This window comes from Micromys minutus (assembly GCF_963924665.1).
Source record: "Micromys minutus genome assembly, chromosome: 26".
Taxonomy (NCBI): domain Eukaryota; kingdom Metazoa; phylum Chordata; class Mammalia; order Rodentia; family Muridae; genus Micromys; species Micromys minutus.
Genome location: NC_137961.1, coordinates 25,068,740 through 25,212,918, shown reverse-complemented (window position 1 = coordinate 25,212,918; position 144,179 = coordinate 25,068,740). Strand labels below are relative to the sequence as shown.

Genomic DNA, 144,179 nt, shown 5'->3' with positions numbered 1-144,179 from the left:
ATGTCAACACTCCAGGGATTGGGGTGAAAATTTCATCAATGAAATTTCAGACTAGGGAGTGAGATCTGCCTAAAACACAAAAGAATGAAAGAAGGCAAGGAAGAAAGAAGAGATGAAGGGAGGGAATGAGGGAGGGAAAAATGAAGGAAGGAAGGAAAAGGAGGAGGGTGGAAAGGAAGGAAGAAGAGAGGTAAGGGAAAGGAATACATCTAACTTTTTATAGCTCATAAAGAAACCTGTTAAGATGAATAAACTCCTAGATAAAATAACTAAATCTAGTTACATATTGAACAGAAGCAGAAATCACTGATTCTTCTTTATATAAAATGAGATCATGAGCTTCAAGCAACCATTTCCTACAACCAGACTAATAGAATTTCACAGATACTAATAAAACTATTATAAGACCTTCCAAGAGAACCTTACTGATATGATTATTCGACACTTTTGAATTTGAGACATTCTTAAGCCTGAATCAATCATATTATAACCAGCATCTCACCGGCGTCTTAAAATGTTTATTCTCCCATTAAATACTTACGGTGGTGAGGGCTTTATATTTTTTAACTTATTTTAAAAGTTGCCCCCACACACACACACCAGAATTTCTCCTTGTCACTAGATTCCTGTTTCAGTCTATTCTTGTTTACTTCTTCCTTTTTGTATCAGGTCAAACTCCTTCATTTTAGCCAGAGCTGCAAAGGGACAATGGTCCCAGGATTTTGGTTAAGAAGCTTCACTCAGAAAAAAAGAAAAATCTAAATGGATCCTGCAGCTGGTCTGATTCCAGCCCTTTCTCTTCCAATTTAAACACGCCTTGCACAACCTCACTGATGTATAAAACATCAGTACAAAATGTTGACAAGTTATTTTGCTTTTTGCCTATGTATACTGTTTTATATGATGAGCTGGGATGTTTTTCCACAGGCAAGGTTTTCCTAAAATAAAACCACAAAAAAAAATAAAGTAGAATAATTTAAATATAAAATTTTCATTTGGAGTCTGGCTGTTTCCTGTAGGAGAGAATGCTGTGGAGTCTCTGGAGATGTTTTTTTAAATGTCTGAGGTTTGATCACATGACAGCTGCTATACACGTCAACGTTGTATCATTGTGGGCCAGATTACCAAAGATCATGGACCCCAAACTCCAGAGTTAATTCACTATTTTTTAGGTTAAAAATAAACCACAATTTAACTGTGACAAGTAGATATTATGGGAGATATAGGAATCATAATTTAAAGTTAACTTATAAAAGGTATCTGGTCCAGTAAATATTTTAAGAACACAAATGTGACTGTTTTTATTGTTTAATTCTTCACTTGAAATAGTTATAGTTTCATACAAGTAACATTTCCACATTAGAGCATACAGACCTTATGAATTTTTCTAATAAAATTGAAAATAATTATTACTTTATTATTTTCTGGTCTCAGTTCTTGTCTTAACCTTTTATTGGAGGAGACAGTGTGATGGTTTAGGTAAATCTAAGTTTATACTTTGGCACTGTTACTAATGTACGACTCTACAAGAAAATAGCCAGCCAGTTCCGGTTAACTGAAAGCCGAAATTGCCACCTGTCAACCGTGGTGAGGTTTTGAGCCAAAAGGGATCAACCCTACCTGTTACATTTCCCATTGCTGAGACAAAATCCTGGACTAAATAAAGCAATTTAAGCATGAAAAGGTTTATTTTGTTTCCTTTTGCATTCTGGCACAGAGGCAGCTGCTAGAGGAAGTCAGAGTGGATCTTCAGGAAGCAAGGAGATGAAAGCAAGCACTCAGATAGCTCTCTTTTTCTGCAGTCTAAAGCCCCCACCTAGGAAATTAGCTCAAGTTTTATTTCTATTGCTGGAAAAACATCCTGGCCAAAAAAAAAAAAAAAAAAAAAAAAAAAAAAAAAAAAAAAAAAAAAGTCAGGAAAAAAAGAGTCTGTGTGGCTTACAATTCCAGGTAATTGCCCATTACTGCCAGGAAGGCAAGGCAAGAACTTAAAACAGTAGAGCTCAGAAAGACAATACACAGATGGGCTCTTGCTGCTTGCTGCATATGGCCAGTTACTGCTCTTCTCCATTGTATGGTTTAGGGTCCAGCCCACGAAATTGTGTCTCCCATACTCACAGTGAGTCTTCCCACCTCAAGTAACAGTCAAGGAAATTTCCCACAAACACCCCACCTCACCTACCCCAACCCTGCAGTACAGTGTCATTTCTCTAAACTGGTTTCTCTCTGGCATTTTCGTGCTATCTATTGGCTGTTTTTATTTCTTGGGTTGAGAACGCTAAAGAGCCTGTTCTCTAAAGAGCTCTAGTCCATTTTTTAAACGGGGTCATTTTTCTTGACTTTTTGAGTTCTTTGTATATTTTGGATATTCGTCCTCCATCAAGCAAGTTCTATTCCATAGATTTCATCTTCGCTGTTTTTATTATTCTTTAACTGTTTAAAGCTTTTCAGTTTTATGAGGTCCCTTTTTGACCTTAGTCTCACAACACAGCATCTAGAATATGAAGCTTGTACCTCAACATAATATAAATAAAATTGGTTTTCACTTTATCTTATTAATCTGGATATCATTATATGGAAATTATTTGACTTGACTGATCTGTTTGAGCCAGCTGTCTTCCCTAGAACAAGCACAGCAGCACTCAACAAGTTCATTGGCAAATCATGGGTCAGTCTCCCTAGATCAGGGTCATTTCCATTTAAAAATGGTACTTGGAAGAATTAGAATGAATTCATCAATGCAGCAACAATCTCAGCAAAATGTTTGCAGTGCAGCACAGTTATCGATAACAAGTTCAATGGCACAATTTCTTTTTGCAATAGAAATGTCATTGCTTAGTAGCTCACAGAGGTAGAGAGCTGGTCTTAAAAATTTGAGAGGACAAAGAAGGTGACTCATGGCCATGTGGTTATATTTTAAGAATGCTGCAAACTCCTTCTGCCTAAAATATCTTTTCCATCTGCCAACTACAGTCTGAAGCCCCAACTGCACTACAGAGATTGTTGTTTGGTCCTTAATGTGGACCTTTAAAACTTTTTTGGAAAAACAGGCAAATACCTTGTTGCAAATCTCTGCTTTTTTTAACATCTTTACATTGATTACCTGAGAAGAATGATGATAGGGAAGAAGAGCATGAACTGTCATTTGGAAGAATATGTTTAACTGCTTGAAAATGTGACAAAAGGAGGACCTGAAATCTGTGTGTTCAACATAATAGGCAAGAATAAAAAGAAAGTGGCAGGCGATAGAGCATTTCCAACACAGCCATTCTGCTTCCAAAATTCCCTTGGGAACCACGGCACCCATATCACCACCTCACTTCATCTTGGAAGGGATGCTCTGTGAGAGGAGGCTCAAGAGTTCCCCACAAGACAAGTTTCTTATTGGAGATACTGCTGTACAGTGACATCTGTCCTGGTCTATATAGGAAGAGAGGGGATCTTGATTAATGCTCCCCAGGAAGACTATCAGTCTCTAAGCATTCACAGGCAGTATCTCCATCTCCTACTGTCAATAATTAAGCAGCTGAGTCTGCGGGACACTTGTTGATCTTCTCTGATGACACAGAAGGAATACTGTCTAACTCAGCAAGAGCAATAGAACAAGATCCCATGACCAACGTCCCTGCTTTGTGGGTCCAGACATTGATCTTTCTCTGTACTGTTTTCCTTCGTAATGTATGCTAAACTAGTTTTGAACTCATTAGAACTAAGATTTCTATCTCATCAAGGCATTGTTTTCTGAAGTAGGAATTAAAACAACATACTGCACCCCCCCAAAAAAAATCTTTCCCAAAGGTTTAGCAAACAGGTAACCAAGGAAAGGGTAGGAAAAAAAAGAGGGAAGATAAGAAACTTACGTAAACTAAAAACTGCTTACCTGTGGGGAAAGGTAAAATTATGCAGGGTAAAAAAAATACTTTTTAAACTTTTCATTCTGTATATTTTATTGCTTTTTGCCTTTGATAACAATCTCATATATTCGTGAATATTTTAAAAAATCTGGGCCTTGGTAAAATGTCGATTTGATTTTGCTAACATTTGTCCTTATATTTAGAATTAACCGCGTGGGAGGGGGAAAATCATCTCTGTGGCCCAGTTAGATGCTAACTGCACGGGGTGGGGGCTGGCGGGGGGGAATGAATATACTCTAAAAGTCTCTACAGCCGGAATTAAGCTTAATGTTCAAATGATATAAAACCAAGCCGAATAAAAATGGAAACTATTTCGAGTTTTTGTTAACATTTTTTTCCCCAAAAGAATGAGCTACTGCTGTTTTTCAACGTGTCCTTAAGATTTGGTCGGTTACTCTGTTCTGGGTGGTTTTCCTTCGGTGATAAAAGGTTTTTCTGGGCGGTTTGAGTTAAAGCTCTTATGTAAATAGGGAGGCTTACATAATGCTCTTTAAACTAGAACTTTGAAAGAGGACTGCAGCAAGCATACAAAGTCTGTCTCTGCTGCCAATTGCCCCAGCCAAAGTCATCCAAAACTCCTTTAAGAAAACAAGAAGGGTAAACACGGTGTAAGCGTCCATCCGTTCGTTTGAGCTCCCAGTACAGACAAAGAGCAAGAAAGAGGTGTTTCTCCAGACTAGCGCTTGGCCCTCCGCACCGTCTTTTGAGGAGCGCCCCTAAGTGTCATTCAGTTTGCATTTCCATGTAGATTCTCAAGGGCTGACTGACGCGTTTAGGGCCCAGAGCCCGCGCGGACTCCACCCTGTGACTTCTTACAGTGCGTCCTCTCCCGGAAGAAGCTGAACTAGTATTGAATTTGCAATTTCTGGAGTGGCACTCTGGGGCGCCGCAGCGGAGGCGTCCTCTTGCAGAGCAGAGCATCTCTCAGACCGCCTGATCCGGGAGAGGGGAACCGGGGTAACCCCGGAAGCCACAGCTTACGCCTGTGTGCAGAGCAGCTGGAAAGTTCGAGCCCCGCAGCTGTGACAGGCAGTGGGAGTCTGCGGGGCTTGGGGAACAGGCATCTTTTAAAGTCTCCTTAGGAGAGATTTTGAGAATAGTCAAGGATCCTGGGCTATTGGTTTCCTATACTACCGGCTGCTCGCAACTGCACTTGGTGTGACTCTCAGCGCGCCAGTCTGAGCCCTAGGTCACCAAGCCGCCGGGGTCCCCTCAGGCCCCGCCCCCATCGCTTGCTCTGGGGAATCCTGGCGGGGATTTGACAGCTCTTACCCCCACTCCCCTTTTCTCTAGCGCCTCCAACACCTGGGAAGCTAACTTTCTGGCCCATTGCCATCCTGGAAAGGTACTCCATCACGGACAGGGCATTTGACCAGCCACTGCGAAGTCCTAGCGTGCGCTGGGCAGTGCGCGGGGAGGCAGTGGTCGGCGCTGACCCCTACTCTCTTCCAAGTTCGGTTGGACTCTCCGGACAGTTCCACTCGGTGGGGTCCGGGACGGATGGCAAATCTCCTCCCCCCTCACTGTTCACTTTCTCTGCTCGCCCCTTCCCCCATTCTCTGGGCTGCGTAGAAGCGCTCTTTCTTGCATGCCCTTTACCCCTAGAAGCCTGAAGGTAGCTGAATGGAAACACTGACACGTGAAAACTCTATTCTGAGTGACTTAGAATTGGCCGCCTTGAGGTTTTAATCTTGCCCCTCTGGTCCCGCCCAGCCTTAACAGCAGCTGTCCTAATAGTCTGCGCAGCCTCTACGGTCCTTGAGGAAGGTGAGGGCGTTGGGAGGCGCCCTGAGACTTGAACGACCCGGACCATACATTGTATCCAGGAGAAAACTCCACAACCTAAAGGAATTTAACTCCTTGTGTATTGTTTCCAAGCCAGATTTGCACCACAGCTTTCTTCTGAGCTCTGAGACCGTCAAGTCCCGATTTAGAAACCAAGAGAATGAACTGGCCACCACCAACCATCTGCTAGGGGGGAAGTGCCCTCTACCCATTCTGGCCTTTTTTCTGCTCCCTCCCTATGTGCAACTGGTTTTCGCCTGCTGGAGACGTGCCCTCCCCCATCCCATCCCTACACCGAGGGCAGTCTCAGAGGCCGAGGCCAGGTCAAGCAGAGGCTGATGTACCCAAGACAGCCATGAGTGTTTGTGGTCAAGCATAGGTGGTATTTGGAAATGTCAGTTGCACCAGCAGCTTCTTCTAAGACGCTCCAAAAGAAACCGATCTCTTTTGGTTGGCTTTTGGTTGCCCCCCCTCCCCTTGAGGACCACTAGGTGTGTTTGTTTACTGTTTCACCTACAGGTTGAACCAACTTGAGACTTTTTATCGGAAAGCTAAGCGTTTTCTATTTTTAAAGAAGGGGCCGTGATACTTGTAGGCTGAACGTTCTGCTTTGCTGACCTGAGAGGCTAGCTGATAATTCACTCTAGTGTTTGGCTACCACAAAAAGTTCCTCTAGTGCTCCAGGTCCACCTGGGGACCACCTGCCAAACTCCCTGCCCTCCAACTACCATCCTCAACACAAGATCAGAATGAATTTAACTCTCTTTCTGGTGACCTCCTATCTTGGTTCTCCCACTAGTGAAAGCCTGAAAGGAAAACTTGACTACTGTTAAGGAAACCTCTTGGCACTTACCACGTTATCCCCGGAAACCTGGAAATGAAAATAGAAATCATTTGATGTATGAGGAGATGTTATCTAATTAGGATGTAAGAAATTTAATCTTTCTAGCATGCAGGTCATATAATTAATGTTAATTTAACGCTCAAATTCTCAGTCATTAATTTTTATTCTCTTAAATGCGGTTTGGCAGGGGCCTCTGATCCAGGGCAATGGATTTTACTGGATGTGTGAGCACTCTTGGTATTAGGAGTGACTCACTGAAAACCTTCCTATCCCAATAACAAGATCACATCATGTATGCATTATTAAGCGACATAATTGAACAGTCTATAGTTTGCATATCAGACTATTAAAATAATGTGTTTTGCTTTTTTCTGAACACGTATTGTTCAAGCCTCTGCGAATATGTGGTGATTCTGATAATTATCACCAAATTACAGCAAATGTTCTCTTCATTAACATGATTTCTTTCAAGCATTTTTAAAATGTGAATATCATTATGAATTAAGGGACTTCTTCCAAAGTTACACAAACTTTTATTTAAAGGAACTTGTCACTGGGAAAGAGTGTGTTTTAAATGGCAGAAGTAGAGAGATAAATTCTTTTTTTTTTTTTAACTTTAAAATGTTTTCCTCTGGTCAAATAAAAGTTTTCCATTTAGCTCTCAGTGAAACTTCTAGGGTAGAGACAAAGAGAAGGAGAAAGGGAGGGGGGAGGAAAGAGAAGGAAAATGTTGAATTTTAGAAGTTATTGTAGAGTGAGAAAGCTGTTTAAGCCCATACTCCCTTGTACAAATCTAGTATCACCAGGAGAATCTTGACTTCTTGTCTGCCCTCCCATTAATGGTGGCCCTCGATTTAAAAAGCATAAGCTCAGAATTGTATGAAGCTAACAGTTTGTTACTAACTAAGCACTGTTATTTCCAGTCCAGAGCTGTACTGTTGGAGAACCGATACACGCGGGAATAAACCCAAAAGGCCTTTCCCCACAATGTCTTCAAAGCTGAATAGCCAGGCTTGTTTCATTGCTGGCCTTTTTTTTTTTTTTTTTTTTTTTTTTTTTTTTTAACTATTGCAAAATAAAAGTCTTTTTTGATGCGAAAGTTTTACTTGGCCATCGACTTTACTTTTGAGTGAACTTTCCCTTTGATTGACTCTGAAACTCTCATAAGTAGGCAGTGTGGCCCAGGTATTGCCTCCGCTTCTTGGTAGGTTTTGGAGCTCTTTAGTCCTTTCCAGAACCGCAGGCAGCGCCATTTGCTGCTGTCAGTTCTGGTGGGGAGGGGGCTCCAGCCACGGGGAAAGCATTAGGAGTTTGAGAGAGTTTCAGGATTTTCTTTCTTTCTTTCTTTCTTTCTTTCTTTCTTTCTTTCTTTCTTTCTTTCTTTTTCTTTCTTTCTTTTATTCCTTTCTCTCTTTCTCTCTTTCTTTTCAAACAAAATAAGGCAGGAAAAGAGTGGGGGGGGCGAACATTCTCTCAGAACCCGCAGTAATAGTCTAGCTGCTCCTTGCTAATGGACACCCCCCTCCTTGCTCCGTGCTAGGGTCCCCGGGGCCCCTCTTTGGAGGCTGCAGTCGGTTCTCTGGTAAAAGTGCCAGGCCTTGGGCGGCACTTTTATTTTGGCTGAGAAGAGGGAGCTCTGCTCCCAGGACCAAGGGGCGCTAACTGAGCCCTTCTGTTTGGATTTCCCTGCTTGCTATAGCAACCAACAGCATCAGGACAAAAATGCGCCCTCCCTGGACAATGGCCCGGCCTCCCGCTTCTCGCCCTTGTCTTCCTTCCCGGAAAGCAGCCAGGACCTGACTCGGCGATCGGCAGCGAGGGACCCCCCTCTTCTATGCCATCCTTAGCAGTCCGGAGATCGGACTCCACTCCAGGGCCGCTGCAGCCCCCGTATCCCCACACCCCTGCTGATCTCGCCTGCAGGCCAGGACAGTAGGACCACCCCCCTCCCCGCCGAGATCCCCAGATCCTGCAGCAAACTTCTCAGCGAGATTAGGAGAAGTGGATGGTAGTGATCCTGTGCAACAGAAACACCAAGTTTTTTTTTCCAGGATTAAAAATTAATTGGGGTTATCCATGAAGTAGACTTCACCTGTATGGCAGAGAGCGCGCACGCGCGAACACTAACATAAATACAATCATCCTACGTCGGATCCTAAGCAGGAATACCCACTTTCTTTCTCTCTTCCAAGGTTAATTAAGTCCCTTCTAAGAACTAAACTCCACGCCTATTCATTATTCTCTCCTTTTGACCTAGGGCATTAAAATAATCGGCCTGTGACTCTGTCCAGTCTTCTCTATTTTGCATGCAATCCTGGAGCCAAGGCTGCCCTAGATTACCATAGAAAATTCTCAGGAAAGGCGAGCAAAGCATAGAAGTCTCAGTATTCTCCCTATCTAAGTTTTCCTTTTTCCCAGGTGTTTTCCAAACGGTGCCTAATAAACACTTTACAGACCAAGGAACCACATTCTGAAAATTCTGATAGATAGATAGATAGATAGATAGATAGATAGATAGATAGATAGATAGATAGTGATGGGGATATAGATTAGATATAGATATAGATATAGATACATAGATGTATCCAGAGGTCCATAGAATGACAGAATTGAAAGTCCGGGGCCACGGGGTGACATCTTAGAAAGCATTTACTACCACTGTGGTTAACTGCTCTCAAGAAAACATCTCTTATACACCACCCCTCTCCTGCTGGCTGAGATCCCCAGAGACAATGACACAATTACTCAGTGTACTTGTACAATTTGGAAGGGATTTGCATTCACGCTTGTGCTGCTGGACTAAGAGAACAGAAGTCTAACTTCAACCGAAAAACAGCCTGTTTCTTTCAGAGACAAAGAACCAAAACCAGTCCTTGGCTCCAGTGGAGAACTGGTAGCTCTTCTGTTCTGTGAGCAGGTTTGTTGCTGACCGGCTTGCCTTCTTCTCATACGATCCCAGAGTGCTCCAAGAACATTTTCGAATGCTTTAGAGCCTAGAGGCTTTCTGTTCAAGTCCCTTTAATTTATCAAAGTGTTGCCATCCCCTCCTGGTGGCCATCCATCCACCTGCCTTAGGGTAAATTAGAGAAAAGGCACACACCTATAGGTTTCATTGTTAGACGTTTATTTAACCTTTGGTACTTTGACAATCAAATTTCAAGGTAGAGAGCTAAAAGTCACAAGTCCTGAGATTTCAGCTCCTCCACACAGGGTCGGTCTAGCTTGTCCCTGAAATGAATCCTTTACATATACACATTCTTCAGGCCTCACATTCAACACTCAAAGTTTAGCAGGCTTCCTTTGATAACTTACTTTAAGTAATCCCGGAAACAGCCTACACTGCCTGGGTGATGTGTTACTACAAGTCTTCAAATCTGTTTATAAAATATTCACTTTAGGACTACAAAGAGTGGGTCATTTGAATGATGGGATCTATAGCTTGAAGAGGGGAAAAGAAATTAATGTCCACGAATCCAAACAATTTCACATCCAAACAATGTCAAAACCACTAAACAGCACAGTTCAGAGGACTACTTGGTAGTTAAAAGTAAACAGAATTGTGTGCACACAGGCAACCTACAAACTAACTTGCCAAGTGGATGAGTTAAGGTGTCTGTCCTTTCAGAGACCTATTGTTTCTTCACCTTTGTTTTTTGTTTTGTTTTGTTTTTCCATTGATATGGAGACAGATAAGCATTCAGCAATTTGCAAAATGTGTTTATAGATGGAACATAAAATTCTAAATGGGGAAATCTTTATTCAAGAGACAATGCATTAGCTCCATAATTAAGATTAATTTCCTTTTTTTCCAGGTAAATTTTATTTTGTATCTTCCAAAAACATACAACTTGAAAATGCATTTTCTCTGCTTCTTATAAATGTATTCCCCAAGGCTTCAGCTCTTGAAGCTTAAAGGCAGTTTTCGTTAAAGCAACCAGCTGCCTCTTTGTGTGGAGTGGTCCTCAGAGCCACGGTTTTGACATCTTGTAGACTCTGAGCAAAGATGTTCCATTCAGATGTGGGGAGAAGAGGTCTCCATCAAGCAGCTACAGGGGCTAGAAGAGCAGAAAGAAAGAGAAGGAGTAGAGGGATAATCCCAACACAAGGTGGATGTACCTTATTTAAAAAAAAAAAAAAAAAAGCATAGATCACTTTTACACGATTTTAAACCAGTTGTCACTTCTGCTCTTCTAGTGGTCACCTAAGAAAATCCCTTTTGTTTCCCATTGTTACCAGATTTCTACTTTACTGAGATTGCATAATGAAGTAAAATTTAATTCTATCAAATGAATGTCATTTCTCCTGATTCAGTAACTGTGTGTTTTCAGTTCAGTGTACGAAAATGGCTAGGTACCCCTGTGGTCAGCTCCTAGCATAAAGAAATACATAAACAACGTTTTATGAACGGCATGAAAGACTGTTTGCTAGTTAACAAGCTAGAGTTCAAGTTACAGCGCATTGTATAAATGCTACCAAGGTGACTATTTCAGAACACTTGAATCGGGAGTCTGTTTGCCGCTTCCCAACCCCTGACACAGTTTCTCAAGAATGAGGAGTGGTGTGTGTGTGTGTGTGTGTGTGTGTGTGTGTGTGTGTGTGTGTGTGTGTGTGGCGTTGTGTATACATTCAGGTTGTTTTCCCACTACCTAATGCATTCTAACCTCAGGAAGCCTACACCATTAGAGAGTAGTGGAACCACAGTATCGCTGAATAATGCCCTTCCAGAAGATCTGAGAGGACCTGAGATGCGTGCAGTCTAAGACGGGATCTCTCCATCGTGGAGCAGCCAACTCCTGCAGGGTCTCTGGGGGTTAGGCAATCCTCGCCCCAGGAAGATAGGCCGGCACCAAGTGCATGCTCAGCCATTGTCCTCGCAAGTGCTCTGCAGGAGCTGTGCTGGAGCGAGGCAGTAATCAAGGCACCTTGTCAGTTCAAAGCACGTTAAGGTTGTTTGAAATCCTCTCCACGTCATCGAAAGCAGCCTCGGTATTTGAACAGCTGCTTTGAACAGTGAAAAGGAACAAGCTGAATCAAAAGCCATAGGAGTCTACCCAAGACACCTTCAAGGCACCGCGTTTCAGGCGGAGACTGGCAGGCTAACTGGCGGCCTCTTCTCTGGACTTGGTCAGTAAAAAACGGTGTCAGTGACCCTGAGGCCAGAGAGAAGCTCCCTCCCCCATTTCCCCAAATCTGGAGCTAAAATCTTGGAGATCCAAGGTTTCTGGAATCCCGAGCTATTACAAGACGGGGGTGGCACGCGGGACTTGGGGAGGGGAGAAGACTCCCAGATACTCCGAACCCCGCGTTCCAGCTAACCAGGCCCCCAGCGACAGACCGAGGCAGTCTGGTGGCTTTGAGGAGTGGAGAGGGGCGGTGCTCCAAGTGGAGCTGCGTTCCTCGCCCGGCCCTCCCTTCCACTGGTCCTGCACCGGAGGCGGAGTGAGTGAGTGAGTGAGTGAGTGAGTGAGTGAGTGTGCTTGTGTGTGTGTGTGTGTGTGTGTGTGTGTGTGTGTGCGTGTGTGTGTGCGTGTGTGTGTGCGTGTGTGTGTGTGTGTGTGTGTGTGTCGCGCGCGCGAAATGGAGGGGGGGGTGACACGGAGGCAGAGGCCACTTGGCGGGACACCATTTAGTATACTCTGAGGATTCTAAGAGCATTCTAACCCGGGTGCAACCCCCCACCCCCAGCTAGATCTGTTAGGGAGCCACTTGGAGCTAGCCCGTTCGCACGCCTGCGGATGAGGCGGGGCTGGGGGTGGAGTGCAGTTCTGGGACGTCAAAGCAGGGAGGGTCTGCTGGCATTAACGGACAGTGGAGTCCCATCACAATAAGTTCTGACGTTCACGTGCTGCCACCTCACCACCACCATCAGGCACTTGCACTTAGCTTCCTATGCCCAGGGTACCCCCGGGGGGAGGGGGGAGTTCTTAACCAGGTTAGCCACAAATCCATCGGAAATAAATCTGGAAATGTAATTATTCCCTTAAGAGTATCATCCTACAGGCTGCGCAGAAAGACGACAACAACCAAAAGAAAAGTGAAATTAAATAAGAACAGGAGGTCACCCATCTTTACCGGCGGAGAAGGGGGACGTCCTCCGCACACTGCCTTAAGTCCTTTCGGCTGAATTCGTCCGCGGGTTGGAGGTTTGAATTCCTGGGGAAAACAAGAAAGCAAGGCGAGGAGGACTGGGAAGGAAGGCTGCCGTGGAGAGGCCTGTACCTTTCTCTACCGGGCAATATTCTACTGGGCCCGAGGGCGCACCCCCAGAAGACCAGAGGAAGTTGCCTCTCCCGCCGTCCCCGGCCGAGGGCGCAAACTAAAAATCACCCTCACCAGACGCTGAGTCTGCGCACTGAGGAGGGTAGAACTTTTCAGTGTTTCCTAGCTCGGTAAAGTTATTAAATTTCTAACAGCCCCTAAATGCGCCTCCTAAGTGGCTGTGCGTTGGCGATGGGACTCTCCGCCCTGTAGATCCTAGCCGAGCGGGTGTGCGCCTGCAGATGGAGGTCGGCCCTGCTGGCTCCGGGTGGGCTCGCCCCTCCCCTGGCCGTTCCTGTCCCCTCCACACACGTTCATAAACACAGAACACGTGGAGATTCGTAGCCAAGACTCCTTGCCCGGGCGGGTGCTCAGCCGCAGTGATTTATAAACAATTCGGCCACTCCCGGAAGAGCACCGCTCCTCGTTAGTCGTGATGAATTTTTTCTGGCCCGCTCCATTCTACTATCTAGATTAAGATGCTCCGAGGCCCTAAAATGCTCCCTCTGAGCGTCAATTTGGCCGAAAGAGCCAACCCGAGCTCTACCCGGCGCTGGGCCAGGGCAGAAGAAATGGGGAGGCCATTTGTGATCCCGGGGTCGTTTCTTTACCCACGTTAACTTTTGATTCGCTGCGCTGTGCCTGCATGCTACCCACTCCCGGCTGCGCCCTCTGCTCTCGCCGCCCCGGCCGGAGTCTGAGCTTAGATCTCCACGAACCAGCTTGCAGGCACGGCGAGGATGCGAGCGAGTCATCCAGCTCCTTGGGAATTGGAGGCATGCTCTGTCTCCGCAGATCCCCGCCGCGGGTGCATTGGCCCTGGGTCTTGCTCGAGAGTTTAGCGATCAAAGCGGAGCGGAAGGCTAAGCACCAAGTCCCGCCGCTGTCCCCCAACCCCCTGCTCTAGTGACTTCTAAGAAAGGACTCCCTCGCACCAGCAGGCTCGCCCGCCGCTCTTCTTCCTTTTTGCCCTGATGAACGCAAAAGTCGCACAGACAGGCCTGGGACGGGATGAAAACGCGCAGCTCCAGCTGCCCGGCTTTCCTAGAGCAGCGCTCGGCGGCTGAGCCAGTCCGAGGCCGCTTGCTCACTCTTCCTGCAGCCTCGCACAAGGGCGAAGGTCTGCCTAGGAAAGCGCCAGGTTTTCCGATCCAAAACCTTCGTGCGCACCAGAGTGTCAGTGTGACACACGCTTCCAGAGTTTTGTTTTCAGTTCAGAGTGCTGGGCTGTAAAGAGTAGGAAACTCTGTGCTACTGGAGTTTGCTCAAAAGCCAGGGCATAGGTTGAGTCTTCCTCTCCCGGAGTCTTTTGAGAAAGATTAGAATAAAATTGGATCTGGAGCTTAAGGGATCTTTGTTACTGGGGTGAAGGGGAAGGCGGGGGTCTTCATTTGACAAAAGTATCCGCACGGGACACCTGTGCGCGGTGGTTCTAACTAGAGTGGAAAAGAAGGCTTCGATGGAAGACATTAATTAGCTTTGGCTCTCGTTCTAGGTTTAAATGACGTCGGTCCGCGCGCGAGGAGTATGTGTGTGTGTGTGTGTGTGTGTGTGTGTGTGTGTGTGTGTGTTCCTAGGAGAATGGAAATCGTGCTCCTGCTGACTCGGAGCGACCCAGTCTTTCTCTTCCACCATCTAACCCACCCCCTCCCCAAGACCTATGGGAAGAGAAAGTAGACTCCCTCCCATGCAAGTCTTCCAAGCCGCTGTAGTCCACCAGAGAGCCTGGACCGCCCCACTGCCCGGCTTCTCAGCCTAGGAGACAGATGGGGGGCGGGGCCCACCCTAGTGGGGCGGTGGGGGCCAGGGACAGAAGAGGAGATGCGGGTGAGAACTAAGAGAATCTGAATCGCTGAGCTGGGGGTGGGGGTACCAGAGGAAGGACTGAGAAGACTGGGCGCCCGAGGGAAGAGGAGGGGGTGCAGCTCTGCACCAATCGGTGGCTCCGGTCTGGGAGGTTGCTAGCGGTATCCACGTAAATCAAAGGGCGCAGAGCCAATGGGAGGGGGTGTAGGGGGCGGGGCCCAGGCGCGTGCCGCTGCGAGCGGGCTCTGCCAAGAGAGCGGGAGAGAGCTTGAGAGCGCGGGGAGAGGGGGGAGCGCCCAGCGAGTCAGAGAGTGAGCGAGAGCGAGAGGAGGGAGAGGAGGAGAAAGAGCGAGGGCGGGCGGGCGGGAGGCAGCGCGGCAGCAGCAGTAATAGCAGGAGCAGCAACAGAAGGCGTCGGAGCGGGCGTCGGAGCTGCCCGCTAGGGGAGAGAGAGAGAGAGAGAGAGAGAGAGAGAGAGAGAGAGAGAGAGAGAGAGAGAGAGAGAGAGAGAGAGAGAGAGAGAGAGTGGGAGAAGCAAGAGAGCAAGCGAGGAGAGAGAGAGAGCCCAAGGCGGAAAAGTAACTGTCAAATGCGCGGCTCCTTTAACCAGAGCGCCCAGTTCGGCTCCGAGAGTCATGGCGACCGCAGCGTCTAACCACTACAGCCTCCTCACCTCCAGCGCCTCCATCGTGCACGCCGAGCCGCCTGGCGGCATGCAGCAGGGCGCAGGGGGCTACCGCGAGGCGCAGAGCCTGGTGCAGGGCGACTACGGCGCGCTGCAGAGCAACGGGCACCCGCTCAGCCACGCTCACCAGTGGATCACCGCGCTGTCCCACGGCGGCGGCGGCGGGGGCGGCGGCGGCGGTGGAGGAGGCGGGGGAGGCGGCGGGGGAGGCGGCGACGGCTCCCCGTGGTCCACCAGCCCCCTAGGCCAGCCGGACATCAAGCCCTCGGTGGTGGTACAGCAGGGTGGCCGAGGCGACGAGCTGCACGGGCCAGGAGCGCTGCAGCAGCAGCACCAACAGCAGCAGCAGCAGCAGCAACAGCAACAGCAGCAGCAACAGCAGCAGCAACAGCAGCAACAACAGCGACCGCCACATCTGGTGCACCACGCTGCCAACCACCATCCCGGGCCCGGGGCATGGCGGAGTGCGGCGGCCGCAGCTCACCTCCCGCCCTCCATGGGAGCTTCCAACGGCGGTTTGCTCTATTCGCAGCCCAGCTTCACCGTGAACGGCATGCTGGGCGCAGGAGGGCAGCCGGCTGGGCTGCACCACCACGGCCTGAGGGACGCCCACGATGAGCCACATCATGCAGACCACCACCCGCATCCGCACTCTCACCCGCACCAGCAACCGCCCCCGCCACCTCCCCCACAAGGCCCACCGGGCCACCCAGGCGCGCACCACGACCCGCACTCGGACGAGGACACGCCGACCTCAGACGACCTGGAGCAGTTCGCCAAGCAATTCAAGCAGAGGCGGATCAAACTAGGATTTACTCAAGCAGACGTGGGGCTGGCGCTTGGCACCCTGTACGGCAACGTGTTCTCGCAGACCACCATCTGCAGGTTTGAGGCCCTGCAGCTGAGCTTCAAGAACATGTGCAAGCTGAAGCCTTTGTTGAACAAGTGGTTGGAAGAGGCAGACTCGTCCTCGGGCAGCCCCACCAGCATAGACAAGATCGCAGCACAAGGGCGCAAACGGAAAAAGCGGACCTCCATCGAGGTGAGCGTCAAGGGGGCTCTGGAGAGCCATTTCCTCAAATGTCCTAAGCCCTCGGCCCAGGAGATCACCTCCCTCGCGGACAGCTTACAGCTGGAGAAGGAGGTGGTGAGAGTTTGGTTTTGTAACAGGAGACAGAAAGAGAAAAGGATGACCCCTCCCGGAGGGACTCTGCCGGGCGCCGAGGATGTGTATGGGGGGAGTAGGGACACGCCACCACACCACGGGGTGCAGACGCCCGTCCAGTGAACTCAAGCGGGGGAGGGGCAGAGCTTGGGGCTCCCCTCCCCTTTGGTCCACAGTCTTTCCTGGGACCTCTGTTCCCCCTCTAACTTCTGATTGTTTTTTTTTATTATTATTATTATTAATTATTATTATTATTATTATTTCCCGGTCCCTTAAAAAAGGAGAAAAATAGACAAACTAAGGAGAAAGGAAAGTAAAACGCCGGACTGTCCTATAACCAGTAGCAGGTGTAAGAATGGGCTTTGACCTTTGCCGGCGAGTACCCAGGCAGTGAAGTAGAAAGGCTCCAAGTGAGAATGAAGTGTGTGTGTGTGTGTGTGTGTGTGTGCGCGCGCGCGCGCGCGCGCGCGTGTACGAGAGAGAGAGAGAGAGAGAGAGAGAGAGAGAGAGAGAGAGAGAGAGAGAGAGAGAGAGAGAGAGAGAGAGAGAGAGTGTCCTGGCAAAACTAAATTACCAAAAAGAAAATAAAAACCTCACCAAAACAACACAAAACTGCAGCTTCCCGATGCTCAAAGTTGACACGTGCTGCTGTGTTTATTTAATATGGGTCCCCATCAGGAAAGAGGGAAAAATACACTTTTTCAAAAAATAAGCAAAATTTAACCACATAAATTTTCACTGCAAGAAAATTGAAGTTTACATTATCAAGTTCAGCATTTTTCCCCCTCTCTTAATACCCACTGTTAAATTTGAAGTTGTCCTTTGGGCTCTGTTTGTTTTGCCTTATCCAGTGGGGAGGACAGAAGCCAGTTCCTGGCCACCCTCCATCCCTGCGTTCTGATACCCCTTGTTCTTACTGCTTGTGAACTTTGTTTTCTTCAAATCCCCCAGACCTGATGTAACACTTATTGGCTCTTTTCACCAAAGCGAAACGATTGGCTTCGTACAAAATAAATAAATGTTTGCATTCAGGAAATGTGTATTTTTTGCCCGCTTTATGCAAGGCAGGAATGCTGTTGGAAATATGAATATATGAGCATTGGTTTTTGTAAACCACAAAGTAAACTTCATCTTCAGGCAGTCTTTCTGGGTAGGGAAGAAAAAGAAAAATCAATAGTGAGTGATCAGTCAATTCATTTTTTTTTTCCCAGCCAGGGCTGTTGTGAAAGAACTCAAAAAAAAAAAAAAAAAAAAAAAAAAAAAAAAAAAAAAAATAGTGAGGTTAAATAGGTTAAATATCATGCCAGAGTTGTCCAACAGACAGAAACTGGGAACTCTGAGAACTTGGAGACACACTGTGTAGTTCTCTGCCTTTGGATTTAATAACTTAATTATGAGGGATGACTTGTGATGACAGCAGTGGCTAAACTTTGTTCCTCTACTAGGTTTATTTTTTTAACATAAAGAAAATAACCCAGGAACTTGATATTATATGCATGGACTGTGTTTCTTAACACACAAATGCATACACTATACATGCATATATATTGGATAAACAGGTTTTGTCTCCAACAGTTCAATTGTTTATGAAGTCATATTTTGGTTTTTATACCGTCTTCTCCCATAAGTTATTACAGGAAAGTATCAGTTCAAAATGGACAAAGTCCCGCCTCCTCCTCTTTCATTAAAAAAGACAAATGAAGGGGAAGGAGACATTTTCAATATTTTCTTTCTCCCCCTTTGTTAATAATTTTCATTGCATTTTTTTTAACTTTGTCTAAATGGGGAATGGTTTACTCCCAACACAATAGAATATTCTGTAAGGTGTAGGTAAGAAAACAAAAACAGAAAAGGCTATAGCTATACTGAAATTAACACCATCAAAACTGTGGTCAGTTTTAAAAAATTGGTAGTTATCAGCACAAAAGGGCGCTAAAAAGGGAAAACAAAAAACCTTAAATGTCTGGGGTTTTATTTCTTTGTTAGGTATCAGATAAATGTTATGTTAAAAAAAAACTAAATTCTCACTACCATAAATTTATGGTTCAGTATCAGATTAGCACTGCACTCCAGTAGTTAAGGTTCTAGGAAATATGCTTTATCCAGCATTGTCCTTTCAAACACCTGTGATTGTTTCATTCTCAATGTTTTTACGAGATAAATGGTGACTTATAATGGGCATATTTATTTGCCTGTATCTCATTTCCCCCAGTGAATGTCACAGGAGATGTCATAGAGCTATTTCAGGTTATATCTCACTGCTTGTTCCTGATGTGTGGGGACTGGCCTTCAGTGAAGCCATCCAGAGAAGGGCAAATAGCCAGTGGTCAAGGGAGAAATGAATTTGCAGATACTTATTACCAAGTAGGTAAGGTCAGAAGCTGGGGTTCTCTTGCTCTCTTAGGCTTACAAAAATGAAAGTTACCACTGAACCTTACCATATGTATATATGTTTAATATCTGTCTTTTGAAATGCAGAAATAGTTTAAATGTTTCTTTGTCTATTTTTCTTTTTGTTTTTTAATGCTACCCAGGGAAATATTTTCATATTTTACGTGGCCTGCCTCAATGTATATTTATTTCTTTGGAGCAAAAAGGTTCTGAAAATTGGTTTTCTGTAGCTTTAAATGAGTAGGTAGCAAGATCTATATGGGATGTCATTTTTTTGTTCAGTTTCTTTTAAAAATGCTTTGTTTTGATACATTTGGTTGTGCTTGTGGGGAAAATAAAAGTGCAGAGATCCTTATATATTTATGTTAAAGTAATATTTTATTATTACATAAAACAGAAATGCACAATACCTTCATAGTTTGTTCTAATTATTGAAATATCTTTATTTTATTTTTAAAGATAGTGCCAAGTTCTAAGAGATGAGGAAGCCCTACCTAAACCTTATACTGACTGAGCTGAGTTGTGTATAAAATACTTCCCTTCCTTTATACTTCATAAATTTTTGGAATAAATTTATGCATATGTTGCCAGCTTTCATGTTTATAACTTCCAGAGGCATTTCTTTGGGTTTTTTTTTTTCTCTTTTTTAAATGAAGACTGTTCAGACTTTTCTTTGCAGAAACTATCATGGGGCCCAAATATTTTCTTCACCACCTTGTAGAATTAAATCAAAGCAGTTATTGGGTTTCAGCTTCAATTTGTTTGCCATTTCCTGAACAAACGAAAAATCATACTTGTCTTGTAAATACACGTCCAGGTCCCTACACCTTCCCTCCAGCTTAGCTGCACCTTTGCCAATGGATTGTTAAGGAAAGCATCAGAGGACCTACCTAGATGGACCTGAGCCTCTGCCACATGTCCTTAGATAATCCAGGACCTTCAGAAAAGGGAGGTCAAGACAGAATTTATTATTCATAATTAAAAATATCTTTCAACAACAAAAATCCTGACAATATGATATATACATATATACATATATGTGTATATATATTTATTAACTGGTTAAAAGTACATATCATGCATTATTCCTCTTAGGTTTACAGGGAAAAATACTTTTTACAAATGTCTTTACAAGAGTGTATCTCTCTCATCAGGCAAACAAACAAACAGTAAGCCCTACATTAAAAGAGGAGGGAAAGAATATATTGGAGAGATTCAAGCCATGGTGCTGATGGTTTGTTTCAGAAGGTTTTAGATCGAGCTCTGCATTTAAAACAACAACAAACACACAAAAAGCTACTTTTTAACGTGAGTGAAGTTTTCAATCAGTGTTGGATTGGTTTATATAGTTGTTGGTGTATTTAAAGTCTTTCTTGGAACACTGACTTAAAATATAAATGTCCATTTAGGAAAGTAGTTTCTGGGCTTATTACATCTGATCATCTTTTCTAATTCCTAGTCAATATTACATGGGTCCCAAACAGATTCTGCCAAATGATCTTATCAATAGTCTGAACAAGAAGTGACAGAAAGAAGAAGTATCTTGTGACCACAGACATGCTGATGGGTAAAATGTTTAAGCTAGGTATAGATTTGAGTTCTGGGTCAATATCCCTCCTCTAAAGGAGGAAAGTGAGCCTCATCTGCCCTCTGCAGGGCGTTTCAGTGGACCTTGAGAAGGCATTTTTCGGTCTTAGCCACAGGCACTATAAACAGACCTGGAAACACCATATATTATGTTCCTGACTCATGCTGGCCATTTGGGTCCTAACACTGCTCTGGTACCTTCCATGCTAGTCTTAGAATGTATTCCCATTTAAAAAAAAAAAAAGACTGCAGAGCAAATAATATAAATCTGTGGGGACAATTGTAAGATGCCTACAAGTTATCTTTCTCCTAAAGGCAAAACTGCAGTGTTTGTGTTTGCTGAAATCATGCCATATTTTAGATTTATGATATATATATATATATATACATATATTCATACAGATATATACATATGTGTTGGGGAAGAAATAATCATATATGAAAGAGTATGTGAAGGTCATAAAGATGGAATGGCCACAACTAATATTATGCTTGGTGTTTTGTTTTTTAAACATTCCCAGTTACCCTGAAGAAATGTCTTTTATGTTCCAGACAGTAGCAGTAAAATACCTCCTCATCTCTCTCCTCTCCTACTACAGAGGAGGCCACACACTGTCAGAATTTTCTGATGAAATGGTTTTGATGAAGGCACTCAACTCTCTATCTTCTTCCTTCAAAAATAACCAATAAAACAATACAGCAAACAGCAAAGGTGGGTTGCTCTTGCATGCGTTGGTCCCAGCCAGAGGACCCACTGGCCCTTTAGTTTCCTTATGGAAGCTTGGATATTGCTGAGAAACCTATTTCCCCTGCCTTTGGTTTGTCTTAGTTGATTTTCCAATCAATTCATGAAACTGTGCTCTAGATTCTACTGAATTCCTATATATATATTTAAAAATGAGATAGGGAATTGAGTTTGTGAGGGAGGGGAAAGAAAGCTTGTTTAGTGAGTGTGTCTTTCGTTCTCCTTGTATATTTCAGTGGTAAAGAAAAGGAATGATGTTTATTTCAAATGAAAGGGGTACTTGCAGCAGGAAATAGTTCGAATCTTGACAATGTGTCCATTCAGTTTGGGTTTTAGATAAATATTTTCTCTTTGGGAGAAAGTTTACTTTTTAAAATGATACATAGTCTCTGAATGGGGTTCAAATGGTGGTTGTAACAGAGAACCAGAGAACTGAGGGTTCTCACAGCTATTTCTACAACTTGATGCTGGGTAGGAAAAACACCAAACAATCAGGAAACAAAACCAAAAGTGGAAGGGGTCTCACAAATTCATGGAACCAGTTGGACCACATTCCCAGAACTTTTTTTAGTGTCCATTGATCTAGAGACAAGTAGTGGAGTGGAGGAAAAGGCTTTCAGCTGCTTCAAGGCTTTGCTAGGCTGTGGAGATAAACCATCAGAATGTTTTCCACATTGTTCTAGCATTTTGTGGGGGAGGGGGAACCGTGCCATTTATTCCCTTCTTTTAAAAAGTTAATCAACTTTATTACTAGTACCTTTGCCGGACCTTCATGACACTGCTGCTTGGCTTAGCTGTTCGAGGTTATCAGAAACAATATCATATCCCATCAAAACAGTCTGGTCTCTTATTGTTCCTAGGATTCTGATTGTTGGTAACATTAAGATGTATTTTCTTTTTCTAAAAACAACAAAAAAATGTCTGCTATGTTATTTAGTACACAAGTAAAAGTGCATCTATATCTTAAAGTCCATTCTTCCGGTCTTTTTGAGTTTTTATAGCTCTTTGTCTGCAATGGGGAGGGGCAGGGAAGCTTCCATAAGTGGTTTGTGCCTAAAGAGCTCGGGCTCTGGAAGGGTCTATAGTTGGCCACATATATCTCTCCACCCCCCCCCCCCAGTAAGAATTGTGATTTGTCATGGGGAGGTGGGTAGATAATAAAGGCTTGTACAAAATAAAAATAAAAATAAAAAGAGATCTTAAGGATTTTGGACAAGGAGTGTTGGGTCCCTTTCTGAGAAGCTGGAGGGGAATTTGATTGTTATGAATTAACTCTCCGTATGCCTTATGTGTTCATAAGCAACTTCCTTAGGAAGTGAACTTAAAAATCGGGGTCCCATGTTTTCCCTCCCCACCAGTGTTTCTTCTGCTTTTGTTGTTTAAAAAGGAAAGGGATTTTTCTTTTTCTTGTAAGCTCCACTGACCAAAATACAGGGCCACAGAGTTCAGTAGCACAATGGGGAAGAGAAAGTTACTTGGACATCTGTAACACAAATTAACCGTTGTAAACCTCCGGGTTTAAGGCTCAGGCAAATCCACGTGAAAAGTGTAGAAGCTCCTTCTCTCCCTCTGAAGAGAAATCTCACTCTGTCAGGGGAATTTTTATGTGACCTTTTATGTTCCACAGCATATGATTCTGGAGAGAATTATTTGACATTAATAACTTTTGTTGATGTTGTTTCCCCTAACAACTATTCCTTCCAAGTTCTTATAGCTTTCCGGGCAAGGCAGCGGGAAAGGGTACTGACAGTCGGGCGTCTACGGTGGCTCAACGGCAGCCTTTGAGGCCTCTCGTCTTAGGGGGCCCTGGCTGCAGGCCTGAGCACAGAAGGAAAAGATATAAGGAGAGCTGGTCATTCCCGGTACTCCCAGGCTTGACTGATGCGGCAAATCTGGAATTTTCTAGTCTCCAAGGGCAGTGAAGCCCTGACCTCCAGGGGAAGGGTAGTCGACAAGGTGAACCCCACGTCTCTCTTCCCAAGAGAGGTCCGTAGGGGTGTCCGCCGCTGTCTGGGACGACTGACAGAGCCTGGGGCTAGGGGTGCTGTTTTGAGTACTGACTGTGGTACGTATGGATGCCACGGGTGGGGCAGAGAAATGCAGGCGACAGAATAAACAGACACTCTCAACAGGCAGTTTGTGGCAGGGACAGAGGTGGCTGGAGTGTAGAGGTCACTGGACATTTAGAGCGAAGAGTGAATTCGTCCCACCCCACCCCCACCCCCGCATCTTTCTGCCCGCCATCCTTTTGACCTTAGACTCGGCAAAACCCCAGGGCATCTGCTCCGGAGAAGCCGTTGTGAGAGATGGTGGCCCAGAATAAAGCAAGTTGGCCTCAGCAGCAGGCAAAGTGCAGGCATGACAAACGGCTCCCTGGGAAGTCACTTGGCCGACTTCTAGCTTTGTGGAAGTTGTACATTGAAGGGGAACCACCGAAAGTTGGAAAACAAAGTTCTAAACGCGTTCTGCTCCTGCTCTTACTGGGCAAACTTTCCATAGTTTCTGGCCTCAGCGGTCAGCGTCCAGGGGAGAGGATCCTTGTCTTCTAAGCGCTAATGAAAAAGAAAAAGAAAAGAGTTCTCTAACTCCCAAAACCCAGCACTCACTTGTGGGCCTAAAGCCAAAGGATGAGACAAGTGCGGGGAGGGGGAGGGGAGAAGAACCCCTGGGTATCCTGTCCCTACAGTCTGGGGAGCCTCCAGAAGCTCCCCAAAACTGGAAACCTGACTCTAAGGCTGGGTGGATGCTTTCCCGGCCTCCATTGAGCCTTTACACATGGGAAGAAATTCTCAAAGGCCTCACAGAAGGGAGTTGGGGGTTCTTTCACCTCGGGGAGGGGAGGCCGCCTGGGGCGCGCCGGGCATTGGGCGTGGGTGGGGGCGGGGAGGGCTGGAGTACTAAGGGTACCCAAAGCTGCGGGACTGTAAGGCGCGGGCGCTGGCTGATTGCACTGGGAAGGCGACCAACGCCACTAGCAGGGACTCCAGTGGAGCGCCTGTCTGTGCCGGAGCGGGACTTGGCTCGGGCCCCGGTGCAGGAACGTCCTGGAGATCCAGCCGCGTCTGCCTGTGGTCACTCCCCAGGCCCCGAGGCTAGCCGGGGCAGGGTCACACGCAAACAGGGATGCTTCTATTTACTCGCCTCTGCCTGTGGATTTCTAAGACATTCAGCAGGCACAATCATTAAACTAATTTGTATTTGATTGTTTGGGCGGACGGAGGGTAGTTTTATTGCGCTGAGCATTCAAGCAGGCACGCATCGCTGATTACCAGTATACATTAAATAAAGCTGTTTGTACACGTTGTCTTACCACATATAGGCAGAGGCTTATTATTCTAATTACTCTAATTAGTGCATTGAAATGTTTTCTACTTGATTTGAGGAGACAGTGATTACTTCTATTACTTCTTTTAACTCGTATTTTATGGAAAACTATTGATGCATGCTCAAATTACTTTATTTGCCCCTCGAATATAAGGCTGACCCAAACTCAGTGAACTGCACCGCCCTTAAGGGGGCCCCAACTTAGACGTGGGCCTCGGCTTGGAAGAGGCATCTCCTGTTTGTTGTTCTCCGCCTCCAGACTCAGTGTTCTCCCAATGCCAGGCTCAGTCCCCTATCCCAGATGCGCACCGAGTAGGACAGGCGGATCCTAAACCTTCTTGGATACAGTGTCTCTGACCTGCTGGCCCTCTGTTTTCCGAGGCACGATTACTTTTAAAAGACTTTCTTAAGTATATGTTCTGTGCATCTGCTTCTGTAGCGGTAACGTTACTATTAATTGATAAGATCAGCTCATCGAACACACGATTTCGATAGGGTGCTGTAATTAAAACCTTAATCCTGTTTGAGACCTTTTTTTTCCCCTTTAAATTCCTTTTTCTTAGGGAAGGGGTGCAAAGTTCACTATAAAAAAAGTATTATAACAGGGAGATTAATTCGTTATCTAAATAACAATCTTTGCTATTGATCCAGTGCACTTTTCGCCACCTTTTGTGTTAGTTCGGTAAGCCCTTTAAAAAAAGGAGAATCTGACAAAAGCGAAAGATTTGGACCGAACTCGAAAGGCTACGATCTTCTCGGGAGAGCGAGGAGTCTGAGGCTTTCTATTCATCACAGCGTGGGGGAAGCAGCCCAAGGGTATCCGGGCTGCCCTGACTGGGCTAAGATGTGCTGATGCCCGCGGCAGCCTCCTCGGAGTCCTCTCCCCTAGCCAAAGGAGATCTGCTCGGTCTCTAGGTAAATACTCCACTGGTTCTGATTTTACTTTTAATATTTAAACTCGGATTATCGTGTCTCTAAATGCGCGTTCCTAACCTTTGAGGGTGGCTGAGATGTAATAAACACTGGCGGGCAGCAGCTCAGCTTCTGCCGGCCAAGGCTGCCGCCTCCCGCTCCGCCCGCCCTTGGGCCCCAGTCCCCCCACCCTCTGCCACCCGCCCTCCTTCCCCCTCCCCCGGCAGCGACGGCCGCGCGGGAATGAAATCAGCGCCTCCCCGCAGCTGACGGCTGAGCATCCACAGCTCTCGCAGGCGGGGGAGGCCGTCCTTTATCCCAGCTGAAGAGTCCTCGGGGGGCTGCAGGAGGGGACTCGCAATCCCGCAGAGTCCCTCAGGAGGACACAGAGCCCGGTTTCGTGGAAGTAGCGACCCCAGGATATGGGAGAAAGCATCGAGAGGCGTGGTGGAGAGGAGAGTGCACAAGGTCGCTGATCTAGGTGGGGGTGGGGTGGGAGTGGGAAGGGAAGACCCTGCCCAAATCTAAACTTCCTTCGAAAGGAGGTCTAGGGCCTCTGTTTGAGAAGCGGAAGAATTTCTAAACCAAGAGGCCCGTTTGTGGTCCCAAGTCAGTTCGCAAGTGATTTTCCTCAGTTGTAAGAGTTTACCCTCACTAACAACACCCTCCTTTTACCTCTCTAACAAAGTCTTCTTTCCCCCACGTACAGACTTGTTATGCAACAAAGTCTCCCAGGGTAGTTTAACCGGAGAATAAAGGACACCCTAGACGCCCCCCCCCCAGTCCCCCCAGTACATCTGCTCTCACCCCCAAGACTGCAGGCTTTAGGCGAATGGAGCTTTGGCGCCCCAAAGTGGCATCAGCTTGCAACTACTCTTGATTTTACAGTCTATAATCAGTTCAAAAGTTGAGTTGCAGCTGAGACTTCTCTGACTCATGGAATACTTGACTTTTTTACAGGTAAATTTGTAGGAGCTAAATATTGGGGTACAATTCTTTCTTCTCGCCTTTGTTGCGGTAACTTTGGGTAGAAAATGTCCTGTCCTCTCTAGTGAAACTTCAAACCTCGGCTAAGGAGCCCAGACATTTAGAAACCTTTGTATAAGTCCTGTACATGGGGTCACCTTCATAACTTTTTCTAGGAGGAACAAGGCCAAGCATGTAGAGTGGGAAGAAGCGCCGAAGCCTCGACTTCTTGTAGAACTCAAGAGCAGAATATCAAGGTGGAAGCCACGGTTAATGATGAGGGCACAGAATATGCCATCTTAACTAAGTCAAGATTTGACCCCAGACATCTTTTCATACGGAGGACCTGTTCAGTTTTGAGTTTAAACGTGATTTGATTTAAGGCATTCGCTTGAACTTGAACACGTTTGTGCAAGAATTGGTGAAGTGGGGCAAATATCCACTTCCCAAATTCCTACCAGAGCGCTCAATCTGTTTCTTACGGAGCCCATTCTGTGTGCCGTTTCCACCCAGGTCATGGCGGGGGGCGGGGACGCATACACAGAATCGCAAGCTCTGTGCTGTGGTTACTGGACTGCACAGGCTTGAGTTAGAGAGAGCATCTGCGTTTGTGCTGACCCCACCACCACCCTGCCCCCCCATACTTATCAGCCAACAAACATGGGCGAAACCCCCGTGCTATTTCCAAATCTGTTTATCTGTGTGCTGAGTGTGCACAGTAGCGCTTCTTAAACGTTTCCCATAGCGTTTGAGCCACATACATGGAAGCCCAAACTAAAGTGGAAGTCTCACAGAGAGGGTGGTCATTTCAAACTCGAGTGGAGGCCTCTGCTGTGAGGGCTCAGCAAGAAATTCCTTCCTAAAAATAAGGCGACTCGTCTTTGCACCTACTGGCACAGGAGAAGGAAATGTAGAGACAGCCATCTCCGTTTTCATATGTGGGACACACTACCAATTCTGACGAGTTAGACCACCACTCGCTAGACTTGAACTCAGAATGCCAAAGCTTGAGGTCGTCTAACACCATTTTTAGAACCACCAGCATCACACTCTAGTAACAGCAAGGAATGTGACTGCTCTATTATTCTAGGGAGGGCTAGCACGGTACTCAGCAAACCATTCTGTTTCTTTAATGCCGTCCAACTTAACGTTAACAGCATCCGTCTCTGGGTATCTTTTATTCCAGACTGGATCAGTTATGAAAAAAAAAAAAAAAAACCACACTGGGCTCATACACTCAAAACCAACCCAATACAAGCAGCAGCACTTAGGGCAACCCCAGCCTGAGCACTGTCCACAGTGCTGATGGATCACACAGGGACCCTCAACTCACTGACTTCTAAAAGGGGAGCTTTGGGAGGACCCATTCTACTGAGGAACCACACCCCACTCCTCAAGGACCCTTGTATGGAGCAAAGGAGAGAAGTCCTTGCTGCCGCTGGGGAAGAGAGACAATGGTCTGAGACAGTTCTCTCCTGCCAGCACGACCTCAGTTTCCCGAATCCTGGGAACCAGAAGGTTTCCATGCTCCTCATAGGTGGCTGGGGAAAGTCTTGAGCCAGTCCCTGGGATGGTTGTGGGTGGCCAAGAGCGACTTGCTCAAGCCTCTGTGCCAACATTCTAGGGCAAACGTGAATGAAGGTTTCTCTCCTGCTAGCCAGTCCTGAGTCATCCATGTGTGTGCGGTAGGTTTGCTATGCCAGATAGATTCTTCTCTCCTGAAGTGGAAGCCTGGATCACAGGAGCTGTCCACATGAACTCCCAGTCCCTGGGAGCAACTGGAACTCCCAGTCACCACCACCACCCTCTACTCTCAGGTGAGCCAAACAACTTGGATGAGACCCAAAAGCAGTCCTGGTAGGCAGAGCTCTGTGTCCTATCAGCTCTTGTCACTCGAGCACCGTAACTTGCACCCTAGCCAGCGTTCCTCGGTTCTAGATCACTAACTGAGGGGTCAGAGGAGAGGGGTGGCTGTGGTGTGTAAGGCCCCAATAGCAATCCATCTTCTGTTGATAGAGGGTAGTAGAGGCAGGAATCAGGAGTTTTTGAAGTACATAGAGCCAACATGGCCTAAGACCTGCCCACTAGAGACGGTTTGAATTTGTAGGGTAAAGATCACCAGTCCCCAGGAGAGCACTTACCTGCAAGTGTGTTAGAATCTCTTAACTAACATGAGTGCTCCATCAAGACAAGGGAGATGTAGGCACACATCCCATAATGCACTGCCTGAAGGACAGCTTAGGACTCTTAGTTGGAGTAATCAAAGAGAGAAGGAGACAACGGTAAACATGGTTTAAATGAGCAAACAAAACAGGAGAAAGACTGCACTTTGGATAGGAGGCAGCTGGCCCAGGGTGAGGCAGAAAAGCAGAAGGCAGAGGGTGGGTAGGGTTCTCATTTTGAACCACAAACCAGGAACTGCACTTTAGGGCTGCCGGGGGACAGTGCCTAGAGTGAACTGCTAGGGAGCTTAATGAAGTTTTAATTAGATTTAAAAGACAATGAGGAGTCATTGCAGAGAGAAGATCCAATGAAGATAATGCTTTGGGGAGAAGAGCTGGCATAGTGTATAGGACAGTGGTGATGGGTTGTAAGAGTGATGGAAGCCAGACTAGTTAGGCAGCAAGTAGGCAGGGCACACTAGAGCCTCTGTGGTCAGCCAAGGAAGTCTGAAAGAAGAGAGTGATCAATAGCTTTAGGGGCTGAAAACAAAGAAAATAGAAGGGACAGACCATGTCCTCATTTGGATGAGGAGAGGAAAGGGCAGAGGGGAGGGGGCAGGAGGCAGGGGAGGAGGAGAAAGAATTGGAGAAAATCTTTTCAGTTTTGGACGTTAGCCTGTCTCTGTCTCTGTTCCTCTCTCTCTCTCTCTCTCTCTCTCTCTCTCTCTCTCTCTCTCTCTCTCACTCACTCACTCTCGCTCTGTCTCTCTGTCTGTCTCTCTGTATCGCTGTGTGTGTTTCTGTCTCTCTATTTGTCCCTCCCACTTTCATTTCCTCTTCCAACTCCATCCTACTTACCTATACATACATCACAACACACATACCACACCACACATACACCACACTCCATACACACATATAACACATGCACACATACCACACCACATACACATTCACACACCACACACATATAATACATGCACACATATCACACCACATGCACATTCACACAACACACTCATACAACACGCGCGCGCGCACACACACACACACGCACACACACACACACTCACACACCCACACACACAATGAGACCATCAAGACAACATGGTTTTACTAACATCCCTTGGAACCACTCAAAGGTTGACACTAACCAAAATAACAGTTTTGATTATTACATACCTACCATGCTGGCTGCAGTCCTAAGTGGTGTCCATATGATTAAGAAAGTTTAAAGGAAAGAAAAAAATTGAACATTAGCAGAGACCATAGTTTCACAGCCCATAATATGGAGAAATCTTCTAAAAGATCTTCAGCTAACATCCTAGTAATTTCTTATGGTGCGAGCTTGATGTTTGTTACTTTCCTTTAATACATCTTCCATCTTATTTTCTTCCAATTATTTTATTTAATAGTCAGATAGGCACAATCTCATTGTTCAAACTACTTGAGAGGCCAAGAAAGGAAGACCCTTTGAGACTGAGAGCTGGGACCAATCTGGACATCATAAGATTGCCTCCCCCCCCCACATACTGGAAGCCTTAAAAAGTCCTATTTAAAAGAAATATGGACACACAATAAAGTTTTCTTTTAAAAGTACGTCTAGAAAACTAAAGCTATAAGGATTAGATTTAAGAATTCATTTGGCTTTATTTACTTCTATTCTCAATTAATATACAAAAACTCCTTTCAAGATATCCAGCTTCTTGAGAATGATGTACTGGAATGTTGAATTAGGAAAGAAATTTAACACAGGCTAGCTGAACATAAGTGTACCAATATCCTCTTGAATATGAATCAAGGTAAATGATACTACCTGGTCTTAAATCCAGGATGTGAGAAAACTTAAAATGTATTTTATTCTAAAGTGATCAACAATATAGGAATGTTCACTCTTACCACTGCTGTTCAGCATAATATGGTAACTTCTAACAGAATAATTAGGTAAAAAAAACATTCAAATTAGGAATGAAGAAGCTAAAACGCCTGCAAATGACATGATCTTATAGAGAGAAAACCTAGACTCCATTGGAAAGCGAGTAGAGATATAAACTGATGTCAGTAACGTTGCAAGACATAAAATTAATATACAAAACAAAATAACGTTTCTATACCTAAGAACAAATGATGAAAAGACAAGTAAAATTAAGAAGACAATTCCAAGCTGGGTGGTAATGGCACATAAACCTTTAATCCCAGCACTCCGGAGGCAGAGGTGGGTAGATCTGTGAGTTCAGAATGGGACTGGTTTGTAGAGTTCCAGGACAGCAAGAGCTACCTGAGAAACCTCATCTTGACGAAATGAAAAAGGAAAAGAAAAAGAAAACAATTCCACAAAGGACAAAGAACAAAGCTTTTCCGTGACAAAGGAATGATTTATTTATTGAAAAGACAAACTTTTGATAAGAGGAAAATTTGTAAAACATAAATCTGATAAGGGGTTAATATTTAAAAAATATAAGAAACTCACCAAGTAGTAAGGAAATATTAGATGGCTTGATTTAATGGACAAAGGACCCAAATAGAAGAAAGTATATAACTGACCAGCAGGTGTATGAAAAAAGTTCATAAATTTCGAAGAAAGTACAAACCATAGGGTGCTATTGCCTCATAGCCATTAGAACAGTTATTATGTAAAGACAAGAGATAATAGATATTGGGAAAGTGTGAAAGTGAAAATCGTTACATCATTAGGAGACACGTAATTATGTGTTTATTACATGTTAACATGACCTAATAACATTGTTTTCAGATTTATATTAAAAAGAAATGCAACTGGTATGTTGTATATGTATCTTTCCTTCCATATGTAAGAGTAGCCATGGTATAGAATAAGGTTAAGTGTCCTTCAATGGATGAACGAATAAAGAGAAAGGTAGACATACATCCACCCACACATACAATAAAATTCTATTTATAGCTATTGCATCCCAAATGAGCCCAATCTCATCCAAAAATTAAATATTCAATCTCCTAAATACCAGTTTTATTTGTAACAACATGTCATTTACATTCAACACGGATAAACCTGAAATATAGTCAATCATGAAAAGAAGCCAGGTAAAGAAAGATAAACACTACATTATTTCACCAACGGTCAATAAAAATATTTACACAAAGAACAGAGAGGGAAAGTTGGTTGTCAAGGGCTGGGAAATGGCAAACCATTCTCACGTTCACAGGAAGAAATGGTTTGGAAGCTTTGTGGCTTAGTGACACTGTATCATAAACTCGAAGATTGCTAAGGGAGTATTATCATCAAAAGATAGGTATACATACATTATAAAATAGATACATCAATTAGTTTGATGGAATAATTACTGTATGCATGCCTATATCATAACACAGTACCATGTTCTGTAAAAATTACGTAGTTTAAAAAATTATACTTTAAAGGAACTGAATAAAGACAAGGTATGCCCTCAAACTTCTCTCCTGTTCAATATCACTGACCTAAATAGTTCTATTTTGTATTTCCTGTTCAAAATAAAAATAACCAGAGGATCTTAGCTTTTCCATTGGAAGTCCCTTAAATAATTTTTGTGATAAATTTTCTGCCCAAAGATGTTTGTGAGAAATTAATATTTTAAAATCTTGGGAGGAAATGAGAAACTATTTTTGTGTAAGTTTGTTGCTAAAATTTAGTTCTAAATTTGTTAAGACAATTAAACTTTCTGGAACCAGTGTCCAGAAACTTGTTTCAGAAATACACAGTGGTCCTTCATGTTTTTCAAAATGGACAATGAGGGAAATTAATTGTGGAAGCAAACTCCTTGGTCTAGAGGTACCTGGCTGAGTTAAATGGTGTATGTTGGAGGAGTAGTTGGATATGCTGGGTTTTCAAAATGTCTTCATTTGGGGTAAATAAAAAAAAAATCAATATAACTGCCTAGACACGATCTGAACACCAGCTGGGCATGCTGGCACACACCTTTAATCCCTGCAGTAGAGAGACAGAAACAGGTAGATTTGTGTGAGTTTGAGGCCAGCCAGGAATGTCTTGGAACAACCCATTCCTCTGAAAAATGAGACCTGAGCAGAGACAACAGCAATGTATGTGCTAACAGGAAAGGAGCACATTGCTAACCCTAACCTCACAGGCAGCAAAGGAAAGCTGAGAGCAGAATTCCCAGTCTTCTCCAGGGAAGAGCACCACACTGATAGTCTGACACCAAGTGGCAAGTCCTTAAATCATGTATGAAGAAAAACTTCACCGGTACAGAACAGGGTGTGTCTATATATTAGGGAATATATATTTACATATATAAAATACATATACATATTTACATATGTAAAAGTGAAAAGATTTCTATGATCTGAAGAGAAGTGTGTGTGTGTGTGTGTGTGTGTGTGTGTGTTTGTGTGTGAGAGAGAGAGAGAGAGAGAGAGAGAGAGAGAGAACAATTTAGAAAATGGGTGCCATGAATTTAATGAACAGAAAGGAGAGAGGGAAAGATACACCTGAGGAGAATAGAAGGGAGAACTATGCAGTTATATATTATAATCCTTCAAAGTAAAGAAATTAAAAAAATCTATCATAAGTTGGTACCACAAAGGGAGGCAACATTTGGAAAGCCAGTAAAGAAGTTTGATTTGTGAAAGGGCTTCGTGTGGCATATATTTGAATGATACCTTAATCAGAAAATAAATATAAAACCTTCTCAGATCTTGCCACATCCTAATTTAAAGTTGATTAAACACAGTTGTGAAAATGGCGGTTCAGCCAGCACAGGTGAAGAAACAAACTGTGGGTCACATGCAATTCTTAGTTGTGACTGCCAGTTACCTTCCCTCTCTTCTACACCAGGGGCAACCTGCTGACTAGTTTATTTACAAATCCAACACTTCTCAACTTTGTGCACATATATCTATATTCTCTAGATTTTGTCAAATTTGAAAACTGTCTAAAGGCTTAACACTTTAAAATAAAAAACATTTCACTAAAAAAATCCTTCAAGTGCAAAAGATAAATATTTTGTATATAATATAATCACACTTTCCAGACTCATATGATAAGATAGTTTGGATCACAGTCCTTTATATATCTTCAAAACCAGTTATGTATTTAGACTTAAAATACTCCAGAGAAAAGCAAAAAGAATGGCAATATTATAAATATAAAATAATAACAGCAATATTCATGTTATGCTTTTTTCTTTACCATGCTGGGAATGTAGGGTCTCACATAAGATAGACAAATGCTCTATCACCAAGCTACATCCCCCAGAGCAAAGTCTATATTTTATACTTTAATCAAACTAATTGTATAAGAAAGTCAATGAGAACAGCAGCTGTCTTCGTTATTTTTCTATTTCTGCAATAAAATACCAAGACCAAGGTTACTTAGTATACCCTCTCTAATGCCCTTCAAATTTATGGCCTCTGATTTCATTAGTTGCTATTAATTCCTTATTCTTTTTTTAAAAATTACCTTTATATTTATTTGTTTTGTTTTTATATATGTTTTATATGTATAGGTGTTTTGCCTATATATATATATCCATATATATATATACATGATCCTGTATGTGTGTGTGTACAGATAGAGATATATCCTGTATGTACCTGATGACTGTGGAGTCCAGAAGAAGGAATCAGATACCCTGAGCCTAAAATTATGTAGAGTTGTGAACTGCCAAGTGGATGCTGGGAATTAATTCTGGGTCCTTTGGAAGAAGGACAAGTGCTTTTCACTGCCAAACCGTTTCTCTAGCCCTGCTCGTATTTTCAAGCCATTGTCCCTTCAGAAGTACTTACCGATAAAAAGAATTCCCTCTTCACTTTTGTGGATCCTTGTTTATGTTGTAAATACCAAGAGGACTTGGGAATAAAAAGTGCACCATTCACTTTGTCTATCATAAACAATACCAATAGTCAGCAGACTGCTTCAAATGTCTGTCATATTAATAACTGCCACACATGCTTCCTATCATAAGGGTCCTCATTCTCATCAAGTACGAGTGGTATTCTCAGCAGCAGCCATGTAAGTAAGGCTGGATCTTATTTTGATTAGACATCAGAAATGACGCTATGCCACTTACAAGCCTAAACTTTACGAGATCTTGAAATTTACGTTTGCACTGTTGGAAACACCTAGAAGAATTGAGGTGTTCCAGGCAACAGCTGAACTTCCCCTAAGGCCACCACCACTGGCCACATGAGCAAGAACAGAAAAATTTCCCCAATCCACAAACATGTGGTAATAATAGTAATAAATCATTGCTACCTTAAGGTGCGTATTTTGAGGTAGATCCAAAGAAGGTATTATATGACCGAGTCTGTCTTGTACATTTTTACATAATTGCATCATAGTCGAAGTCATAAGAAAACGCTCCACGTAAACAAAGGGGTTTTTGTTTTGTTTTACCAAAACTATACTCTAGTAAAACTCAACATGTAAAGGCTCTTTGCCTAATTCAGACCACTGAGTTATATCAATTGTGAGTGATTGACTGTGCATTGAAGGAGATTTTCAAACACCAAATAACCTCTATGAGCAAATGTCTGGTAAACACTGAATGACTTTGTTTTCCAAAATTATTTGTAATTCCCCCAAGAACCTATAATCCATGAACACAAATATTTGACCATTTCCCCCCCCAAAAAAAACTGAAATAGATGGATATTGTGTGTTAGCTAATTTAATTACTGTAGTTAGTCGAAAGGGAATTTGAATCAAGCAAGAGTAATGAATGAAAACAACCCAGCACTGTTTGATAAAGTAATAAAGACAGAAGGAAATGGGACAGTACTTTATGCAAGGAACAGCTGGAAAAAGACAACAGGAACACACCCTTTATAGGAAACAAGACTGGGTGAGAGTTGGAGTAGTAATATACAAGCCCAGAAAAAATCAGGACATAGGAGGCAGAGACCAGAGGATCTACATTTTAAGGCCAACCTGAGCTAGACAAAAGGAATGTCTCTCAAAAGGTAGCATATGACGATTAGAATGCTTTTATTTGCAAGCAATTGAAACCACATCCAATAGGCTTGACATGGGGAAGGCAATTCACTGGATGGTAAAAGAATGAACTGTTTTGTGTGGATGCACTGGGTATAGAACTCAGCCTCGTGTGTGCAAAGCAGGCACTCTGCTACCTGAGCTGCATCCTTAGTCAAGGACAAGACCTCAGAAGTTATTTGATCGAGGGAACAATGAAAGTCCCAGGACTCTGTCTGGTGCTCTTCAGCTCCTGGGAGGTGAATTAGCTGTGGCGACCATAATGCTCAGTGTTGGAGACCTGTATTTTGTACTGCCTGAAGCCACATGATAAAGAGGTCCATTTGGACCCAGGATTAATCTTATTGCTGCAATTTAAATCATTGTATGTGGATCCACAGAGGTACTGTGGAATTGTTCTGACAGGCCAGTCAATTAACAAGAAAATCCCTAAAACCTACAGTCCTACAAGCCGTACATCCTGAGAGTCTGAAAGGGGTGTTTTCCTGAAGAAAATTGGGCTGATAAATCAGAAAGGACTAAAATGTGATTGAGTGGGAAAAAGTAAAAAAGAAAAGGAAAAAGCTCACTATCACTAAAAAACTTTTATGCATAATAATGCATATATCTAAAAGTAAAGAGACTTCCACTTTAGCTTAGCAACCTAATAAAGCAGGCTGTAACTTTATGAACTATAAAAGTCAAAATTATGACTCTTCTCCCAAACTACAGGATTCTATTCTTATCAGAGAGGCAACAGACCTGCCTTTAAAACTATTAGAAGATTAAAAGATTTTATATTAAAAAATGTACTTATTTGAAATTCCACAACATTCTTAACGAAAAAATATTAACTACATAATTACATTAAATGACTTCTGGAATACATTACCACTAATGATGCTAATAGAGTTAGTCCAGATGCAAACTATAAAAACATCCATTATCTTTTGTCCTTGAAGGAACTTCAAAAATTGCTTTGTTTTTCGTGAGAAGTCAGCTAATAGTGCCTTTCATTTTGTAAACTTCTCTAGAGGTTCAGTGTCTCTCAGAAGTCTCAGAAATGTCTCTGAAAATACGTCACATGACCCTGTGCTTTTTCTTCGTGGCTCAGTTTCAACTACGGTTGATGTAATGAATTGTGATAGCCAAGACACCAAGACACTTACATCTGTTTTTTTTTTTTTTTTTTTTTTTTTTTTTTATCTTTCGTCCTAGCTACAGATATCCGGAAGCACCCTGAGTAACACAAAACATTCTAAAAAAGAAGTGAATGTTTTCATTGCATAAGATAAACACTGAAAATGGGTTTTATCCTGTGACAGTGCTATGTTACCATATGGAATTAAAATAATTGGAAAAGTAAAATATTTAAGTATTCTGGGTCTCATGTAAATTAAAGAAAAAAAAACTACCAGAAGGTGTGCTTATTGAAATGATTTGTATGATAGACAAGAGCAAGTGCTTAGAAAGCTGTATATTTTAGATGAGGCTGACATTCAAAAAAAGGAGTCCTGGAGAGTGACTAATGCCTGTATGAGCAAGTGGAGATGGGAGAAAGTGACAGCCACATCTCAATGACAAGGAACATGCAATGCAGACTCCTGCCACCTTTGCCTGGTTGTATAACACAGACATCATACAGGTGAAAGACTTTGAATCCTGTTACTTTCCTGTGTACAATTTGTACTCGTGGACTTTCTGTGGCTTTGCTAGAGTTTTCTATAGAAAGAACCAGAGTCAACAAGATGACTGAGTGAATGAAAAATGCTTGTTTTAAAAGCCAGGTAACCTATATTTGCTCCCCAGGTCTCAAGGGGGAAGAAGAGAACCAGTTTCCAAAAATTATCCTCTGACCTCCACAAGCCCTATGGCATGGGTAATAATAGATTTGTAAAGATGTAAAAAGAGGTATATAGTAAAGAAAGGTTGGTTATAACGTATCCATTTACTTACCTATGGATGTTGTCGGGTCCAAAATTTCCAGAGTCGGCTGTATGGACACAGAAAGCTTGCAGGCTATAGGGTTAGTGTTTCAACCTGAGTCCTGAAGCTGTCTGTTATAGAAGTAGGCAAAAAAAAAAAAAAAAAAAACCAAAAAAAACAAGAAACAAAACAAAACAAAACAAAACAAAACAAACAAACAAACAAAAAAAAAAACAATGGAAAGAAAGCTCAGAACCAGTCTGTTGGAGAAATGCTTTGTAGCCAATATCTTCTTCTCTGAGGATCTTCAAATGATTGGCTAAGGCCGGATCACACATAGAAAGCAATGCTTTATTTAAAAACAAGCAAACAAACAAACAAACAAAAAAAGCAATTTCTAGTCTTTCCCAGGCTGGCAGACAACTCCTGGCTCAAGTGGTTCTCTTCTCCTCACCTCCTGAGCGAGAGCCCAGGTATGTGCCACCGTGCAAGGCTTTTATTTAAAGGTTGGCCTCCAACAAATTCCACAGAAGTATCCAGAATAGGGTTAACCCAAACATCTTCATATCCTGTGGTCTGACACCACTGACAAAAACCCACCATCACAAGGTCACCCATGGTCATGTTCCCTGAATATAAAGTAAACATTATGTAGGGTTGTTAAGGATAATGACCAAATATAATGCAACTCACATTGCTACCAGTGCTTCCTTTGACTTGTGAATCCTGGCTATAATTCCATATACTGAATGCTGATTCACAGCATGCATAGCCTCCTAGAGAATCTTACCCCACTATACATAGTCACACGTAGTATTGTCATCCCCCTGGATCTGAGCCTTCTAAAGGACCTTTCTTCCCTCCTTTCTTCCTTCCTTCCTTCCTTCCTTCCTTCCTTCCTTCCTTCCTTCCTTCATTCTTCCTCCTTTCCTTTCTCCCTCCATCCGCAACCCCTTTCTTTCTTGAAGGGCCCCAGTTGGACGGAAACTCACTTAAACGTAGACAGACTGACCTTGACCTGACAAAGATCCACCTGTTTCTGCCTCCCAAGTGTATCAGGCCTGGCCCATTCTGTCATGGTATCTAAGTCAAGATGCTTAAAGACTGCCAACAGCATATTCTGTGACTCAGACCCCATTCTCTGCAAAGTTAGGTCCTCAAGGTATAAAAACATTACAGTAATGGATAAAGTGTTCTTGTTTTACAGACATTAGTTTGACAGAAGTACTGTATGCAGGAAAAGCAAATTCATATTCCAAAAATAACAAAAGGCTGCCTCTTTTTTTGATGGGAGTGGTCCATCATTAACCAGTCACCCAGCATAATAGCTAGTGTCTTACCTGATAAATTATGTCTACTGGATATATAATGGCAAGAGTCACCTAGATGTGCAATGAGTTGACTTTTCTATATGTTAAAAATAGATCCAATAAAATGGCCTAATTCAACTTTGGATAAGTTATAAGTTCTTCAGAGAATAGTCTGGGCCTAGTAGTGCTTGGTGTTGGTTTTAAGTTCTCGGGACAGGTGCGAATTTAAACAGAACTGTTGGTTATCATTGCGTGCAAGTGCACAGGGAACATTTAGGCAGCGAAGAAGGCAGTAAGCAATTATCAGAGAAGTGCAGGTCATCAAGGGGAGATGCCTAAATCAGCGAACCGCTTTAAAGCGCCTTAAATCTCTTGTCAGTAAAGGAAATTTGCACATTTAAAGACCTACTCTCCTTTATTCAGTTTTTAAAGTGCTTTGGATACAGTCGAACCTCAGTAGTGTTCCAGGCAGGTATATTTATAAGGCATAAACAAGTCTGCCACTACAAAAGGTTTCCGAGGATGCTGAGAGGCAAACTGCACTCTTAGTGTCTTAATCAAGAAGATTCCTGGTTTTCAGAGGAAATCTAGAGTGAATGCCCATTTGTATATCTATCCCAGATGTATGGCCCAGGAGGGTAAGTACCAGTTTAATGGGAATGTAAATCTGGTGTCTTACACTAGCAAAGCATTCATATAAGGAGCTTCGTGTCTCAATTAGGCAATTAAAACTTGTTGGAATGAAATATCAACAACGCTCAACTGCCATAATTCAAAATAAAGTGCCACACGTAATTTAAAAAATTGACTAGGGAAAGATGGAAAGAATGTAGTTTGTAAACAGGATGATAAATCTAAAAGTAATAAAACGAATTTCAAAATGGATGGGAAATTAAAAGGAAATAAAGCTACCTTTGGAAAAAAATTGCCTGATCTATAAAACTTGGATCTTAAGTGTAGTGCACTATTCTGGAGACAGGCCAAGATGTAGATAATTTCCAATATTTGTTCAACAAATATTTTTTCAGTATCTACTCTGTGCCAGGTAGCTATTTCAAGCTCTGGCAATATAGCAATGTACAAAATAATCTTTGTGCTTACACAGCCTAAAGTATAGTGCAATGGATACAGTGAATAATATATGATGTGTCAAATATTATAAGGACTACAAATAAATGGAACAGATTCTAAATACTAAACACTACTGATTGGCAAAATAGAGTAATCTGTTATTGCATTTTGCATGATCAATACAATATAGGGTTATTTCCATCAGTAATATATTTTAAAATTTAATTATTCTTTGTTTATTGGTGTTTTGCTGGCAAATATGTAAGTGCACTAATACCCATATTATCTCATCAGCAAAGACAAGGATGTCAGATCTCCTGGACCAGAGTTACAGACATTTGTGACCCTCCATTTTGAACCCAGTTCCTATGGAAGAGAGCCTATATTCTTAACTGCTGCTCCACCTTATGGTTAGTTAGGACTTTTATTACTCTGATAAAACACCACGACTGAAAGCAGTCGGAGGAAGAAAGAGTTGAACTTTATCTTCCTACTTGTGGCCCTTGTAGTCTATCATCCAGGGAGGTCAGGATAGGAACTCAAGGTAGTAACATGGAGAAGGAACTAAGGCAGAGATCATGGGAGATGCTGCTTATTGGCTTGCTCAGTCTGCTTTTTAGTTCCCAAGGTCACCTGCCCAGGAGTGACACTCCTCACCTTGATCTGGGCCTTCCCACATCAATCATCAATCAAGAAAATTCACCACAGGCTTGTCCACAGTCTGTCTGATCTGGACTTTTTTTCTCACTTGGGTTCCTTCTTCCCAATAACCACAGCTTCTGTCACACTGATATAAAAATAAGACAGCACGACTGAGCTTCCTCATTCTAGACACAGAGATTCTTATAGAAGAGATATTGAGATCTCTTCAGCTTAGTGTCCTTGGAATTCCAATTGCTAAAATATTACAGTTGCATCCATGTGTGTGTGTGTATATGTGATGTGTATAGGGTTTTTTTGCACATGTGTATAAAGGTTAGAAATCCATGTAGAGTATGTTCCTCAGATACTCACCATCTGATGTCTTAAGGCAGGAAAGCCATCATCCTACCCAGCTTTGACACCGGTGAAACACAATGGCCAGCAAGGCCTGCTAACACTAAGTGGGCAGTAGTGGCACATACCTTGGTGGTAACCCACAGCTCTCTGATTGGACTTGACACCTGCTCAACCAGAGGGAAATCGTGCCTGGGACTGAAAACCCAGGGCTGATGATGTCATGGATCTTGGAGGAGAAACTCCAACTGCCACTTGAGTAACCAGCATAATTGCTAACTACATTCTAAATATTTGTTCTTATACTCGCAGATAAATGTAGTCCTCACCCTTCACCAAGAAAGCTATTCTTTGTAACAGAGAGAGGCCATTACAGAAAAAGCACAACCAATCAAAATGCAGAGTTGCGAATCCCGGTCTGAACGGATCCATCTACAAGATCGCTCCTGCACCTACAGCTCCAGAATCACTGAAGAAGAGAGCAGAGTGGGAGATGTAGTCCGAGGAACAGGAGTTTGTTGTAAGATTGTGTCTCCTGGGAATGTCAGAAGTTAGACACATAAAGTCTCACCAGATTTAGTATCTAAGCGTGCTGAACAAGGGCAACAACAGACATGTATCAACACCACAAAATGAACTACAGGCAACTAAGGAACACAGATGGGGAAAAATAGACATACACAGAGAAGAAAACACTAACTGGTTATCCAGTGTTCCACTAGTTATAATTATGAAAAAAACTATAATAGTTAATGAAAAACAAAAAGGCCACAAATTTGAAAGAGAGCAAAGATGGGAATATGGGAGGATTTGGAAGAGTAAAAGAGAAGAGAAAATTATTAATTATACTATAATCTCAAAGAATAAGAGAAGTGATTTAAACCATATCATGGTTTAATTCTTAGCCAGAGCAATAAACAAGAAAGGGGATTATGGAGACAAACACTTGAGTAAGAGGGAACTAATGACTGGACTGTAAAAGAAGATTAAAGATGATAAAAAATTATCTGAAGGTACTAAGGAAGAAGAATGAGGGAACTTCACAACTTCTTCTGGCCCCTGCACAGATGCACACATGAGCACACATCTGCATACACACACACACACACACACACACACACACACACACACACAAATAAAAATATTACAAAAAACTCTTCACATGCATGTGACACAAATTTGTAGGTCCATACACTCAAAACACATACATGCACACATACAAAGAAACCTATAATTATGAACAATGAATAAACAATAATAAGAATATAAAAATAAAAATGAATTAATGTCAAAGCATCAACATATATGCATACATTCAAAATACATAACTCAAAAGAGAAATATTGAACAGCCATATAATCCAAATAATAAACGAGCAAATTAACTGAATACATATTTCTCAAAAGAAGTATAAAAGGCTAGTAAGTACACAGGAAAAAAATGTCCCCACCATCTGGGAAGTATACATCAGACTTAATTAAGATTCCAGCTTCCCAATCAGAACTGTTATCGTTAAGAAAATAAAAAATTAAAAACAAGTGCTTGACTGCACATAGGTGGGAAAAATCATTATTACTGATAGTAATACAACTAGGTTAGCCACTTGATCATTGTTTATTTTCTCCACAGAACTAATACTATATCATATAGATATACTATCCTTGGGTATAGGCCAGAAAGACTCTCTATCAACATGTGACTTACCCACATATCCCATCTACATGTATTCCTTCACTGTTCACAGTAGCCAAGTTAGAGAATCAGTCCCATTGAAGAATGAATCCACTAAGAAAATGTGGTACCTACATTGCAATTCAGTATTTAGTTATAAAGAGGAATAAGATCACACAGTTAGGGAAAAGGTGATAATGTAGAGTATCATGCCAAACTAAAAACAGACTTAGAAAGATAAATCTTGCCTACTTTCTCTCATAGACAGAATCTTATTTTAAAATTTAATTTATTTTTTTACCTATTTGTTTTACAACCCATTCATGGACCCCTTCCTGGTCACCCACTCCCACAGTCTTCCCTCTATTCCCCCCCTTGCCTGTTGAGCAGGTCCCCCCTCCCCATGCTGTTCCCATCTATCCCCCCCACCCAGGCACTTCAAGTCTCTGTGAGGGTAGGTACTTCCTTCCCCATGGAGACCAGACAAGGCAGTCCAGATAGAAGAACAGATCCTACATACAGACAACAGCTTTAGGATAGTCCCCGTTCCAGTTGTTCAGAATCCACATAAAGACCAAGCTGTACATCTGCTACATATGTGTTGGGAGGCTTAGGTCCAGCCCGTGTATATTCCTTGGTTGGTGGTTCCATCTCTGAGAGCCCCAAGGGTCCAGGTTAGTCTTGATAGAAAGAAGACATGGAAGTAGAAGGCAGCTCTGAGGAAAGAGGAAGGGACTGAGGTTTGAGAGAGGGAAGCAGGCTGCCTACCTCTGTTGCCCTGCCGGAACGAAACACACTACTTCGAACAAGTTTATCTATGCTAGAATGGAAATAAGCATCCTCTACATCAGCTGGAGCATGTGATCCCTATCTGCCATCGGATACAAAGTGTTTGTGGACTAGGCATTTACCTTTTAGACAATCTTTCAGGTTTTTCTTACAAATAATGATGTAAACAAACCTCCCCGTAACAACAGTATTTTAGTAATTTGCATATTTTAGAGCTAGTTAGGATGATAGAATATTAAAATGGAAAACAAGAGGAGTATCACACTATTACTTAATCTCCCATCCATTTTAATAAGGTGGCATTTGAATAAAGAAACATTAAAATTCCATGGATCTGCCACAATTCTAAGGAAGATAATAATAATAATAAAAATGTAATAAAAATTGGAGGAGGATGTGCTTTGTTAACAAGATGTCAATAAATCAGCGTTCGAAAGAGAACTTTCCAGTGATGGTGGCCGTGGTAAGCTTGGAGGCAACTTCCTTAAATAAGAGACGAATTGACCGCAACGCCACGTTAAGCGAAGGCCGAGAATGAGCGGGCACAGCAGTGTGTGCGGCACCTTTTCACCTACTGCTCCTCTGCTGCACCGTGGGACCCGGCAACATTCGGGATGCTTTACCTGATTTTTCACATCTTCCAGCATCCGGAGAGGATCAGATTTCTGAAAATGAGTTGAGAACCAATGAGTTGGAGTGCGAGCCATTCCTGTTGTTTTTAATTCTCTGCCATCACAGGGACACATTTTCGGTACAGCGCTAGGTCACAGGTGACATTTACATGAACTTGACGTGTTCTCTGTACAGGAGCTATAGCAGCACAAGACAGGCATTTCACACTTAGGAAAGAGACACCCTGTTTAACACCTTTGGACACTTTTGGTTTCTACTCACTATGCCTAATGAAACCTACATGTAAATAGGCCTGTTTAAGCTGGAACCGAAGACCTGATGTCAGAGTGGAAAGCTATCAAAAGAAAATAAAAAAAAAATCCAAGACCAAAAATCTTTCCTATGAAAGTGTAAACGTATCAGTGTGTCTCCAAATGCATTAATGATAGAATTTTTTGATGTAGCTTAGAGCCTGATATATGATACATATTTGAAGTATGGTCATTTATGTTTAGAAATAGGAGTAATGAATCTATCTGACAATCCCATAATGTAAAATTGTACCAACATGTAGAAAGGAAATGTCACAATTTATCTAGGGATGTAATTTCCAAAGTCAATGAAAAACTTCAAACAATGGAAACAGGGGCTTTTCAAGAAAAGAAAATGCACAAGCCCACAAACATGCAATGGCTTGCCAATTTACAGATTTGTGTTAGATTTCAGCACAAATATTATTCCCTTCTCCAAACAGGCTTTCAAAGCATCTCTTTAGTCTTCATTTGCTTCAGATGATTACCGAATATGATTCAGAATTTTTTTTCTTCAAATATATCCAATAGCAAAGAATTCCAGAAATTTTGAAGAGCCACTTGCCTATCAATAATGCCGCCCCTCTTGCAAAGCTGCCTATCTTTTTATGGCAGAGATTAGGAGACAAGTGTTTAAGAACTTCATTGGCAATGGTGCCCTGGCACCAGTTAATATAAACTCAGAAGAGCAATGGCTGTGATCTTGCTGTGCCAGGGAAATGTGAGTGATCCACCCCCACTACCAAAAAAAAAAAAAAAAAAAAAAAGAAAGAAAGAAAAAAAAAGAAAGAAAATGAGACAGGAGCCGATTTGATGCAACTCACATTCTATTGGGGCTAGCTTGGGCCCCTCCAACACACCACCATCACGCAGGATGGTTTTGGTTGGGGGGTAGTCCTGAATATCTATTGGGACAAGGCTTTATAGTAACAACAAGCAGGGGTCAGGGGGCGGGGGTTTAAGTGTGCAAACATGCAATTAGAGAGCTACTGTGGTCTTTAACATAATTGGCCAGTGCTGGGAGTCATACCATAAACTTAATTTCTGCGTCTCTCTACATTGGTGGTCATTAGGCAGGGGGTCAGCTTGTAACCTGGGGAGTGTAGGCTTCTTGGGGAAATAACCTGGAGATGCTGGTCTTGTTGAGTGTGTAACCTGGAGACAATAGTCCTGTTGGGGATTAGCCTAGAGACTGGAGCTAGGCTGGGTTTGTTGGGGCAACTTGGAAACTAATGCTAGGTTAACCTGCCTGTTAGTTTACCTGAGTTTACACCTAGGTCAGGTTCTCTAAAATAGAGATTTGACCTCTCAATGTCATCATGCTTCAGCTTTAAGTGACTCCATCTAAGACAGCTTCCATTCAGCACGGGAGCATCTGCATCACAAAACTGCTAAGCCTACTCCTCTGGGCTTCCTCTCTCCTACAGTGAACACTTACTGGTGACCATCTAGGCGGAGGGAATCCAGTCTGTATTGGTTACTTTCACTGATACTGTGATAAAATAGGCTGACAAACACAATGGAAGGAGGAAGGGGTTATTTTGGCTCACACTTTGAAGGTACAGCTCATCGTAATGGGGACGCCATGGTGAAAGAGCATGAGGAATCTGGCCGCATCCTTCCAGCCTGGATGCAGGGATGAATGCTTGCAATCAGCTCACTTGCACTTCAACTTTCTTCTTTTCTTTTCTGTCCCTCCTTCCCTTCCTCCGCTTCATCTTTCTCTTCTCATTCTTTTGTTTTAGGTATGGCCACACTATATAGGCCTGAATTGCTTCACACTCAGAAAAGCCATGTGCTTCTGTTTCCTGGGTGCGGGAACTGAAGACCACCATAAGCAATTTCATCTTCCCCTTTTTATGGAGTCTAGGTCCCCTGGATGTAGTACCTCTCACATTCAGAGTGAGTTTTCCCACTTCAATTAACAGAGTCTAGAGAACCCATCACAGGTATGCCCCGACATATCCTAGGTGATTTCAGAGTCCACCAAGATAATAATAGCATTAGCCATCTCAACTCTAGCCTAGTTCTTTAAAGTTCTCTTTTCACCTCTGAAACCTCATGAGCAGAGCCTCCATGTATCTGTCAGAAATTGTCTTCCATGCTCCTAACCAGGGCAGTTCATCAAGCACTGCTTGCAAATGTCTATTGTTTTCGTTACAAAGGAATATTACAAGGGGAAATTGTTAGGTTGAGCTACACAGCGTGGGTTAGGTAGTCTAATAACTGCTGTTGGCATGCTAGAGAGGCAGAGAACCTGCTCTCTGCTCAGGTCTTGAGGCTACATGCCTCAGCAGCTCCCATGTGGTGATGAAGGTTGTCCCTGCAAGCATCTGAGTGCAGTAAAACCATCAGCAAAGAGAAGAGAAGTCAACCTCTGTTTAGCCCAAATTGTTGGCCAGACTGGATCAAACTTCTGGAGTCAGATACAGCTGTAAACAAATTCAAACAGTATAATTTGGATACAAAGTTTCCTGGTGTAATACAATCAATCCCCAGTGCACAAGGAGGCATAATTACATTAAAACTCCAAGTAGTGGGCTGGTGAGATGGTTCTGTGGTTAAGAATATTGGCTGTTCTTCCAGAGGTCCTGTGTTCAATTCCCAGCAACCACAGCCATTTATAGAGACCATCTATAAATGGATCTAATGCTCTCTTCTGACATGTAGGTATACATGCAGACAGAGCAGTCTTGCATTTAAAAAATACATACATAAATAAATTTTGCCAGCTGTGGTGGTGTAGGCCTTTAATCCCAGCACTTGGGAGGCAGAGGTAGGCAGATCTCTGTGAGTTCCACGACATCCTGGTCTCTGAAGCCAGTTCAGGGCTCTGTTATACAGAGAAACCATGTCTTGAAAAACCAAAAATCAATCAAACAAACAAGCAATAAATAAATAAATAATAGACAAACAAACCAACCAACCAAAACTCAAAGTACAAGTCACTTCTTCCAAAAGGATGGGTTTTAGAGATAGGCTAATACATGTATTAGCTTTAATATCCAAGGGAAGGGTCTGGCATGGTCTTGTTGATACAGTTAGCACAGAGGTCATTTGGGTTATTAGCCAACTCCAGTCCTGGTTGTGAAATTTTGGGGGAGCCCCTGGTTACACAGATAATGTAAGAGATATCTAGGCTATGTAAGTGTCTCTGGTTCTAGTCATGGGAGCTTGATATGTCTTGCCCTCCTGGTAGCACATATCACCAGAGTGTTAATTACTTCCAATTCCCAGCCTTCTGGCTAGAAGAACAGGTTGTACAACTTTTCTCTAAAAAGATGACCCTTCATGCTTAACAGGTCTGGTTTCCCTGTGATCTGTGGGAGCAAGAATCTTTGTGCTCTCAGTAGGCTTTGACATCTGCTGAAGCTGGGTTCCGATCTCAGCATACAGGTGACCTTTCGCTCTGACCCCTTCATATCTGCTGCTGATCCCAGGTCCAATTGGGTTGACAAGCAAGACTAACCATCACAGCCTCTTTAACATTTGGTATTTAAATGTTTAAAATATTCTTCTAAATCAGCCAAATTTGGTTTCTGAAGGGGGGTTTCGGGCTGGGGATTGATTATTAATGCTAGTGGCTGTTAAAAATTACAGAGAACTTAAGGCTCCGAGTAACAGAGTCTGAGGAAGTGCCCGAAGCACTTAGAGTTTAGGCCTGGGAAAATGGATGCACTCAAAGGAAGGGACAAGATCCTTGTCAGTGGCAAGCTGTGTGTGGGTAGAAAGTAGAAGCTGTTCACATTCTGTGGTCATACAAATACACATGTAAAGACTTCCACCGACAGAATACATGCTAGGTGTACTCATTGTGAAGACCTCCAATTTTGTTAATTATGAGGACTTTTGACAATTTGACAATTATAAGAAATATTTATTTGGGGCTGTACAGGGTAGAACTCATTTTAGAACACTTAAAGTTACCAGAATTTCAAGAAACATGAACTTTAAGAAAAGTATCTGACAACTAAAATGTCTCAAATAATAACATTGTGCCAGACCTGTGTATTAATAATAGTTTTCAGGCCTGTGCTGTAATCAGATCAGGAACTCATAAGGATTCTAGAAAATCACAGCTGAAATGACCTCCCATGCAAAAAAAAAAAAAAAAGACCCAACAAAATAAACTCATGTTTACCAGAGAGACTGAATAGTTGCATGTGTATAAACATTTGTGACCACATATAAATATGGCTGTTTTGGAAGAAACAGTTCTCAGAAGAAATTGCCCTTCTCCTTTGTTCCTAGACTTTAGAAAAATAAATGTTAGTTGTTTGTATGATACTTTAAAAGTTATGTTACAGGGCTGGAGACATGGCTCAGTGGTTAGAGTACTGACTGCTCTTCCAGAGGTTGAGTTCAATTCCCAGCAACCACATGGTGGCTCATGACCATCATTAACTGGATCTGATGCCCTAATCTGGTGTGACTGAAGATAACAATGGTGTACTCATATAACTAAAATAAATACATCTTAAAACAAAGTTATGTTACATATCAAACATTAGAAATTGTCACCAAACAAAAAACCAACTCCAACCCATTTTTTTCTCTTTCCTATTATACAATTGATGATTGAATAAGTTTATTGACTAGCACAGTATGTAACAAGGGAAGCATCTTGACAGCGAGATCCTCCCCGGAGAAGATGTGAAGTCTGTCAGATGGTATGAACGTTCCTTTAGACATTTCCAACTCTCAGCATGCAATTTGGTTTAATATACCTGAAGTAAAATCAAATATGTGAATAAAAACGAAACTTAGCTACTGAGTCAATGAGAAATGTCACACGGTTTTCTTTTGTCTGTTATTGCTGTGGTTAGGACTGGAACCAGGCACTCACAGCCTAGAAATCCTTTTCTCTCCCCTCTCCTCCCTTCTCTTCCCTCCCTTCCCTCCTCCCTCCCCTCCCCTCCCCTCCCCTACCCCTTCTCCTCTCTTTTCTTTGCTCAAGGAAGGGTTTCTCTGTGTACCCATGGCTATTCTGAAACTTGCTCTGTAGACAGGCTGGTCTTGAACTGAGATACATATTTTAAGAATGCCACCACATAACTTAAGATTTAAAAGTTTTAAATAACTTTTGAATCTTAAATTATACATAAAATATTTTTATTAGGAACGAATAACAAGGCATATTCTTTGGCAGATTTGTTTAAAAGCTCTGAAGTGGCTACCCAGTGCCATTTCATAGTGCTCAGTGAAATTTTCCAAATGGTGTTCAGAAACACTAAAGTCTTCAGATATTATTAACAGACAAACATATTTTCTACAGGCGCCTGGGAAGCATCAGAAACTTTAAAGCACCTCACCATCCACTGGCTTCTCAAGGGCCGTGAAGCTAAGTTATCAAGACACCAATTTCAATTCAACCAACACTTACTTCAATCGAGTTTTTTTTTTGGGGGGGGGGGTCACACATGAATTCTGAAAAATTCTCAGTGGATAGTCATTTACACCTGTTCTGGTACCTGAATCAGCACCTTCCAGAAAACTCTCAATACACAGACTAAATAGACGTGTAACTATTTTACATTAGGCCATTGACTCCATCCTAGCTCACCAGTAGTTTGGTCATGAGTAAAACTTTTGGAATAACAGTATAATTAATTATGAAGAGGCCTGTTTTTACATAAAACAAATATATGATATTTAAAAAGATATTTATTTCTATTTTATGTAAGTAAGTGTTCACTTACATGTGTGGCTGTTCACCACTGTGCTCATGAAGGCCAGAGGAAGGTGTCACATTCTCTGGATCTGGTGTCACAGATGTTTGTGAGCTGCGATGTGGTTGTGGGGAACTGAAATCATGTCCTCTACAATCACAGCAAGAACCTTTGACCGCTGAGCCCTCTCTCCAAGCCCCACCCTGATACATTTTCAAACTAAAAGGAGGAATATTGTATCAAACCTCAACCAAAGGGTAAAGTTACAAACTACTCAAGAATTTAATCAGCAAAAAGGTGCAAAGAAATGCCCCTGAAAACTCATTTAATGTTTACTTAATACCAGATACACACAATGAGAGTTTGAGATGCATGCCGGCAAATAATGCCACTGCATAGTGCAGGCTAGCCTCTTCTACATGAGCAGTTGTAAAGAGTTGTAAACTGACCAAACGCTCAGGCCATCTGCCACCAGGAACAGCTGAGATCCAGGGATGCAGGCCTGGTGAGACAGCACTGCAAGTAGCCAGGGCACAGGGAGATCTGGGCCTAGCACACAGAAAGCACCACTGGCTCCCTGCCTAATTGGTCCAGTGGACCAGGAACTCTGCCATAGAGACTCGGATTCCACCCGGAGGACCCATGCATGTGGATCAAATGCTCAGGCCATCTGCCACCGGGAACAGCAGAGATCCAGGGACACAGGCCAGGTACACAGAAGAGATGGAACTAATCGCTGACAAGACCACAAATAATCACAGACAACAAAATAGCAAGAGGAAAGCAAAAGAACTTACCCATTGGAAACCAAGACAACCTGGCAACACCAGAACCCAGCTCTCCCATCACAGCAAACAGCGGAATGCCAAACAATCCAGAAAAAGAAGACTCAAGACTCGAAATCATACCTCAAAATGATGGTAGAGATCCTTAAACAAGAACGGGAGGAAAGGCATAAAGAAATAGAAGCTTTTAAAGAACAAACAAGAAAAACACTCAAAGAAATCAAAGAACTACAGGAAAATAGAACCAAAGAGATGAAGAAATTAAAGAAGGAATTTAAAATGGAAATGGAAACAATAAAGAAAACACTAAAAGAGACAACCCTGGAGGCAGAAAACCTAAAAGAGAAATCAGTAGTAACAGATAGAAGCATCTCCAAAAGACTACAAGAGATGAAAGAGAGAATCTCAGGGGCCAAAGACAACATGGAAAACATAGACAAAACAGTCAGAAAAGAGGCAAAAGCCAAAAAGCTCCTAACCCAAAATATCCAGGAGATCTAGGACACAATGAGAAGACCAACCTAATGATAATAGGAATAGAAGAGGGTGAAGAATATCCACTAAGAGGCACAGTAAATATCTTCAACAAAATTGTAGAGGAAAACTTCCTTACCCTTAAGAATGAGATTACCATGAGCATAAAAGAAGCCTACAGAACTCCAAATAAAGTGGGCGAGAAAGGAAATTCCTCTTGAAACACATAATAGTCAAAATGTCAAGTGCCCAAAGCAAAGAAAGAATACCAAAAGCAGTAAGGGAAAAGGTCATGTAACATATAAAGGCAGACCAATCAGAATCACACTCGACTTCTCAACAGAGACTATGAAAGCTAGAAGATCCTGGACAAACAACACACACACCCTAAGAGAACACAAGTGTCAGCCCAAGCTGCTATACCCAGAAAAACTCTCAAGCACCACAGATGGAGAGGCCAAGATATTTCAGGACAAAACTAAAATTACACAATATCTGACCACAAACCCAGCACTACAACAAATTATAGGTGGAAAACCGAACATAAGAAGGGAAACTACATTCTAGTAAAAATAAGAAAATACCTAAGCAAGAAAAACAAAAGAAGAAATACACACAGGCACAATTCTACTTCTAAAAGCAAAAATAGCATGAAACAGGAACCACTATTCCTTAATATAAGTTAACATAAATGGACTCAATTGCTCAATAAAAAGACATAGGCTATCAGACTGGATACATAAACAGAATCCAGCATTTTGCTACATACAGGAAACTAATCTCACAGACAAAAACAGACACTATCTCAGAATAAAAGGTTGGGAAAAAGTCTTCCAAGCAAATGGCTCCAAGAAGCAAGCTGGAGTGGCCATTCTAATATCAAATAAAGTAGATTTTTACCCAAAAGTTATAAAAAAGATAAGGAAGGACACTTTTTACTCATTACAGGGAAAATTTGTCAGAAGGAACTCTCAATCCTTAACATATATGCTCCAAACACAAGAGCACCCATATTCATAAAAAAAGCCTACTAAAGCTCAAAAAATATATTGTAACCCACAGAATAATAGTGGGAGACCTCAACACCCCACTCTTATCAATGGACAGATCATGGAAACAGAAACTGAACAAGGACATGGTGAAAGTAGCAGAGGTTATAAACCAATTGAAATTAGTAGACATCTACAGAACATTTCATCCTAAAATAAAAGAATACACCTACTTCTCAGCATCTCACAGCACCTTCTCCAAAATTGACCATATAATCGGTCACAGAACAACCCTCAATAGATATAAGAAGATTGAAAAACTCCTATGAATCCTATCAGATCAACATGGTATAAGGCTCATCTTTAATAACAACAAAGTCAACAAAAATCCCATATAAACATGGAAACTAAACAAATGCTCTATTAAACAATACCATAGTCAAAAAAGAAATAAAGAAAGAAATTAAAGATTTTCTAGAATTTAATGAAAATGAAAACACAACATAGCAAAACCAATGGGATGCAATGAAAGCTGCACTGAGTAGAAAACTCATATCTCTGAGTGCTTCCAAAAAGAAACTGGAGAGAGAATGCATCAGCAACTTGATAGAACAGTTGAAAGCTCTAGAAAAAAGGAAGCAGATACCACCAAAAGGAGTAGACAGCAAGAAATAATCAAACTTAGGGCAGAAATTGACCAAATAGAAAGAAAAAGAACCATTCACAGAATCAAGAAAACCAAGAGCTGGTTCTTTGAGAAAATTAACAAGATTGATAAACTCTTAGTCAGACTAACTAGAGGGCAAAGGGAGAGTATGCAAATTAACAAAATCAGAAATGAAAGTGGAGACATAATAAATGAAACTGAGAAAATTCAAGAAATCAACAGATCCTACTACAAAAGCCTATACTCAACAAAGCTGGAAAATCTGGAGGAAATGGATGAATTCTTAGACAGATACCAGATACTTAAGTTAAACCAGGACCAAGTAAACCATCTAAATAATCCCTTAACACCTAAAGAAATAGAAGCAGTCATCAAAAGCCTCACAACCAAAAAAAAAAAAAAAAAAAAAAAAAAAATCCCAGGTGCAGATGGATTCAGTGCAGAATTCTATCAGATATTTATTGATGACCTAATACCAATACTCTCCAAACAATTCCACAAAATAGAGTCAGATGGAACACTACCTAACTCATTTTTTGAGGCCAAAATAACCCTCATTCCTAAACCACAGAAAGACCCTACAAAGAAAGAACTTCAGACCAATCTCACTTATAAACATTGATGCAAAAATACTCAACAAAATCCTTGCAAACCGAATCCAAGAACACATCAAAACAATCATTCACCTTGATCAAGTAAGTTTCATCCTTGGAATGCAGGGATGGTTTCACATATGGAAATCCATCAACGTAATCCACCATATAAACAAACTCAAAGAAAAAAAAAACACATGTTCATCTCAGTAGATGCTGAGAAAACATTTGAGAAAATTCAACACCCCTTAATGTTAAAAGTCCTGGAAAGAACAGGAATCCAAGGCCCATACCTAAACATAATAAAAGCAATATACAACAAATCAATAGCCAACATCAAACTTAACGGTGAGAAACTTGAATCAATCCCACTAAAATCAGGAACTCGACAAGGCTGCCCACTCTACCCTGACCTATTCAACATAGTACTGGAAGTACTGGCTGGAGCAATTAGACAGCAAAAGGAAATCAAAGGAATACAAATTTGAAAGGAAGAAGTAAAAACATCACTGTTTGCAGATGACATGATTGTGTACATAAGCGACCCCAAAAATTCTACCAGAGGACTTGTACAGCCAATAAACAAGTTCAGTAAAGTGGCTGGATATAAAATTAACTCAAAGAAATCAGTAGCCTTCCTCTACTCAAATGAGAAACATGCAGAGAAAGAAATTAGAGAAAAGATACCCTTCACAATAGTCACAAACAATATGAAGTACCTTGGAGTGACTCTAACTAAGCAAGTGAAGGATCTGTATGACAAGAACTTCAAACCTCTAAAGAAGTAAATCAAGGAAGATCTCAGAAAATGGAAATAACTCTCATGTTCATGGATTGGAAGGATCAACATTGTAAAAATGGCCATCTTACCAAAAGTAATCTACAGATTCAATGCAATCCCCATCAAAATTCCAACCCAATTCTTCATTGAGTTGGAAAGAGCAATGTGCACTTTCATCTGGAATAACAAAAAACCTAGAATAGCGAAATCCATCCTCAACAACAAGAAAACATCTACAGGATTCACCATCCCTGACCTCAAGCTATATTACAAGGCAATTGTGTTAAAAACTGCAAAGTACTGGTACAGAGATAGGCACGTGGATCAAGGTAACAGAATTAAAAATCCAGAAATGAGCCCTCATACATATGCTCACTTGATTTTTGACAAAGGAGCTGTAAACATTCAATGGAAAAAGGACAGCCTATTCAACAAATGGTGTTGGTCCAACTGGCACTCAGCATACAGAAGAATGAAAATAGACCCTTTCTTATCTCCTTGTACAAAGCTCAAGTGTAAGTGGATCAAAGATCTCCACATTAAACCAGGTACACTGAAAGTATTAGAAGAAAAAGTAGGGAAAACCTTAGAACACATAGGCACAGGAGAAAATTTCCTGACCAGAACACCAATGGCTCGTGCTCTAAGGTCAAATATTGTCAAATGGGAATTAGTGAGATTGCAAAGTTTCTGTAAGGCTAAAGACACTGTCAAGAAAACAAAATGGCAGCCAACAGAGTGGGAAAAGATCTTTACTAACCCCACATCAGATAGAGGCCTAATATTCAAGGTGTACAAATAACTCAAGAAGTTACGCACCAGAGAATCAAACAACCCTATTAAAAATGGGGTACAGAGTTAAACAAAAAGTTCTCAATTGAGGAATATTGAATTGCTGAGAAGCATCTAAGGAAGTGCTTGACATCCTTAGCCATCAGGGAAATGCAAATCAAAGCAACCCTGAGATTACACCTTACACCAACAAGAATGGCTAAGATCAAAAACTCAGATGACAGCAGATGCTGGCAAGGATGCAGAGAAAGAGGAACATTTATCCACTCTTGGTGGGTTTGTAAACTGGTACAACCACTCTGGAAATTCCTCAGAAAATTGGACATAGTACTACCTGAAGACCCAGTTATTCTACTTCTGTGCATATACCCCAGAGAATCTCTAACATACAACAAAGACACATGTACCGCAATGTTCATAGCAACCCTATTTATAATAGCCAGAAACTGGAAAGAACCCAGATGTCCTTCAGTAGATGAATGGATACAAAAATTGTGGTATATTTACACAATGGAGTACTACTCAGCTATCAGAAACAATGACTTTATGAAATTCTTAAGAAAATGGATGCATCCAGAGAATATCATCCCGAGTGAGGTAACCCAGTCACACAAGAACAGACATAATATGCAGTCACTGATAATGGGATACTAACCCCAGAAAGCTCTGAACACCCCAGAAATAACTCACAGACTATATGAAGTTCAAGAAAAACAAAGGCCAAAAAAAAGAAAGAAAAAAAAATAAAAAACCATTATTTTTAATTTTTACATACCAAGAAAACTTTGACTATTTCCAGGTTACATCTTGTTTTACATGTAGTTTATGTTCATTGTAACCAGTAAGTTTTTAATGCACATTATCAAACCTTTAAAAAAGTACTGACAAAAATGTATTCATATACTTTTATGCAAAAATGCTCAAAATATATCTTTGTTTTTTTAAAATAATGTTGTTCAATTTAAAAAAAGTTGTACACTATTGACTGCTTTCGCATCTCGGTAATTTCCATATGAGTCCAAGTGTACACTAGTATATAAAGCAAGTATACAAGTCACTTACTTCTTTGTAAGTAAATTTCTCTTAAAATTATTCTCTATAAACTATTTTATTATTTATTGAGCCGGTGAGACATACCCATAAGTTGAATGTGGTTGTTTATCTTTACATGAAGAGTTAAAAGTTAGCTCAATATTTGATAGTGTGTTATCATCCACATTTCTAAGAACTCACCTTTTATTTTTAATTTTTTTGAGACAGAGTTTCTCTGTCTGGAACTAGAGTTGCACAACAGGCTGTCCTAGAACCCACAAAAATCCACTTGCCTCTGCCTCCCGAGTTCTGGAATTAAGGGTGTGCAGTGTCCTGCCAGGACAGTATTGTATTTTATGACTGTCAGTGCTGAGAATACTGCTTTATGTCCACGTGTAGTACAAAGCTATTGAGGGATATTTTAGGTCGTTTCAGACACAGTTGGAAATTTGTGTTCTAATCCCAAGCTATAACTTGCTTAATGATGTTGCATGAAATTACTGAGCCACCCCAACAACTGCTAAAAGTCAAATATTTCCACACAATTTAATGATATACCAGTCTAATACTTATATTCTAAGGAATCATACAATTTTGAAAATCTGTATTCCTTGTAATTTTATTGTTGTTTTCTATAAAGGTAGAAAATGCCTGTTCACAGTAAAAACACTGTAACTTATAGCATGCAACATTCTGAAATGGGAGCCGATGGGTTCCCTCCTGGCAGGTTTGGTTGGGATTGGTTGGTAGGGGGGCACTTTCAGCCCGCAGAGCTCCTGTGTGTTCGTAACCAAATGTGCAGGGACTGCACAGTGCAGCCTGGCTAAGCAGCGCTAGAAACCCTGGAGACTCAAAGCACACTTGATCTTGAGTTAGTATTTCCACATTTGGAAACTTTTCACATTTAGTTATGTATTATGAGCCATGGTTTAAAAAGGTGGTGTCTTGACCACAAGAGCCACAATATAAATCTGTTAGCCCAAACCTTCCATTATATTCTGAAATGTACTGAATTGATAAGCTTCAAATGCGATCCAGTGAGACACTGAGATCTGTTATTCCAAACTACACATCACAATGGGAACCATTAGACAGGGACTTTTCGTTTTGTTTTTTTTTTTTTTTTTATAAACAAATACCAGAACATCTTTTAGTTACTTGCACAGAACTTTACCTCCATCAGAAGTGGGGTTTTGTATAATCTATAGTTTTTCATATCATGATATGGCTGTAACAATTTTCAATTGTTTTTAGTGATAGTGTCACTATTTATATCACTTTATAGCACTTTATATCACTTTACAACACTCCCTGTCAGTGTCAGCTCCGATAGAAATGCACTTTTCATCTCAAAAAGTGCCAAATAAGAAAACCTTACATTCAAAATCCACATTTATAAGCAAGTATCTTAAATGTACTGTCTGCTGTGTCAAGGGAAAAAACACTTGTACCTTACCAATGCTTATATAAAATATATAACTATTATAATTTGTGATTAAAGTAATGACCTTTAACAGAAGGCTAGCTCTCTAACAGTGACAGGTAAAACCTAGGAACGTAGCAATATAGTCAGCATGCAGAGATGGCAGTGATTGGCATTTAAGGACCACTGATAAGATGTTCAGTGTGGTTACCAAGTTAGGACATACCACATCTAATGTGCTAAAACAAACCTAAACACAAAACTGAAAAGGGACTTAATTTTTTTTTAAAGTCCACTAAAGGTAACAGTCTCTATAATGTGAAGTAAAAACAAACCCAAAACTTGACTAAGAGATAGCAGCCATGTGTGAGTCTTCCTGATGCTCCTTTCTGTTTGATTTACGTGCAAATACAAGACTTTTGAGGAGTATCTGGGAGGAGGGCAGTGAGAAAAAATATAAAGGAATTGAGTATAAAACTAATATAAGATTTTTACTTTTGAGATTATAAATTTCTTCTTTACCTTTCTCCCTTCACGCTCCCTTTCAAATTCATGACCTTTTTCCCATTAATTTTTGTTTCATGCATATATGTATATGCATATATATATATATATATATATATATATATATATATATATATATATATATATATGTTATGGGGTAATGTTATGTTTGCATATGTTCTAAGGGTTCACCATGCATTACTGGACAATTAGCGAACCCTGGGCATCCATTGCTTGTTTGCTGTGCGTTGTGTGGGGTTATGACTGTTGGGATTTTCCAAATCCACTTTGACATTTGGATCAACGTTTTTCCGCCCATGTTCACACAATCACATTGGTGAGACTTTATGGTGTAGCTTCTGACATCACTAGGAGACACGATCTCACAGCAAACTTGGATCTGGCTCCTACCAACTTTCTGTCCCCTCTTCCCTGATGTTCCCTGAACCCTTGAAGTGGGCATGTTTTGTAGATGGGTCGGGACTCCATGTCTCTGCATTTTTATTGCTGTTTGTGTCTCTTCCTTTGTAAGGACAAGTTTCCTGGATGAGGGTGAGGACTACACCTATCTGTAGATGTAAGGACACATGTTATGACTGTTGTTAGATTTTCGTCCTATAACCCATGACTTCACTAGAGAACTGTTGGTTAAAAGTGTGTGCACCCCTACTATATCCTTAGGGTTATCATGCTGTGACCAAGAACCAAAGACTATCTAATGAAAACCCCAGTTCGAGACACAAGAAGCCTTCCTCTGAGTTGTTAGTCAGGATTGTCCAAGAGACTCCCCAAACACAAAGTTTACCACTATTGCCCTTACTTGACCCCTCAGAGATGGAAATTTAAGCTGAAGACACCATACGCTTTAGGCATGTGACCCAGAGGCACCTGGGCTGGAACTGACCTGGATGTCCTTTTTCTAAGAACTAGCTTGCATGCAAGACACCATGCAAGCTTCCAAAAGAAGGAGAAAGCCCCACTATCCTACCCGGCTTTGGCATGACCCACATCAAGGACCAGCAAATATACATTTTAAGCTTTAGTTTTATTTGTAGCAAACATTAAAGAAATAAAATATTTTCACAATTAACTTTGCTTTCCCCACTTAAACACTAATAGTACTACAAAACTGTCAGTTACATAAAAGCTGACTAGTATTTTGTCTTCAAATTTTAATGACCAGAGGCTACAACAGTTATGCATTATAGTAAATGCAGTAGTTTTTTTTCTAATATAGTTAGTTGTGAGTTTTTTACATTTCAAGTAATAAATGGTAAAATGAGAAAGATAAGAGCTGAGAATGAGTTTGAATTATGTTTATAAAAAAAAGAAATAGACAAAAAAAATCCTAGGATAAAAGCAAGGCATGGCGTCTAGCATCTTTAATCTTGGCACTCAGGAGACAGAGGCAGGAGGATTACATTGAACATGTAGCCAGACTACACTGTATGAGACCAATTCTCAAATGAAACAAAAACAAAGGATAAGAACATCCTAGGGACAGAGTCCCAGTACTGGCTAACAAGTTAAATAACTACAATCCCTGCAAATTAAAAAAAAATGTAACAAACAAAACCCAAGGTCTTTTGGCTACACATAATTTTTTATTATAACATGGCTACATGTTGTCCATGATTATTTTCACATTCAGATGGCACATTTGAGATGCCAAGTAGACTGATTTGGTGCTTGCATTGCACGATCTTATTTTTGCCTAGTGATTTGGCACACTAAAACTGCAATGAAGAAGCTGCAAACACCAGCACTGTTTGTGTGGTGTTTGTTGTTGTTGGTTTTGGTTTTTTTTTGTTTTGTTTTGATTTTTTTTTGTTTTGTTTTCTTACTCTCAGCACCAGTATCCTTAATATCAAAATACAAAAATCAGTAAAATGTAGGTACTATGTGTTTTATGCATGGAAGAATAAAGACTATCATGTTATAAAATTAGGTGGCGAATATCCACTTATTAGTGAGTGAATAGCATGTGTTCTTTTGTGACTGGGTTACCTCACTCAGGATGATATTTTCTAGTTCCATCCATTTGACTAAGAATTTCAGAAATCATTGTTTTTAACAGCTGAGTAGTACTCTATTGTGTAAATGTACCACATTTTTTATATCTATTCCTCCGGTGAGGGATATCTGGGTTCTTTCCAGCTTCTGGTTATTATAAATAAGGCTGCTATGAACATAGTGGTGCATGTGCCCTTATTATATGTTGAAGCATCTTTTTGGTACATGCCGAGGAGCATTATAGCTGGGTCCTCAGGTAGTACTATGTCCAATATTCTGAGGAACCATCACACAGCTTTCCAGAGTGGTTGTACCAGATTACAACCCCACCAACAATGGAGAAGTGTCCCTCTTTCTCCACATTCTCGCTAGCATCTGCTGTCACCAGAGTTTTTGATCTTAGTCATTCTGACTGGTGTGAGGTAGAATCTTAATGTTGTTTTGATTTGCATTTCCCTGGTGACTAAAGACATTTAGGTGCTTCTTGGCCATTTGATATTCCTCAGTTGAGAATTCTGTTTAGTTTTGTATCCCATTTTTAAATAGGATTATTTGGTCCCAAAAGCTCAGAATACCCAAGATACAATGTACATATGAAGCTCAAGAAGAAAGAAGATGAAAATGTGGATGCTTCAGTCCTTCTTAGAAGGGGGGACAAAATACTTAAGGGAGAAAATACAGGGACAAAGAGTGGAGGAGAAACTAAAGAAAAAGCTATCCAGAGACTGCCCCACCTGGGGATCCATACAATATACAGACACCAAACTCAGACACTACTGTTGATATCAAGAAGTGCTTGTTGACAGGAGTGTGATATAGATGTCTCCTGAGAGGCTCTGTCAGAGCCTTACTGATACAGATGAGGCTGCTTGCACCTAACCATGGGGCTGCTCATGGGGACCCCAATAGAGAAGTTAGAGAAAAGACAGAAGGAGCTGAAGGGGTTTGCAACCCATTAGGAAAAAAACAGTATCAACCAACCACACCCCCCCCCAGAGCTCCCAGGGACTAAACCACCAACCAAAAAGTACACAGTGAGGGACCCCATGGCTCCAGGCAAATATGTAGAAAATGAAAGCATTGTCTGGCATGAATAGGAGAAGCCCTTGGTCCTGTGAAGACTTATTTCCCCAGTGTAGGGGAATGCCAGGGTGGTGAGGTGGAAATGCATGGGTGGGAGGAGGAGCACCCTAATAGAGGCAGGGGGAGAAGGTATGGGAGAGGGGGGAACATGGAAAGGGGATAACATTTGAAATGTGAATACATAAACTATCTAATAAAATATGTATATATAACTTCTGGTTTTTGACTGTACTTGGAGCTGACCTGGTGCCAGAGTACTCTGTAACTAGATCCTGTGGGAAGAGAGCTGGTCTCCCAGAAGTGCTGACACATCTGAGAGCACTCTGTTGCTCTGAGGGACTCACCTGGAGCCTTCAGGACACAGAAATCAGAAAGCAGTTTGGGACAGGATTCTTCCATTTTCCACCTGTGCCCAAAGCTGACCCTGTGCTACAGCTCTCTGTACCCAGACCCTGCAAGGAGAGAGCTGATCCCCCAGTAGTGCTGACACACAGGCTTACAGGAGGGTCGAGCCACTGTCAGAACCAGCAAGACCAGCTAACACCAGAGATAAGCAGACGGCTAGAGGCAAGTCCAGGAACATAAGCAATAGAAACAAAGACTACTTGGCATCAAGCAAACCCAGTTCTCCCACCATAGCAAGCCCTGGATATCCCAATATTCCAGAAAAGCAAGATTCTGATTAACAACTCATAATGATCTTAGAGAACTTTAAGAAGGTCATACATAACTCCCTTAAAAAATACAGGGCAACACAGCTAAGCAGGTAGAAACCCTTAAAGAGGAAACACAAAAATCAACAAAACAGGTAAAGGAATAGAACAAAACCATCCAGGATCTAAAACAGGAAATAGAAACAAAGAAATCACAAAGGGAGACAACCCTGGAGATAGAAAACCTAGGAAAGAGATCAGGAGTCATAGATGCAAGCATCACCAACAATAGATAGAAGAGAGAAGGTCAGGAGCAGAAGATACCATAGGAAAAAACATTGACACTACAGTCAAAGAAAATGCAAAATGCAAAAAGTTCACTGACCCAAAACATCCATGAAATTCAGGAAACAATGAGAAGATCAAACCTGAGGATAACAGGCATAGAATAGAGCTAAGTTTCCCAACTTAGAGGGCCAGTAAATATCTTCAACAAAATTACAGAAGAAAACTTCCCTAACCTAATGAAATCCATGCCCATAAACATACAAAAAGCCTACAGAACTCTAAATAGATTGTACCAGAAACGAAATTTCTCCTGTCACATAATTGTCAAAACACCAAATGTACAAAACAAAGAAAAAATATTAAAAGCAGTAAGGAAAATAGGTCAAGTAATTTATAAAGGCAGACCTATCAGAATCACACCAGACTTCTAAACAAAGCCTATGAAAGCTAGAAGATCCTGGGCAGATGTCATGAAGATCCTAAGAGAAGATAAATGCCGGCCCAGGCTACTATATCCAGCAAAACTCTCAATTAACATAGATGGAGAAATCAAGATAATTAAAATTTATACATTATCTTTCCACAAATCCACCCTACAAAAGAAAATAAATGGAAAATTCCAACACAAGGAGGAAAATGACACCCTAGAAAAAGCAAGAAAGTAATCTCCTTTAAACTAACCGAAAAGAAGACAGCCACACAAACACAATTTCACCTTTAATAACAAAAATATCAGGAAAAAATTATCATTAGTCCCTAATATCTCTCAACATCAATGGAATCAATTCCCCAATGAAAAGATGTAGACTAATAGACTTGATACATAAAGAGGACCCAACATTTTGCTGTACCCAGGAAACACATATTAGTGACAAAGACAGACACTACCTCAGGGTAAAGGGCTGGAAACCAATTTTCTAAGCAAAGGGTCCTAAAAAACAAGCTGGAGTAGCCATTCTAATATCAAATAAAATTTACTTTCAATCAAAAGTTAACAAAAAAGATTAGGAAATACACTTCACACTCATCAAAGAAAAAAATCCACCACGATGAAATCTCAATTCTGAACATCTATACTTCAAACTCAAGGGAACCTACATTCATAAAAGAAACCTTACTAAAGATAAAAGCACACACAATAGTAGTCAGAGACTTCAATACTGCACTCTCATCAATAGACAGATCATGGAAACAGAAACTAAACAGAGACATATTGAAACTAACAGAAGGTATGAACCCAGTAGATTTAACAGAAATCTATAGAACACTTCATCCTGAAACAAAAGAATATTCCTTCTTCTCAGTATCTCATAGTATCTTCTCTAAAATTGACCATATAATTGGTTACAAAAAAGGACTCAACAGATACAAGAAGACTGAAATAATTTTATGCATCCTAACAGATCACCATGGATTAAGACTAGTCCTCAATAACAAAAATGACAGAAAGCCGACATACATATGGAAGCTGAACAATGATCTACTCTATGATAACTTGGCCAAAGACGAAATAAAGAAAGAAATTAAAGACTTTAGAATTTAATAAAAATGAAGGCACAACATACCCAAACTTACACAACACAATGAAAGCAGAGCTAAGAGGAAAAACTCATAGCTCTGAGTGCCTCCAAAAAGAAACTGAAGAGAACATAGACTAGCAGCTTGACAGCATATCTAAAAGCACTATAACAAAAAGAAGCAAATGCACCCAAGAGCAGAAGAAGGCAGGAAACAATTAAACTCAGGGCTGAAATCAACTAAGTAGAAACAAAAAGAACTATACAAAGAACTAACAAAACCAGATATAATTGAGGATGCTTGCAGCTTACTAATAGATTGAACACAGGAACCCCAATGAAAGAACTAGAGAAAGGATTGAAGGAGCTGAAAGGATTTGTAACCCCATGGGAAGAACAACACTATCAACCAAACAAACCCACCACAACTACCAGGGACTAAAACACCAACCAATGAGCACACATGGAGAGACCCATGGCTCCAGCTGCATATGTAGCAGAGGATAGCATTGTCTGGCATCAATGGGAGAAGAGGCCTTTGGTTCAATGAAGGTGTCTTTTCCCAGTGTAGGGGAACGCCTAGGCACTGAGGTAGAGAGGGTGGTTGGGAGAAGGAGCACCTCATGGAAGCAACTGAAGGGAGCGGGGAGGGGGGGATAAGAGTAGGGGGAAAGGGAATAACGTGAAATTTAAATACAGTGAATATCCAATAAAAATGCAAATTGATCCATTCTCATAGCCCCATATAAAGCTCAAGTCCAAGTAGACCAAGGACCTCCACACAAAACCAGATACACTCAAACGAAGAGAAGAGAAAGTGGTGAAGAACCTTGTACACATGAGCTCTGGGGAAAGTTTCCTGAACAGAACGCCAATGGCTTATCCTCTAATATCAAGAATAGACAAACGGGAGCTCATAAAATTGAAAAGCTTCTGTAAGGCAAAGAATACTGTCATTAGGACAAAATGGCAACCAAAAAAAAAAAAAAAAAAAAAAAAAAAAAAAAAAGATCGTTGTCAATCCTACCTCTGATTGAGGGCTATTATCCAATCTATACAAAGAACTCAAGAAGTTAGACTCCAGAGAATCAAATAACCGTATTAAAAAAATGGGGTCAGAGCTAAGCAAAGAATTCTCACCTGAGGATTATCGAATGGCTGAGAAGCACCTAACGAAATGTTCACCATCCTTAGTCATCAGGGTAATACAAACCAAAACAACCCTGAGATTCCACCTAACACCAGCCAGAATAGCTAAGATGAAAAACTCAGATGACAGCAGATGCTGGTAAGAATGTGGAGAAAGAGGAACACTTCTCCATTGTTGATGGGATTGCAAACTGATAGAACCATTCTGGAGATCTGTCTGGCGATTCCTCAGAAAACTGGACATAGTACTACCTGAGGACCCTGCTATACCACTCCTGGACACATATCCAAAATATGCTCCAAAATACAACAAGGACACATGCCCCATTATGCTTATAGCATCCTTATTTATAAAAACCAGAAGCTAGAGAGAACACAGATGTCCTTCAACAGAGGAATGGATACAGAAAGTGTGCTACATTTACACAGTGGAGTACTACTCAGCTGTTAAAAACAATGACTACACGAAATTCTTAGGCAAATGGATGGATCTAGAAAATATCATTCTGAGTAAGGTAACCGAATCACAAAAGAACATGTATGGTATGTACTCACTGATAAGTGAATTTTAGCCCAAAAGCATGGAATACCCAAGATACAATTCACAGACCATATGAAGCTCAAGAAGAAGGATGACCAAAGTGCGGTTGCTTCAGTCCTTCTCTAAGGGCAATAAAAGTATTCTCAAAAGGAAATAAAAAGTTTGGAGTAGAGACTAAAAGAAAGGCCATCCAGAGACTGCCCTACCTGGGAATCCAACCTATATACAGGCACCAAACCCAGACAATATTGCTGATGCCAAGAAGTGCATGCTGACAGGAGCCTGATATAGCTGTCTCCCGAGAGGTTTGCCAGAGCATGACAAATACAGAGATAGATATTGGCAGCCAACCATTGAACTCTGAATGAGGTCCTTAATGGAGGAGTTAGAGAATGGATTCAAGGAGCTGAAAGGGTTTGCAAAGAACAAGACCAACCAACCAGAGCTTCCAGGGACTAAACGATTATTAATAGTACACATGGGCAGACCCATGGTTCCAGCCGCACATGTAGCAGAGGTTGGCCTTGTTGGGCATCAGTGGGAGGAGAAGCCCTTGGTGCTGCCAAGGCTCGATGCCCCAGTGTAGGAAAATGTCAGAGTGGGGAGTTGGAAGGGGTGTGTGGGTGAACACACTCAAAGAAGCAGGGGGAGGGGGGATGTGATAGGGGCTATAGAGGGGGAGCCAGGAAAGGGGATAACATTTGAAATGTAAAGAAATTATATCCAATAAAATATGTGTGTATCAAAACTAATAAAATTAGATGGCAAAGCATGGTATTTAATATGCAATGAAACAACAGATGATCTAAAATCTTTTATGTGTTAGAAATAAGAAACACTCATAGGGCCATTTTTAATCCATAGATTTTAGTAATTAGAAAAACATAGAACAAGGGTATTTGTTACCACAAAATATACCATAATAAGAAGAAAATGTCAACCCAGTTGACTCAAACATTAGCAAAGCAACAAAAGTCTTTTTTTTAACCAGTGATAACTTACTTGTGTCTGATTTTATCAGATGAAGAAATGTGTGCAGAATAAACTTGCTTAAGTATCAAATTAATTTCAGCAAGAACAACTGAAGAATAGAGAACTCCAAGGAACATCAATAGTTAGTAATGGCAATTATAATAAGGAACATGGTTTCTCTAGGGTATTGATGACTCTCGGAATAGAGCATATTGGAGGAATTAATGCCAGAAATGAATGACGGAAGGGATGGTCCTTGAATTTTTTGTAATGGAACAATATAGCAGGCAAGAGTGTTTTCTAAGAAACTGGGATTGCACACAACCCGCAGCAGAGGCTGAGAACAGCTGCTACTGGAAACGCTCTGTGGTATAAGAAGTGTTGCTTAAACTTTATGAAAATGTAACAACCTAGGCTCCTTTACAGTGTCATTCATCAGCAGATACTTTTCAGCATGTAGTCCACTCAGCTTGTGCTACTGAACCAGGGATGTCAAGCATGGCCGTCCTCTGCTCTCTCAGGTTTAACCACTGCCCACCCCGCTTCAGCCTCCCACAGAGCCATTCACTGGCTTCAAATAGTTGGACTACTGGACTCAAGGCTGCTATGTCCTCCTCTCCTGTAAGAATGAATGAGACAGTCAGTATAACACTGAAGGGCTTTTGATTTTAGCCTTTGCTATGGACTTGACAGTGTTTTGTAATGAATTCAACCAAAAATTGTACGGCAAACAGTATTATATGTGGTACACATTTTAAACATCTAGTTTCTTCATAGCTCAATGTACTATCAACAGGTAGACAAGACCTCTACAAACATAAATCTGTAGTTCAAATTAGTCTGACCAGCATGTTAGGAGCTTAATACAAACACGAAGGCAAATTCTGATTTCAAAATTCACTTAAGAATTTGATAGAGGGTCTTCTAGCCAACCGTCAGCTGAAACTGATTAATCTATCCTGTGCTAAAATAAACATATCAAGAGGGGGAAAAAAAGTAACCAAAAGTTCATCAATGCCTTTCTTTCAGGTAATAAATATGTTTCATAAAAACCATTTCTCACTTACCTGTGTAAATATTTGGGAATATCTGAATGCAAAAGGACATAATATAAATACAGATTCTACTTACAGACCAGTCTCAGCAGATAAACGCTTGTGGGGTTTGTGGGCGTAGATGGTACATGTGTGCTGGGGACTGGACACAGGAAGTCACATGCTAGACAAGCTCTTTACCTAGCATCGTCAGACTCTCTAATTAAATTTGATGTTAGGACACTTTGAATCTTAATTAAGTACAGTCTTTCCATACTGTATTTAACTCTTCTCATTAGTAGAGCCATGTTACAAGAAGGTTTTCAATTTTGCCACTTAGATCCCAATGTCTCACAGTCACTGTGTAGCCCCTTCCATAGGTTTCTAGGTCTGGGCTCTGGAACAGAAGCCACCCTGAACACTTAGAAAGCACAGGTTAAATGCCCTGGGTTTGCAAGCTGGCTCTGCCACCAGCTGATCATCAAACTTTCTGTGCATGCTGATTGTAGATATGGGTAAGGGACGGCACTGATTTCATAGGTTTAGAATACGGGTGAAGTGACTTAGTAAATGCAAACTTGCTCCAGTGGTTTACAGAGATGTAAGTACTCAGTGAAGATAATATGCTAGCTCAAGACAAAAACGTGTAATCAATTATACATTTTCTACTCATTGGATAAAACATTAGAAATGTTTAACATCCATTCAGAGACAAAAATGAAGTCCCAGTGCATGAAGGTGGAAGCTAACCAAACTTTTCCTCAGCATTTATTTCCATCAAACAGAAGACCAGGCAGAGCCTACTGCAGCTTGAACAAGGTGGTAATTCTCCTATCTCTGTTTCAATGGAGAGACTATTTTAGTCTTAACTACTTTAAATCTCATATCACATTCTTAGAGTCTAAATAAGAATAAACACAGTAATAGTAATGTATGATATTCACACTTTTAAAATGTGACAACTCAAACTACATACATTAGTTGTTAAATAAATATATGCTGAATGCCTGCCATTTGCTTGTGTATAAATTTAGTAGCTTAACACCTCTGAATGAAAAAGTGCCCTCCTATATGTACTAGTGGGAACATCTTAGAAACTGCCTAGAGATACTGTCTGCTAATGTGCTTTTATTTGTAAATGAATTATGCTATGAGAAAATTTCAATTATTTCTATTCAAAAAGTTTCTTACAATGATGAGAATGTTCTTCATTCACATGGCCAACATGGTAGCTACTAGCAGGCCTCATTCATATAATGAGCAACGAGAAACAGGCAGTTCAAACACAGAAATGGCATTTGAAATTAAAATATAGTTAAGCAGATAACCAAACAGCACAGACTCACAGAATTACTGCAGGGCACATGGATGTCAGAATATCACATTTCTGTGTTGGGTAGAAAAACTCTGTTACACTACAGGGTTAATAGGGCCTCTGAAAGCCACAAAGCATTTCTGTCTACGTTCTAAAGAGGAGAATTCAATAAACTCATTATTTAACTAATTTTTCCTCTCCTCCTCCTGACCCTGAACCACAGTTGAACTCTAATTACTTAAGTTTTGACTTATAGAAAAATATAAGTGAAATCCATACATATGTTGTTATCCATATAACTGAGAAGCCTGAAGCCTCCAAGGCATATCTGTAAGGCATCTGTTCAGCAGTTGGGAAACTACTTCAGTTAGTTTATGTCTCATACTTGAATGTGTATGCTTTTACATGTCCAGCAGTCGAAGAAAAATGCAGATAGAAGTGGGATGAGTAATAATTTTCCGGTCTAACAGTTTATCTGTCAGTTGAGATCAATCTCACTTAGAAGCAAGAGCAGCCTGAGGACGTTGGGTTTGAGGTTAGCTTGATGATGTTGGGTGTTTGGGGCTAGCCTGGGTTACATGGAAAGCCTTGCCTGGAAATAAGTGACAATGACAACAACAACAACAAAGCAACTGTATTTAGAGAGTCCCTCCCACTGACTTTGTCACTTCCACTTTAGTGCTTCAGCACTGGCGAGAACTTCGATGCTGAGCTATAACTTCAGGGTCTCCATTCCCAACTGGCTCCCCCAGCCTGAGTAACAAATCACTTGTCAGCTCATAAGACTTAATAATGATTCTTTACAAGGAAAGATGTGTAAAATCAACTTTATTTTTCATAAATATTATGATTCCTTTATTGTTCAAAGAATTCCCTTAAAATAAATTAGAATATTTCCATATTATTCCTTTAACATACAGTTACTGATCAAAGCACACCACTGACCGACATAATGGGATATAACACCAGTGATTCATACATTCCTAAAGAAAAGTGTCTGTAATATTGTAAAGAGCATTCTTTACATTTTTACTTGATTCAATGGATAATTTTACATTTTTTTTTACATTCTATACATGTCTTAATTCTCACTATGATGAAAACTAAACAAAGAAAAAAAGCCACCACCCCCACACACAAAAAGCCACCAAGGCATGATTTTAGTGGCAGAACAGGTATAAAGTCATTGAGTAAAGCTCTTTTTTATGAATACTTTTGGGAAGCTTGCATTGAGCTCTAACACAGCCCTGTTATCAATCTGGGAACAGAAGGACACGTCAAGAAGGGAAAGATCTTTGCAAGATTCCAGGAGTTTTCTCAGGGATGCTGGACTTACCATTCTTGTTCCTGTTAAAAAAAAAAAAAAAGCATGTATAAAAAAAAACAGACTAATAATGAGCCCCCTTTATTTTAAGCTTATGTAAAATAAATAAACTTTTATAGCAAAGCACCTTTAAAAACAAATACTTTATGTCAAATGGTTTTGCTCAACGAAGGAAGAGCTGAGTACCTCAGACAGCTTGACAGTGGGCATGTATACCTTGCCATTTCTCCTCCACCCATAGTCTCCATTGCTACTTCAGTGCTTCCGACCACCTCATTACCCCAGTGCAAAAGGATATCACATCTCACCTTACTTAACTCATGGCAACCCATGTGGTGCCCATGAGGCAGCGATGCTAATATTTCACCCTCCAGTCACAACTGAGCAACTATCCTAACTGTCTCTGTTTCAGGCCTGGGCACTGATGATGGGCAGGACATGTCTGCTGCAGGGCCACACTGACAAGGGCATAAAAAATGACCCAGCACAACTCACGTTCTTATGGTGGGTGGCTGGAAGGCAGATCTAGGATGAAAAGTGACTTCTGCCTGTGTTCAATTTGGAGTATCATCGGATATCCAGTTGGAAGGTAAATTTAATAAAATATGAAAGGCATCTAACAAATGATAGGCACTTATAAATACCAAACGTTACATGAGTCTGAGAGATGCTCTTTACAAAATAGACCCTGGTTTAATCACAGCTTTTCTGGAGGAAAGACTCACTATCATAACACATATGCATATCTGCTGGCAAAGGCATTAGGGTTGGGCCATTTTGTTTCTATAGTGCTGGGGTTCAAACCTGTAGCCCTGTGTGCACTAGGCAAGTACTACTCTACTACTCTGTACTACTGTACACTCCCAGAGCAGCATAACGCAGACCTCACTCTGTGTAAGTCCTTTCCATACCCACTACTCCAGCGGAACTTCCTGCCACCTGTTCACACCTGGTTTCAGGCTACACTGTCCATAAACACCAGTGCCCAAGGAAGAGAAAGGTGGATGGCACTGTTGTGTTTGGCTGTGTTCCCAGGGCAGCACAGGTGGCTTTTGTGAGAAGAGAACAGGCCTAAGCAGGAGGGAAGCATCTTTTTGTGACACACACTGATGTGGTGCTGAGGACAGGGGCAGAAGGAACATGTAGGACAGGAAAGGGAAAGACTGGCAGCGCACACAAGACCTTTACAGGTTCAAGCCTAGTGGGGTCCAGCACTGAGCGGGAGATGAGGACACACAGGCTCACACCCGGCAGATAAAGATATTTGCAACTGATACCTCCTGGCAAAGGGAAATCAGTTTCCACTAATGGAGTGTCCACTAGGTATATCAGCTACACTTCAGAGCATCACAAAACAGACTCCATGTTATTTTTGTGGACTTTTGGGTTTGTTTTGGCACACTTCTTTGTCTTACTGGTGTTTTGCCTATTTGTTTAAATTTTTGTTTTTGTGAAGAATTTTGCTTTGTTTTTGGTGAGAAAGTGAGACAGAGAGAAGGGGGGGCGAGGGAGAGGGAGAAGGAGAGGGAGAGAGGGACACACACATAAAGTTGAGTAGGAATATGAGAAGAGTTTTGAAGGAGTTAAGGAAGAAAAACATGATCAAAGAATTAATTTCAAAAAAAAAAGGGAGAGGGAGAAGGAAAGAAAATGGCTTCTGTGCTTTTGATAATTGTTCTAATCTCTTCAGAGGTCTGACTGTAGCTTCTGAGGATGGGATCTGAGGGATAAAACCATCGTCACAATAATTTATATAAAGTGCTTCAGTTCAGTGAGATCAGAGAAGCTCCACTCCACTCTTCCTTTTGCTGGTAGGTTAGGTTTGGTTCCCTCCCGGATGGTAACTGCTTCCCGTTTCTTAGTCCTGTCAATTAGACGCGTGTTCCCTAACAAATGATAATAAACAATGCAGAAAATTAGAGATCTAATTTTTAATTAGACCAAAGTTGCCCATCGTATGATTCCAAGCCACTTGACACTTGTTCTATTAACCGTGAAGACGCCGTTTTAAGCTCAGTCAGCCAGTTCTGCCAGGCCTGGGTCCACTCTAGCTTAATTACTCATTGAAGCAATGCTAGACACACTACATGCTCAAAAAATATGTAATGAATGAATAAAAGAAACTTGGAAAATCCCCCGATATTAGATACTATCCCATTTGACTACGGATAGTGTTCATAGTCACTATGTAGCTTGTATGGTTTTTAGGGAAGAGCTGCAAGGCAGATTTTAAATAACAAAGCACTATCACTGTTAAAGGCTGTGGCTCACTTTCATTATTCTTGGGAACCATGATGGTTTCTGAGAGTTTTCAAAATATTTCTAAATATTTGGGAAGTTTTACAATATTATAAAAAACTAGGATTAGTCAAGCAGAAGACAGGTCAGAAGGGAAAGAAGTAAGAAAATAAGTGGGCGTGAGAGTCACACAGAATCAGAGTACCGACTAAAGGACCTGCGGCTTGGGTCTATCTTTCTCTTAAGAAATGCTGGGTTTCATCAATGAAAATAATACTACAGCTCCCTTAGCTGTGAAGATAAGGTAAAATATTTCATAAATGAAGCAGTTGGTCCAAAGTGTATGAATTATGTATGACTTCCTGCTTAAGGTTAGTCAGAATCAGTCATGTACGAAGTATAAGCATCATCTATGACTTTATCATAAACCTGGACAGGGAGAAATTTCAACCAAAACCAAACCCAGATGCTGAAAATCTTCAGGTTTTTCTTTGATAAATATTAAATACAGAGGAAAGAATATGCATGTACCTTAGAGATTAATTTTTATCAACACTGACATATTGCCAAAGACAGTTCAAGTGCTGAGTTCATGCACTGCCATGATCTGTGGGCAAAAGAATACCAGTGGTGGCGTTGTTGGTGCCCCTGGCATAGGTTCCCTGTGGATAAATGCACTGGAGGCAAACGGAATTCCAGGATTCTGAAGAATTCTCAACAGAGCTGACTTGTGGTAGAATAATTCCTAAAATTTAGAGTTGCCAGGGGCAGTGATTTAAGGATTTTTTTTTTAAATCAAGAGTTTAACAAAAAAAAATTTAAAATCCAAGTTGAGTTCATTTTACAAATTGATTCATTTTCTATCCTTAATAAAAATGGAGACTGTGACTCATATGAATCTTACTTTCTGACTGGACACAAACTTCTTAATTATTTAGAGTACATAAAGCTTTTGGAAAGTTCAACTATGAGATTATGCTGCTGCACTCACCATTTCACACACACACACACACACACACACACCCTAGACCAATGTATTTATCTTATACTATATACCAAGCAATCTTATCAGGACAAAAATTTTTGCAAGTTGACTTGGCTTCCTTGTAAAAAGATCTACAATTAGGTTTTAGGTCAAGGCTTTTAAACAAAGTTATGGATCATATCCAACAACAACAACCCCAAAACCAAACCAAAACCCTCATACTAATAGAAAAAAACAGATAGATAATAACCCAACCAAACTAATTAGTAAAATCAACTTAGTAAATCACTAGTTACTACAATTAATTAATAAGCAACCAATCAAGAACTAGTAAGCATCCTTCACAAATAAACTTAAAGGTAACTGGTCTCACCTTGCCAATGAAGAGACAGACTGGCTAGCTGACTAGACTAAACCACTAGATTCCTTTATCTGCTGTATTCATGACACTTACCTCACAGGTAAAGATACCCACAGACTAAGAGTCAAAGTACAGAACTCAATGTATCAAGCAAACAGAATCTAAAACCAAGCTGGTCTAACTGTTCTAATATCTAGTAAAGCAGACTTCAAACCCAAACTAGGCAGAACAGAAAAAGATCACCACATATTAATAACTATGAAAACTAATGCCAATAAAACATACAAGTAAATATGTTAGAACATGTAATCTCAGAAAATGAGAACTAAGGAGCATTAATAGTATGGTGGGCACAATGAAATAACACTTGGAGACTTTTGTATCTCTTTTCATCTTAGAGTGGCCAACTTAAAAATCAACAATGCAGTTTCAGACTTAAAACAACTTTAACAGATCAGTTTGATTAAGCAGGTGTCTATACTCTTCCGATCGAACAGTCTTCTCATCCACCTAGGCAACAATCTATAGGTTGTCACATTTTAGGCCACAAAGAAATGTTAACAAATACATAGGACTTGAAATAACTTCCAATCTCATCACAGTGGAATAAAACTAGAATGAACAGGTAGAAAAACTATAGAAATTCTTAGGGACTGAACAGTTTTGAGTGATGAATAGAGTCACTTCAAATAACCAAGGAAGATTTTTTTTTTTAATTCCTATAATCAAATGACATTTAAAGCACAACATACCAGAACCTTGAAAAACAGCTCAGGTAGTTTAAAGAGGAAAGTTTAAATATTTTTTATATTAAAAAAAGATCCCTCAAACAAATAACCTACTGATACACTGATGCCTTAGAAGATTCATTCAAAAGCAGTAGGTAGCATGGAAGAGTGGAGATCAAGATATAGATTCATGGAAACTGAAATAACAACACATAAATTCAAAGATGAAAATGGAGGTAGGAGTAAATTCCAGTGAAAATCAGGAACACTAGAAAATGCTTAGAAAATGTTTAAGAAAAGAAAGATCTAGAAGAAACTGACAAATGATGTACCAAAATTAAATCAAGAATGTATAAGCAACTTAGATCCATAGCAAGAAAGAAGACTGAAACATTAATAATAGGCAATAAGTCTTCCCAGAAAGGCAGGCCAAAGACCAGACGGATTCAACACTAAATTCAACCAAACCCTTAAAGAAATGCCGAACACAAGAACTCCTGCAAATGCTCTCCAACATGGAAAAGAAAGGAAAGTTACCTGACTCACTATATACAGCCACTGTTATCCTGTTGTTTAAAGGGTAAGGTCACCACCACAACAAAAGCTCTACAGAACAGTTTTCTGTGAGCGTAGGTGCAACAAGTGCCAACAGCACACATGAGAAATGACCCTCTTCGGTAAATGGCTCCAGGAGAACTAACTACCCACCTGCAGAAGACATGAAACTAGATTCCTATTTCTTTTCCTCCGCAGTAATAAGTTCAGAATGGATCAAAGACCTTCATAAAAGCCCTCTGGTAGTGCTAGACGAAAACCCAGGGGAAACACTTCAATATGTAGGTAAAGGCAAGGACTTTCTGAAAGAGACTCCAATACCCAATGCAGAAAATAACTCCAAGATATTTTTGGTTTGTAAGAGATCTATTCCAGATAGGATTACATGAAATTTAAAAACTTCATCATAACAGAGGAAATAATCACTAGAGTAGAGACAGCTTACAGAATGGGATGATAAAGTCTTTGCCAACTGTACATTGGAAAGGAGGCTGGAACCTATATAAGGAAATATACAAACACCCCCAGAAGAGGAAGCCATCTAGTTAATCAGTTGGCTAATGCACTAAGCAGATAGTCTCAAAAAAAAAAAAAAAAAAAGTACAATTATCTACTAAATATCTAAAGAAGTGTTCAACCCTTTAACCACCAAGGCCGATGAGAACTGGTTTAAGCCTCTATCCACCCAGCTGCCTATGCAGGAAGGGCTATCCACAAGCAAACCAGTGACAACACATGCCAGCCAATGCTGATGAGTAGGAAGGAGGAACCCTTCTACCGTATGGGTGAGAATGTAAACTGGTTCAGCCTCCGAGGCTCCGCAAAAGCTACAAACAGAACTAACATATGACTCAACTGCACTACTGAAGGACGCAGGTCAACACACAACGGAGAGAGGCCTTCACGTCCATGTTTACTGCTTCGCTGTTCACAGCAGCGACCGCAACCAGCCTAGACGTCCAGCAGTGGACTAAGGCATGGAGAGATTCTGGTAAATATACGCATGTAATCTTACACAGCTATGAGGAAAAAACCAAAGTCACCACATTTTCATGAAAATTCATGCACATTTGCATGATACTTCTCAAGATAATTATGCTAAGTAAAATAAACCAGATGACAATAGACAAATACCACAGGTTTTCTCTCACGTGTATTCTAGATTCACAGTCATATATTTATAAGTGTGTAGGTTTAAGTAAGAATTCCGATGATAGTAGAAAGGAGACTGGGAGAAGAGACGTTAAGGGAGCACGGGGCTGGGGGGGGGGAGGAGAGTAATGGAAAATATTTGACATGAAAGCAAAAGCAGGTACTACTTGGGAGAAAGGAGAGCGCAAGAAGGTGGCTATGGTGTAGTGGAAGAGCTTTTGGTAAAGGAGAATGAGTAACAATAAAGTATAATGATATATAGGTATGAAAACCCCGCTACAAAGCCCATCATTTTGTGTGCAAAGGTAAAATATTTACATATTGGACTCTTACCTAATATGTCCAGCTGCTGTAGTCTGGTACAATTAGATGCCAGTTCCTCTATGTCGGTGTCACACACGGACCTGTTCGCTGTAAGAAAGAGTTTCTGCAAGTTCGGGAGCTGTCGTGCCAGTCTGGCAAAGCACCCAGTACTGCTCTGAAGGGTGGGGCACCAGCCAAGGTCGAGCTCCTCCAGAAGAGCACACCCAGAAGCCAACTCTGCTATCCCATTCTCCGTGATATTCTTGCATCGCCACAGATCCAAAGTCCGCAGGTTTTTACACTTGGCTCCTATCATGCTGGCTATGGCGTCATAATCTTCAATCTGCAAACCAAAGAGTTCAAACGTTCTACACAGTGCAGGCACAAACACAAACCCCTTAGAACATTCTTGACCATCTCCTTGTTGCTTTCAAATAAACACACCCATGTCCTTGTTAACACGTTTGTTTACTCATCCCAAATAAAAAGTGAGAGTAATGAGCCAAGCAGATGATCATCTAATGAAGAGCTTGTCATGTGCACATGAGGACTTCAGTGTGATCCCCAGAACCCATGGAGAACCCAAGGCGGTATATACACCGGTATCAGAGTGCCAAGAGAAACAGGACAACAACTCTGTGGACAGATATTTTAGCCAAATCAGTAAGTTTTGGGTTCACTGAGAGATCCTGTCTTAAAAATACAGTAAAGTGCTATTGAAGAAGATGCCCACATTAACGTCTGGGTAACGATGACCTCTGTCTACACATGCATGTGTATACACATTTTAACATACATATGCACACTCACACACACAAAGCAAAAAAAAATCACTTAAGATCTATGTAAGAGAACTAGATAGAATATTACTGAGTTAAATTCCAAAGTGGTCCTCAGTCTCAAGAACAATCTGAGTTCGTGTTATTCTTCTGTGCCTAGCATTTTAACACTGTCACAGGTACCTGTGGGCAGGGTATAATTTCTTCTACTTTATGTATAACTACTTAGCTGGATACTTCATCTTTCCTGACGAAGGTGTATACATGTGTATTAGTACTAATTAAGATAGTAGATTGGGGTTAAGAAAGAATTTATAGATTGACCATACAATACAAAAGGACTTTAGACAATAATATGTTAACCAGTGCTAAGGATTAAAGTCTCCAGGACTTACTTCATGATACAGATAAGTATTTAGTAACCAAGAACCTACCAGAAAGAAGATAGCTTGACTAGGGGCCAACAATTAACAGGAAACCTAAGAAAATGCAAGCAGGTTCCAGGCAACTTTAAATTACTTCAACAAACACTAAACAATGCAAAGAACTCACGGACCCTTTTCAGTTACCCTTTAAATTGCAAAAAGAAACAGAATTAATTTTAACAATACATCTTCTCTAGTTGTAACACTACCATTTCAACATGTTACCAATGTTAAGATATTACAATATTGTGCAGCTTTGGCGCTAACCTTCAACATTTGGCACGTATCTTATATTTACATCATACAAAATAGAAACTAGTATATCTCCAACTGGCCATCAGTGACCAGACTTCACAGCACAGCAGCAGAAGCTAGTTCTGAATGTAGAATGCTCAGGAAATTACTTATGTTCTCTCTCCACACATTTGTCCTCTTCACATGCCTGACGAGGTAGAAAGCAAAGACAGAACTATATTTATTCAAATTTTTACTTTTATTCTCAATTTTGTCTGCTCTTATGACTACCCAGAATCCTCACTGTATTTCTTATCTTCCCAGACTACAAAGTGGACCATATGACTAAGTTCTGTATAGTAGGAAAAACTCTGTGAAGGCATGATACTTTTAGAAAGATTCCTTAAGAAAGGGTACTGTGCCTTTGTCTAGTTCCTATAGTTTGACACGAGAAGGAGGTGGCCGGAGCTCCAGACCTAACCTTGAGATCAAATGTGTGAACGTTAAGTCTAGCCCTCTCAGAGGAATGTGGAGTTGCACTGGCAAATCAGCCTTTGACCTCATACATTCCATTTACAGAGAAGAGAAATAAGCAATCTTGTAGAAACAGTCACTGTTGAAATGAGCTTTACTTAATTTTAATTGGTATGCTTGCTTACAAATTTAATAAAATGTTTTGAAGATGAAAGACTGAAATGAATTACTAAAGTAAGCTTCAGATTACTACGGGGCTTTATACATGGCCCTACATATATGGCCGATATTTTCTATTACAATTAATAACACTTTAAGTTGGAAGAATATGGATGGTGTCTGAGAATCTCTGGAGGTGTTCTGGGAACATGGCTACCACAAAGCAAGTACATCTGTGGTGCTGGCTACTAGCACACTTCCAAAGGAAAGGAGAAATACAACTCTCCTTAGAGCAGATGTGGCTTATGCAATGGCACCAAGCATCCCTTGGGGAAGAGGTGTGCTTCTGTGTATCAAGCAGGAACAGTAGAAAAGCCTGGTAGAAAGTAATCAGGGAATGGGCAGCTGCTGCCTATTTCTGAAACAACCTTCCTGCCAAGGCTGCTAGACGCGGGTTCATGTGATACTGTAATGCTTGGGGATTTAAGCCTAAGGAAAATAAGTAAACAAAACTAGACTTGTGTTCTAAAAACAAGCCCCCAGAAGTTTAAATTGAAGAACTGTCCATCTATTCAAAAATAACTGTTTTATTCTCTTCACCAATTAGAGGAAAAATCAGGTTACAAAGTTCTAGCACCTGTTAGGGGCTCTGGGTGTGAATCCAGGGAGTAGGATCTTGCTAGTAACTGCACACTTAATTTCATAAACTGTTTACTGACAGCTCCATTTCCCATAGTGAGCTGCATTTTAATAGATGTACGGGAAAGTGAGTTCCGAATTCAGGAAGACTGGGAAGCAAGAGTTAAGCAAAGGCAAGCAATTTCTTTATAGGGAGAACACTAGTGTCACTTCCTAATTTTTATTAGGAATCCCTGCTCTATTCTCATATGCAAACTCTTTTATAATTGAATATTCTTCAGGGCTAATTTTCAACAGATCACTTTTGAAAACAATTAAAATACAGGTAATTTTGACTATGAATATTTATGCATACACACACATACACACACACACACACACACACACACACACACACACACACAGACATACACACAGACACACACACACAAATTCCAACTCAAGCTGTGGCCAGAGGCCTGGTTTCCCAGAAAATGATGCTCCAATTTAAGAGTGGGTTGTAATAGCAAACCATAGAATATTTTGAGTAAAATTAAATAGGGCCCTTACCAATCTTAGTGGGGCTGGCTAGCAATATGTAATGAGTCAAGCAACTGGTCTGTTGTCATAGAAACTGCTATCACGGGCCACTGGGATCCTCCAGAACAGCTACTAGAGGGCTCCAAAGTAGACTACAAAGTAGCTACAAAGGTAAGAACTGGACTTGTATGTGAATGTAGCAGGTTCCCAAGACTGACCCATGGACTGTTTGGGTCCGGTCCATGCTTGCACTTCACAGGACCTAAGCTCTGGGATTCCGGAATACAAGATGTAGAATTATCTTACATACATCCCCATAAAAGGTTTCTCTAGGCTATACTGTCAATTCTGGACAGCTTTGAAGCAAATGAGAAACCATAAAGATGTCCGATTAGGATCCAAAACTAAAAGACCAGATTTCTCTGACTGTCTTCTTTACGGCTCGGGATAAGTGGGTGCAATGTTGGAGAAGTCTGGGAATCATTTACATCTGCTTTGGTTGTAGGTATCGGAAGATGTAACAATGGATTGCTCCACGGGAAGACGCACTTCTGTGCATGTGTAGGTGTGCACACACAGATCCCAACAGTTCAACTGTCCCCTAAGTCTCAGAATAATTTATAAATCATGTATTATGTAATTTTGATTAAACAAATTTTACTTTTCTCATTACCTCCTCTATAGACATATAAAGCCGCAGTTTAAATCTTAAAGGCCTGGTGAAGTTTTCTAAGAGTCAGGCCTCTGAATTTCAGAGTAGTAAACTTTTAAAAGAGACAAATAAATCAAATAAACCAAACTGAGTCCTAATACAGGCATCAGTCTTTGTATTGTGCCTGACCAAGGAGTAAAAAAAAAAAAAACCCACAGTAGCAACACACTTGGGTTCTATCATATCTCTGAGCATCAGTCTCACTAGAGCACGCAGACAGGTAAACAGCCTGACAGTGCTTTCCCCATCCCACTATACTCCCCGTGTTCGTGGTAAAGTTAAGTCCTCCAAAGGCACACCCTCCAATTTAAGGGGGGGAAAAGGTGTGAACGTGGGGTAAAAGTATCTGGAGATGTATGTGGTGGGGTGGGTCAGGTAAACCCCACCCATGGGAACAAAAAGAGCGACAAGCCATTGAGCATGAAGAATTTTCCCGCGCTTACCATCACACAGCTGCCCAGGCTGAGGTGCTGAAGCTCTGCACAGAAGTTCAGAATGCTCAGCAGTGCTGTTTGCTGCCGTCAGGGAGCACGTCACGGGCAAAGGCGGAACGTGAATGAGCGTGAAACAAAGAGAAGGGGTCAATTAGACATTAAAGGCTGTCACTGCTTTCCCTGAAATACAGCTGAAAACCTAGGTTACAGAGTCCACAAATGCCATTTAATGAGTCCCCAGGTGCTCCCACCATTGACTGGCTTGGTTTCAAGGTAATCATTAGCGGTCGCCATGTAAGTCACCACTTAGAACGGTTTTACATAGTCTAAAGACATCTGTATTCCCCATGGCCTATCAGCTATGTCTCAGGTAAGCATTTGGAGTCTGTTTAAGAGCAATGGGGGAGAGATTGAGAGCTACAACTAGAGAGTGTATGAGCCAGAGTGACAGGGGTGGGGGGTGGGGGGGGTAACCCCCAAGGGGCTGGTGACACTTCTGAAGAGCAGCGGCAGCTCTGACATTCACTGATCAGCTGCAGTCTGATGGAACTGCCAATAGAGTCACCCCAAATCAGGGCTGAGCTGGTGACTTTAATGTCAAAGGATTCTCTTTGCTGACAAAGATACCAACAGCCATTGAGCACCTGTCAGTAGCAGATGCTGACGGAATCATATCTAACATGCACTTTCTAGTCATGTTTCTGCCATTTAATCCCATTTATCCTCTGTAATGAAAATGTATGACCACTAAACATCCAAAGGCATGCTAGACAGCTGTATAGTCACGATAACTAACATACATTTAGGTGTGTGTGTGTGTGTGTGTGCGCGCGCGCGCGCGCGCGCCCATATGCCCACAAATGTTCACAATGAGGCCAGAGAAGGTTTTCATATTCTTCCTCAATTCCTGATCCCCACCTTACTCCTGTGAGACAGGGTCTGTCACTGAATAGAAGCTCGGTATTTCAGCTAGACTGGCTGTCCAGAGAGCTCCTGGGATCTGCCTGCCTTCTCCTTGTTCTACCTCAGTGCTGGGGTTCCAAGCACATGCAGCAATGCTCTGCTGTTTACATAGGTACAGAGGTTTCAACTTAAGTCCTCACACGTGTGCATCAAATGCTCTTAGCCACGGGACCAAACTACAAACCCCTAAAATATATTTAAAGTGCCAATTCACCAACTCATGTGATGACATGCCTACTGTCAAAAACTGTAAAACAAAAAGGAAAAGGACATTCTAGTTTCTCTTTTATTAACACTGAACCTAAATTGTTTTTGTAACAAATTAATCTATTAACAAATTATTAAATTTTACATGAATTCAAAAAGGAAAAAAGATCGCTGAGAGAGGGAAGAAGGTCTGGCTGAACTGCAGATAATTCTTAATAGGAATATGATAATGAAGTACTTCCTACAAAGTAAAATCACTTAAAACAAAATAAATGCTAATTACAAAAAGCATTAGAAAATAATAGACGTCAGTCTGTTACCCACTGAGTGTTTTTTAAAGCTGAGTAAAAGTTTAGCTTGGTCTTATACCTTGTTTCTAATACAATGTGGTGGTGTGTGTAAAACCGTCTTATGTCATTTTTAGAATGTGAACAGTAGACAAGCCACATCAACACAAGTTACCTTTAAGGATCTCTGAAGTACTTCCCTGCATCAGCCAACAGTGCAACCACGCCACATTTGTCTTCACTAATGTACTGTGTTCTTTTAACGAGTTCGTACTGTCTATAGTAATTTTCACTCCCAGTGTTACTCTGACCCTCCTACTTCCCCTCTTCTGTAACTTCTGCTCGATAAACACTAGACTCTTCTAAGTACCAGTGTTTGTGGTGGTCTGAAAAATACGTTCACATGTTGTCACAGACACCCCGCTTCCAGGCACAGAGCTGACTTTTTCTTGTCAGAGGAACGTGTTCTGAACAAATCGTGTGCAGTGGAGGTGCCTGGTGATGGGATATGACAGGGTTCACAGGCATCTGATCAAACATTACCCACGGACAAGGCTAACACTGGAATAAGTGGATGGAGCAGACTGCCCTCCCAATGTGCCATCTAATCAGTTTAAGGCTTGATCAGAACAAGAGAGAGACCCAAGGCCTGCAGAATTCTGTAGGATCCCAGGGGGTGAGCCTGGTAGGTGGTTCTCCAGACACAGTCAGCTTTGGGATGAACAGAACCCTAGCTGAAAACCTGCTGCAGTCCTTCTTGAGGCCTTCTTTGGGTTCCCTTGGAGCCAAAAGTACCACGAGGAACTCCCAGTCATAGACCTGAGTGAGATGGTAAATGTAGTTTGTTTTGGGATAACTGAAATATAATGATGGGAACAATACAGTGATTGATAGACTGAGTATGACATTTATTAAATGAACAGGGTTCATTTTGAGGAGTCTGTTTATTTATAGATACTGAACATCAGGTACTGCTATAAATTTATGTTTTAAATCCTCAGCAATTTATTCTTTGAATACCATTTGGAATTCATCTCATTTATTAATTTGAAAATTCCAAGAAAGTATCATTTATCTCTTAGACTTCAAATCAGTTCATTTTTTTACAAGTATGTGGGTTTGTTGTTCAGCCTTGTTGTTTATATTGTTAATTTCCAGGTTTTGCTTGAGACGGGATCTAACTGTGTTGTACTGGCTCTCCTGGAACTTGCCATGTAGACCAGGCTGGCCCCAAAAGCTCTGCTGTCTCTGCCTTCCAAGTGCTGGGGTTATGCACCACCACGCCCAGCTCCAGCTTGTTTTTAATAGCTGTTTTCATTTACTTCTTGGAACTCACTCCTTACCTCTACTTTTTATTTCTTAATGCCTCGTGGACAGCTCCTCTCTAAGACCAGGAATTCATTCTCTTTAGGACCAGGACTTCTAATAAATGTGTGCAGGTCCGACTCTGCAGGAGTCCTGTGGTCACTGTAGAGCCAGCAGGAAACCTAGTTCAGTTCTGACCATAACACATAGAATATGGCCATTTGGGTATCTCTGTGGGCATGAATCCTTTCTTTAAGACTCTCATTCCATAGCCTGGAAACCCATCATCACTCAGATCTGAGTATCCAAACCCAGGATGGGACAGTAATGTTCTCTTGGAATTGTTTGAGATGGACTCAGAGATGAATCCATTAAATCAACTTAACTGTCTATATGATGTGCATGTGTGCAGACCATCTATTGGAAAAAAAAAAATCTGGACACAAAGAGTCCAGATTCTTAAAGAAAACTGGCCCTCCCACAGCAGCCATCAACTGCCAACAGCACTTCTGTTAGGAGTGAGACTTGTTGAGTCACTTCTCCATCTATACTGATTAACTATTTCTTGCTCCTGTATAGGCTCTGTGCAGGAACCATATAGACTGAGTTCATGAAGACATTGTTTCATAGCACAACCTCTGGCTCTTACAATCCTTCCATCCTTTGTTAGTGGTGATGCTCCAGGAAGAAACTAACTTTAGGGCACAAGCCTAATAGCACATCCTCCTAACTCATTAAAAGATAATTTATTACTTATTTTATGCTAATTTATTTTATTATATGTGTGTAAATGCTTACTTGAATATATGGTACACTACAAGTGTGCCTGGTATTTGCAGAAGCCAGAAGAGGGAACTGGCTCTCCTGAAATCGTGTTAACAGAGGGTTGTGAACCATCAAATCCCAGGCCCTCTGCAAGAGCAACAAATGCTCTTTGCCCCTTAAGTTAAATGCTTTCAGCCAGACATCTCTTCATCCTGCCCAACACACTTGTGAACCAAGAGTTTAATCTAGAAACACCTTAATGCATTCTTTCTCTCAACAAAATTTCCCTCTTTTTTATTATAGAAAACAATCTTTAAATATATTTTGATTATATTCTTTCCTTTCCCCAAGTCTTTCCAGATCCTCTTCCTCTCTTTACCCACACAACTTAAAGTTCTTTCTTAAAAAACAAACAAACAAAAAAAAAAAAAAAACCCAAAAACTAACCAAGAAAACAAAATAAAACTATATTCAAAATAAACAGACAAAACACATCAAACTCTAACTAAATAAAACCACACAGCAAACCTCTGTGTTGTCCACTGTATGTTGGCCGAGTACTTCTGAACATAAGCCTACCCTGGAGGGTATGATGGTGTTCCCAATGTCACTCCACTCTCAAGCAGGAGGGACGAGATGAATCACCAACAGCAATAAAAAAGAACCCAAGAGAAGACACAAGAATCAGAGACCCACTTGTTTGCACACTCAGGACTCCCATAAAAACACTAGATCGGAGATCATGATACACATGCAGAAAACTTGGTGCAAGCCCTGTACACGCTCGTTGGAAGTTATGCCCAACCCCCATCTGCTAAGGGTTAGCTGAACTGGCCACTTGCATGCCTAGACTTTGGGAAAACACACCTTCCCTTGTAATACTAATGCCCAGTCACAAGCCCACTCCACACCTGCTTCTGTTCCTGCTTTTTGCTACCTCAGGATAGAGGCCCCAGGGGGTGACGTCTCCACACAGCAGCTAGGGAATTTGCATACTGCCTTCATAACTACCTTTGTAAATATATATCCGGAGCTGGAGCCAGTTGAAGGCAGTTGGATTTCTTGGAGATGGAGTAAAGCATTTTCTGGTAACAGGAGTAATTGAGTTGTGTCTTTCTTTCAAACCCTACCAGGCCTTAGCTGTTCGTGGTGCGGGCACCACACACGCTGCTTCAGTCTCTGTGAGTTCATAAGGCCTTTGCTCATGCTGACTCAGAGGGCCTTGTTTCCTTGGTGCCCTCTATCCACTCTGGCCCTTACACTCTTTCCACTACTCTTCCTAGAGGTTCCCTGAACTCTGAGAGTAGAGATTTGATGGAGACATCCCATTACGGGCTGCGATGTAGGACAGGAATGATGACAAAGGAGGAGATGCTTCGAGGGACTAACTAGGAGCTAAAGCAGATAAACCAGAGGCTGGGCTACACCAGGGAAGCAGCAAATGTAAATGACCCGATTCTCAGTGTTCTCCCCAGGGCTAAGTGGTCACAAGCCAGGCCTAGGCTAAGGGACTATATCCACCGTATCACCTTACAATCTCCACCATGGAAACACATGTTCTCACAGAAATAGCAGAGCAGCCTTTGTCTATATCCTCATATTTAGAATGAAGGAACTTCGGCTAATATTGAAGCAAGGAAGAGAAACTAAGTGTTCATGTAGAAGATGATCAGATTTGGGGAGACTCAGCCATTTAGGGTAAGAGTTGGCAAGCTACAACTTACAGGTAAACTAGACCTTCCTAGATGTTGTGGTAAATAAACTTCTACAAGAAATATTTTAGCACTGTCTATGTTAAGAAAAGAATTCTTCTACATTCTACCTAAAACCGACACAAAACCAGCAGCTTCAGAATTTAATGGCCCATTATTGGTCCCTATACAGTTTCAAGATGCAGTACCAAATAATAAGAACAAATATGTAATTAAATATTCATGTAGATCGCATGACTATTGATACAATACGAAGTAAAGGAGTAAATTACAATGTAGTGTAAAAGGTTGTGAACAGAGAGAAAAAGAAAATGCAATCAGGCAAAAAAACTACACCTTGCTTGATGTTAAGGAATCAAGACAAAATACCATATTCTAGTAAAAAGGTGAGAAGGCTCCTTCTCAGACTCAGTTCATGGCTGCCTTCCTCTTTTGTTTCTTCAGCCAATTTACTAATAGTGTTCTCAGTGAGGCTCCCAAATAGTCAGAAGTTGTGATGGTTACTTGTTAAACATGTAACTTCAAGGAAAGCACTGACAGGTCAAAAACAGGTAATAGATGTGAAATTTTGGTCTAAGCGGACATGAAGTCTTACACGGCCACAGAGAATGATTACTAATGACATTCTGTTGTAAGACATTTATTAGCAGGTAAAAGAAGGCATGGATTCAAATCTTCACTGACAGTATCTTAAGAAATGCCGCCTCTGAAGACATTTATACTCATATGACTTTCAGAGGATCTAGAATTACGGCTCAGTAGAGTTACCTAGGAATACCATGCACCTTCTGGTTGTGTTCAGTACATTTTGTTTCCTTTAGTATGGTAATGTAGGCTTATAACTGTTATACTAGTTGACACTCCCCCTTATAAGCTTAGTGTTAAAAATTAATTGTTGCTTATCTATAATAAAAACAATACAACCTCCAATACACACTCAATATTGGAAGATTGGATTCAAATCAGTATTCTCTACTCTAAAGCATGATTCCTAGAAAGCATATTGATAAAGGGCAAGCTTATGGATTACAGACAGAGACTGCCTAGACTATGGACTAATGGCACTCTGATCACAAGCAACTGTCATTTCACTGACCATAATATACCCCCAAAGACTTCAGGGCAAAATCTCCAAGTAATAAATTTGGATTTTATTAAACTGTATTCATCAAATAAAAATTCACAAATTTAGATGCAGATATTTTTGAAGGAATCCGAAGGACACAGTCATTCAGTTTAAAATTCAAACATACACATGAATTTCTATAAACTCTTTTTTTTTGAGTACCAAATGCAGTTAATTTGAAGAAGGAGTAAATATTTGAATTTATTTAACATGTTTCTACTACAAATTATTCTCTTTATACACTTCAAATATGTAACATAACCACAAACGGAAAATATTACCTTTTACAAACTGAATTTTAAGATCAATCACTATTGTGGTGGGAAAATTAGACTTCTGATTAAAGATCATGATATAAATAAAGTTCACCCAGGCCTTTAGTAGGAAAAAGGAATGTTCTCTAAACCCAACTACAGACATGTATGCACACCTATTCTAAATCAGAGACTCAGAATATGAAGTACCAATTTCAGTACAACATTCAGACACTTGCCACATTCCAATAACCTGCACGTATACAGAAGCACAATCTGAGACTACATATTTACACATATGTCTTGCTTAACTCTCTCCTATCAGAACTTACACCCCATGGTAAATCTCACCCACCATAAAAACTTGAATTCATCTTTTCTTATAGATAAGCAAACTGATCAATTTCTTTTACAACTCATATGAATGAAATCATAGAGTTGCAGTTAAAAAAAAAAAGACATGGCCATTTACACAATGGTTGGACTTCTCAATATACCGAATATATAAATTACATTTCTATCAAAGAATAAGAAATTAGACTATTACCAAAGCTTAAAAGAGAAATCTGAAACATATGTTGTTTGACATTATATCTAAACCAGTGGCTTTCAATCTTCCTAATGCAGTGACCCTTTAATACAAGCCCTCAAGTTGTAGGGACCCCAACCATAGAGTTATTTCATGGCTACTTCATAACTACAATATTGATACTGTTATGAATCTTAATGTAAACATCTGATATGTGACCTATGTGAAAGGGTCATTTGACCCCAAGGCACTGTGGCCCACAAGTTGAGAACCACTGATTTAAATGATGCTCAGCTAAGACAGTCTGGTCTGAAGAATTTATCTGGAAACAGTACCCAGTGTGTGTATGTGTGTGTGTATGTGTGTGTGTGTGTGTGTGTGTGTGTGTGTGTGTGGCCATAGGTTGTATAGGAAAGCAAGCTGAGTGTGCCATGGAAATGATCCAATAAACAGCTTTCCTCCATGGACAGCTTTCCTCCATGGCTTCTGTGTCAGTTCCTGCTGCCAGGTTTCAGGTTCAGGTCCTGTCCCGACTCCTCTCAGATATGAACTGTGAATGGGATGTATATGCCAAGCAAGTTACTTTGATTATGGTGTTTATCACAGCAATGGAGAGCAAACTACAAGTAGGACTCGAATTTCAGTTCTCAAACCCCAGCAAGGCTATACCCCTCAAACCTTCACCAAAGAATGCCACCAAATGGGGCCAAATTATAATAGCCCTCTGCCTCGTGTTCAGATAAACTAACCTCCTGAAATAGACGACATTTCAGATGAGAGCTAATGGCAGCCTGCATTACTCAACATAGGCAGGCAAAAGTATTTCTTCCTACTAATTTCAACTCTTGATGTTAGCCATCAGCATTGGCTCTGCTAAGCAAGAGGCTATTCATTCCCTTACCTGGCTTTATAGTCTGTGGCTGTTTGTTAGCTGAACTGTGCCTGCTAGCACACAATATATTTTAAAAGTAGGTAAGAGAGGAGTTAGGGGACTACCATATCTATATGCCAAAAAGCAAGTTGATGGCACCAAATCAAATTACACTGCTTCTGAAAGAAAAATTCACCTGTCTTTTGTGAAAAAAAAAAAATTAAGGCACTTTTACCAAGAGGCTGGTATGAGGTTTTACTTTAGAGTGGCATATGAAAAAGAAAGCAGGCACCCTCTCCTCCAACAGAAGTGAAGATCAACTACTTTTCTTGCATGCTAGTTCATCAAGATGTAGGCAAAGGTGTCCTTGGAACTGTTGACACAGCCTACTCTGCGGGTAAACAGCTGCGGAACTGTACTTGTGGATTACTGACATATACTAGTTCCCCACAAAACCTATAATCAGTTTTTTCACTTCTTCAGATTCTTTCAATTTATGCTCTATCGTTCTTGAAGTGAGGCAATCAAAACTGGATGCAGGTGTTCCATTTATAAGTCCAACTTTTAAAAAACACTCTTGGTTTTCTTGCCTGCTGCTAAGCAACAGGAAGGCATCCTTACTGAGATGTCTGTCATCCCATTCTCATTTCTCACTCCAGACATTTTTTTTTTTTTCCAAAAAGGAAAAAAAAAGAGGTAAACATGCTCAAACTGTTAACAATAACCCAGACTGCTCTCAAAAATGCACAGACTTATCTGTGGGATACTCCTAATGAACAGATCAGAACAAGAGTTAGTGGTAAAGACATTTCAGTGTTTTCAGTTGAAGAAGCCAAGCTTTTAGAGTAATTTTTTTCTAAGATCTTATGTATTTTTATAAATTTATCTATATCATCATAACTAGCTGACCTGAGTCTAAATCCGAATGTAGTAAATATTGTTTTGGGCCCTATCTTATAAAACTTCAATTTCAACATCTAGGAAGTGGAAACACCACATACTCTTGCTGGAATGGTCAGAAAGTTAAATATTAACAGAGTGTCTGGCAAAGCAAATAGGACACATCACAAAATTTATCAAACCTTCGAACTAAGACATGTTTCCAAAGCCCTCTAAGTCTGTTATACACACAGACATACAAAATTACGCAAACATACTTATTAAGATGGATTACATAGAAACATAGAATATGACTTTCTCTTATCATAAGTTACTTAGCATCAATACTCTATAATAGAGTTAGTACTACAGCACTGAGTTTTGCTCATTTTCTACTTTGTAGGGTAGAGGTTGAGGTGGCACAGTGGTGCATATCTGTAATCCCAGTTGCTCAAGAAATGGGGACAAAAAGCCTCCCAGAGTTCAGAAATTCAGTGACATCACAGTGGGAATGTTAACTTAAGCAATTAAACACTGCAGTGTGCAATGTATGGCCCTTTAAAAATCAACAACCTCTCCAAGAATGCTCAAGTTCATTTTTTCCCTTCATATACATCTTCAGGGTAATAAGGTTCACTTGAAATCAGATCCTAACATCTAAACATGTTGCTGCTGATGATGTAGAAAGCTAAGAGAGGCCAGTCACCTAACTGCCTTCTTTATCTCTGCTTATTTCTATCCTCCAACACCATTATGCCACACAAAGGATGTGGGAGTAGAAAGGAAGAGGCAGATCTTTCATTATAGGATGGAGCTTGGAGGTCTGGGAAGTGAGCATGATTGCAGTGCACTACGTGAAATTCCCAAGTAATCAATGAAAATAAAAGGCTGGAAAAAAAAAAAAAAAGAGAGAGAGAGAGACATGAAGGGATGAAGCCTGAGACGTCTTTGTATGGGAGGAAAAGAGCTGTACGCTTCTGAGCAGAGAAACATGGCCAGGCATTGTCATACATGTTAAATGGATCACGCCATGTGGGACTTAGGCTGTGAAAGATCCCCTGGGTCTCAGTCGAGATAAGTGAAGCCCCGGGAACAATAAGTGAGATGGTAGGAAGCTTCCTAGTCTCCCGAAAATCAGGAATCTTCACATTGCCATAAGCCCCAAGTCCCGCCTCTGCAGGTCACGTAAGCTCCGGGCAGAAGCAGGACCACCCACAAATATGTAGACAAGGTCTTCCCAAACCCTCAGGCCAAGCCAATTGGAAGTGCCGGTTGTCAGACTCTGAACCATTTCAAAACTGTATATATATGGGGGGTTTGCTCCAGAGTAAACACATGTAAGAATCATTCTGCCACCTGAGAGCTTTTGTTTTAAGAGCTGCTAACACCACCATTTGGGAAGAGATTGCCTCTCCTGAAACTTCTTACAACCCATGCAGGAGCCTCTCCCTGGCTCAGTTCAGCCTGGCCCAGCGGCTTGTGGCAGTGGCAGCAGCAGAAGCAGCCAAACTGGTTTTTCCCTCCTTTGTTCACCTGAGCTCCTGCCCAGCTGAGTGAGTCCCTCACATCTCTGACCAGAAATCTCTGTGGGACTTCAGTCCCAAAGGTCCCACAATTCTGCTCTATGTATGGAGGATGAAGTGGGGAGAAAAAAGGAAAAGAATAATAATAATAAAAAAGAAACAAAGACACTAAATAGATGGCCATTACAGTGAAGCAAGTGAGAGGGTCTGAGAGATAAGAGTGGGGTGGTAAGATGTGTAGTTATTTTGAGTTATTTTTTAGGTTATAAATTTCTTTGCTTGTATATGAACAAAATTTGTGAAAAGATTAAAAAACACTCTAAATATTTTTTATATTATAAGGTTAGATTTTAACCTTATTTTCTTTTGAAAGGCACCTTTAATAGGTAAGTATATTACATTTGTTCTTAAAGTGAAATAATCAGAAAAAATTTAAACTAAATGACGCAAATCCATTTAGAGAGTCTCAGACTATATAGTACACTGACCAATAAAGTATGGTTTTGCTAGTCTTTTTAAAATAACTATGGTTTATTAATCTAAATTATACACAGTCAAATAAAATATATCACCAAGCATAGATATTAACAAGTTGTATGTATATATGATATACAGTAAATGCAATAAAATAGGGCATTCAGAATGAATAATCCTATTCACGAAAAGACAGTTGACAATTTTACACCCATACCACCGATGACTCACTTTTTCACAGACCATTGAAACAGTGGTACTCAGGGCCAACTTGTCATCTGACAAATAACAGTCTCAAAAAAATCAATAGCCCTCCTTAATACAAATGATAAATGGGCTGAGAAAGAAATCAGGGAAACAACTCCCTTTACAACAGCTACAAATAATATAAAATATCTTGGTTTAACTCTAACCAAACGAGTGAATGACTCATATGATACGGACTTCAAGTCACTTAAGGAAGAAACTGAGACAGATATCAGAAGGTGGAAAGATCTCCCATACTCATGGATCTGTACGATTAACATAGTGAAAATGTGCATCTTACCATAGCAGTTTACAGATTCAGTGTAATCCCCATCAAAATTCCAACACAATTCTTTATAGAACTTGACAGTGCAATTCTCAACTACATATAGAAAAACAAAAACCCAGGATCACTAAAGCAATCCTGAACAATAAAAAAACAAACAAACAAACAAAAAAACAAAAAACAAAAAAACCCAAACAAATAAAAAAATAAATAAATAAACTTCTGGAGGTATCACCATCTCTGACCTCAAGCTGTAATACACTGCAATACTAGTAAAAATTGCATGGTATTGGTATAGAAAGAGAAAGGTTGATCAATAAGATCAAATCAAAGACACTGAAATAAACCTACACTCCTATGGACACATGATTTTTGACAAAACAGCCAAAACCATACAATGAAAAAAAGAAAGTACCTTCAATATATGGGGCTGGTCTAATTGGATGCCTGTATGTAGAAGAATCCAAATAGATCCATTTCTATCAACCTGCATAACATTCAAGTCCAAAGTGGATCAAAGATCTCAAAGTAAAACTGGATACACTAAGCTTAATAAGCCAGAAAGTAAAGAATAGCTTTGAACTCACTGGTACAGGAGACAACTTCCTGAATAGACAATGGCTTGAGATCTAAAATCAGTAATTGATAAATAAGACCTCATGAAACTGAAAAGCTTCTGAAAGGCAAAGGACACTGTCATCAGGACAAAATGGCAGCCTACAGATTGGGAAAGGATCTTCAACAACTCAACATCTGACAAAGAGCTAATATCCAAAATTTACAAAGAATTCAAGAAGTTAGACACCAACAACCAAGATAACCCAATTAAAAATGGGGTACCGAGCTAAAGAAAGAATTCTAAATAGAGAAATGACCAAGAACTGTTCAAAGTCCTTAGTCATCAGAGAAATACATATCAAATAATGCTGAGATTCCATTTCACACTAGTCAGAATGGCTAAGATCACAAACTCAAGTGATAGCACATGCTGGTAAGGACGTGGAACTAGGGAAACAGTCCTTCATTGCTGGTGGGAGTGCAAACTTATATAACCACTTTGGAAACTAATTTAATGCTTTCTCAGAAAATTGGGTTATAGGTCCACCTCAAGACTTAGCTATACCATTCCTGGGCATATACCCAAAAGACACCCCTTTATACCACAAGAACACTTGGCTGAACTATGCTCATAGCAGTTTTATTTGTAAATAAATGAAATAATTGAAAGCAACCTAGATGTTCCTCAACTAAAGAATGGATAAAGAAAGTATTCTACCCATATAATACAATATTACTTAGGCATTAAAAACAAAGACATCATAAATTTTGCAGACAAATGAATTGAAAATGTGAATATCATCCTAAGTGAGATAACTCATACCGAAACAGACATACATGGTCTATACTCACTTATAAGTGGATATTAGCCATAAAATACAGGATACCCATGCTACACTCCACAGACCAAAATAAGCTAAACAAGAAGAAAGCCCCATTTAAGAGTGAGAATGAAACAGTTGTAGGAAGCAGGTAAAGGGAAGAAACTGGGTGAGAGGAGCAATGGAGAGGGCAATGTGTGGGTTTCAGGATCAGGTGTGAGAGAGACAGAGGAGATGCCAGATGGCCATGGAAATCAATGGAATCTACAGCTGGCAGGGACGAGGGAGAGGGGAGCATCTTGAGTAGAAGCCAGAGACCTGGGATAGGGGAGGCTCCTAAGAAACAATGGGGCTGATCTCAGCTGAGACTCATGGCAGTGAGAATATGGAAGGCATGAACCCTCATGGAGCAATAGGGACACCAACCTACCCGTAGAACTTTCAACCCAAAATTTATCATGCCTACCAAAAATGCAGGGACAAGGGATGGAGAAAAGACTGAGGCAATGGCCAACTAATAACAGAAGTAACTAGAGAACCATCCCATGAGCAAGCACTAATCTCTGACTCTAGTAATGATACTCTGTTATGCTCGCAGACAGGAGCCTAGCATGGCTGTCCTCTGAGAGCTTCCACCCAGCATCTGACTCAGACAGATACAGAGACCCACAGCCAAACACTGAATGGAGCTTGGGGACTCCTATGGAAGAGTTGGGGGAAGGATTGACAGCGCCAAGAGATAGGAACTTCACACCAACAGAGTCAATTAACCTGGACACTTGGGGCTCTCAGAGACTGTACCACCATTCAAAATGCATTCATGGGTTGGACCTAGGCCCCTGACATGACCGTATCAGATGTGTAGCTAGGTCTTCTCATGGGTTCTGAACAATGGGAGTGGGGGCTATCCCTAAAGCTTTCACCTGTACTTAGAATCAGTTCCCCTAACTAGGTTGCCTTGTCTGGCCTCAGTGGGAGAAGAAGTGCTTAGCCTTTCAGGGACTTGATCTGCCACTGAGGGGGGATGACACAGGGGGCCTCCAGTCTCTCAAAAGAGAAGAAGGGAGATGGGGGAGAGACTGTCAGAGGGGGAATTTGGAGGGGGCATCATTCGGAATGTAACGTGAAGACAAAATCATAAAGAATGAAGAGATCATACCTACTCTCCTAAAGACAACAGAAGTAACAAGCATCTATAAGCATAAACCTTTCTGTAACATTAACGATGAATCTGTAGTAGATACTTTATATGCACTAAATCATTTAATCCATTTTTTTGTTTTATTTTTTCTTACAACTTTATTTTAAAAAAGAGATACATGTACAGATTTTTAGAAGCATTTTGGCATAAAACTAAATGAATATATTTTTGTCAGTGCTTTATTTTTTTTAAAGGTTTGATAGTATGCATTGAAATCTTACTAGTTACCATAAGCATAAGGTACATGTAAAATAAAACATAACATGGAAATAGTCAAAGTTTTCTTGGTGTGTATAGATTAAACATTTTTAAATACCAAAAATTGCTACAAGGCTATCTTCTAAGCTCTTGAGTTATTAATGATTTAAGGTCTAGGTGTGCCACACTCTGAGAGGGTGCTATACACTTATTTTTTTTTTCTTTTTCTTTCTTTCTTTTCTTTTCTTTTCTTTTTTTTTCTTTTGAGCTACATATGGCCTGTGAGTTGTTTCTGGGGTGTTCAGAGCTTTCTGGGGTTAGTATCCAATTATCAGTGACTGCATATTACGTCTGTTCTTTTGTGACTGGGTTACCTCACTCAGGATGATATTCTCTAGATGCATCCATTTCCCTAGGAATTTCATAAAGTCATTGTTTCTAATAGCTGAGTAGTACTCCATTGTGTAGATGTACCACAACATTTAATCCTTACAGCCTATCAAGATGGTTTATGTCTCTAGTTTATAAAAAGGAAGCACAGAGACAATAAGCTCAAGTACACAATTAGGAAGTGATCATCACCATGCAAACAATATGGTTACAAAATACAAGGAAACCAACCTACCTACACACTAACTTTAAAACAGAGAGGTGATGAGGAGTATAACTTTGTGGGATGGGGTGTACTTTCATACTCAAGACTCTAGGCTCAATTCCCAGCTCCCAACCATCAACAACAAAACACAAAGGCATTACTCAACAACGTAAGAACTGTATTACCTGAGGTCCAAATTTTGATACATATTTTAAATAATATCCTGAATTTAAATAAAAATGACGAGAACCACTTATTAAAATGTAATGCCAAAAAGGATAAAAACAGTATTGTGTGAGATGTCGTCTACTTCACTTACTACATGTTCCAGGCATCTGGAACCTATGGGTAGTCAAATACTTGGTGTGACTTACAGAAATATTAGAGAGTTCCCACTGCATTGGACAAAAAAAAAAAAAAAAAAAACAAAAACAAAAAAAAAAACCAGACAAATCTGTTAAAACTCTATGACTCTACATTATTTACACAATTCTAACTAATAAGTAATACTTCAAATACTAGTTAAAAAAAGAAAGAAAAAATAATTTCCACATTATACAAGTATAAGATAAGAAAATCCAAAAGATATAAATGAAAAAGGACTAGAACAAACACATAAAAGGGGAACAAATATCAGATAAATATATTTAAAACCCCAGTTTCCCTATTATCAATTATAAACAGTAAAATTAAATGAAAGAGAAAATCAACACCAGAAAGTGTAACATGTAACATATAAATTGGTCAGAATTACTTAGGATCTACGTGAAGAAAACTATAACATGCACCAAGATACAAAAGAGGACCTACATGAGCAGATGGGAAGCTTTATTAGAGTGCAAAATGGAATGTAATAACTTCTAAATGAAACTCCTGATGAAAAATGTAAGATCAACTAGAATAAGTGTCTAAATCCACCAAAAATATTGGAATAGAACAGTGAGGCAATTCTTTCCCTTCTCAGTAAGGCATTGTCCCACAAAACTGTTGTGATAGTGTTACTACGACCATTATCAGTTGCTTACATTGCTCTAGGAACTGCCTAAATACATTACATATAATTCAGTCCTCATAATGACCCAATGAGATCTGTACTTTTATCTTAGCGAGGGAAAGTGAAATACTAATATACTGAACACCCTGAAACAAGCAACATTTAAGACCCATAAAGGCCCATTATAGTGAGAAAGTCACTGGTGTAGCATTTTAAGAAACGTAACTCAGATCTTTTATTCATTTGCTTGGTAAATATTCACTCATGTCAAATCCTGACCAAATTCTATTCTAGAACCTGGAAATAGTGCAATGACAAAGAAGGGTATTATTTCACACCCCCCCTCTCGATATATATCCTAATATGACGAAACAGAATACAAAAGGGAAATTAATGATCATGCTAGAGCTTAGTAGGAATGTTTAAAAGAAAATAAAACAGGTAACAGAAGAGGTGAAATCAGAAAAGGGACCTCATTTTAACCACTATTCATGGAGCCACATTTTAAAACTTAAAATGAGCAAGACCTCTGTTAATTATTAGCAAATGTAATACGCCAGGAAGTCATGGAGAAAGGAGATGAGCAGAGCCCTAAGCTGGAGTTAGGTAAGAATGCTGAATGAGCCAAAAGCAGGCCTGGAAGAGAAAGAAGGAAGAAACAGGCTGCTGTTTATTATGAGATATTTGCATCTCTTCTTTAATCTGGAGGTACCATTGTCCCATAGTAACAATATTGTGCACGTGGAAAGTCTATGAGGAAGACTATCATTAGTCAGACATTCTATAAAAAAAACACAGAAAATAGAATTGTCATCTGCTGGCCTGCACTGTGTTAAGGTCTCTGCACTTTCTCATCTGTGAAAGTCCTTCTCCGATTGGCTTTAATAAAGATCTGGAGGCCAATAGCTGGGCAAGAAGTGCAAGCTGCACTTCCTGACAGACAAAAGAGGATGATGGGAGAAAGTCAGAGGCAGGGAGTCAGAGAGTGGGTGCGCTGGTGGACAGACATGCGCATGAGCAGAGAGGTAGACCGGATTATGGCAGGAAGCAGGCAGAATTACTCGGGTTAGAGGAGCTGGGGAGTAGCCTAAGCTAAAGGCCTAAGCTTGTTAAATATACAAGAGTCTCTGAGTCTTTATTAATATAGCTGACAGGTTTGTAAGAGGCAAGAAATATTGGCACTCAATGTGGTGCAGTAAATGAAAACAACTTAGGCCCAGAGCAAAGTTCTGGAAAGAAGGTGAGGAACAAGCACTTCCTAGAGCTTGAAGCAGCTTTTAAGCACCCTCAGTCTCTCAGACAGGCCCAGACACGAGCTGCAGGCAGGGTGTGCTGTGTGGAAGTGTGATCTCCCCTTCCAGAACAAGATGCTTGGGTTGGTAGGAGGGCTAACGCAGGCCTGGAGTAGGAGGAAGAGAGGTAATGTGCCACATGGCAGACAACAGACTGGGTAATTAACTTCAATGCGCTAGCTAGGGGGTAGCCTAAGCTAGGCCTGAGCTAAATAAATAATAAGTTTCTAAGTCATTATTCTTCTGCAGGCAGGTCCAGGAAATCCCCCGACAGTGATCATTTAGGGAATGGTGAGTAGACTGTAGTATAACACACAGTATACAGTTAATGATAAACACACTAACTACAGACATATATGGGAAAAGTAAGCACACACGACAGATTTTGCTTTATGAATGTGACACCTGGGGATTATGGGACCATTAGTGATTTACTTCTATGCCCACTTCTAATACCATGCACTTTGCTTCTTTCTGCAAAACTCCTTGTGCACGCCACCTGCCTGACTCTTCCTCTAAACCATTCTCTGCCAGCACCTGGCTCTCTGCCCCACCCCTACTCATTGCTTTCCCAGGGATCATGAACATCATGTAAAAGTTTATCATTTAAAACCATGACACATTTCAACTTCAAAGTGACTGACAATGCTTTAATGATTTTAGAGCATCCACATAATGTCATAACCTCTGATTAAAAATGAGAAATCCCATGAATATTTGAAAGCAATGAACTATCCAGCCAGATGTTCCATTAAGAAGAACACCGATGAGTTGTTCTTACCTCTACTTTGGTCCGATACAGAACGAGCCTTTTGAGGCTGCACAGCTTGGCAATGTGGCCAAAGGCCTGAGGTGGCAGCTTATCACAGGACGAGAGATTTAAGTCTTGTAGATTTGGGCACATTTCAGAAATAACCTCCAAGCAAGTGTCATTGAGAAAGTGGCTGCAGGATAACTCAAGGCGAAGTAATTCAGATCCACACACCTTCAGAAACCTGTGAGAACAATATTCCATGGGAATTTTATAAAAATAAATGACACTTTTGTAAAAACTTTGAAATTATGTCACCTCTTAACTAACACAGTTAAGAGAACAATCTCTAAAAAGAAAATACGTAACTTGATTCACTAGGTTCTTACTGCATGGGGAAATGTTCATGGCTAACTCAAATTAATCAAGCTGAGGAGAAAAATGAATTCACACGAATTAGCATGATACAAAGTCAGCTAATATTAAGTAGAAACTAAGACGCACAGGAGATAGTTCTGCTTACCTGCAATCCACATCTAAACTGTAAAATCTAAAATGTAAAGCCCTAGGCTCTCAGTACATATCACTCTCTTGTTTCATAGTTCCCCATTCAGAATGGGGTATAGACTTAGTATACACTATACACTATGACAGGTTTAATTAAGTGACCCTGAAACAAGTCAGATTGGCTTGCTAATCCAGAAAATACCCAGGCTGGCTTAGATATTTGTTAGATATCATATATCAACATTTCATATGTATATAGGCACATAAAACATAACAACTGTTGTGCTCTCTGTAGCTGCTGCCATTTATTAACTGGACTGCTTGATGCCAGAATTAATATAAAATATTCAACTGCAGCTTCCTATAAATACATAAAAATAAGAAAAAATAAAGAAATAGAAAGTGTTTCATCAGAATACAAATCACATTACTTATTTTGGTGAATGATAATTGGGACTGAACTGTCTACAGCTGTCATAGAGAATACGTGATTCAAAAGTCTGCAAATGTCTGAAGCTTCATCAGCCGATTGAGCTGTACCCTCACAATGCACCCCCATCCCAGGCCTGTTCTTACTCCTCCATGACACACAAATACCATCAGCACTCTTACCCTCTACCAAAGCCTTTTCCTAGGTCATCTGAGTACCCACCAAATACACATTTACAATAAAACCAAACTAAATCATATAACTCAAATTTTAAAAGGACACGAGGCTAAGCATTAAACATAGACTGTCCTGTTCTGCTCTTTTCTATTAATGGCCTGTGGCAGAGGGGGGGCTTTTCACCCATTGTCTTAGCCATGTTCTATTGCTGTGAAGAGATGCCATGCCCATGGCAAGTCATAAAGGAAAAGATTTAGTTGGGACAGGCTTACAATTTCAGAGGTTAGGTCAAGCCCATCAACATCATGACAGGAAGCATGGTGGCATGCAGGCAGACAAGATGGTGAAGGAGGTAGGTGAAAGTTTTACATATGAATCAGTAGGCAGCAGGAAGAGAGTAAGCCATTGGAATTAGATTTGGCTTCTGAAACCTCAAAACTCACCTCCCAGTGACACAGTGTCTACGTTAGGGTTTTACTGCTGTAAAAAGACACCATGACTAAGTCAACTCTTATAAAGGCAAATATTTAACTGGGGCTGGTTTACAGGTTCAGAGGTTCAGTCTGCTATCATCCTGTTGAAAAGCAGGCAGATGTGATACTGAGAGGAGGAGCTGAGAGTTCCGCATCTTGATCTGAATGCAGCCAGGAGGAGGCTCTCTTCCCCACTGGGTGGTGCTTAAGTCTAAGAGACCTCAAAACCAGCCTACACAATGGCAAACCCTCTAACAAGAGCACCTCTATTCCAACGAGGACACACCTCCCTACTAGCCATATCCCATGGACCAACCATATTCAAACTACCACATTCCACTCCCTGGTCCCCACACAGCTGTTCGAACACATGAGTCTATGGGCATCATACCTAGCTATAGCATAATAAAAAAATACATTTAGTTTAACTTCCATGGCTCTAACATCTCTAATATCTTGGGGTCTCCAAGGCAACTTCAACCTCACAGATTCTTATTCCAATGTCTGAGATCCATACATGATCTTCTGGGCTTCCCCAAAGAGCTTGGGTCACTTCTCCAGCTCTGCCCTCTGATTGACTCCACTCCATTGCGGCTGCTGTTCTTGTTGGTCATCCCATGGTACTGGCATCTCAAGTACACTGGGGTCTTCCATTGCAACTAGGCTTCACCTAGCCTCTCAGAGGCTCTCTTCATGGTGGCAAGTCTCAACTTTTTTACATGACACCTTCAACCTGCAAATGAGGCTACACCTTCACCAATGGCCTTGCCTGGCCTCTCACAGTGCTATGCCTTCTCTTGACTGTTTCATGCTTTCAAAACCAGTATTACTTAGGTGACTCTTAAACGTTACCAAGTCTAGCTGCCAGCCCAAGGTCTGGCTCCAGATCACAGCTTTTTTGTGTTGTCAGAAAATACTTCCCAGATTTCACCTGAGTATTGCTGGTCTCTTCTTAATCAGTGCTAATTTCTTAGCTCCAGTTGACTAGCATCAACTGTCCCAGTAACACCTTCTATTCTTGACTCTAAAGCAAGAGCCACATGGCAAAAGCTGCCAAGTTTTGCTGCTTGCTGGGGCTGGAACATGCCCCCCTCCTTGACATCATCACCAGCTTTCTGTTTTCCAGCTCTTTCACTGACTTACCTTGGCTGTCCTGGAAGTTGCTCCGTAACCTGACCTTGAATTCAGAGATTTACATGTGCTACGATTAAAGTCATGTACAACACCTGAGCTTTTCTTTACTTTTTCACAGGATTTTTATAAGGTCTGGTTTGTAGTTCGTTCCAGATACAATCAAGTTCACAACTGACAATAATCATCCCAATCCATCCCTTGTCAATTTGACACACAATCATATCTCCTTAGGTCTAAATGAAAACAATAGCCAGGTCATAATATAGCCTAATATGATATAGCATCCCTTGTTTAGCTGCAAATGCACAAACAATAAGCTTAGCTAGTTTGGATCTTGCCCAGAGATCACTACTCCCTTCATTCCATTTAATATCCTTGAATATAGGACTAAACTCCACTCCACTTCCTCTCTGAAAGACACATTTTGTATTTTTTCTTTCTAAGCTTGCTACACTTTATCAAAATGTTCCTCATAAGCACCAACCACAGGACAAAGTCTAAACTAAGCTTTTTTGAGACTTCCTTTGTTAATGTAATTAATATAAATAGACTCTTAGAACAATGGTAAAAAGAGGCACAGTCTTCACCCAATTATCACAAAAATTATCTCTAAGCAACATACTAAATTTCTTTTCCTCCGAAACCTCTTGAGCCAGACCCCCAGAGTTCACATCACCCTCAGAACCAATGTCTTCCATATTTGTATTAGGATGGCCATTAAGCCCCATTTAAAGCATTCCATTGCTTTCCAAATCCAAAATTCCAAAATCCATATTCCTCCAAACAAAAGCATCACCAGGCCTGTCACAGCAATAACCCAGTCCCTGGTACCAACTTCTGCCTTCCTTTGGGTTTTATTGCTGTGAAGACATGACCAAGTTAACATTTATAAAGGCAAAGATTTAATTGGGGCTGGCTTACAGTTTCAGAGGTTCAGTCCATGGTCATCAAGGTGAGAAGCATGGAATTGTGAGGCAGATGAGGTGCTGTAGAGTTCTATACTTTAATCTGAATGCATTCAAGAGGAGGCTCTTTTCCCCACTGGGTGGAGCTTGAGCATTAGGAGACATCAAAGCCTGTCTACACAATGAAACACTTCTTCTAACAAAGCCACCCTAATTCCAACAAACCTATACCTCCCATTAGGGCCATTTCCCATGGACCAAACATATTCAAACCACCACACACACTTAGTGCAACAAGGTCACACTTCCTAATCCAGTCAAGTAGTGGCACTCCCTAATGACCAAGTATTCAAATACAGGAGTCAATATGGATGCCATTTTTATTCAAACCAACATACCAATGTATAAGCATTTTCTCTGCTATCAAAAGTAGACGTGAATAGTACCTACCATATTGCCTTATGGTTTTGAACACCAATTACATGAAAACAGTTGGGAAAGATTGAAGTACCCCACAAACATTAAAAATGTAAGTTAAACCTTGGCTAGCAAAGTTTTAGTCTTTAAAATTTTTGTGTGTACATGTGTGTATTCAAAAAGCCACTTTGTGGGGTCAGTTTTCTTTCTACCTTTTTGCTGGTTCTGGGGCTGGAATTCAAGTAATCAGGCGAGTGCAGCAGATTTTATCAGATTGAGCCATCTTGCCAGTCCCTATCTCACTTTCAAACATAACATGATATGTTTCAAATACTGAAGAAGTCCTAGTAGCCCACACATTCACAAATGACTTGTTCACTTTCCGGTAACTGTTTCAGCACTTCCTAAAGTCACCCATCCCTTTTAAATTCTAAATTCAAACAGCCGGTTTCCTTAGAGTCATTATCTGTGATGTTTCACAATGGCCCTCCTTCCTTAACACTCTGATGTGTCTCTTGTGATGCCCTGACCTGGATATCCTACAGTTCTATTTCCTCTGCTGTCTTCATCCAGCACATTCATTCACTCAGTAAATATTTATTGATCTTCCACTGTGACATGAGAGGACACTAGGAGTCATCATGGATAAAGCACAGTCCCCACTTTCATAGAGCTGACTTACATTTTGGTGAGATGAGACTAGAAACAAAGAAATAAGTAAAATGAACAGTATGTTAATGAGTGAGAAAAGGTCGAGAATAAATTAGAAGCAAAGCAGCACAACCGAAGCATGGTCAGAGAAGGCTCAGCAAGTGGGTAAGGAAGGCTCACACCAAGCAGAGGTAACCAAAGCGGGCATCAAAAGGAGCATTAGAATCAAAGAGAAGGGCAGGGGCACTTGGCTGGGGCAGAAACTGATGCCGGAGGCACAGGGTGAGGGGTAACCAGTAAGTCAGAGAACATGCAACACTCCCTGTGTTACATTAAAGGCGCTGGCTTCCATTCTGGAAAAGGACAATTCCCTATTTCCAGAAGCTTTGAGCAGAGGTGTGATATCGCACCCGTGTTACACTAAGATTGCACTGGTTTCTGTATAATTTAACTGAGAGGAACCGGGGCAAGAGCAGAGCACCATCAGGACACCCTCCAGCTGGAAGGAAGAGCGGACTGCCCAGTGAATCCCCAATGTAGTCCCAAACATGGTGATAGCCAGGTCCTGATCCACTTAAAAGGTGGCAATGCTGAGTGCTGACAAACTTCCAATAACCCACATGCAATTCTCACATAATCTGTTTCCCACTGGTTTTTTAAACATAATTTATTTAGTTATTAGCCTTTTTAACTTATTAGTTCTTGGCAATTTCAAATCATGCACCCCAATTCCACTCATCTTCTCTTGCACCTACCCTCCACCCTTGCAACCTTCCCCCAAACGGAAAATAAGAATCTCCTCGTAGAAGCTCTAGTATGTCACCGTGTGTCCCATAGCATATGTGTTCATCCACACTTCTTTGCCTGCAAATGTTCACTGCAATGACTCACTGGTCTAGTTGGAAGTCTCTGGCTTCTGCTACTCTTAATACTGGATCCTCACTGGGACTCCTCTTGGATATCCGGTTGTTGCTCTGTGTCATGGGGGTCCTGTATTTTTAGATCTGTAAGACCAGACTCTTCATGCGCACCCTCAGTTCATCTGTGGAGTGGATGATGCGGTAGGCTACGTCAAAGCCCTGGATCTGGGCCTGAGCGCTATCTGAGCTGGTCAGCCTGCTGGCCCTCACTCTCTCATACTTGCCCATACTTGGGGCTGTCTGACCACTAAACCCCACTACTAGGGCTAGCAGTGAGGGGTGGGGTGCAGGGTGCACTCTTCGAAATGTTGGGAATGATAAGGGACATGGCCCCTCTCCCATCTCACGACCCCAGGACCAGTTCTCCTACCTGCCACAGAGAGGGATGAGGTAGGGAGCAGGGTGTCTCTTCCTCCCCACTACACCACCCAGCCTCTCCTGTGTTCAGCTCATCTGTAACCCCCACATCCAGGTCAGCTCTCCTGTGCTGCCCAAGTGTGAGGTAGAGTGTGCTCTATCACGTGCTGTAGCAGCTGAGAGAAAGGCTGCCCCACCTTGACCAGTGGTGAGGGCAAAAGGGAGAGAAGGGGAATCCTCTCTGATACCACTGTGCAGCAGACAAGAGGCGGGCCAGGTCTTCCACACTCACATCCTTGGGGCTTGCTAACCTGTAACCCCCACATTCAGGGTCAGCTCTACTATGCTTCCCAGACTAGGTGCAGAGCGAGTTTTCCTTCTCTCATGACCCCAGGGTCAGGTCTGGCACCTGCAGCAGGTGGTAAGGGGGTAAGGAGGAAGATCTCTTCACTGTTCACACTACTACTCCAGAGAGAAGTGGTAGGGTGGGTCCAAGAGGCCCCTTGCAAGGGTCATCTGTCTTGCTCTCTGTCTGGTGCCGATCCCAGGCTAGCTTCCTGTCCAGGCCTCCTGCTACCAGACTGATGGTAGGCTCAGGCTTGCTTTTTTTTTCAGGGAATGTTAGGTTACTAGTTATTCAGATGTTCAAGGGTCAGAACACAACATATACATAGCCTCTCTCCTCTCTGTCATCTACTGATGCACACGTGACACGGCAGTCACACCTACAATGCCTCTAGGAGCAGGGATTCACTAACATTTTACACGGAACTCTGTAAGCTTCCTCATATTCTTCAGCAACTGAAACAGATCCTTGGCACACACAGTCCTTAGCATTACATACAGAATGAAGGCTCGCATTATCTATCAACTTTACGGACTAGAATGCTCTAGGCATGTCCATGAGAAACTATCTAGAACACGTTAGTTTCTGACAATGTCTGTGAAGGATTACACATATTTTCACTCTGAGCAGATTATCTAATCAATATGCTCACATTCTCTCTTCCCAACTTTACATAATATATTGATCTCATAAACGCAGCAGCAACAGACCCAACCGACCAAACGTGAATCATTTCTTAATGCATTGCGTGGAAGTTTTATTTCAATGCAGTTACTTGGCTATTTTCATTGATCAACTGGTTATTCATTTCAATCATGAGATGAACCACTTAGAAGAAAAATAACTCATTTCCTCCAGCCTGTCTGTTCTATATTGTGAATTCTTATCTACTATTACTTGATATTGAGGGGTTTATTTACTTTTTTTAGAACTTCCTTTTTAAAAATTTCTCCTTTTATTAAAAATAGAATCTTTTCTCATATAATATATCCTGATGATAGTCTCCCCTTGCTATGCCTCCAAGTTCTTCCCCACCTGCCCTCCCATCCTGATTCACTCCCCTTCTGTCTCTCATTTGAAAAGAACAAGTTTCTAAGAAATAACAATGAAACAACAAAATAGAATATAACATAAAACAAAAGTCATCCCAGTAAAAGTGGGACAAGGCAAATCAATAAAAGGATCAGAGCAGGATAGAAGGTTCTAGAATGAGAGACCCACTCTTTCACACCCTCATAAAAGCTAGAAAATACGCACAGAGGATGGGTGCAGAACCCTGAAGGCCCCGTGCAGGCTGCTGCTGCTTCAGTCTCTGTGGGCATGAGATTTGCTCATGTTGATTTAGTGACCTTGTGTCCTTAGTGACCTCCATTCCCTCTGCTGCTACACTCCTCTTCTATGGGGTTCTGGGGGGAGGGGGTGGATGGAGACATCTCATCTGTTTCTTCCAAGGTCTCTCTCAGAGTTTTATGAGCCTGCATTCAGATAAAGAATCCTGAACTAGGTCTGCTGCTATGAGAAGTGCTGGAGGTGTTGTTTTGGAAGGTTGTAAAACCTTTAGAACAAGGAGCTTCATTACTCTTGTGTTGGGGGAGCAAGTGGGTACAGCTTTTTACATCCCTGATATACATTCTCTCTACTTCCTCGCTGTGAATATACATACAGCACCCTCTCCTCCTGCGACCATGCCTTCCCCATCTACTGCCATAAACAGGCTGTGCCCCTCTGAAGATGGAAAACAAAATAACGCCAAAAGAATATTATATTTAGCTACAAGGAATCAACCAAGGCAATAACTTACAAAGTCCTTGAATCTAAAAAAGCACCAGAAATGTTTTCTGACAAAATGAATATGAGGGGTAGAACCCTACGTAGACCCCTACGTAGAGGGAGGAGCATCAGAGAGACTCAGCACCTACTGGAGAAAAACAGCATTGCTAACGTGGAGCCTAGATTTTCAAGCAGACTATTATGATACAATTTAAAACACAGCAGGCAGGGAGGCAAGTGAATTCACAAGACCTAAGAAACAGGGATGTACAAGCAAAGGAGAATTAGAATTGATTTTAGCAAGTAAAGGTATGCATGGGCAATACTCAAATTTGGGGCTGGAAGTAGATTTTAATAACTGATTAAAATTTTCTTTATTCCAGTTTAACCAATTTCTCTGTTCTCCTGATGATATAAGTTCCTAAAAAGTTCTTTAAAATCTACCCAGTTCTAACTTTCACAGATAAAAAGTTTTAGGGCACAAAAACAACAGCAGCTTCTTCCAAATATTTGTCTATAACAGTACACCAGTGGTCTCTACCGTAAAATGTGCTTTTTTTTCTTTGAAATATTATATAAAGAAATCTTCAGAATAATGTGTATAAATAGACCACCACTTATTCATAGACAATTCATTAGTAATCAAGTCATGCATATTTATCATTTATTTTGAGAAGGCTGCCTCCGAGTCATAATGACTGTCACTTTAGTCAGGTCAAAGAACACAAAGCAATCAGCAGACAAAGCTCCAGCATGCCCCACAAGAACCCTTGCTCTTTGTATTTAAATACATTCCTAAATGTGAACAGTGGCTGCAGCTGAAAGGCTGAAAGCAATCTAGCAAAAGCGTGTGGTTTGACTGGCTAGAGCACCACAGTAAAATCTGGGTAATGTCAATGGATGCCCCGCTTCTGTGATCATGTAGATGGCTGCAGAGCAACAAATTGTGGGAACTGAAAACCAGAAGAAGAACACTACTGACAAAGCTGACTGACACTCAAGACCTTATCCACTGCCGGTCCACTCGATGTCATGGTCACAGACACCACTGTGCCCAAGTCAGACCTCACCACCACTGTTCTCCTTAGCCTCTACAGTCACAACCTGCCACCTGTCACTCTTATGAAAGTAAGCAACATGTTTAAATTCATGGTTCTTTCTTTTCCATACAATGAAGGGCTATATTAGATGTCACAAACATCCTTTTACATGGTCAACAACTCCTGCTACCATGCCTTGACGCATAGAGTGAAAACACTAAAGCCCCACTTAAAACTGCTTTTATTACACTTATTTACCATGAGTGTCCACGCATGTGGGTACATGCCCTGACACCCATGAAGATCAGGGGCCAACTTCACAACTTCTATCTTACTGATTCCAGGGATCCAACTAAGTTATGAACTGAGGCAGCAAGTGCCCTTATCTACTAAGCCATCTTGCCAGACCCTAAACTCCTAATTTTAAAAATAGAACATTAGTTTCTTTAGTGCAAATCAGTGAGGCAAGAGCTAGCTAGACCTTTGTAACACACACCAACACTTACCAACACTACTTGTCCGTATGGTAATGTTTACTTTAGTTCAGGGTCAACAATAAATACATGCTCTAAACAGCTATAGCTAGTTTCAGTTCTTACTGGTCTTGTGAGAGAAATTTGCAGATGTAATGTTTTTGAAGCAGAGAGAACTAGCATAGGACTAAGGCCCCTCAAGAATTCAAGCACCCCAATAACAGAAACCTGGGCTGCAAAGTACTTTGGAAGGGTGGTGGACGGCCTCAGAAGCAAAGTCTATCTGGCTTTCTCCTGCCCACTTGTCTCTTCCCTCTTTCTCCCATGGACTGAGGCACAGGAAGCAGCGTTCCTCTTGCCAACACAGTTCAGAGCACACCCTCTAAAACTATTATGCTACCTTTCCCCTGCCTTCCTGCCCCAGAGAGTTCTTCTGCTGACTTTGCAGCATTTCCCTGCAATCCGAGTTGCTTATGAGTCTGAAGCAGGAAATTCCAAGACAGATTTCTACTTGGGCCACAAAAGCAATTTCAGGACCACCTGGATTACTCAGCAAGATCTTGTCTCCAAACCGAACATAAACAACAGGAATAAAAAGAGCTGGGGCTATACTGATCCATGCAAGATAAAGGAGCGTTTATTAATTTAAAATAACAGACACTGTGTCCGAAGTTTCTACTCCATGTCTGACTTTATGAAAATGATGGAAGTCGTATAGCACATACTAGAACAATCATCAAAGTTAAGAGAAAGCACCTGTTTGTATCCTAAGGAAAAATTACTATGGCATTACTAAATGAATATGCACTTTCGCAAGCTTTCAAATGTTTAACAGGTGACATTTAATAGTAAGGAAACTAAATGCTTAAATAGAAAGGAGCAGAAACACCTGGGCAGGTCTGCGAGCGCCGTCCTCTATTTAGCATGCAATTTCATTTTCAACGTAATTAGCTTAAATGAGCTTCTAAATTTGGGTGATGTATTGCACATGTAATTAAGATTTAATTAAAAATGTTCTGTAATAAATTGTTTTCCATTTCTGACAAATCACATTAGAGAGGTAGATTTTGATTTGGAAATAGTTTTTTAAATGTGTTAATCATCTGTGCTGAAAATATGAGAAAGAAAAAAAGCAGTTCGGTTGAAAGTCACTTGGGATTTAAATAAGAAGTAAAGAATACAGCTGGCCCTTACATCATTATGAAGTTTAGCTGAAGGATATGGTTAACACGCCCTCATTTTTATAAATATCAACCTTTTAATCCTTACAAAATATACAAATACAGTTTAAAAATTGTACAGTGAATGTTCTTATTTACAAGTCTAGTCTCTTGATAAAAAGCTTCAACAAAGTTTTATACCTACCTGCTAAATCCTGATACAGAGATGAACCCTCTATTTCCAGTCCAAGACAGATTAAGCCACTGGACAAGAGCACAGCGAGCCTGTAGGAACTCCAGCGAAGTGTCGTCTAGCCTGGCCCAGTATGGCTGCAGGTTGAGGTGGATATACTGTAGAGGATCACAGCAATGCTGGTGGAGGAGTCTGCAAGTCTGTGCTAATCTACACAGGTCTGGTAGTGAAAGATGATTCAGAATCAGTTGAATGAGCTATATAAAACAGAGAGCCAAGATCGTCAACAGTGAAGGGCCGTATCACCTGTTTGTTTTCTTCAAACACAGAATGTGGTCTAATAAAGAGCAGCATAGTTGTTCCAAACACTATCTCACAAAGTGGATAAATTAACATTTACCACGTTATCCATTAGACTGCACCGCATTTAAAAATTGCTCAAATTCTCAACTCATGACGACAACTTATTTTTATACAGCACAAAGATATACATACTGATAATTGTTGAAAAAATAAAATTTTTCATAGCGAGGACTTTATAATGCCAGATACTGGTGATACAAAAGAAAAGAACTACCCCTTTGAGTTCTAGGGGAATCAGTAAATAGGATAAGCTAAGCACAGTTTCACTGGAGAAGTGTAAGTATACTCCTTCCAGGCAAGTACCAATTACAGGTGAAGGGCAAAGCCGGTGGACAGAGTTTGGTGCTGAGGATGGGCTCACACGGAGCTTCACTTGGATTTATCCTGAAAGGAGCGAGGAATCAAATAACAGTAATACAGTAAGCTTTGTGTTTTCAAACACAGGGGCTCTCCATGAAGCAGGAATACAGAATTCCAGGAAAGCAGAGAAAGGACATATTCCACTGAAGGCAGCTAGCAGCAACCATGGAGCAACATCTATTATTAACAAACTAGAATCCAAAAGATAACTTTAATTACAATTATCCATTTAAGCTATTCCAAGATTTGTTTTCCAGTTGGGGCTTTCTAAACTAGTTTTCAAAGAACTATGTCTTAAGTGCCCTAAACTAAACCAAGAATCAGAACTAAAAAATGAATATTTATTTAATGATAAAAATCTTCAGATGAGAGGGAGTTAAACTTTTTTTTAACATAAAAGCATTTACCTGTATTTTCTGCTATTGTAAGTAATTATACACTTTAACATAAATGATCTTCTTCAGCTTAATGTAAATTCTGTATTAATGTTAGATCAGATTTCACTGTTTTTGATGAATATTCTAACATTAAAATAAACAACAATATAATCTTTAAGATAAGTTTAAAGGTGATTTATAAAACGTGAGCAGTTGCTGATTAACATGTTGTACCTAATGAAGTTTGGGGTACATATGCTATTTCTTTTTAGCATTTGAACAAGGGTATAAAAAGCTATTTGTATGCCTGTGTATGTACTTATTAGAAAAACAGGGAAGTAGAAATTATTAGTATGAAAGCTCTGACCAAAACTTAAGTCTTTTTTCTAGACTTCCTCCCAGGCCTATCTTATGTTGCTTTATAAAACCCATCTTTACCAAAACAAACTAAATACTGCTTCACTAAGTTACCAAGAATCCTCATCATCCTCCATGATGTAGTTACAGCTGAATCGCCTGTCTCTAAATACAAATCTCATTATTTCAGCTTAAATGTCCCCTTCTCCTGAGAGTGCTTCTTAGCAATTGCCCAACCCCTGATCCTAAACCCGTTCACTGGCTTTAAGATCCCATGATGTATTCAATAAGAGCCCAATATCTCTCCTTAAGTGAAAAGTACCACTGAAGAGTCTCTATCATATGTATTTATGTTAACAAATTTTCATTAGTCAGATAACCCTGTTGACATGGGCATTACTACACAAACAGAAATATGGAGGTAAAAATGTATAAATTCAGTCACAGAAGTGTTGGGATTAGTCTGTGTGTTGTGCACTCAGATGCTGAGTTCTGTGCCCCAGGATCAGATTGCAGTCTGGACATGGGCACTGTACTGACCAATGTGCTGTAAAGAATGCTCCCCAATGATCTCTGATTGGATTAAAAAAAGGCTAAAGCCTGTGACAGGCGAGAGAGAAGAAAGCAGAAGTTGAGGTGCAGTAGTGGGGTCTCAGGGACCATGAGGAGAGAATAAAGGTAGGGAATGAAGGAGATCACCAGGAAGAGGATGAACGATGAGCATGTGGCCAAGAGAAAACCGCCGAGGACACACACGGACCACAGTAAACAGAGCAAGACCCAGTTGGCAAGTAACACTGGGCCTATGGCTGGGATGTATGTTAGAATAGTTAGAACCAGCCCAGTACCACAGCTAGTTAATAAAAACAGCAGTTTCAGGTCTTTTATTCAAGAACTGTATTGGCTAGACTTAGGGCAGAACCCCCTATAAAATTACTTTTGTACAGAAGAAAGATGGAAAATGAGGTAACTCCACACATATCAGAGATCAGCACTATTTACAGATGGATTTTTTGCTTTGGTTTTGTTTTTGCTTTGCTTTGTTTTCTGATCTCCTCCAGATAAATGAACTTCTATTCTTGGGTATGCACCAAAAGAATGAAAGTATATTCACCGCTCAGCATCTTGCTTTTCTTATTTAATGATCTATCCTGTGCATCTTTATCTATACAGACACACCCTATTCCATTTCATGAATGTCATACTGTGACAGTAACATGTGTACTGATTTATTTCCTGCTATTTTCTTTTTTATTGCAAATAATACTGCAATATCATTGTTTATGTGTTATGTATGCAAGTTCGCCTTGGTAAACTGGCAATATATTTTTAGGATAAGTTACATACATTTAAGTTGCCCTTCTGAATGTTCATATCATACACCTACTACGTACTTGGCAATGCTGGTATTAACCCTTTTCATTCTGAGGGGTACAAAGGTAGGGAACATGCTGAACTGTCTTCATTCCTCCAGCCCTCTTCTCATCTTCTACCACCTCCTTTTCAAATTTCTTTTTATTTTTGCCACTGCTGTTAATTGTAAAAAATGTAATCCCAAAGGTGCTGTAGAAGTATTCTTCTTTCCTCTTGGTCTATTCAAGGACTCAGCTGCATCTGTCTGCCCATCATTTTTCTCATTTTCATAATCGCCAATGTCAACCAAACTTTTCCCCCCCTCAGTCCATGTGTATATGCTTGAATGCCAGTGAGAATCATGGCCACTTTTCCAGAATTTTCTTGATTATTTTCTTTTGTCTTTGGTGAACTTTTCAAATTAAAAAAAATCTGTAATTCAATTGGGACTTCAGTAAATACATTATAACTTTAAGAAAAACTAACACTGGGTTTGTGGGATCCATGTACATGTGGATATACATGACATTTTTGACTGCTGTGTCTTTCGACTCAGGGACATCGTGTGACTTAACAGTTAACAATCTTCAATGTCCCAGAAGTTCCTAAAGCTCTAGATATTCATCTATTGCAGTCTGTCAACTTACTTTTATTTTCTAATTCTCCTGAATATTCTAATATATAATCATTTTGTCTACAAATGATTTTATACCCGTGTTCTCAAGAAGTACACCCTTTATGTCTTTCTCATGGCCAAAGTAGTAACAAGAACTTTCAAAATGGTATTAAGTAATGTTTTGTTGTTGGTTTTACTTTCAATTTAATTAAGCTTACTTAATATATTCATGAAAATGAAGTACATAAGTAGTTTTAAACTTTAATAAATGTATTTTAAAAATATGTTTAACACCAGGAATAAATCCTTAAAGATTTTTGTATTACTATAAATTAATTCTATTCTGTATTATTTTATTTCTGTAGAAATAAATAAATATTATTTCTGTATAAATAAATAAATATTTAAAAAAGTTTAAATTTTTATTATTGCTTAGTCTTATATAGTAATATACTAATTCATAAAAGTTAAATTTTTCTTTATTATATGTAAGATTAATTAGAATTGTCTATTAAATATTTCAAAGAAATTATGAGTTATCTGATGTTGGCATCCAAAATACCTTAAAATTTACTAAATTTATAATGTACTTTTTAGCAATAATAGTCAAACTTATTTTCATAGACAGTGCCTCACTATGCAGCACTGCCTGGCCTAGAACTCACAGATCTACTTGCCTGTCTCCTGAGTGTTGGAATTAGGGTGTGCACCACTACACTAGCACCACGGAACTCTTAAACACTTCATGCAGAAAGATATCCTGAATCAGAAAATAAATAACTCATTTCTTCCAAATGAGTCATTACTTAAATTACCCCTAACATCTTCTAGTAGCATCCAAACCCTCATATTAGAAGAGATATATTATATAAAGACATATAATATTAAAATAATGATATTCCAATACTTAATATAATCTTTTGAGAAAGTACCAAATTATAAAAAGAATGGAAAGTCATCAAAGCTATGAAATTAACATGTGAAAGAGTTCTTCTGGAGTTTGACTAGATAAAAGGTGGCAGATTTCAGACCAAACAGACTCAGCTCTTAATCATTACTTATCTACTGTCTACTGTCTAAGAGGCTGCTTAGAGGTACATCTTAGCATGAAGCTCCTTTAGAAGAACACAGGAATAGAAGATTTGGGATGTTCAAAAGGATCCCATCCGCAGCTGATTTCCCTGCTCTCAACCCTCAATCTAGGACCTCTGAGGCCGATCAGCCTGTTTTACAGCACTGACTCTTTACATGGCACCCTTTTACATCACGTGCAATCAATGTCTTTTCAAGAACGCTGGTTCTACATCCTGGCTTTTCTAGAGTGTACTTCATTGACTAAACCCTTGTTACATATTTAAAACCATCTTTAGGCTCCCTCCTTCCACTATATAAGCAAGCTGAAATTACACAATCCATACTACAGAGACCTGCCTATTCTACTGAATCCAAAGGAAGCTACGATTCCTATGACTGGGGCAGATCACACCTACAAAAAATTTACACACTCTCTCATTTATGTGCTCTTCATTGTAGAATAAAGGACACATATTAAAAAATAGCCGCTTAATATGGGAAATTTATGGAATATTAACTATTATTACATATTCTTCTCTCCCATTCAAAATGTCATACAAAAGTCATAAAGCATACTATAAGCATGCATCTGCTCTAGGCTTTAATCAAATTAGCAGGTGAGGGCCGGCACAAAATAAGTCAAGGCCTGTGATTGGCAACAAAAACGAAAGGCAGGTGCAGGGTGTTTGAGAGGCAGGAAGGATAGAAGAGAAGAAACCAAGATGGAAGAAGAGGACAACCCTGATATGTGTGTTGTTAAATAGCCACAGGACGGATTATTACAGGACAACCTGTCTTATCTAGATGAGCAGTTTATATCAGTATCATTTGGCTTTGAGTTTATTGTGAGCGCATTTTGTGAGGTAAGAATTTACTGATATAAATCTGACAAGTTACAAGTCTCTAGAGTTTTGATTTTACCAGGTTACGGGGGTTTGTGGTCTTTACGTGGGGCTGGCATGACAGCGACCCGCCATGGGGTTAGCCATGCTGCCAAGATCCTGCTGGGGCTAGAGAGTATATGGTGCTAGTGTGGTATGGAGAACTTTTACATTTTTAATATTTCTGGCTACATCCATTGTTCCTTTTAATGCTAAAAGCTGAGCATTTTTTTAAAATCAGGTTTTGCTAAAATTTTAAATCATTTAAATATAATAAATCTAAATTCCTATCCTAATAGTCTTCAGAGTGGCCATAAAGGAACGCTGGCTCACTTTCTAGAGGTGAACTGCTGCCACACAAATTTTAGAGCCTCAAGGCATGATATTATCACCATCTCATTCCCCTCTCCCAACTCGACTTTCCTATGTAGTATCCCTTTCCTCTGTAAGGTATGGATGATCCTGAACAATCTATGATGTCCCCTGCCCAATAAAGGCCCGAGTAAACCCCTGGGTCTGTGCCTGTTAAGTGAATACTTTGGACCCTTAAGTTCTTCTACACTTAACAATGTCAGCTACTTTACAGATGTGCCACAGCATCTTAAGTGTACAATGTTCAACAGATGTAGTTATTACTCCATGGCATTCATGATAGCTACTTGTATCATTATACTGGAAAGTAAAACACCCATTAACTCATAAGAATAATATCTAGAGAGGTTATCCAGATCGAAAATTTCCATTTAAAAACTGACCATATTGTTTTTTACTATCAAACAATTGTTTTCAAAAGGAGGCACACAAATCTGGTCTACCTGGTTAGAAACAGGTAGGGAGAGATTTTGACATCACATAGCTACAGAATTCTCCTTGCATTTAATGTCTGGATCTAGGGAGGTTAAATAACCACAGAAGGACTCCCTAAGAAGACAAACACACTGAAAATATGATTTTAAGTCAGGTATCAAACAAGTTTCTCTAGGAACACTGGGCAGCCTAGACCAAAACTTATAGTTAGAACATAGACTAAGGGCTGGTAAAGATGACCTTCAGGGAAGCTGTGGCTATGAAGTGGGATAAGCATTCACCTATTAATATCCATACAACAGATATAAATTCAGGTACATACTACCATACTGAACAATTTCAAAAAGTGAAGTTCAGTGTATTATTGATATATGTACTGGGTTCTTACTGAATACTGATAGAACAATACAAGTTAATAGTTTGTCCAGAATCTGTGAAGTCAATCTAAAACAAAACTTAAATTCTTTAAGTGTGTTTAGCGTTCCTGAACCCCAAATCTCTAACACATTATATGCCTCTCCAATGCTGCTAATTTTCTTATACCCAGCAAAGCAAGCATCCGTTTCAGCACTAAAACCCCGGTGGCATTGTAACTACTTCTGCCTTACCTCATATGGTAGTTTATCAAAATACCCATTGTTTGGCCCATCCCCAAGGGCAGCGGTGCTAAACTTTTTGTTAAGAGTGTCCATTTCACAGCCGTCCTTTTCTTCATAGTCATCATCTTCTAGGTCACTCATGTCAACAAGCGCAGTCTTGAGAGAGAGCAGTGGCTTGTCCTTCGTACCATGCAGCACAACTGCGTCTAACTCGGTGTAGTAATCCAGGAGAGAGCTATTTACTTCCAGGCGGATTAGGTTTGTGGGGAAATTTATTTGCTTAATACAAGGTTTAAACTGGCGAGCCTGGGAAGCATTCACCTTCGTAGGTCTCTCTGACCAAAGAATCTCCCATCTGCCAAAGAAAGAAACGTCCCTACAGTTTAGGATGAGATCTCACAGTACTCTTAGGTACATTCCCCCACCCAACCAGTACAGTGTGAAATAAAGTAATCAAATAAGGTGAAAAGAGCCAATCACAAGACTCACTTCCAGAACATTATTTTTTAAAACTAAAACATTCAATGTCAGGTATTTTTACTAAAAATATTTTTTACAAGCTAACCAAAAGGTTTTTCTGTTTTTTCCAAAGATCTCACACTGGTTAAAGACTAGAATCAATAGTTAAAGGTATCTTAAGAATCAAATTCAGTTTTACAGAATAATAAACCCTGACAAAAAATAAGCACATATAATAAGGCAGAATCTCAACTAACTCAGAGGCAAAGCTGATCCTCTTACTTCATAGATGTCTCCTCTTCGGCATTTTTATTTTTGTTATTGGCCCCATGAAAACTCAAAATCCCATGTTCTTTTTGTGTGGGGAGTGCACATGCGCAGATGCAGTTGTATGGAGACCAGAGGATGACTATCAGAAGAATCATTCCTCAAGTAACATCCACCTTGTTAGGTTTTTGTTTTCATTGTTGTTATGACTGTCTCCACCTCTGCCCACACTGAGCTTACAAGTGTTATATCATGATGTTTGTTATGATTTCAATATGCTTGGCCCTGAGAGTGGCACTGTTCCAAGGTATAGTCTTGTTGGCATAGATGTGGCCTTGTTGGAGGAAGTCACTTTTGGGGAAAGGTTTTGAGACCCTTCTCTAGCTGCATGGAAACCAGTTCCGTTTGCCTTTGGATCAAGACGTAAAACCCTTAGCTCCTTCAGCACCATGCCTGCCTGAATGCTGCCATGCTTTCTGCCATGATGATAAAGAACTGAACCTCTGAACCTGTAAGCCAGCCCCAATTAATTATTGTCCTTTATAAGAGTTGCCTTGGTCATGGTGCCTGTTCACAGCAGTAAAACCCTAAGAAAATGCCATACTGTTTTTACATGGCATCTGGAAATGAAACTCATGTTCTCAAGCACTTTATGGACTCAGCCATCTCCCAGCCTTCAAGTACTGTTTTCCTGTTTTTAAAATGCAGTCATTAAATTTGTACAGATATTCAGGAAACTATTTTCATGCCCTTATTCTAAGTTGCCATTTTTTATTCTTTTAGTCACACCTATATTTGTAATATTTAACAAGAATCTAACATATAACAACAGAGTATCATTCTCTCCTGTCCTTACAATAGGAACTTCATTTCCCAGCCAAATAAATTACCCTTATTTTTTTCACAGTATATGTATAACTAACTTGAATCTATGCTCATGATGTTCTCTCCAGTAAAATGTACAATGTACTTCTATTACTCTCCCATGTCCACGTCAGTCTTCTTATAAACCCATTCCCTAAAATTATATAATTTCATATAGGTTATAATTAACTACTCTAATATTAGTATCAGATATAACAGAGAAAAAAGGAGCATATAATTATTTCCTTTGGCTAACAGAGATTTCACCTTGAGAGAGAGAGAGAGAGAGAGAGAATTTATTTTGATTCCTGCCAGGGAAACAGATGGAATAACTAGAATAACTGCATCACTTCGTCAGGTCCTCCAAGTCCAACCCACCGGTCTTATCTCCAGCTCTATCCTTACCTGCTACAGCCTCCCTTGTCCCCTGCTCCCATCGCCAGAGGATCAGCCAGATCTTCCCCTCCTAACTTCCTGCCCCCCTCTAATTTCTGTATTTCAAACCCAGAGGCCATTCAAGCAGGTAAGCAGTTAGGCTAACTGAAAACGTCACCTCTCCCCTTCTCTTCTAAGACCAACCCCTGTGTCACTCCTCAGCTCTGCAGCAGAATACCTGCCACAGCCTCCTCTCCCTCTCTGCCCCATTCCTTCAGAACTAACCAGATCCTGGTGGTACGCCCTGCTTTTCCAGGTACATGTCAACCCCATTACATCCTAGCCCCCTCCTCATAGCCCATTCCCATTAGAAAGTGTCAGCTCCCAATAACTAAGAAAACATAATCACACCAGACTTTTCAGTGGAGACTCTAAAAGCCAAATTGTACTACAGAGTTATAGTAATAAATACAGAGTGGTATTCACACACACACACACACACACACACACACACACACACACACACACAAGTTACATCAATCAAACACCAAACACCAATCAATGGTATTGAACTAAAGTTCCAGACAAAAATCTACATACGACTCTTGATAAAGAGACAGAAATACAACACTGGAAAAAGATAGCATCTTCAATAAATGGTGCTGGTCAAACTGGAAGGCTGTCTACAGAAGAATCCAAATATATTCATGCTTATCACACTGTACAAAATTCAACAACAAATGGACCAAAGACCTCAACATAAAACTAGATACACTGAATCTGAAATAAGATAAAGTGAAGAACAGCCTTGAACTCAGTGGCACAGGCGACAACTTCCTGAACTGAACATTACAGTGCAAGTCCTAAGAGCAACGATTAATAATTGAGACCTCATGAAACCTATAAGCTTCTGTATGGCAAAGAACATCATCATTTAAGCAAAACAGAATAGAAAAAGGTTTTGCCAAGTACACATCCAATAGAGGACTAATATACAAGGAATTCAAAAAAACTAAGTATCAAAGAAAAAAAACCAACATAAAAACAAAGAACAGTTCTAAACAGAACTCTTAACAGAGGAAGCTCAAATGGCTGAGAAACACTTAAAGAAATTTCAGCATCCTTAGTCATAGGGAAATCCAAGTCAAAACTACTTTAGTTCTCATCATACACTTATTAAAATGGCTAAGATCAATAAAGCAAGTGACAGCTCAAACTGGAACAGATGCGGAGTAAAGGGAACCCTCATCCATTGCTGGTAAGGATGAAAACTTACACAGTCATGATGGAAATTGATGTGGTGATTCCTCAGGAAGATGAGAATCTATCTACCTCAAGATCCAACTATTTGACTCTTGGGCATACCCAAAGAATGTTTCATCTTACCCACAGAGATTCTTGTTCAACCATGTTCATTGCTGCTCTATTTATAAAACTCAGAAATTAGAAACAACATATACATCCCTCAGCAGGAAAATTGATCCAGAAAATGTGGTCCATTAACCCAGTGGAGAATAAGCCATTTAAAAAGAATATGGCATGTATTCACTTGCATGTGGTGCCTTAGTCGATGCTCTCGTGCTGTGGAGAGACACAATACCCATGGCCACTCACACAAAGGAAAGCATCTTATCGGGGGCGGGCCTACAGTTTCAGAGGTTTAGTTCATTATCATCATGGCAGGAAGCATGGCAGCCTATAGGCAGACACGGTGCTGGGAAATGAGCCAAGAGTTCCATATCGGGATTGTCAGGCAGCAGGAAGAGAGGGTGACACTGGGCCTGGCTTGGGCTTCTGAAATCCCAAACCTCACCCCACAGTGACACCCTTTCTCCAACAAGACCATACCTATTCATGGCCACACCTCAAAATCCATTTAAAGTAGTTCTATTCCCTAATGACCAAACATTTAAATATATGAGACTTTGAGGGTCTTTCTTATTCAAACCACACATGGACATACTGTTTAGTTGATGATAAACAAGCTACGATCCATAGAAACACAGAGGATAAGTATACAGTGTAAGGGACTAGAGTGTACAGATATTATTAGTAAAGGGAAATAGAACAGATGATTGTGAATAGGTGGGGAGCTGGAAGAAGAGCATTACATGATGGAGGAAGAGGGGACAAGGAAAAAAATATAGGGAAAGACAACTAAAATTGTCATTGAGGACTAGTATGAAAACCTAATATAGCAGAAATTTTCTAAAATATAGACATGATGTATATATTGCTAAAATATATACATATATGAAGGTGTAGTGGTCCTCATAGACTCATGTATTTGAATGTGTGGCCCACAGGGAGTAACACTATTAGGAGATGTGTCCTTGTTGGACTTGGTGTGGCCTTGGAGGAAATGCATGACTCTGGGGGCGGGCTTTGAGATCCTATGCTCAAGCTTCACTCTGTGTGGAAGAGACCCTCCTCCTGGCTGCCTGCTCTTAGATCAAGATGTAGAACTCTCTCTTTCTTTTCCAGCACCATCTCTGTCTGGATGCTGCCAGGCCTCCTGCCATGATAATAATGGACTGAATCTATGAAACTGTAACCCAGCCCCAATTAAATGTTTTCCTTTATAAGAGCTGCCTTGGTCATGGTGTCTCTTCACAGCAATAAAACCCTAAAACAGAAGTCAATCTAAATAATATCACCAAATAGTGGGAGAGCAAGAGTACTAACTGGCCATCTTGTTACCAAAGGAACCTTCTAGTATCAAGACTAGATTACATTTAATTGAGATATTGGCCAAAAGGGTCCCTCAGGAACCCCCAAACAACCCAGGCTGTTTCGAAGACAATATTTTACTTTGACAAACAGACAGCCAGGTCCCACTGTAGAAGATAACACCTACACAACTCATTGAACATGGAGAAGTTGAGCTGGTGCCTACATATAGCCTTTCACCCCTATATTCTAACATCTTTGGTACAGGAAGGAACTCTGCATGCTATCAGAAGAGAAACATAAACACTAAGTTATCCACAACCCCTTTGATTTACAATGATCCAGCCTACAAGATTTGCTAGGGCAATGGTGGCACAAAGCTTGTAGAAATAACCAACTAATAACTGATTTGACTTAAGGTCCACTCCACAAAATGAAACCTATACCCAACAATGCTTAGAAGCTGGAAGAACTTGAGGCTAGACAGCCCAGAATCCTTGAATAGAGCCATATGCTACTGGTCTAATATAAAAGGTAGTGATAAAATAACTCCAATTATACTCGTAGATCAGTGCCTTGTCAGCCATCATCAGACAAGCTTCCTGCTAAAGCAGATGGGAACAAATACAGAGACCCACAGCCAGACATTACAGAGAGAAAGAGGGGGGAGGGGGGAAGGAGAGATGGGGGAGGAGGAGGGGAGGGGTGAGGGAGGGGAGAGGAAGAGAGAGAAAGAAAGGGGAGAGGGAGAGAAGAAGAGAGGGGATGGGGAGAAAGAGAGAACCTTGAGAAAGAGGAGGTAGAAAGAATATAAGAGCCACAGGAGATGGAGGACACCAAGAAAACAAGGCTCTCTGAATGTACATGAACAAAGCTCTTATGAACTCACAGAGACCGAGACAGCATGCACAGAGCTTGCACAGGTCTGCACCGGTCCTCAGCATATATATTATGGCTTCCAGTTTAGTGTTTTTATAGGATTCCCGAGTATGAGAACAAGTGGGTCTCTGATTCTCGTGCCTCCTTCTGGGCAATTTGAGTTCTGTTGATTTGTCGTCTCCAACTTCGGTGAGATAGTTTTATCTTATTGTATTATTGTTCATACTTTTATTATTTTCTCCTAGAAGCCTATTCTTTTTCTGTTTAGAAACAAAAGGGAGTGGATCCAGATGACAGGGAGGTGGGGAGGAATTGGGAGGCACAGAGGGAGAGGAACCTGTGATCAGGATGTATTATGTAAGAAAAGTATCTATTTTTAATAACGGGAAGAAATTATTTTAACTCTTAATATATACTATTTTAAAATTTGCTTTCCAAAGAGCTTATGGCAGGCAATATAAAAAAAAATGACTACTGAAAGGACCACAAATTGTTTACAGTAATCTCTAATGTCAAAGTAAGCCATAGCTCCTGATGATAAAATTTATAACGCACTGATTATTAATACTTAAATGTTTGGAGTAGTATCTAATAATACTGTTTGCATTATATAACATTATTTATTTCCTTGACCCTAAGTAAAATAGAGTAAGGCACATAGAAACTGAAATAGACAAAAGTTTATAAAAATCAAGGAGAAATCTAAAAAAGGAAGCCAGTAATATATATTCTGATAGTCTTTATACGCCAAAATGGAACTAAGAAGAACATATGACCCCAACCCTGAGAGAAAAGAGAAGGAAAATGTGGTCTTTCCTACCTTCGAGGCGTGCAATCTGTAAATATACAGTAATCAAACCTAGGCTTCCTACTCCACCCATGGCCCCATAACTACTCTCAGTCTCTAACGGTCACTAGTCTCCTTTAGGTTGTCTGTATTTTGGCTTCCATATATGAGAAAGAACACAGGATGCTGGTCTTTCTATGTCAGGCTTATTTGACTTAACTGAAGAACACATAATGTTTACAAGATTGTATTCTTCTTTATTGTTGGCTAATAAGCACTGCGCATACATGCTACATTTACTCTATGAATTCATCTGCTGATGGACACTGAGGTCGAATATACATCTAAACTATCACAGACAGTGCTGCAGCAGACATAGGAGTGCAGCTGCTTTGGGAAGGTCATTTTCCTTCCTTTGGATACACTCAGAAGTAGAAATATACTCCCTGGAAATTCTAGTAAACTCATCCCCAAGGGCATCATGCAAGACAAAACAAGAAGCATTAACAAGAAGTCTTATAGTTTCTATAACCGTAAATGTCACTCCCTTATCTGTTCTGTTTTGAAGATCTTCTTCTGAAAATTAAGCCAAAACCTATCAAATAAAAGAGCTTGCCTTTGTACTTAAGAGACAGTCCAGCTCATCACTAAGTAGAGAGTAACAAGCTGCCATTCTGTGTGAAAAGCCTGGCTTTTCTATTCTGACTTCATGATAAAGTCACCACCCTAGGTCCACAAGGTTAAGGGAACCAGGATTCGGCACTTCATGAAATCGCTGCTTAAGCAACTTCTTTTGGCAACAAATTCTCCAATGGCAGCCTCTGCTGCTTGGCTTTCCTAACTTCACTGTATTATCAAAGTGTTTTGAACACTCAAAAAACAAAGAAACAAATCATTGAACATTATCCCCCAAATAACACAATCCTGGTTTCTTTAGTGTGACGTCAGTTTGTCATTGTCTGCCTTTCTCCTCAAGTTCTTTCTCTTTCTTCTACAGTGTAACCTTGAGCTAGCCTATTTCTGGTCCTCAGCCACAGGTTGCTTTGTACTACCTGTTTCCTTTTCCTCTTAAGAAGACACTAGGCAAAAAGCCAAAAGGACACCAAAATCAATAGAACTGCCTGTGATTTCCTATGCTGTTAGCTAACAAAATCACAAAAACCATGAAAGCATGGCTTTTAAATCTTTGAATATTTAAGGCTATAGGAAGCTCCTTTCCTGAGCTACTCTGACACTCTCTAACTCATTTCAGCTCCTTAATGCCACAAATTTGTTCAATTAAACAGGAGGCAACAGTCCAGTAAAAGACAGAGTGCTCCTAACTACAAGGAAAGAGAATGTACCTTGTTGCATACATACAATGATACACACATTACTGTAAAATTGTTCTTTATTCAAGATTCATGCTAACTGGATATCAGTGGTAGTAATTTAATGATAAATGGCATTGCTCTTTCATTTGTCTTCTAATGCCTGTGTATTAAGCAAAGTAAATTTTCTGTCAATTACCATAGAACAGAGTTGGCAGTAGCCGACTCCTTTTCCCCACTCACAGCCCCTGGTCTCTCGTATTTATCCTCCAGACTGTTTTGCTTTGCTCCTTGAAACATTCATCTGCAACCCTGTTAACAAAACTACCATGGGCTCCTGAGCAGCGATGGAAGGTTGGTCAGCCCCCCTTCTATTCCTACCGTCCATGCAAGAGACTGACAGGTAGTCAGACTGGAACAGGAGACTGAAACCACGCAGAATTGTCCCTTTCCCTTCTGAGCATTCCCTCTCCTTATTGGTGTTTTCCAGAAGAGGACCACAGTAAGTAAGTACACATGAGTAGATATCTTCCTATAGCTTCTGGAAAGCCAGCACCGAGACAGCTCTGAGACCTTAAGTTCATGTCTGTAGTTTAGATCTTAAATCCATCCTGAGGTTTGCAGGCCCTAACAGAGCATGGGCTCTTCTCACTTCGACACTGATCTAAGCTAGGAAGGTGCTACCTTTCTGCACCTTTCCTAGTCCTCCTGCTGGAGCCACCCACAGCCCTGAGTGAATTCACTTCCAGAGTCACAGGCACATTAGGTTCCCCCTAGCAAATACATGTCCCTTAAAATGTCACAGTCCACTTCCAGCATGGTTTTTAGCTCAAAACAAAAGCCATCGTTGTGTGGTTCTGTTTTGTTCCCAGCGGAGAAAGGATGTTCAGTGAGCGTTTCTCACTGTCTAAGGAAACACTCCAAAATATTAACAGTTACTGAATCTGAGCAGAGTAAGAACCTTTTCATCTTCCTCTTAGATGATGAAGCATCTCTTAAGCTCACAATCAGTAAAACTTAAAAAGTGCCTTCTCTGAGCTAAGAAATCCCAGCACTGGGAGGATGGAGGAGGGGACTGCTCTGAGGTCCAGGACGGCTTGCAGCTAGAATGAAACGGTCTCCAAAAACCAAACCAAAACAAAGTTTCTCACACTGCAGGAATGCATATTTATCTGACTCCTTTTCTCTTACAATTTGTCAGTGTTTTCCTAGGCTAAAAATCAATAAAGCAAATCAGAGGCATCTACAACTTAAGTTTTGAAATTACACAATCAAATCACCTATGCAACAGTACATGGAATCAGAGAAAGGGTCGTGTGTGTGTCATAAACCTCAAATCTGTTCCATGTTTAAAATGTGGATAACTTTATAAGAATGATAAAGAATGACAGGTTATTATAAATAATGCTCACATGAGAAAAGGTCTTGTCCAAACTCTACTGTTTTTTTTTCCTTTCAGGAAAGAAGTCTGTATATAAGATGATGATTTTGTGTTTTTAATAATTCATTAACACTGTACACAAATTATCAAAGCAATTCCCAGCAATAGTTGAGCTGACCTCTGTAGTTGTTTCTTGGCAGGACTGAAATATGTTTCTTGGAACTAAAGACAGAGATGCAAGCATGCGGTGTGTGCTGGGAGCTGCCCTGTGCCTCACTTCTCCTACACTAGCATCTGGGGTCCCACAGTTCACTGAAGGTGCCTATGAACCACTGTCAGCTAGAATAAGCTCATAGGGCAAAGGTCTTTTTATGTACATGGTTGATGTATCTTCAACAGGTAAAACAACCACACAGCACATGATAGACACTAAAATGTTCAATGATGGAGAGATCACCAGGTAACAAAAGAATAGACAAATGATCAGATAATCAAAGGAAAGGGTTATATAAATGGTGCTTAGATACTGGAAAAATAATTCAACCTCAGAGACAAAGAATCTTAATAAAGATAACAAAAAACCATTTTCACCAAATTAATTACAAAACTATGAAATATATTGGCATTGTGAGTATTTCAGCAAAGTGTGTCCATATTTACATTTCTTGTGGAAACATAAACAGGTAGAGACCCTTTAGAGAAAAATTTGGCTGCCTTCAAATGTGTATATGCTTGGCCAAGCAATTCTGGAGGCATTTGTCTTGCACAAAGACTTACAGAAAGTGAAGGGATATATGGTGACTTTGTTTTCTGTGTTAATGTCTGTAATAGCAGGAGACTGGCAAAAGCTAAGCACCTATCAGTTAAGGAGCAGAAAACTTACAGGGCACACAGTTGGGACATATTACATATGGCTACATGGAAGAAACAATGGGAGCCTGCTTCACTGCTTCATAGTGAAAGAAATCAGCTACAAAACAACCCAAGCACTAACTATTGCATAGATGAAGAAAAATATTTATTCGCTCATATCTACAGAGATATGGAAATGATACCAAGGGAACTTTACAAGTGTTTTGTTTCTTTGGGTGGAAAGGACAGGTTGTAGGCACACGGAAAGGACATGTATGCGTGGCTGCATCTCATACCTTTAGACTGCTGGCCTACAGGATCATGTCATCCCTCAGGGAATTGTATAAAAACAAGAGTCATGGAGCTGCTCTACAGGTTAATGACATAAACAGACTTCCAGGGGGAACTCAGCAATTCGTAAAACTTAGCATGTATTTTTAAATGAATGTACCGACTATGAAAGCATTCACCTAACATCAAGGCTAATCTCCTAAGGATCTCTGGACAGCTTCACTCTACAGGAGTATCTTGAGCTGTACTTAAAAGTATTTTAAAAACTGTTAGCATGACGTAGGCTTTAAAGTAAGTTTAGAAGTCCTGATACTTAATGACATTGCAGATTGCACCACGTCCCCCTCACCTTAAACTATACCTTTCATTTACAGTAAATTCTGTGACAGGAAAACAACATTATCTATGATTATAATGCGTGGTGTTTTAGGAAGAAAACACACATTAAATTTTCATGTGAGTGATCTCTCTTTGTCAGGACATTAAGGAAAAAAAAATCTCAAAATCAAAGGTATCTAAGTGACTTGAGAGGATGCTGCCAATAAGAAAAAAGAAAAACATACCAAAAAAAAAAAAAAAAAAAAAAAAAAAAAAAGAAAGAAAAAAGAAAGAAAGAAAGAAAAAGAAAACCACTCCAGTGTTGACACAGCTCAGCCTTCCATCCACAAGACCTGGGTCACTGAAAATGAGAAACTGAGTCTTACCTTACTTCTGCTGGAGGATTTGGAGAGTAGGGATTTGCTGAACAAGCCAGAATTCTGATGACTGCTCCAGGATGGTAGGTCTCCAGCACATGGACAGCTGTGGGATACACTTGTTGCTCAAAAGTAAGTTCTACATAGTCCTGGCTCTGAAAACTCGACGGTGTTCTTCTGAATGGCAAGGACGCACTAGGACACTGATCCCACCATGTTCCGTAAGTTCGAAACACAGCCGTCTGCGTGAAGTCGCCAGAACTCGGGAAGACATTTGGTACACCCGCCAGATTCCACATGGTGTAGGACATGCTGTTCTCACTGCCGTAATGGGAGCTGAAATCCACCACTTCCTTAGCATACTGGACCACCTCTGCATTGAGAGGGGAAGTCCGGCTGTTTGACACTATAGTCCTATGGCCGCTCATCATCTCTCCTCGTGTGGCTGTCCTGGCTCGACGCCGAAGGCACATATAATAAAACATGGTCAGAACTGTTAACATGGGAAACACTGGTGACATCTAGTCGTGAATTATGAAGCTTCAAAAGGTCAGGTGTCCTCGGTAAGATGCATGAACGCTGAAGAATGGTCTACAAAATGAATGGCTTGGTGAAGTAAAATAATTTTAAAAAAAGAACAAAAGAGGAAAAAAAGAAAAAAAAAAAAAAAAGAAAGAAATGCATGGATACAGCAACAAAGAGGAGTTATCCCCAGTGTCGTTTCCCAAAATGAAATCTGAAAATGTAAGTTTTCAACTATAAATATGATCGCTGGCATAAACAATGTACCTAATATAACTGGTAAGAAACTGACATATATAACATCATGCTAAAGGGGGAACCAACTGCTAATGTAAGGCGAGGGAAGAAATATGAATCTCAAAGTCTATTTTATATAAAATAACCCATTCAATAAATAGCAAGTACTTGAACTTTTAAAATTGAAGTTATTTAAAGTATGTCATGGACTATTAACATATTACCTTTCCCTCACATCATCTTAGGCACTGAGATACTTTCACACTTTAAGGAACAATCCTCCATTGTTAGACACAGTAAGTACCTTTACCTGCTGAACCAACACCCTGACACCCTGCTGCTATGATTCCCCACAGTTAGTTATATGATTTTTTTTCCCATACATGTTATGTACAGATTCCACATCATGCAAGTACAGTTTTTTTGAGATGACAGTTAATTAGACCAACAAAATTAACTGCTTTACATATCACAGATCAACAGGAGGCATTTAATCTATACGCTGACAGTGGTTAGGGCCGTTCTCAGCTACCTGGCATCTTGTTTGTTGCCACAAACTCTTAGGAATCACTCACCCCAGCTTGAAGGGTCACGTGACACACACAGGAAGTGCAGGAGCTGGTACCCATCCACGGGTCTGAAACACGCATGCTGCTCTCACCTACAGATGCTGAAGAGACAGCCTATAACAGAGTTTAAACAAACATTTTAATTTCTAAGTTAAGAATTCAAATCATCCCAAGAGAAGGACATTTACAAAATTTTGACATGCTGATAGAAAAGTGGTAAGATCAAAAGCATAAGCCAATTTGAAAATAAAACTTCCCGATTCGGCTATATTTCTCAGACTCTGTCAACAATCCTGAATTAATATATTTTTTAATTTGCTTATCAGGATTTGATAAAATAATAACAAACCATACTTTACTGGAGGTTTTAAACCTATTGTTTTGTTTCAGTCTATGCCTGAAGAACTATTTTAGGCAAGCCAAATGGTGTCTTTAAATTTCTATACTAATTTGTAACCTTCAACAGTCAAGAAGACCCCAGGAGACCACTCTTGTTTCAAGCCATCTCTACAAACTTGCTGTTGTTAAGTTAGAAAGAAAGGTTTGTCAATATGAAGAAGGAAACCGAACGTTTATTTTATACTTGAAATGTTCTAGCTACAAAACTCTACACACACACACACACACACACACACACACACACTTTTCAATTTAAGTACAGCAATGCTGTAGCCCCCAAAACTTGATCACTGAGATTACAAACTATGACCTGTATCAATCCAAACCTCCAATGGCTGATTCTGAAATACAAGCTACAATCTATATTCCTTATACTGAGGCTTTCCACAAGCCAGACAGCACTTCTTTGGTAACCTAAAAATCCCAGTTCTAACCCTTACATCTTACTTCATGTCTCAATACTCGCTTCTGTACGACCCATGTTGTGGGCAGCAGCAAGCTCACCCTCTGACACCAAACTGTCCTGCATTTGTCTCAGAAATACTTTTAGCAGGATTTGCATTTAAGAATACATTTTTGTGAAGTGCTGAACCTAGACAGTGGTCTTCATTTCTTAGGCTTGATGCAGACTCTGTATTTCAACATGTTGATGGAAAGATGATGTGGAATAAAACCAGAAGAGCTTGGAATAATCTGAAATACACAACAGCACCTTCTGCCTCTGTATGCCATCCTGGTCTAAACACATTGAGATGCTATATAAAATTCTAACTAGTGCAACAATAAAGGGTTAAGTTTAAAATAAATGTAGAGAATGCACACTTGTGAGAAACAGAACAGTCCAGGGCAGAGGACATATACTGAAGCTAACCTGACTCACGGATTACTTTATTAGCCAGAATGGTCACAATAGAACACACTAAGGACCAGAGAGAAAATTACTAATCCCAACAAACCCAGGACCTTCATGAAGCACAAAAGAAGGAATCCTGTCCATGGAACCAGAGATAACTAACTGGCTCACTCGCCAGAAAACCAGATGCAGTGTCAACTCAAGTCAGGAACATACCACACACAGGGCCGAAATGTACACCACTTCATAGTTTGGATTTCCACTCACACTGGAAAAGCAAACTAGTTTCAAACTGGGAACACTCTGGATATAGTAGGCACAACTGTGAAGCCTCTTTGTAAAGATGTTTCCACATAGGAAAACAAAATACAAAAACAAAATGAAGATGCATGCCTGGGAAAACCCAGCCACTACAAAATGAATCACAAAGGGGTCAGCTGCTAAAGGCTGCAAAGAGGAATCTGTACCCTCTGGGAATTTAGAACAACCAGAATAAAACCTTGTAGGGAAAGGCAGTGAGGCTTGCAGGGAGAAAAGCCATGTGCTACAGGACAGCACTTCGGTCAACAGGACAGTCAGCACCTCGGACATTGTCTCTTACCCGGAACTAAGCTCCTGCTTCATTCTCAAAACGGTTATTCAGAAAGCAATCAGTTACTGAAACCTAGGAAACATCTACACACCAGGGTATCTTCAATAATGTCAGTCCTCACAATCACTCTTGGCAAAAGGATCTCAGCTAGTTTTCACCATGCAGATTATAGGAAAATCTATAAACCAACAAGCCTGTCATAAGGGCAGTAGTATTTCTGAGCTGTGTAAATGCTAAGTAAAATCGGCATTAAGGGAACACATGTAAAACCTGAGTTATATATTGTAAATGTACGTTATATGGTCAAGTTTCTTCAGGTTAGAAATGTAAAATGGGAATTTTGTTTTCCTCAATTCTGAATTTTAAAAAACCCTTTAGTTAATATTTGTAAAATTAAGCTTAAGAACTCATATAGAATACTATAGTTCTATAAAGGAATAACTATAAAACGTACCTTTAGGGAGAAATTTCCAAGCTCACACAAAAAGCTATCGTAAAGACTCTCATAACATATGAAAATATGACTCTGCAGTTATTAAGCCAACGTTGGGAAGAGAGTCTTCAGGGTTACTTATTACTTCATCCAGTTCCTCATCAATAGTGACTATGAGGTGAGAAACTGCAGGATCTCCACAAATGGCCACCAGAGGACCAATGATCATGAGCCAAGAGGGAAATGCCATTCAACACAGCTCCCTTAGTTGGTTAGACCCCTAGAGTCTGACACTGAGCAGTATGATTTAGAAATATTTAAGTACAGTATGATGTGGGGTAAAGTTTCCTGGCAACAACTATGTGAAATCCATGTGCACAATAAAGCTCCAAGACAGAAGAGGATTCCAGGAGGCCTGTCTAGGAGAGAGAAAGGAAAGGGACTTTACAACAACAAACAAAAAATGGAGTCAGAATGATCCACATCCAGAACAATACAAGAACCTGGAAAACACCGGAAAAAGAAGACGCGGGCAGTAAAACACAGACGATGGAAAAAGCAGGTCGCACAAACCACTTAAAAAGCCTCCCAGAGATGTGGCCGTAAGTGACAGAGTGAAGGGGTGGAGAGCAGTCTGTAGCAGTCCCAAAGGCAGTCAGAGGGATGATGAGGCAACCAATCATGAACCAACGCCTATCATTTCTGAATGACTGAAACACATCAAGAAATGCTAGTCAAGGAAAGGACTCTGGAGTTCAATCTAGAATCCAAACATGAACAGAACGTCATGAGAGTGGAATTATAGTTGAATGTGGCTCATGCTACACTCAACTCGTTGTATTTACATTAGTTTCAACATTTATCCCTGCCCCCTCTGTGTACAGTAACATATAACCCTCTATCCTCCCTGCTTCTCTAGGGACCTCTTTTTAGTCTCCTCCTAGGTTCTCTTCCTTTTCCTCCTTCCCAAGCATACGAAGAAAGAAAGCGTTCAAGGAAGCATTTAGGTACAACCAAGTTCAACCCCGTTAGCACCCGTCTTCCTTCCCTTCTTTTCCAGTCTCCCTATGCCATGTCCTGAGACCACAGGCCTGCCCACCCGCACACTGAGTAGCCATGTCTGGTATCATCAAGTCTTCTGCTGAGGTACGGGTGGCCATGCCTCCTTCCTCTCAGCCAAGGTCCATTCATGAATGTATTGACCATCCATGTTTCCGTGGCTCGCTTAGCCCCATTTCTCACCTGCAAAGATGTTTCTTTTACAGCAGATTATGAGTTCTTCAAATTCAGAGAACATATCCTAATTTACTTACTCCTGACAAAGAGTATGTCAGAAGCTCAATAAGCATCTCCTGTTTATATAAGTTTACCACAAAAGAAAATAAACTACCTTAAAATAAACATGGGAATGAAATCAGTGGTTCCTCAAGACACAGTTCATAAAGAAAACGAAAGCTCCACATCCTGACATGAAGAAAAAGGAAGAAAATGGATAATAAACCTGAAGCACAATAGGCCAGAATCACATGCACGAACTTCCCTGAAGCCATCCAAGGAGGAAGAGTATACATATTGAAATTTTACTGTTCAAAGAGAATGTCAAAAGGGGGCAACTTCTGCTATTACAAAAGCAGCCCTGAATACATAAAAGAGACTTGACTCTGGCCACAAAGGAACTCTGATTGAAATTAAAGAAAGAGTCATGAAAAGATCTGATTGGAGAAGTAAAAGGCAGCTATTTTCTCAAATCTGAAACAGCTTTTAGCACTCCAAATCTGTGCTAAAGACATGAGCTGACTGTGGAGAACCAGGAGAAACACAAATGTAAAAGTTCAGGGGAGGGGGAGGAGGGAGGGGAAGGGAGAAGGGTAAAGGGGGGGGGGAGAAAGGGAAGAGGGGGAGGGAAAGAGGGGGAGAGGTGAAGAACAAGCACCCACAACCTATGATGTAAGACAGGGGACAAAGTAAGACAGGATTCTGGGGTAAGAGGGCACAGCAAGGCTAATGCTGTCTTGGAACCAGGTGTGCTAGTGACTAGCAAAGCACAAGTTAGCAACAGCCTGGCCTTTCACCACAGTGTTTACACTCCAATGCGGTATGCTTAGAGCATATGGGAAAACACACAGCACAGGGAAAAGATACAAAGACGTGAAGACGATATGTTAAACTTTCAGTGCCTCTCTTCCCCTAAGAGGATGTTCCACTTGTTTGGGTATCGGGCAGTGGTGGCGAGATGACTCGGCCATTAGGCCATTAGCAGTACACACCACTCTTGCACGGGACCAGATTTAACTTCCCAGCACTCCTCTCAGGTGGCTCACAACCCCCTAAAACTTCAGCTCCAGGAAATCTCCAGCCACCCTCTGTGGCCTGCAAGAGCTCCACACCAGTGTACACAAATCCACATACTAAAACACACACACACACACACAGCATAATTTAAACAGATTTTTTTTTAACAGAATCTTTTTAAATGTCTTAAAAAAACAAACAAAAAAAAAATAGTTTCTTTAAAAGTTCCAACAAGGCCTGCAATGATTTGGCTCAATGCCCCTGACCCTGCAATAAGGCTGGGCCGGGAGCTTAGATGCCAGCTTCTAAGTACCATAGGCTATATTTGATCCTTTACGAGGTGAGGTCTGCTGAAAAGAGATCCTCAGAGACAAGGAACTGAAGAGAAGATGAGGACTGGTTCCTCCATGCCTTCCTCACATGCTCTGCCATAACGTTTTATGCCCTCATTGGCCTAGACAACAGAGACAGGTGACCATGACCAGAACCTTAAAAATCCTGATCCAAAATAAACCCTCCCTGTTCTTGAATTGATCCTCAGGCATCTGTCATAGTGACAGATGACCACAGGCTCCAATACAAAAGATGTAGGGAAGTTGTTCAATAGACCTATGGAGAAAAATAACCCCCATCTAATTTTAAAAGCAGGGAACCCACACAGAAAATTGAAAGGAAGGGGGAAACTCTCCCAGTTTTCAAAGTACCTCCTAAAGACAGTAAGGATGTGATCCAAAGAGACTGGGCTCTAGCATGACCTCCAGAAGTCGCCTGTCCTGTGAGAAAGTGAAGCAGGAAGGAGACTGGCTTCCCACTTAACTCTAATGAAGAATGCTAATGGTGAGTTTGCAGAACCGGCTCTCATTCCTATTTCTCTAGGTTTCTTCAACAAGTACATCCAAACTTCTTTAATTCAGTTAAACAATAGAAAAGGATTTTACTTTTTAAAGTGGAGCTGAAGGATGAATTGAATGATGATTTTCTAAGTTACAAATATGGAAAGCCTCTCCCTGCCCACCATGCTGTCTGCAACAGTGAAGGTGTTTGTAACCACAGGCTGCCAGACAGAGTACCTTACAGATGTATGGTATTTATACTTAGCCATTTTCTTCACTGTCTCAGCATGGACAAGAAAGATTAAATAGGAAAGATGGAATTTAGAAGTACCCTAATTTTTTTAAGGCTTTACTAAGAAAACATGTTTATTTTTGAACAATTTCCTATATTTTTCCTAAGTCATATTTAGTATGTTTTTGTCTGCAAAAAATAGTTAGTAGATAATTTGTATTAATTTTTTAAAAGATTTATTTATTTCATGTTTGTGAGTACACTGTCATCAGACACACCAGAAGAGGGCATCAGATCCCATTACAGATGGTTGTGAGCCATCGTGTGGTTGCTGGGAATTGAACTCAGGACCTCTGGAAGAGCAGCTAGTGCTCTTAACCACTGAGCCATCTCTCCAGCCCAAATGTTCTCATTTTTTTTTTACATTTATTTATTCTCTTATGTATCTGAGTACACTGTAGCTGTCTTCAGACACACCAGAAGAAGGCATTATATCTCATTACAGATGGTTGTGAGCCACCATGTGGTTGCTGGGATTTAAACTCAGCACCTTTGGAAGAGCAGTCAGTGCTCTTAACCACTGAGCCATCTCTCCAGCCCGTATTAATTTTTTATCAATTATCTTATTTATTTACATTTCAAATGTTGTTCCCCCTTCTCAGCCCCCCTCCACAAACTCCCCACCCCATTTCCCTTCCCCTTTGCCTCTAAGAGGGTCCTCTCCCACCCACCCACTCCCACCTCACTCCTCTAGCATCCCCCTTCTCTGCAGCAACAAGCCTCCAAAGGATCAAGCACATCCCCTCCCTCTGAGGCCAGATAAGGCATCCTCTGCTACATATGCAGCTGGAGCCATGGGTGCCCTGTGTGTATTCTTTGGTTGGTGGTTTAGTCCCCAGGAGCTAAGAGGGGTCTGGTTAGTTGACACTGTTATTCTTCCTATGGGGTTGTAAATCCCTTCAGTTCCTTCTGTCCTTCCCTAACTCTTCCATTGGGATTCCCAAGCTCAGTCCAATGGTTGGCTATGAGTATCTGTATCTGTATTAGTCAGGTGCTGGCAGAGTCTCTCAGAGAACAGCCAGGCCATGCTCCTGTCTGGAAGCATATCTTAGCATTAGCAATTGTGCTGAGGTTTGGTGTGCACATATAGGATGACCCCAAAGTGGGGCAAGAACCCTGAATTTTTAACACACATACACACAGGCACACAGATACACACCTTAACTAAAATGTAGAAATGTGAGGTTAAGACAAAGAGAAAAAAAATTGTATCCCACATTGTTAAAACCATAGTAACTATATGCACTTAATTTAACCAAATATTATTTATCCATTTTTGTATAGCAGAGTATATTCACTTCACTTTTTTTTGGGGGGGGGGGACTTACAGATACCTTACCTAGCAAAAATTCATGTTCAGTATCATTAGGTCTCCATCAACTAAAATGGCATAACTCTTTTAAGTTCACTCTGGGTCATAACTTACATTCCAAGAAAATACATAAAAATTGTATTAAATTGCATTAAAATTATATGAGTTTCAAGAAAAATATAATGAAGATATTTATATAGCCAAAGCTCTTAGAACCAACATTCAAAGAAGCAGTAAAGACCGAAGAGATGGCTCAGTGGTTAAGATGCTTCCTGATCTTCCAAGGACCTGACTTCAGTTCCTAGTACCCACCCCAGGCAGCTCTCAACTGCCGGTAACTCCAGCTCCAGAGGAAGAATCGAACATCCCCTTCTTGTCCCTGCAGGTGCCTACACACAGGTGCCATACACAGGGCAATATACATAAATACAAATGAAAATTAAAGGAAACAATACTGAGAAAAACAGTAGTGAATGGTTTGTCAAATCTTAATGACTCGATATAGAAAAAGGTATAAAAAGTCAATAAAAGAGGAACACATAAAAAAATAAACAAAGGGTATGGAACATAACAAAAATTTAAATGATGAGAAAAGAAACAGCACTTAACCCTCTCGATGAGCAAAGAAATGCAACATTAAAACAATAGTAAGACAGCGTCTTTCATCCCCAAATTACCAAATGTAAAAAGTGACCATCATCTCAATGTGGCGTTCAAGTGTATTTCTGCATGTCTCAAACACAAGTGTGCTGGTTTTGGCGGCAAATGGCCTCGGTAGATATAAGTCTCCCTGTGAAGCAACAGCACACAGTTCTGTTAACTAAGAAAATGACCGTGTCTCCATCTTCAGTCAAGAGAGGCATGTTTACTTACAGCTTGTCCCCTAGACACAGCTGACTACAGGTGCTAGAGTCATATGGCCATTGTCATATCAACTTGTGGACAGCTCAAAATGACACTCTGGCAGTCTCTGATCCAGGGGCCCCACGCCTTCCAAAATTATCCACAGACTCATGGCTTCTAAGTAGGATGTAATCTCAAACTTGTAACCATTCTTGACAGCAATATGACTAAAGCAGCATTATAAATGATATATACTGAGCATTAACAATCTTTTAAATTTACTGTTTTATATTCGTATGTTTTATTTTGTGTGCATGAGTATTTTGACTGCCTGTATGTATGTGTACCATGTGCTTGTCTGGTGTCTACAGAGGTTAGAAGAGAGCATTGAATATCTTGGAACTGGAGATAGTTGTGAATGCTGCGAACCAAACCCAGGTCTCCTCCAAAATGGACAAGTACTCTTAATCTCTGACTAATCTCACTAGTCTCCTTATCAACCGTCATATTAAAGGATACTGTGGAAGAATCCCTGCAAAGTTAAAAGTTATAAATACTCTTTCAACCAACAACGTAATCCTTTGCACCAAGAAAATAAACAAATATACAAATATATATAATAATATCCCTCAATCACCAGGAGATGTTTTGAAACCCCACTGTGGCCCATGAATAGCAGAGAATCCTAGGTATACATATCCATTCCCCATATATCCATAATCAAAGGGGAAGTACCTAATGGCTGGCTTCTCCTTGGCATGCTTGGATTTCTAAACTCAGCACTCCTGAGCCAAACTTGGCAACATTAAATTAAAAATAAAAAAGGTTACTTGAACACAGCTGATCTGAGAGCCAGCTCTGTTACTTAATATGTGACAGTGTGTTGCTGGATTAGAAGAAGATATAGTTCACAGATCAGGAAGGGATGTGCTGACATCGCACGTCTCAGAATAGCGAGGATTCAAAACCTACAGACTGTTTACCCTTGGGATTTTCCACTTAGTATCTTCAAACTAAGACTGACTGACACCAAGCAAGGAGACATAGGAAAGAAGATAGAGCTATTTCCATGCAGAAATGACCCAGTAATCCCCCTTGTATCAGTAATAAATGTGTAGTAGTCTAAAAACCAGGAGAGGATTGGTTCAATGTTAGGGTACTCCTACAATAATGAAGCAAAAAGGCCTTTAAAATGTAAGATGTCATGTGTATCTATAGAAAGACACGTTCACTTTATTACTATCTTATAATACAATAATACTATTAGTACTATAATAATTACTAATTATTAATATTTGCAGAAAGCTATACCACAGACTATGGGAAACACACCTGTACACATTTATATCCTGAAAGAACACATTGCTGAGCAGTGAGTATTCTTTATACCTCTACTCTATCAACACGGGCCAGTGATTCTGTCTGGGAGACCCTGTTGGAATGATACAACTCCGAGAGATATATCCGAGAGGAGCAATGAGCTTGCTTGGGCTGAAAGCAGGCACAGAATGTTGTATGTTCTCACTGATAAAGACTGACATGACCCTAGACACATGAAGATGATCCCAAGTCAACAGAGGTGCAGACTGGGAAACAGCTTCTGTGGGGAACAACTCGGCAGGGTGAACTGGGTGAGCAAAATGAGGGGTTGCTTAGGAAAGTCCATTAATTCCACTGACCAAAGGGAAGGCAAATTTACAGATGTCAACAACTGGCAAGGCATTTTAGCAGGGAGGGGCAAAGCACAAGGGAATTCTACTGGGTGCGGTGTTAGGTTCCTTTCACACACCTCTCTCGGGAGCCAGGATAACAAGATCTCTAAGAGAGCCCAGCCAAGGCTTCACAGTGATCTCCATCTCAACAAACACTCAAACACGAACGCGATCCAATCTGCCCTCCAAGTAAACGTTCGTTACAAAAATACTCAGAGCTGTTCACAATATGCCACACAAGGTTCGAATCAGTACACACGGTGAGGCTGGAGTAACAAGAGGGGCAGGGCATGACCACAGGAAGTAGGTCGCTGCTACCAGTCCAGAAAGTCTCCAGAACGCACGGGCACCAGTGTCCACCGTATACGAGCACTTGTCAGGAAGAAATAGAACAGAACTCAACAGATTACGATGAAGCCACTAGCTAGTAAAAACCAAAAAGGTAAGCGTTCTATATCTCACACCGAAACTGAGTAAGACAACACACCACGGGGTACGTGCACTGAGGAGGGGGTGGGCCTTTCACATCATGAAAGGCCAAAGAGGACTCCAAAGTTAGATCAGTGAAGACAGCAAATATGAACTCCTCCAAAACTGAGAGGACTGGGCAGTAAGACTGACTTTGATAAAGAAAAACCAGGAAGCTTCTATTCGACGACCATATTTGGAAGCAAAACATCAGCTGTAAACAACACTGTGAGCCCACAGCAACAAGGCCAGTCTTAGGCCCTGACCTCTTCTGACTTCCAAAGCAAAGGCAGAACAGGGTTCAAAAGAGCCAAAACTGGGGGCAGGAATTTTTTTAATTAGTACTCGAGTCTGGAAGCAACTGAATTCAACGAATACTCAATACTGTCTAATACTTAGCACCACTAGGTAAGACTCCACTTCCACCCAAGAACTTACTCCAAGATAGAGGAGTGAGTGTGAGAGACCCTATACTCACTAACATGTAGGACGAAAGTGTGCAAAATAAGCTGTGTGCCTGTCTTAGAAACTCAGACCCCAGAGTGCGCAGGAAGCTGAGGGAGCTCCCAACAGAGCAGACCAGCGGGCCACAGCCAGCTAACTTCCTAATCCTTTGTGGATCGCAAATAGAACTGATTCCCGAAAGCTCTGGGACTGAGAGCATTTGGGAAACCGAGGAAATGCAGAACCAACCCCATCGCAAAACACAGTGACAAGTGGCTGGGCCCACCCCCAGACGACGGGAAGAAGGCTGCAGCCTGGCATCTCCTGGCTTGAGTCTGCCTGGAGAGAACCCTTCCTGTGTGAGAGGGAAGCCAGGGCTGCACAGCCTGCAGGCCCGGGTGTCCGCGGCTCGCCCTGAGCGAGCCAGGCCCAAGGGAGCCGCGACTAGAGACGGCGGCACCCACGTCCGGCCTCCGCCCGCACAGCAGCGGAACCCCACAGGCGCGCGTGGGCCCAGAGCCTCCGCCCCGCGCTCCCCAGAGTGGCGCGCGCCCGGCCCCGCCCACGCCGAGGGGGGACGTGGAGACCTTGAGGAGGGAGGAAGGAAGGAAGCGCCGTACCCTGCAGGGTCCGGGACTGGGCGAGCAGAGAGCTTCGCCACAGGCCCGCGGCGTGGGCAGCAGGAGGCTGCTCTCAGCGTCCCCGTGCTGCGGCCGCGGCGGCGAGCCCGGCCCAGCCCAGCGCGACCCGGAAGGAAGACCGAGGCCGGGAGGCGGGGCGGGGCCTGGCGAAGGGCGGGGCCAGGGCCGGGCTAGGTGCTGCCGAACCGCCCTGGTGGTTTGAGCTGCTTAGCAGAGCCAGTGCAGGTTTAATTTTGCTCCGCAACCGGAGCAAACTGGGTTGCAGAGCGTTTAAGCTACTCATCCTTCCAAAAGATAGCCCTCGAAAATAATGTAGTTCTGCTGGAGTTTCTAAGGACTTGGTGACTCAACCCAGGTATTATGCAGAAACAACTTTCTAGGGCAAGAGAAGTTCTCAGCAGGCGCAAGCCACCAATTAGTTAACAAATTCTTCAGCCCTCAGAAACAAATCTTTAGGCTCATAGTCACCTGACCTATGATGAAGATGCTGTCAAGGGTCTTCCTTAGTCTCCATTTCTTTTTAAATTAACTTTTCTTTGGTTGTCGTTACATTTGCCTTTCCACAGGATTTCCATTAGTTACAAACTTTAAGATTTAATTTTTATTAAACTGTGTGTATGTGTGAGTGTGTATGTGTCCTGTTCATGTGTGCACACGTGTTCAGGTGCCATCAAGGCCAGAAGTCAGATATCCTGGAGCTGAAATTACAGGCAGTTGTGAGCTGTCAGAAGTGGATGCTGGGAACCAAACGGGGTCTCTGAACGATCCATCTCTCCGGCCTTATCAATGGGAAACCTTCAATAATATGCTGAATCAGTCATCATTTCCAAATGTCTCTTGAAGAAGCAAAATAGAAAGAATGCTTGATAATTTTATGTTACTTTTCTTTTCCATCGCTGTGACAAAAACATCTTGACCAAAACCATTTATGCAAGGAAGGGTTGAGATTTGGGATTCCAGATGGTTAAGAATCCATCTCAACTGTAGGCCGGAAGCACGCAGCAAGCACCAGGTTTGGTACATTGCATAAGCAACTCAGACTAGGGATTAGCCAATGACTGACTTCCATCACACAGCCATACCGCCTAAGCCGCCCCAAACACAACAACCAGGAACCAAGTAATGAAATGCCCCAGCTTATGAAAGGTGTCCCATTCAGACCATCCCATCAAGTGAAACAATGACGGGATGCTGTGTGATCTACACAAAAGTGAAATTTTAATCAAGAAATTCAGTTATTATGGAAATTGAGTTATTTCCATCTTCCTTATTTAACTGCTCTTATACCACCCGGTGAGCTGCTTCCTATGAAGGGAGTATCCGGACTGTGGTGGAATGTGTCTTTAAGCCCAACAGTTGAGAGGCTGAGGCAGGTAGGTTTTGGTGAGTTCAAGGCCAACAGGAGGGGCTGTTGGGATTTTGTAAACCCCACCCCTCAGTTACCTAGCAACAGCCAGGTATACCTTACCCCTCAATTACCCTGCAGTGGCCAGGTATGCTCCGCCCCAGTGACCTGACACTATAAAAGGAGCTGCTTGACCCCTCCTCTCTCTCTTGCTCTTGTGCTCTTGCAGCCTTCCTCTCCCACTCCTACCCCTCCTCTTCCCTTTCCCTTCCCCCCTCTCTCCCATGTGCTCATCATGGCTGGCCTCTACCCCTCTCTCTCTCTCTCTCTCTCTCTCTCTCTCTCTCTCTCTCTCTCTCTCTCCCTCCCTCCCCCTCCCTCCCTCCCTCCCTCCCTCTCTCTCTCTCTCTCTCTCTCTCTCTCTCTCTCTCTCTCTCTCTCTCTCTCTTTCCCTCTCTCCCTCTCTCTCTCCCACCTTCTTAACTCTCCCATGACCTGAATAAACTCTATTCTGTACTATACTGTTGTGTGGCTGGTCCCTCAGGGGGAAGGGATTCCCAACATGGACCCCCCAGAGGCATTCCCCTTACCCCCAGGCCTTGCCGCACCTCCATGGGCCATATGCCCCCCACTCTATTCATCCTTCCCCTAACATTGGTGCTGTGACTCGGATCTTCATCTTTTCACAACATTGGTGCCCTGTGACTTCCTTTCAGTGACTTTTCCTTTCATTGGTGCCCCTTCATCTTTTCCTTACAAGGGCACTCTATGTGTAACAAAAAGGGGGTAACGCGCAGTCAGCTTGCCTGCTCATCTAAATCTGTTCAGCACAGGGTTTTTGTAAATCGGAATGTTTATTCTAAAATAAAACTTGGGTTTAAATCATGCTAATATATTAAAAATAAAACCCGGACCCTTTCATATTTCCTAATGAGACCTCGGGCAATGCCTATAAAGAACTCAGACCTGTTTAGACAACAAAAGTTTCTCATTCTAAAATGAAGGATGTTTTTTAAAGCAAGGAAGAGACCTTCATTCAGTCTTTTATTCGCTCTCCACTTTTATCTTCCTTCACCATATCGATTTTTTTTAATTTAATTTTATTTTTTACTTATTCATTCCGCTCATTGTACCACTGCTGGTCACCCCTCCCGTAATCCGCCATCACCTCCTTCCCTTCTCCCTTGAGTGGGTAGGGGTCTCCTGGGTATCCCTCAACCCTGACACTATTGCGAGGCTAGGCACTTCCTCTCCCACTGAGGCCAGACAAGGCAGCCCAGCTAGAACATATCCCACGGACAGGCAGCAGCTTTTGGGATAGCTCCCACTCCAGTTGTTCAGGACCAAGACCAAGTTGCATATCTTCTACATATGTGTGGGGAGGCCATGTAGGGTTTTTTTTTTTTTTTTTTTTTTTTTTTTTTTTTTTTTTTTTTTTGGTTGTTAGTTCAGATTCTGAGAGCCCCAAGAGTCCTGATTGGTCGACTCTGTTGATCTTCCTGTGGAGTTCCTGTCCCCTTTGGGCCTGCAATCTTTCCTTCTATTCTTCCATAAAAGTCTCCAAGCTCCATCCACTGTTTGGCTGTGGGTGTCTGTATCTGTCTGAGTCAGCGGCTGGATTGAGCTTCTCAGAGGATAACATGACCCCCGTCTGCAAGTGTAGCAGAGTACATTAATAGTGTCAGGAATTGGTGCTTGCCCATGGGATAGGTCTCAAGTTGAGGTATGGTTTCTAACTGAAAGATAAAACATATTCAGAAAAGGACACAAAAGCTGGATGTAGTGGTTGTCCAGTGGTAATCCTAGCACTAGGAATACAGTGGTAGATTGATCAGAAAATCGAGGCAAATCTCAGTTACATAACAAATTCAACACCTTCCTGAGATGAATGACTTAGAACCTGTCTTCAAAAAAGTAAAAGATAGAGAGGAAAGGGAAAAGTTGTCAGAAAAAGTATCTGTACAGTTAGATAAAAATGGAAATGCATAATCAGTCCTCAGATAAAAACTAGATAATTTCTAGAGGGAAGTCCCCAGAATTGCTTCTGTGTAAAGGAAATACAGGGACAAAGAGTGGAGCAGAGACTGAAGGGAAGACCATCCAGAGACTGCCCCACCTAGGGATCTATCTCATCTGCAGGCACCAAACCCAGACACTATTTCTGATGCCAAGAAGTGAATGCTGACAGGAACCTGGCATAGCTGTCTGCTGAGAGGCTCTGCCAGAACCTGACCAATACAGACGCAGATGCTTGCAGTCAACCATTGGACTGAGCATGGTGACCCCCAATGGAAGAGTTAGAGGAAGGACTGAAGGAGCTGAAGAGATTTGCAACCTCATAGGAAGAACATCAATATCAATCAATAAGACCTCCCCCCCCCCCCCCCCCAGAGCTTCCAGGGACTAAACCACCAACCAAAAAATACACATGGAAGCTTCAGTATATATATGTAGCAGAGGATGACTTTGTCCAGCATCAATGAGAAGAGAGGCCCTTGGTCCTGTAGAGGTTCATGCCCTAGTGTAGGAGAATGCTAAGTCAGTGAGGCAAGAGTGGGGTGGGGGGAGCATCCTCATAAAAGCAAGGCAGAGGGGATACCAAGAAGGATGATAGCATTTAAAATGTAAATAAATAAAATAACCAACAAAAAATTTTTGAAAATGAAAAAGAGGTCCCCATATGTCCTTTGATCTTTTCCCATTGCCTTTCCCCCAAAGTTAGCATTATTTTGACTTTTTAAAAAAAAAAATGTGTGTATCACATGCATTCCTGGTGCCAATGGAAGTCAGTAGAGGCTGTCAGGGTTCACCATGTATATGCTAGAAACTGAACCTGGGTCCTCTTTAAAAGAGCAAGTGCCCTCAATTACTGACCCATCTCTCCAGTCCTGTCCTGACTTCTAACAGATTGATGTCGTCAACTTTTGACTTAAGATCGATGGCATCATAAATATTATCCATTTTATTTGATGTGGTTTCTTTCAGCATCAGGTTGATGAGAACAATTCATGCTAAGTGTAGCTGTGGTTTCTTAAGTTACTCTCATGTAAGACAATACAAAGAACACTGTGCAGCCTATTCTTCATAAACATCTAGCAGCTTTTTTGTTTTTGATATTTGTTTATTTCTTTATAACAAACTGCTGCTTTTAGCATTTGTTTTTATATCTTTTGGTAGATATTCTTAGCATGTCCTTCTATATATATTTTTTAATTTCTTCAATTTCTACCTTTTTTTTCCAAAAAATGTAGTTAGTCCTCTCGTTTGCTTGTTTTTCTTTTGTGTGTTGGGGCTGGGGTGATAGTGATTGAAACCGAGATGTTATATTTTTTATTTCAATGTTCCTTAAAATGCTGGTTGCGAAAAAGACTGATTCATATTTAAGAAAAAGCTGAGAGCAAAGTTTCTTTTCTGTGACTAAATGGAATTATCATCGCCCAGGAAAACCTCCCTCTAGCCTTCTCTTCCCAAGGGCCACGCTTTGTTTTCTGAGCTGGGGCACAATAAGGCCGGGGGG

The 144,179-nt window shown here is 40.9% G+C and overlaps 2 protein-coding genes across 2 annotated transcripts; one reads left to right on the top strand and one right to left on the bottom strand.

The window, feature by feature from the left end:
• Positions 1 to 15,242: 15,242 nt before the first annotated feature.
• Positions 15,243 to 16,580, top strand: POU3F2 (POU class 3 homeobox 2; the record flags this gene model as incomplete). The annotated part of the gene is made up of 1 exon (XM_080938687.1): positions 15,243 to 16,580. One exon carries the CDS (start codon positions 15,243 to 15,245, stop codon positions 16,578 to 16,580), a length of 1,338 nt encoding a protein of 445 aa, XP_080794813.1.
• A 52,699-nt stretch (positions 16,581 to 69,279) lies between these two features.
• Positions 69,280 to 139,419, bottom strand: FBXL4 (F-box and leucine rich repeat protein 4). Its single transcript, XM_080938547.1, has 9 exons — positions 139,297 to 139,419; positions 128,210 to 128,317; positions 126,885 to 127,466; positions 116,055 to 116,400; positions 109,271 to 109,515; positions 98,336 to 98,549; positions 80,478 to 80,549; positions 76,124 to 76,436; positions 69,280 to 69,794 (listed from the first exon to the last, which is right to left on the bottom strand). The coding sequence occupies exons 3-9, from the start codon at positions 127,394 to 127,396 to the stop codon at positions 69,631 to 69,633; spliced, it is 1,866 nt and encodes a 621-aa protein (XP_080794673.1). The 5' UTR covers positions 127,397 to 127,466; positions 128,210 to 128,317; positions 139,297 to 139,419; the 3' UTR covers positions 69,280 to 69,630.
• Positions 139,420 to 144,179: the final 4,760 nt, after the last annotated feature.

Coding starts and splice junctions, on each gene's coding strand:
- FBXL4 (XM_080938547.1), bottom strand. CDS start 127,396: ATGTCACCAGTGTTTCCCATGTTAACAGTTCTGACCATGTTTTATTAT. Junction 109,516..116,054: donor TTGATAAACTACCATATGAG/GTAAGGCAGAAG, acceptor TGTTTTATATAG/CTCATTCAACTGATTCTGAA. Junction 98,550..109,270: donor TCTGTATCAGGATTTAGCAG/GTAGGTATAAAA, acceptor TTGTTCTCACAG/GTTTCTGAAGGTGTGTGGAT.